The following is a 144,179-nucleotide window of genomic DNA, read 5'->3' as shown; positions in this document are numbered from 1 at the left end:
AACTTTTATTTTATCGTGAACTTTCACAAGGGTTGTACCTGACCAAGGATATTTGGGTAACTTCAATGCTAATACTGAAAAGATATCTGCATGAACCCCTCCTTCCCTAAAACAGAGTACAATGTTTGCCTTGAGAAAAACTTTTTTTATTCTTCTGATTCATTTCAAAGAGACTACTTTTTTCTAGTAAACTAAAGCAAATACAGTCTCACGGACTGGCTTTACATGGATGCACGGCAGGAGTTTTATAAGCTACTTATAAAAGCAACAGAAAGCCTCTGCTTCTGTTTTTTTGGACATTCAGTTTAAAAGAAACCATAATTTCATTGGCTTCTGATTTTTTTTTTACCAGAATCTGAAACAAGTTCTTTATTTTTCATAAACATATATTTCCTTTGTCAAAATATAAGGTTTTTACTAAACAAGATGGGAGAACAAATACACTTCTACTCAAAATAATATGTAATATGTAAGTGAGAAGAAAAATGTTAAAAACTGAAAGTTCATAAATGTTAAACATTAACAAACTTATTTACCTGAGTATCAAGTTTAACACTGAAATACACTATTTCAGTAGGCCTTTTTTCCAGTATGACTGGCTTTTCTGCTCAGAGATATATATATTCCTGTATGTCTTTTCAGTAAATACTGGCAAGTACCAAATGCACTATAAATAACTTCACAGAACTCTCTTCAAGTAAGTTGAGGCTGACAGTGATCTAGTACTGAATTCCGGAGGTTTGGGTGCCTTTAACCCAATATATAATACTGTAATGCACAGAAAATTAGTCAGCTACTTATAGACAACAGAAAAAAGAGCAAAAAATATATTGTAGTTGTTTTTAAGTGCTTTAATTTGAAACACTATTGTTTTCCAAAATATTAACTACACTGGAACCATCTCATAACCTCATAAAATAGATGAAATTTCCAAGTGCAACTACTTGACATACAAAACAAGTTTGTGTTACTATAGCAACACTCACATTTGTGGACTTCTGTTTATTTTAAACTGCAAATCTTAACATTGCATGTGCGTACTTTCACAAACGCACAGTTCTGGAGTAACCCCACTGCCAGAGAAGCCAACAGACAGATTTAGTACTGAAAACAGAGCTTGACCAGTGAAGAAAATCCTACCCGCCAATTCCTCATGTCAGCAATGTATTTAGCCAGAATATGAGATAATCCAACCTCTACCTTATTTCTAACTACTGTTCTAATGAAACAGTGATAATAATCAACATACTGATTACTGGGCATACACGTTCATGCAGTATGTGTGCATTCGAGTGTAAGTTCTTCTAGTGCAGCTGGACAAATAACAATTTGAAGGTTATCATCTCACATTCGAGTGAGCATGTGCATCATGAGCGAGTGAGCACATCTTCAGAAGGACACTGCTTAAAGCCAGTCATGTTTGTTTATTTTGCATTTTGTCCTTATTTAGAATGCAGGTTTGTAAGCTGTTAAAAAGAGAGGAAATTTTATACCAGAGTGCCTTCTAGTGGTTAAGGAGCTACAAACCTCAGGCTGAAACAGAAACTGTAACATTTACTACATAATTATCCAATAAATTAAATCAGCACAAAAATGTTTAGATGACTTGCTGTAAATATTTGTTGCATGTTAGAACAGCAATTTTCCATGGCAATGCTCGTTATAAATAGAAACATAATATAGGAATGAAAAGAGATTATTTACCCAATTAATCTGAAAGAGAGAAGCAAAACAGAAAATACATCTATAAAAAGTCTTGCAGAGACTTTACAATAAGGCTATATACAAACTGCACTGGCTGCTACATTTAATGACAGTCTTTTCACTAACAGCAGTAGACTCTGGAACAACCCTCTAGCTTGAAAAGTTATATGAAGAAATAAAGCTACTGGTGAAGGAAAGGAAGGGGGAGGGAAGAGAACTGTCTCTTCAAATAGATTTGTGCGTTTTTACCTAACCTCTGGGCTACCTCAGCAGCACAATACTGCACTGAAGTCACTTCTTCAAACAGCTTTTTCTTTTCTAGCAGTGTAACAGACCACAGTACAGAAGGCAGCAGGAAACTGTACCACACTCAGAGAAAATCATACAAGTTTGTGCACTGAACTGAAGACAAATTCATTTGAAGGTTTCACATGCATTTCAGGAAATGCTTAATGGTTACAGAAAATCTAGGGAGTCCCATCCAGATTACACTGCTGAAAACTAAAGCAAGATTCAAAGCCAAATGCAAATTAATTTTTATAAAAGACAGATTAAGAAGTCATATGTTCCAAAATCATTACTTGACTAGTAACCAAGTTATTATATTCATATTATTGATGATTATACAAATTATAGTTCAAATAGTCCACATTATATCCAAATAAATAGCCTAAAATAAATACTGCACCTGCTATATACTAGTGATGCTACTCATACGTGCAAAATCAAATGCTGTAGAAAGCGAAGCCTGAGGTAAATAATATATTTAGCATGTTACTAATTTCACTGAGACTAAACAGAAACTTTAACCAAAGGAGAAACATGCCACTGCAACAACATAAGTGATGCATTGCACTGTATGCATTGTTTCTTGAACAGGTATTAAACAACCGCATTACCAAGGTAAGTGCTCTCCCATCAAGTGAACATCAGTAATGGAAGGTGTAGCCCACCCCAAGCAAAGTTAGCCTTATGGGACCTACCCAAACCCTCAACATGCAGCCAGCCACCACTGCAAATAGTATGGGTCCTACAGGAATATATTCTGTTTTTCAGGACTATAAAAATGATAGGACATAATAAAGAAAAGAATCCAAATAAAGCTTCAGAAACCAAGTGCAGGCTTCTACTTCATTAAAGAGATTTGCAAAGTAGCAGTCAAGCTCAACATGTCTGTACTGGAAAACTAAGCCACTTCAGGTATTGCCCTGACTTCTGCTTTGGCAAGAGCTGTGTGCATAGGTTTGGTCCTCAGCAGCATCCTTGCAGTTCAACTTGCAGGAGTTGAACTGAGTTTTCATTACACCATTCCTTTTCCACAACTAGTCCTCTCTCCTCTGAAAGCACTTTCTGATGAATTCATAAATGCAAGAGGTCTTCAGCATATAAATGCTCCTGAATTGCCTCCTGACGTATGTAGTTAAGTACCTGACAGTACATAATAATTTCAGGTTAGCTTTAACTAGTATGCAAAGGCAAGAGACATATGAGCACATCCACAGTTGCATTCTCTCCATTCCACCCTGCTCATCAGAGGAAGAATTACTTCTTACCCACCCACAATGACGTTAAGTACTGGTGGCTAGATACCCCTTCTAGCAAGGATATAAAGATGTTTTACATATCATGGGCAAATACTTCAGTGAAAGGAGAATAGTCTTCTTAATCCTGTTTCAGTTTCTCCTCTTATCTTCAATTCATTTATGTGTTCCCTTTCACCCCCTTCCCCAAGAAAATATTTTGGTTCGTATTTAGAATATGTTATATAAACTGAAATAAGAAGTGTTCAAGGTTTTCTTTACATGGATAACATTTAAATGAAGATTGATCCAAACTGAATTTTTCTTTACATCAACTGTCAAACGGGAAAAAGTCCATTATTGTTCACATTAGCTGTAAGCTGTAGAACAAACAGGGAAACTGGGGAAAATGGCTGGGTTGGATCTGTAAGAACTGCTTTCTGGGAATTATGAAGCACAGGCCAAACTTCTCTGTCTTGCATCTTTTCACTGTACAGCTGCAAGAACAACATGTTTTTTAAATTTTTAAAAATAATTTTTAGAATGAAGGGTTCTTAATCTCAAGCTACAGTGGCTTGACTGCCAAAGAAAATAGTTATTAACCAGTGAGCTTGACCTGTTGTATACTGTGGAATGTGTAACAGATTTCTTAAAGTTTCCTGATGAAAAAGGGAAAGGGGCAGGGGGGAGGAAGCAATCCATTCCATTCTACAGACTGCTGTTATATCAGCTATTCTGTAGAAATGCTAATTCCTTAATAATTTATGCTGCATATAGATCTCCAAGAGACACTCTTGCTCTGCTTTATAGATAGTCTTTCCTTTTTGATGCATTGCATATAAAGACATCTTTCCACTGATATTAACTTTTGAAGAAGAGAGTCATCAATTTAATAGACATGCATATTCTTGAGCTTCACTTCTGCCTGACACCTTGGTTTTATATTTCATACTAACAGTAGGTAAACATAATGGTAAAAGGTGCAGGAACAAGGCAGTATTGGGGCAGACTGCACTGTGGTAGCAATCATTTTAAAGAATGTACTAGTATTTTGGGATCATTTAATTTCAAATCCAAACATGTCTTCTTAAGTCCTATCTCTTTTTCTCTGGCACGTAAGCACAGAAAAGGCATACAGTATACTGGCTACTATTTTAAAGAGTTCTAGTGCTCTGCACCAAAACTTTGCAGTTACAATGAAATCAACTTGCTTTCATTAAGGGGTCAAGTTGAGAGAACAGGGATGCACGGCAGAGGGATGTTTTGGGTGACTGCAGGGCACCTAAAATCTGAAGTCGGAATCCTGTTCTGGTTTTTTTTTTGTTTGTTTGTTTTTTTGTTTGTGTTTTTTTTTTGTTTGTTTGTTTGTTTTTTGTTTTTTTTAAAGTCAAGACTAAGTATTGATGCAATAAAAAATAACAGGATATTTTTACAAGACTTCATATATTTCTCCCAGAGTGCAAGGCTTTAAGAATCAATAATCATTGTATCAAAAAGGCTATAAAATGACTGGCAGACAACAGATGTTACCCTTCAATGTTTCATCAGTGATCTTAAGACACTGTTCCCTCCCCAACCCAAAATGTCAAATATAAAATAAAAATAATGAAACCCAAGCAAGAGAAATCCTCACTTGAAGAATGTTTATATGCACCTTCAAGAAGCTGCATGCCAAGTAACAAGGTCATTCGATATATTTTCACTTACAAATATCTCTGGAGTTACAGAAAAACTTTTTATAAAGCTAGAAAAAAAATTTAGTTTGCCTCCTCGGTGTTACATCTTAGTAATAATTCGCTAGCAGTATACAATAGAGGTACATTGCGACAGTCACTACAAAGCTCTTAGCACTCTAAAATTAGTTTTAGTTCTGTGACGGGCACAAAAACTTGAAACAGACGTATTTAAAAGTTGCCTTAAATGTATAAATCTTTAAAAACAGAATTAGAGAGTTAGCATCAAAATTCTCTGCACCTGTCTGAACATCTCTTACCATCATTAGCTAGCTGGGAAACAAGGACTACCAATTTCCTGCAAGACAGGACTTTCCTAAGTACAGCTTTGGTGAGAATGATGAGCTAAATGTAAAAAGACCTAAGATGTACATTTGATACACCTCCACTGGCTTCAATAAATTTACCTCAGCAATTATTTTAGTTCTTCTCTTCATGTTTATTTGAACTGAAAACTGAATAAAAGGCAAAATCCCATAACCACAGACCACGGTACTAGGCAGTCTGCATTTGTAGGATTTAGGGTTCCTCTTCCTCTTTCTAAACTGGCCAGGGAGCCTAAACATATTGACCCATATAAAAATAAACAATCAGCATGGCTCAGTGCCTGCACAAACACTTTTCGTAGTTAGTTTCAATAATGAATAGATTGAAACAGTACTAGTACTTCTTAAAAGTCCTTCTATTGAACACCGAGGCCTGTTATATAGTTGAAAGTTCTAGTCAGCATAGTTAGGTAAGGAATGTTAATAATTACAAAACCTGACCAGTAGAGTTATAGCTAGCAAGAGCTAGTTTTCCTCAATATACTGTTTCATTGGAAAAAACAGGGGACAATCTTGCTACTATAACCTGAATTTCCATTAGGAAATTTCCACTAGTTTTCTAGTACTCCTTTCAGTGTAGACCCAATCCTATCTTTAAATAAAGAAACAAATATATAAATAAATGCAGAATAACCACACACACAAAGCCTGTAGCTGAAGAATTTTCTGTAGGGTCCTTATTCCCTTAGAAACACGCCTTAAGGGTCCACACGTCTTTGAAAACGAAGGAAATTGCCTATGAGCAGCTTAAACCCCTCATACATGGAGGTAGAAGTTTTCTTCTTTTTTAAAAAAAAAATAGCCTAAAATTGGCTGGTTTAAGGCCAGAAAATCAGAATTTTATCACTTTATTATTTTGGTACAGGCAAAATACGTTTTCAGCAAACTATGCTGCCCTCCAATCTGTGTCAGGCTTCAGCACATCATGAACACATCCCATACTCCTTCCACACCCAGCAAACTAGATGATGTAGGTATAATTAACCTCTTTTTTACAGTCTCTATATAACTGAATATCTGGAATGCACAGGAAATATAGGAAACACAGAATGAAGTTTAATAGATTGCATAATAGATTAATCTGTCTAGTTTGCCAGGACTCAAGTGGTTTTACACAGAAAAGAATGCATGTGTAGAGTGATTCCCCCCTGAACACTCCCATTAACATTTTTACAGCTTCCAGCTGGAAGGGACAGCTACCAATATGTCTGTAACTGTATGAGAGTTGTTAATACTCAGCCAGTAACTGGGAGTGCAGTCGAACGCAGGAATCAGCACCCTGTCACAGAGGAGAAGGGAATGAATCTTCTTGTGTCCTTCATACGCCACATCTTGAAAGAGCACAAAAAAAAAAAAAACACTGCTTGACCAAAATCAGGATCACAGTGAGGTTTGAGTATTTCTGTATCAAGGAAAGTGGAAAAAATGTTCTTGGAATCAAGGCAGTAGGAGGCTGAGAAAGAACTTATATTACATTAGAATGCCAGTACTGCAAGGTGGGCAAGTCATCCCAAGGACTGCAATAAAACTACAAGAGCTCAAGAGAAAAAAGTTAGAATATTTGCCATTCCCATCCTACCACACGACCAAGAATATCCAAAGGACATTGGGCAGTGTTAGTCCTCCAGTAAATCCCTATAGCATGTGCTAAGCCTTGCTGGATATCAGAGTTTTAACCCAAGATTGTTCTTTCTAAAGGATATTTACATTATATTCATTTGCAGAAAATGCCTCTCTGTTTTGAAAAAAATTCTCTCTAATTTTCAAGTGTCAGCTTGTCTTTCCTTTGCATACGTGCAGCACAGAATATGATAAAGCCCTGCACACCATATGTGCTCTAAGCTTTACTAAATTGATTACAATTAAAATAGATATTTCCTTGACTGATCCTCTTTTCCTGAATAAGTAGAGCTAATGCAAATTAACCATCCATTGACAGAGACTTTGTGTCCAGTGCAAGAGAAATGTCACACTAAGTATTAGCAGTGGTATCACCATGTATCACCATCACCTTTTAATGGGTTGTGCTGTATGACAGCATAAAGTAAATTTGCAACTAAAAATATGCTGCTGCACAAAAAATCCTCTAAATTTTAACATTATCACTTGTGTTTCACGTGTGCCGGCTCACTAAATGGAAGTTTTAATGACAATGCTTGAACTTTCATGATTGAGTGTATATGCTGGAAGGTATTTCAAACAAAATAAATTACAACTTTTACCACAAGGAAAGAAAAAGAAAAAAAGTTAAACTGAAATATCTTCCAGGCCATTATTGCCTTAATGCTTCTACTACGTGATTTTGGGGGGCAAACCACTTGTTTCCTGATCACAAGGTGAATTACTATATAGGGAGGAGTTGTGTGCTAGCAAATGGCACTCTCACTAAAATTTGCCCGGGTATCTCTGGTATGAGCAGGGTAATGCAGGACTCTGGGTTGTAAAGGTGTCACTATCAGTTCGCAGCTACGATAACAGACTGCCGTTGAACAAGACTGGAATGAAAGCAGTAACTAGAACATAAGCTTAGATGATCAAGACAATACATTGTCACAAAACAAATTCCACCCCTGGGCCACCAGAAATGATGAAAAGAGTAAGATTACCTTCACTGAATTTTTCATGTCTTGTTAAAAATCAGAGTTTACTGTTAGAGAACAAAACATGCTACATCATTGGCCAGGCTTCTCTTGGCTTTTCCACATTTTATCGTTCTCCTGTCATCATGGTACTTTTATGGTTTTCTTAGCCTTTAAAGTAATCATACATCTTAGTTGTGAAGATACTGGCTATGGAAAACATTTGAATCTCAACTGAAATAATGACAAACAGAAACAAAGTAAAAAAAGATAAACTAATAAAACTTTCTCCTTACACTGCTTACTGTAAAAGGACAGATCAGTTAAGACTTTGCTAAAGGACAAGTTAATTTTTTTTTTTTTGGCAAAGGAAATGTTTCCATTTTAATATCTGATAGCATTTTCATTTTCAAAAGAAATATTTTGTGCAAATACATTTCAGGTTCTGGACTGTGCACATGCAGTTTGCTCTAAGTAGCATTCAGATAGGCAGCTCATATTTGAAGTTACAAAGGTTGCTTCCATTACGAGGAAAACATAGTAATGAAAGCAAAATTTTCCTAAATGCAACTGTCTCTAACCACAAAGAATATATAAGTCTCCTTTCCCAAAGCAAACTAGAAATCAAATAGTAAGATGCAGTTTTGCTCAGAATTCCAAGTTTGCCTTTCCAGCAGCGCTCCATTCAAGGACCTTCCTTAGCTTTCTCTGTAGGTCAAAACCAAATACTTCTCCAGGTGGCTCGCTGACTGATTTTTGGCTGCTTCTAGTTGTCATCTGAAGGCATGCACACAGAAAGCTAAACATTTCTGTTAAATCCAAATGCTCCCAATGTTTCCTTGATAATAGACAATATTAGGCTATAACTGCTTAACTTTTTCTTTTGGGTCATTTCTGTCACACTTGGAATACTAGCCACATCAGCAAAGTTCCAAATATCCTTAAGATAATTTCTCTGAAGAGCTCACCGTGGAAGTGATGGAAAATTTGCCACTTGGCACACGGTGATGTTATTAAGAAAATAATCTTATGATGATGTAGCTTTAAATATTTAATCCTTCTGAGTGTTTCATTGATTCTCAAATCGCAGTGCTACCAAGCTGACCTACAATATCTTGTGAATCTTGTCCATATTTTTATAACAATTTCCATGAAAGCAATAAGAGAAACAAAAAAACCTAAAATTATCTGTGCCAACCAAGTACACTTGACAGAAAGTTCACAGAGCAACACTGTCCAGTACAATTCAGAATCAGACTTAGACAATTTTCCTCCTGAAGCCTCCCAGACTAATTGTGTTTTCTGACACCGCTCTCTCTGCCTTATATTTCCTACATCCCAACTCCTTTCTGATCAACAGAAAAGGCATTCTCAAGGATTTTCAGATTCTTAACCTTATGAAAGAAAACTTGTACCAGTAGTCCCAAGTACCTAATTGCATCTGCTTGAGTCAAATAGACAAAGCACAAACATTCAAGAGAACCACCTCAAAAACCAAGTTAAGGAATTCCTTTGGGTCTGTGGTCTTTTGTAGGTGCAAAAGCAGCAACATCTGCTAGAAAAAAAGTCAGAACAGTCATTTAAAGCGAGGTTCTTACTTGCCTTACTAACTGAAACTTAAGTTCTGCCTTTGATGCACACACCTTATGATGGCCTCCCTAAACATATTGCATACCTCTTATTTCCTTCATTCACATTGTAAAGTAGAAGCCTCATTTCATCTGAATTATAAAGAAGTGAAAAATTAGAATTGTCCAGAGAGCCAAAAAGTTGACATTTTGTAACTTTTTTTACAATCTTGTTCTCAGTTATAGTCAAAAGCACAAAATGAAAGAGGTAAAGAATATTAAAATAATTTCTGAGACATGACAACCTCGCATAGTAGAACATAAATAACTTTCACAATGACAATCAAATGTTTTTGTTCTGTATAAAAAAGAAAGTATGAACTTGCAATGAATTTATCATTAAAACACAAGTACAGTATCTCTGCAAAAATACGTCTGTTTATTTTGAACAAGTTTTTCCTTTTGCTTTACATGAGAACTCATGATCAAGGAAATCAGTATTTGCTGCAAAAGTGAGCAAATGAACAGAATTTTTATAACTTATTGTAAAAAAAACCCAATATTTGTGTGTTTACATAAAAAGAAGCTGATGGATGCAAGAGACTGATTCATAGGGTACTTTAAGTGAAATAAACAGTAACCTTGCTGCACTGTGATTAGTCCTTGCAGAATAGCTTGTGAATAGTGATGAGTATCTCATTAGCTCTTGAAGGCACAACAATAAATGCCTACAAAATTATTTCCACATTCTTGCAAGACTACAAGTTTATTAAATATTCATTTGCTTATCTCCATTTCTCCTCCAGTGACTTATAGTGCTCATACTACAGCTATTTAAGTCCTCCAAAGAGATTCCCAGATCCTAGCGTAAAAGGCATGAACGAAGCCAGTGTTAGGGCAAAAGGCACATGTTTTGATTCTTAATGTTCCCAGACATGAATACTCCAGAATTATTCAAACATCATAGAAAGGTTATTCAAGCCAAATTAAGCAGCACAATGTTTGTCCATGCCTCCATAAAAAATGCACATGCTTAACTCTAATCCATTTTCCAGATAAATATTTTAATTCGGTATTGTGAAAGATCCTTGCCCTCAAATAATTTCATTCTTTACATTTCATTATATCAATAAGTCTATTTGCTTTTAAATTAACACAGAAGTATGCCTTAAAGAAGTGTCTTGCAACTACTATTTATTTTAAAAAAAGCAGTTTCACCGAATTACAAGCTAATTCTGCAGAAACGTAGGAATGTAGTTCAGCTGACATCTCCTGACATCCTGCTGCCTTTGGGGGACTCAGAAGTGTCAAGAATGTGCTAAAATAAATGCCATCACCGCTCCTAGCTGGACTTGTATCACTGTGAGAGTGTCCAGGACAGCCATTACATCAGCAGTTATAACGTGTTTGTGGAGAACTGGAAACAAACACTTTTTCAAACCATTTGTGCAGGAAAGGTTTAAGTCTGATGACATTCCTTGGCTCAAGTTTCACCAAGAATATTAGGTTAACTACTCTATGCAGGTAGAATTTACATGACACAAATGTAAAGATTTGGGTGAAGTCTTAGACATCTTCCTAAGTTATTTGTCAAAGCATTTTGACATATGCCTGTCTCATACAAGACAGTACCATGACACACACCAGTGCAGCTGCACTATCCAGTAAGGACTGCAAGGATGCCAGTCTTTTTAGCAATCACTACACTGTATCATCTATCACTATGCAGTACACATGGCACACACTGTACACTTGGTATTGTTATTTAACATCCATCCAAGGATGCAGGAACAAGCAAATCAAAGACTATTCTTCAAAACACTCTAGTCTTATTGCGCCAAGAGATATGCCAGTACCAACAACAACCCAGAAATGTAGAATACCTCAAAGATTATTATGCCATCTGGTATCTTTTAGGCAGGTTTTTACTGAAATTTACAAACAGTCCCACACACAGTTTCACCTCCTGTTCCTTTTTCCTTAACATAACCCTGTGGCTGGACGGCAAAATGACCAACGATAGTACTCTTTCATGCTATAAGTTAAATTCAACTTTATAACATTATAACTGGAGATTAATTCCTACTGAGAGAAGGGAAAGTGACAGATGGCAGGGGATATTACAGTAATTTTACTGACAAAGCACTAAGCTTATCACAGAAGTTCAAAATCTATTCATTGTTTCCCAGCTGAAGCAAGTTTAACAGGCATTAAAGCAGAATCTTGATAGTGAAGTTGCTCAGAAAAAGAGAGAAATTATCTACACCTCTGCAAATATATGTATGATCTTTTTGGTCCTATTTTCCCAATAAAGGCTTGAAATTTTCATTTGTTTGGGAAATAAAAATGGGCCAGTTTATGAATTATCTTCATATACTGGAAGAGGAGGAGGAGGCCTGGAGCCAAACCTTAGAGCACTTGAAGAACAGGTTATTTTGGGTAGCTGTAATTAGTAGCCCTTCTGGATTTGCTACAATAAATGCTTCAAAAAATTAATCCACTTAAACTCATACTGAGAAATCTTTATACTTTTGCTGACAATTCTGAATTCAGCCTAAAGCAAAAAATCAATTGATCACTAAATTTACCAAATGTCTTTCATTAAGCTATTTATTCTTTATGGATAATCAAATAGTCACAGATAAAAACATTTATGCCATATCTTCATAAGAAAATACCACTTGTACTGTCCAGCAAGTGGGATACCAGACCAAGGATGATGGCGTCTGCCCCAGTTCTTTCACAATCCTCTTGTGTGACCTTAGGAAAGGCATTTTACATCTCTGTTTATGATTTACCATTTAAATATGTCCTCTAATCCCCTTTGTCTGTCTTGTCTATAAAAATATAAGAGGTTAGGTATCAAACTGTAATGCAGATAATCAAATCCTTGGAAGAAAGCTGTATGAAGTGTTGTGGAAAGAGAAAACACAGCAAATGGCTGGCGTATTAACACTGCATTCAATGACATTTGATACAATAGCAGTATTTGTTATCTTAAGCAAAAAATCCCACAATAGCCCTTTAGTGGAAAAAAACAGCATCACCCTATAGAGTAAAAAAGGTAAAAAGTAAGGAACTAAGAGTTAGGACAAAAGAAACAATTTTATTCCAAATTTGTTTAATTCTATTTTAATTACTAGATTTTAGGTTTAATAGATTCAGAAGGGATACATTCCAAAAATGTTTTTCCTGCATGATCGCAAAGAATTGAGCTATCTTCCAGCTAGCTGCACTGTAACTTTGTCACATTGCCAGATCTATAAGTTAGTCTACTGTTTAAAATAGAAACACACTGAGTAAGAGACACCTAATAGCCCAGAGGTCAACAGATCACATAAACATAAACTGTTAGAGATATAACCCTTTACACCAAGGCTGAGTAATGGTGATCATTCTTACACAAATTAGAAGAAAATTCATATTTTCCCCCCTGGAAATATTCTTCCTCATTGGATTTCATGAACAAGCTTTCACTCTCACCTTATTTTTAAATGGCACTTACCTCCCTTAACTGCCTCCAATATTTTTGTCAAAGAATAGAAGGACTGTACTCAGAACCCCTCACTGCCACTACCAGTCCATTATTGAAACATTCTGATTTGATGAGACATTTTATTCCCTTCAAAGTGCTAAACACACTCGTGTGGTGCTCAGTCCTCCTCCTTGGAAGCAGCCATGGATCAAGAATATTAGTTACCACTTTTTTCCCAGATATCAGCAGGTCAAATAAAAGGATATCACATCTTCTGGCAAACCTTTTACATGTAACCAATCTTTACAGCTCTACTACTCTGGCAGCCATTAACAGCAGATTAGAACTTATTGCAGAAATGTTTGCTAAGCCAAGAAAAGATGACAGAAGGATCATTAAAATAACCAGATGCTTTTTCTGAGCTTGCTTAAAAACAGGATCTACAAACTGTGAAATCGTAACACCTCCTTGGGCTGGTTAGCATTACTTAGATTGACAAAATTCACTTACAGGTTTCCCTTAGGCATCAGAATTCCTGCTCCAGCACATATGGTCTCTCTTGCCGGGAGTCACACTTCCAACGTCTTTTTGTTCCAGCTCGTCCAACACAAAAATACACACAATTTTCTCCAGTCTTTCAGCTCATATTGTCTCCTGTTGCAGACATTCAGCCCTACAATATACAGAGAAACCAAGAGTAGCTTTTGCCTTTTTGCCTATTTGAGGAATTAAAATTGCTCCAGACTAAAATTTATTACTTTATTTTGAATGCTAGTTCTGTCCTACCAGCTCTCTCATTCTCTTAAGCCCTTTGTTAAACCACCACCAGAAAAGGATGATCAGCAGCAAGTCATAATGTTCTATCTCAAAAAAAGCAAGCCATTAAATTGAAACAATTGTGAAACAAAAATTTCATGTTTGGACTTCAGCAGCATAGAGCAACTTCAGCTACTGCAGCACTTTAACTTCCATGGTAAATCAGGTGGGAATTTTGAAGTTAAAAAAAAATGAAAAGGTATCCACAAGCCCAAATCATTCTTCAACATAAAACCCCAATCTCACCTCTTTTTTTTTTTTCTTTTTTTTTTTTTTTTTTTAAGAAAATGTCTTGTTACAAGGAGAAAGCATGAGGAAAAAAAATAAAAAATCTGTTGCTTTTAAAATTATTCCATACTGAAAACCTAAAATACCCTTAAAAATTCAGATTTCCTAAAACGCTTGAAAAAAACTTTATGATTTATTTTAAGTTAATTCCATCTCTCCAATAAAACTAAAGAAATGAGAGAAAGAACAAAGTAGTATTCTTCTAAGCAAACAAGTGTCAGAAAGATATCCTTTTAAATATAAAAAGTTAGCAGTTTATTTAGACCAAACAAAAGTCAAATCTCCTCTAGATGGAGTTTCATTTCAAAAAGTGAACAAGACTAATTTCCTTGTTCATTTGTCAAACTTGCTTCTGAAACTGTCTCAGAAAAGGCCTACACACTCCAAGTGATGTTATGTTGCAGATCTAAGCCTGTGACTCGGAATGTCCAAGATCTACAGTCTATTCGAGCACCGGCTTGCTATGTAGTCCCTAGAAAGCCAACTCCCCATGAACACTGGGGGATGTAAATTCATTCTTTAGAGCACAAAGTTTTAGTTCTTCCACATCCACCAAAGTAAGACATCAGCCCTACCTGAAGCTGTAAATGAGTACAAAATCATACAGCTTTTTTCATACTCATATCTTTTGCACTTAACAGTCTATAATTCAGCAGCAATTGTGATTATACTCACATGCATGTAATCCAAAGGAACGTTGATCCTCCATGTTTCCCACCACCTCTGCAGACTCCTGCACCTCTTACTCTGTGCAGATTTTCTAACAACGAGAGTTTTCTGAGGATATGCTTTTTAGAAACAGTACTTCTAAAGGACGGAGATAATTGGAGATGCAGACCTGACACAGGAAAACAACGAAAATATTTATTGAAGATATTTATTGGAAAAAAAAAGGAAAAGAGAAAATACTGTGATCATATAAAAGGAAAAATCTATTGCTAGTTACAGTTGCACAGCTGATAGTTTGATTCCAAAAACCTGACTGTTTAAGAAGTATTGAAAAAGATAATAAAATCAGTTAGTGCTTATAGTAATCACAGCTAGTTGCCTGTTTTAGGAATGATAGGAATATTCATCTAAATGCAAATAGAAAGGATATGTTTCAAAACGACTAAAGATAAAAATGAAACAGAAGCAAGCAGCCAGAAAAAAAGAAGTCAACAGGGTCATTAAGGGACATAAATGCAGAAATAGTGACAGATGAAACTGATGTTGCTGAAGGCCTGAATAAATTATTGGTCTTACCATTCATGAAAGATGCTGAAGGACAACCTTGAGGCTAAATACATTTTCCTAAGGGAGGGTGACATGGTGAGTAAAATATGAGATAGATTTTTATTATTCTAGAGCTGACAGAATAGCTCAACAATTAAGATGCTGACATAGCACCAGATTCCAATGAAAATAACAAAGAAAATAACCCGAAATATAAAAGCTTTTATATAGCATGAGTAGGGGTAACAAGAAATTGCCAATGTAATTTTTTCAGTTTCTGTAAAAACTGTTCATGTAAGGCATACTTAAAATCGAGTGAAAGGTTTAGCTTTTTCTTTTTTTTTTTTTTTTTTTCTGTTAAAATAATTCCATACGAGAGCAGGGAAACAAACTGTGACTCTTAATTAGCAAAGAGATGATAATATATTTTCTTCGCTCTTCCAAGAAGCTATTATAACTAGCAACAAAGCAGTAATAGATGATATGCCCATCTAAACTGGTCAAGTAGCATATGTTGTAATGTGTAGCAAGTTAATATTCTGCCATACTATTTTGAGAGAAATTTGGTATTAATGGACATTAATGAATTAAGCTATTTCTATCATAAAACGAGGTATTCCTTTGCCACTAAAAATTACAATGCATGGTTTTAAGAAAGACATTTCAGTTCCTTAAAATATTTTGTTCTTAGGTCATACAAAAGGCAAAGCTATTCTCCTCCTAGATCTAAACAACAAGCAAGAGACTATTCAAGAAATAAGTACAGTTGTGTCTATTACTGGCAGGGAATACAATGGTAATTAAATTCTATTTCCCAGAGGAAGGAGACGTATCAGCAACTAACACTTCATCCACAAAATTGTGAAGGAGGATATAATCCAGGCAATTAATCAATTTAAAAGTCCTTAATGTCAAAAATAAGAAAACTGCTGTCCTTCAGTAGTATTAGCTACTATTCACCAGATTCCTATGTGGATACTTATAATATAAATGCACAAGCTTTCGTAATTTAAAAAGTGTTGTGTGGGACTGCACAGACATTCTTAGTGTATAACAAGAATTCCCCGTAGTGCATACAGCTGATATATGGTAAACTTCTTTCCTTAGTAAACAGTATCTTCTCAGCTTACATCATGTCCTCAGACTTGTCATGAATGACATTTAGAAAAAAAAAAAGTCATTGCAAAGACATGCACTCCAAAAAGAAGATCAGAAATGCTGAGGAAGCGCTGCACACAACAACATGGTATTTGGTGGATTATAGTGCACCTATTGAATTAAAGAGAGGTCACGCACATTTCTGACAGCAGACTGAGAGGAACCACAGATTGCAACATTGCAATAGATAATACAAAATACTAGGTATCTAACTGAATGATCATTTCTACAGCAGTATCTCTCAGGGCTTTCTAAAATGCTCATTTCTATTAAAATTTTATTTCTGGTAGTAGTTCATACAAATGCAACAGGACAAGAGGAAATGGGCAAAAACTGAACCAGAGGAAGTTCCACCTGAATGAGAGGAGGAATTTCTACACCGTGAGAGTGACAGAGCACTGGGATAGGTTGGTCAGAGAGGTTGTGGAGTCTCCTTCTCTGGAGATGTTCAAGGTCCGCCTGGATGCAAGTCTGTCCAATGTGCCAGAAATGACCCTGCTTGAGCAGGGGGGTTGTACTAGATGATCTCCAGAGGTCCCTTCCAACCTTACTGATTCTGTGAAGCATCACTGTACTTTCTGTTAACTTCTGGCAATGCTCAACCTAGGTTTAAATAAGAGCCAAGCCAAAAACATTCCTTTCCTTTCCCAGAAAGAGCAATACATACTTGAAAAGAAACTGTTTTCTTCTTTTTCTTACCTTTGTGGCTTTCAGACATAATTATTGTCAGAGTTCTAAGCTTCAGGCTAGGTTTTTTTTCCTCTAATTTAAAGGGCTTTTAAAATTTGACTATAATTGACACTGCTTATCTTTTCATTGTGGTGGATCAGTTCTAGCTCTTCCATTTGCTTCCTCTGAGCTTTACCAGATTACCTATAGCAATGTCTCTGTGAAACATGTTTTCTGTTGGTGACTATCCATCCTCTACTTGTTAAGAAGAAATAATACCAAACATAATGTGCATATTCTAACACTTGGTCAAATAGACTTTTATGCATCATTTTCTACCATTAACAACCATCCTATAAGACCAATAATTCACTGGCTTAAAAAAATTGCCTTCACATAAAAGTGAGTAAGAGTATTTTCAATTGAAAACTGTTCAGCAATTGCTTAAAATTAGTTGCTTATTACAAGATGTCCATAGAACGGATTTTGTTGTGAAACAAAACACAGGATTCTCTCAGATTTCATTTCCCAGAAATGTGTTCCCAATCTTCAGAGAGAGATCTCAGAAGAGCCAAGTGCAAACCCACTTCTCTGTTCCATCTGCATACAACACCCTTAGGTTTCTGTATGCAAACTTACTGCAAATCACAGGCATTTTTTAATCATACTGCAAAACCATTAAATGCTTCCCATCAAGTATTCTATGAAATACTAGGAAAACAGGAATTAGGGAAGTATCCTTGGAAACGATAGGAAAATAAGAAAGTACAATAAAGGAGTGAGGTTACCTCCAAAACTTTGTGTAAGAGTATAGTGGACAAACAGCAGAATCAGACAGAACAGAAAAAGGAATGGCTGGTTCAGCTCCACTATTGCTATTAAATCCATTCCCAGATAAAGATTTTAGATCGTTCTGCCACAGGTATGTGGCCTGTTTAGCTGAGTGCTTATGCAAAACTAACCTACACGGCAGAAAAATATATGTAATCACCATATTCTCCCTTATTTTGTGGGCAGACCTTAGTTTATGTTACACAGTTTGTCCCGTTTACCTGGCCACAGTCATGACTGTTCTGATGGAAAGTGCACGAAGCTTTGAAGAGTCAATTGAGATCTTTCTCTTGCTGAGAACCGGCTTTGTCCGGTAGCCAAATACTTTTGCTGGGACAAGGTTCAATGCCCAAACGGCCATCTACAATCAATGCACCCATCATTCACTCATTTACACTCTTTTCTTACACTAGAATTTGCCCTACCCATACATTTTACTTTTATTTATTTATTTATTTATAGAAGTTCTATTTCAGGTAATGACATTTGATCCATGCAGTATGGTGTCATGGCGTTCACTTGAAAGGCCTAATTGTGCCTGGACACATGAAACTGTAGCTTGACAGGACACTACTTTTTATGTCCACTTGCTTTTCCTGATGTTCTCACCTTGATTTAGAATATTACAAAAATAATTTTAAGGTATGTGCAAGAGGAGGCAAGGAGGACAAATAAAGTGTTAGTGGCTGCGACATTATCTCTACAGTCTCACATATACAAAAACAACTGAGGCAACTTAGAGGAATCAGGAAGCACATAGCAAAGCACTCAGCCAGGAAAGTGATTCATAAGTGAGTGGAACATGCTGTACTTCCCAGGGGACTGATTTATGTGAGATTTAAATTGCTTGTTTCCAGCACGTTTTGCACCCAAAGCAAAATGCAAGAAAATACGAAGCTTCTCCCATAAACAAACAAATTTACATGAGCCTCCTTTGCCTGTTGCTGTGGTAACCAGTTGCAGTGAGTACAATTGCAGAAATTTCAGGCAGAGGCTACATGAACTGTTTATGTAATCACATTCTGTATGTAGCTTTAAAAAAAGGCACTGTATCATGGGAAAGATGTGTGCTTAACCAGCTGCATTAGCAGAATAGACATAATACATGACTGTAGCATGAATAAAGCAAGAGGCTGGATTTCCACTATGAAATTTTAACAGCCATGGCATGTCATTACTCTGATGCATCTGCCCTGGGACACAAAACAGCATTGCATCTTTGACACGTTAGCTAGCGTTACATTCACTTGTAAAACATCCTCAATTTTGTTCATCTTATATAGTATTTTTCAAAATTACAAATATTTTTACATAGTCATACAGTTTAGCAAAAATAATAGCCCTGTTAGAAGGGTGTCTACAGTCTCTAGAGAAACCCCAAAAATATCCTCAGAATATATACTATATAGATACTTTATATATTTGGTATTACATACGTTATATAATTTTTATATATTATTATGTATTTTACATATATAACCTATTATATAATGCCTATATAAATATGTGACTGAAAACATTCAGTCAGATGTTGCTATTGTGTCTACCGAGAGAATCTGGCATTTTAAGTCTTATTGGCTTTTATTTCCTCTTTAAAAAGGTTGAATTTATGTTAAAAAAAAAAGAAGAAGAAAAGAAAAAGAAAATGCTCAAAAGCTCTAGACCCTCCTGCTTAAATCTAAGATGATGTAAAATAGGGAAATTATAACTATTTGCCTACAATCAAAATACAGCTTTTACTTCTTTACAACATTGTAAGGAGATTTAAAACAATGCACAATAGAAAATAACTAACTACAACCATAATTCCAGTAAAGAATAGCATTTCACCGTTTTACAATCCAAGCGTCATTAATACAGTCAAGACGACACTTTGCTTATAGACTTGAATATGTTTAAACAAGACTAAGTATAATTCTGGTCCGTGCTCATTCTAAGCCCCTTGTTGTCTTATCTCACAGATTTACAGAATCAGTGAGGTTGGAAGGGACCTCTGGAGATCATCTAGTCCAACCTCCCAAAGATTTTCTGGTGCTGATTCCACTGGGGCTTGAACCCAGGACCTTCAGCATGTAAAGCACATGTGATAACCACTACACTATCCCTCCACCTCTGGCTAAAAATATACAGTCTCACAAGAAGAAATGAAAAAGCATGAGGAGCATTTTAGTAAACATACATCAGAATAGTTCTATGTTTATTTTTCCTATCCTTTCATTTCATTATTCATTTCAGAATAAAATTTATAACAGAATCATATATACCAGGTTGAGTTATATTTTTCACTCTTGACATAACTTTGCATTATAGCAATGGATTTAATATAAAGTTAGATTCAGCTCTCTGCAAACACTGTGCTTTTGGGACAGTTCAGCCTTCTGCTTTAATTATCTGCACATTTGAAACATAAAACTCTGTGGCTTTTCTTCTGTATCTACTTTACTATTTGTGTTGTTGTTGTTCCCACACACACTTACTGACACACTTACCAGGTAAGAAGCTCACTGGCCAATAATTATTTCATCATCTGTCATTTAATTACTTCTCCCCTTTTAAAGAAATTAGACCACTCTACAGGTCAAAAAAGTTATTTTACTGCCAAGAACAATTACCAAGAACATAAATTCTTCACAGTCCACTAGCTGACTCTGAAGGTGTTCTCCATCTCATTAACCAAATCATACCTGATTCCATTGATAAACACAAGATTACGTATTGATCAAATATCCCATTATTTAAGGAGACAAAGCAGATTGTTTTCTTCTAATTAAAATTTTTCATAATTGTTTACTATTCTGGTCTCTTTGCTTTGTTTCTTTATTGAAGTGTTATGCTTTATGGGAATTCTAAAATCTATTTTTTCTGTTCCATTTGTAGTAGTAAGTCTTTTAGCTAATCTATTTTACTAATAGGTAATATTTTATTGCTAAAAAATGATTTCTGTAATATCACATTGCATTTTTTGTCTTCAAAAATATTAGTGAAAGATTTTGCTTGAATTAGTGTTAAATGACCTGGGTATATTTTATCTCCAATAGTTATTTAATTGGTAGATCTCTGAATAAGCATTTACATGTTTATCTGACTATAAATATATTTATCAGAAAGAATATTACCAAAATATAACCTACTTGGATGATTCCAAAATTCTGTTTCTTTTCTCCTAAAATAGTTCAGCTTTTCCTTCTAAAAAAGAGAGAGAGAGAGGAGAGGGAAAGCCCCGTAAATCAAGCTCATGTAGCCTAAGTATACAGTAATAAACTAGTATACAAATGTCACAGAGGAAAAATAAATGTAATAGATGTAAGAGAGTTTTCTGGTTAGTGTGTCTCTGATGAATTTTTATTTACTGGAGCTGGATGAAAAAATCATAGCAACATTTGTTATGCAACTGTGGGCTTTTTTTTTTTTTTTTTTTTTTTTTGCCCCAAAACCATACTAACTAGAAATATTTAGCACTTAAACATTATGATGAACATTTACAAAGTAATATTTAGTAGAAACTGTGAAAAAAATTGTTCCTGGGATGGAGGGGAAGGAGAAAATTGGTCATGGTGGTTTTCACTTGGTACTGCCATTTACAGTGTGTCTGTGATGAGTCCCAGCTGGCTGACAGCTGGGAGATTATGGGACTGCTGTTGTAACCCAGTTTCTCAGAAGCAGCTCCTGTGCTTTTCGTGCCCTCTCCACTGTTAGCACCATCTGCGGCAGGAGACCGCTCTTTGGCAGCGCAGAAGTGAGACAGCTCTGAGACACTGCCTGCTCCTGATCACATTCAATATTAGCAACTCAAAAGTAGTGGAAGGTCATTGGTATGAGCCACTCGTGTTATAAGGTGCTAGCAGTTGATACCTTCTTTTGCTTCAAACCTAGTACATCATCGGCCATAACAACACCCCAGCTTTCTATGTATATTTTCTTCTGCCAGTTTCCTGCTTGGCCCTCTTTCCTCCTCCTGACTTGGTATGTGACTGTTTACAGTGCCTTGGTGAAATGATACTTTGAAATGACGAAATAGACATGGATTTGATCTACTCATGGAAAAAAAGTTGAAGCTATGAAGACAAAGGTTACACAGCTGAAGAAAAAAAAATAGCATTTACCATACTTTCTTTGCATTTTTTTTTTTAATGCCAAGCAAGTAAGGAGGAAATATTGAAAAAAAGGCTAGCAAGTATCTCATAGCAGTGTTCCACAAGAGCTTTCTAGGCAAAAAGGTTTGGCACAATGTTTCAAAATCCAATCAACTGTTACTCAGGAAGCGCTACAATCAAGACCATGTTCTTGATCGCAGGGTACCACACTTCACTCAGCAACTGCTGCATCCTTAGTACTGGCCATGAAGACTAAAGATCATAAATCACAGTATTAGCACATATGAGAAATGCTCTTTTTTGTTTTTTATATATTTATATATATATATATATATATATATATATATTTGTTGTTGTTGTTTCAATATATACTGTTGTTTCTATACAAACAAGAAGTATGTTTCCTTTCTATTATTTTCAGCTAGCATCTTACAAATATGTAGATAAAAATATTGCCCCTACTTAGTGTTTATAGTTAATATTTATTACACTATTCTTCAACATACTGAACTTCAAGCTCTTTATTATAGATACTTTCTTATAATTTAAACCTCACCTTTAATCCTTATTTCTAACCTTTAAAAAGCCTCCTTCATTTTCACTTCTTAAATTTCTTCCTTTCCACCTCTTTGTTGAGTTTATCTCATTCTTTACGCCACTGAATGAGTTCTTTTTCACATTTTAAGTTATTTCTAAAATTGCTATAAAAATAATTGTTATTTTCATACTTCAGATGCAATTTCTGAAACACTTGACTGGTCTTCTTTGAAGCATGCTCCTAAATAGTTCAGGTATTTAACACTAATAGAAATTAATAGAAATCCACTTATACAAAGTGGATTCTGAGAATGTATTCCACAGTAGCTATGTTTTGAATTAGTTTGGGAAGAGAAATGAAGTTTTTCACCCTAACAAAGAACCCTTACACATAGTACTAGTCTCACTAGTTTCCTGTCACAGCATTTTATGTGGTATAACATGCATTTATTGGAGTGAAAGACCATTTCCTCTATGCCTTTACTGCAATTTGCCCAAAACATTAACATAAAAGTAGTTTCAAACACACTTCCCCACTATCATACCAATACGGACCAATAAAATTGAACATAGCACTAACAAAATAATTACCTGTTCAAATTACATTCAGTCAGTGAAGACAAATATTTAAGATGTTTAGACTTAAAACCAGGGAAGTAGTATCTTCAAACAGTAGCAATCAAACAGTAGCAATCAACAAAAATAGCCAGCATTAAAACATTGAAATTGTTATTAGAAGTATCATCAGGACAATTACAAGGATTCCTAATTGCCACTAAGTGTAAAAATGTAGGTATTTTAGGCATCTAATGGGAAAAACAAAAATCAATGTTCATCTGTGCTTTTTTTTTTTTTTTTTTTTTTGGGGGGGGGGGGGAAACTGACTTGGAAGAAATTACAATTTAGAAAGTCAAAGAGATTCATTTACTGTATGTTAACTACTCCACAGGAAACAGCCTGACATGGTCAAGGAGGCAGAATAAACATTACCTTAATGGAACATCTGTTTATAAATGGATACACTGAAATAACAACCAGAATTTAGTTAGTTCAGCAGCTCTCTCTGAATTTAAATATTTTAATTGAAATCATCAAGCATCTACCTGCCACAAGCCAATTATTGGCTTGTTTTTTCACATCCAATAGAAAATATAAAGCTTCAGAATTGAAAAGCAACATATTACTCCAGAATACAATACCAAAAACACCCCCATGTGATTTTTTATGAAAATGCCCTAAGAAAGGAAACAGAATATAAGAAAAACATATTCGAACAGTATATACTTGAGGCTGTCATGTGTTTTGCAACATGTTTACACTTAGTAAGGTGACACAAAGGAAGGAGCCTAAAGACCAAAAAAAGCAGTGAGATGCAAGCAAAACAAATTGATGGGATGGTAGGAATTATCACAGCCTAACACATCACCACCACCTATCACCTCTTTTTAAGGCCACAACTGTCTTGGGTTTTATTTCTGTATTTCAAACAGTTCTAAGAAGTAAGTGATCCTTTCATGCTTACCAAAGCATGACAGAACTGATTTGAACTTCCGTCTGCCCCCAGACAGAATCGAATACTAACACCCACAACCAGGCAAAGGATCGTACATCCTCCCAACCAGCCTCCAAACTCAAGAGCGAATCTTGCAATACCTTACTCTTATTCCACATGTCCTGCCTTGCTTTTTATCACTGTAGCACCATCAGTCAATGCATCAGTCAATGTATTACTAATATAACACCCTTTCTGTCTTGAGATACCAACAGGCATCATATCCACCAGATTTTGGATAATTTTTAATGAGTATCTATGTAGTTCTGTTTTTAAATCAGGTGTTGAAGATTACCAGATCTTACCTCAATAAAGGGCTCAGAAATGAAAAAGGAAGTTTTTACCAGTGCGTATTAACTCAGTGTTCAGACTGAGCATCTGATTGAAAGTGAAGAATTGAGGGCTCAGTCTTGTAGACAAAGTGTACCTGAAGTACAAAAACCTAGAAGAAACCAGAATGACGACTTCTTACACACAAAGGAACCTGTCATGTCCAGTTAGTTTACACAGCTCATCATTCAGTAGAACAGCAGTAATCACCTTTGGATGATTACTTCCACAGCAGCCTGCCTGTGGGAAGATACAGATGCATCATGCACACTGAGCACCTCTCACTCCCCTAAATAGAAACTTTTTTTTATGCTACAATAACTCTAAGAAATATGTGTATGCATGTGCATACATTTCTGCTGATGATGGTAAAGGTCAGTTTGGATCTGTGTTGTTCAATAAGTTTATTCTTATTCAAAGCAAACTTTTCCTTGACTCATTTATGTATTTCCTATGAAATTAAATATTGATGAAGTAACAAGGCAAATGCCAGGACACGTAGGGAACAGATGAAACTTCCTTCAAAGTTTTCCCTTGCATACATTTAAAAATTACTCAGCTCGTTACAAATGGATAGTGTAATATTAGTATATTGCCTGGTTCTCTCTTCTGACCCACATGGTATGAACTGTAGAGTTTCACTCTAAGAGTGTTGCCAGGCCTGCAAACATCTTCCAGTTCTGAGGAAGCAGAGCAATGCTAGTTGATCTCATCTCAGATATGAAATATGAAATCCTGTCTACATCCTATCATATTATGATGGCTTAAAGAAAGAGAAGTGCATTTTAGAGAGGAAACAAAGAGGAAATAATAGCAGCAATGGTAGGCTGCAGAAGGAATGTTTTGTGGAACAAGACAGAGAAGAGCAAAGCACAGAAATGGCCATTACTAAAGGATCTTGAGGAGGTGGAATGGATAGAAATGTAGAAAGCGAGAAGAAGGATGAAATTTGTTCACAGAAATATTATCATGGGACATTCACAGAGTTTGTTTTCTTATTGCAGCACCATAATAATACTGTCTATGCCAGTCAGAGGGAGGCAGAGCAAAAATGCCCAGAAATAGAATTATCTACATACCCAAAAGGTTGTTGTTTTTTGCTGTGCTTGTTACATACACTCTCCGCAGAAAAGCTTTCTCAAAAAAATGGAAGGGCAGCATGAAATTAATCTGTGCAAACATGATCTCTTCAGTTTCTATAATGCCATCCAAAAGGGCAGTAGCCCACAGTCGTTCTATCCCATGCATCGCTCTGGCTAGGGATCTAAGCTAAAAAATGAAGGCTGTGATAACAACTGCTCCCACCACATTTTTAATTCAATGTCTCTTGAATGTCAGAAAGCTGACAAGAAAATGACAGTGTAGTTAATAAAGATAGGTAAAGGAAGTGAATTAAGGGGAGAAAAAGTCAAGAAAACAGGGAACATGTCAAAAACAGAAGAAGCTGTTGGTTAATAATCAGAGCTTGTGGGAATATTTCCAAAGAAATTTGTTGCCAAACATGCTGCAGAACAGAGTAGAGGTGAATATGATTATTGTGGGAAGGTTTTTTGAACAATTGCTTCAAGAAAATATAAACCTCATTACACATAGACTCCCTTTGTGCAACAAAAACAACTGCTAAAATATTCAAATCTGTTGCAAGATGGAATCAATGTATTTAGAAAATTCCACTGTCAACTGTGCAGCCTAGGGCACATGATGTAGCCTGTGTTTCTCTATGTTTAAAACAGAAATGAAACGCTACAAAAATGTGTACAGGAATTAAGATCAATGGATAAACCACAGATATGTAGCACATATGTAGCTACATATGCTGAGCATGTCACATCTGTCTAGGGTAAGGGAGGTGGCACAAGCCAAGCTTTCTTCACACCTGGCTTTAACAGTAAGCTTTGTCCTGGAGGGACAATCATCACCCTGCCATCCTTCCAACATGTTCAGCAGCCAGCTCCCTTCATTAAAATCCACTTTAGAAAGGCTGCTAAGTCATGTCATCTCTCTTGCAGTATCTCATCCCTCCTGTGATCCCTGCACCTGTGGGAGCACAGCCATTTCACTCAATAGCTGCTGGAAGACAGAGAATTCCCCAAGAGCATTTCTCCGCTGTGAACTGTGAATTCTGTAATCATATATTCATGTAACAGGTGGTTATTAACATAAGTGATGCCACTTTCTGCACAGAAGGCAGCTGGATGTATTTTGAGAACTTACAGAAGTACTTTAGCATGGGATATATCTACTCCCTTTAGTCTTGAGTCAAATCTTGCATAAACTGCCTCTAACTTTAAAGGGTTTCATTTGCCAGATGTTGATACCAAATGCAAAAACATAGCAAACCCAGCTGTACTGCAGAGTGAAGAGAACAGCAGGAGAGCCTGACTGCAGCTTGTTTTGCACTATCTCCCATTTTATTGGGGGAAATTCAGATATAATAATCTGAACCTTAACACAGCAGCATTTGCACAACATTTTACACCACAGAGATAAACAGGTCAATACATTGTCAGGAACACTCTGGAGAGCTAAAAGGGAACCTGATCAGATCACATTTGAAAAGGTTTTGTTGTGCTTTTTTTATTTTATTTTTTATCCTGAGGATTATCAGAGTTTACACTCTGCCACACAGTCTGAATCTGTACTGGGGACTGATTAAGCACCCTGAGCATTTCACACTGTTTGTGTAAATGCTCTGTAAGATGGATTTCCACTGACTTAGCCTTAAAGCAAATTGAAGAGAGTGGAACTGTGTTAAAGTATAGGCTTAATATTCACACAAAAAAGTATTTTATCAGTTTGAGCCTACACTAAAAGGCAAGAAACCAGACAAAAGACTCAACTATTACTCTCCAATTTCCCTTTGTATTACAAAACAGGCCTATGCTCTCCATATAACACCAGTACCGTTGAGTAGAATCCATAATGTCACCAGTTACTGAAATCTGCACCCAATATTCTTTTGGAAAAGTGGGGGGGAGGGGGAGTGGGAGGGGGAAGAGGAGAAAGATTGTATTTAATAGCCCATTTTGTTTGATATTTGGTATCAATGCCACAAATCTTTACTCTGCTGCACCTAAATAAATCTGACTGCATAAGATATATTAATATATATTTTATTTCATTTTTCATTGAGTTATCCCAATCTGGAAACTCATATTGTCTGTAACTCATATTTGAAGGTAGAAATACAAAATTTTTTAAAATCTTTTCATATTTGTCCTACTGTTTAACATAAATATTACAATAGTTGTCATATTTGAGGATTACTTTCTTGTCACTCTATAATACCATTAATTTTATTTTTCTTTTATTCTGATTTTCAGGTCAGAATATCAAACTGGGTTTGCAAATCTTAGCACAAGGCAGATTTTTTAATTCAAAAAGAACAACATAATACAAAAACTGTTGTTGTCAGGTAGCCATAACACACAGCAATGCATGAATGCAAGTTTGTAAACAGATACCAAGATCTACCTTTAAAAGCATAACTGAAAAAAAGTCTTAAACAGCCACTGTTACAGCCCCTCAGAACTCAGATTGAGCATGACGACATATTATGTCTCCCACATCCCTAATAGAATACTCAGTTGGAACAAACACATAATGTCAAACATTAACTGCAGATGGTCTCAGACAAAGACTACACCTGAGCCATCCTGAAGGGAGAACAGGATCTGAATTTCACAATGCTCACAGGTATCATCCAGGTAGCCCATTCCTTAGGCCTGCTCCTCAGCTCTTGGCTCAAACTCTTTTCAGTCTCTGCAGCAGCGTGTAATCTATGTAATTCCTTTTCACATCGCTACACTCAACCTTAAAGGATGCAGGCACAGCATAGGATTTACTGTTGGCTTTCTAGCAGTAGAAGAGACGCTACTGTTGATAGGTGTAAGAACAGCTCATAGCTAGCTCCTGCCCTTCTTTCCTTCTTGTAGGTGTTGATCAGCACCTTCTGTCTGTATTATCACAAACACTCCTGTCTTGCCTTACCTAGCTCATATACTACTAAAAAAATTAGACTTACCAGAAAGATTTTAAGAAATCACAATCCAGCCTTGAAAACAAGGTAGAAACCCTGGATTATCTAGCTACTTTCTAATAGGCTAACAGGTGTGTCAAAATTTAACACTCAGAATATGTGACCTCTAAACTCCAGCTGCTACCAGCATGATTAATACCATTTATAGACTTATTCTACAGACAAAAAAACTGTTTATCAGATGACAGATTTTAAATAAATGCATTGAACAATTTCTTGTTCTCACAAAATTTTGTAAATAGTGCTTTCACTTTATCAGTAAGTAGATGGAGCAAAGCAAAAAATAGCACACCACTCCTAGCAGAAGCTCAGCCTAGCCTATAAAGCACAAAAACTTGCCAGTGTTAGTACACTTTCTGTATTTTAACCCTCAATCTTTTGCGTAATACTAAAACTCTTTTTTTGCAACCAAAACCCTACACTAATTAGTTTTAGCAGAACATGAGGCAAAATGTTCTGCTAAAAATCCCTCCAGCCAGCTGGCAGAATTCCTTTGCACTGGAAAAAAATCTTTTCTGACACACAGTAACATGCTGCTCCTGGCAATCCTGCTGCAATGTAGCACTTAATTATCACTCTGATGAGATACATAAACATTGTATCATCTAATTTCACATAATAAAGTATAAAGGCTAGATTTATTTCAGCCTTCCTAATAAGAAACTGGCACTTTACAGTATTAATCTCTCATCTAATTGGGTCTTGGATTAGTTGTCATCATACAGCAACCTTTTTCTTTGCTCCAGAAGTTAATTTTATTCAGCTGAGTTTTCATCACATTTTTTCATAGACAAAATATGGAGTCTGGTCCCACACTACGGTCTGGTCTCGCTCCTATCCGGTGAAAACAGTATGGCAGAAACTTTAAAAATACTTTCCAAAAATTGCCAAGAACAATAAAAGCCAAAAACTAAAATTCTCAGATTCATTCTAGGAGTGGTCAGTTAGAACCTAACTTTCTTTTCTAAAAATTTCTAGATTACATGCAGATCAAGTGCTAAGTAGTTCAAGAGCATACTTGCTTGAGTGAATTCTTGACTATTCTGACTGTTGCACCTGAAAACAGGATTTATTCACTGCTGAGTATGCTAAGACAAAATCAAAATCTGGAATGGATCACTTGCTGAGTCTATTTATTACTAATGAAAAAAATTAAAAAGATGTAGAAGCTGAAATATCACAAAAATATTAAGATTATTAGAGCTGCAAACATTAAAATATTATTTCAGAAAGCTAATTTCTTTGGAAGTTGAATTAATTTCTACTTACCAGTCCTGCAACTGAGTCAACATCCTGTTAAGGTAATAAACCCAATCTGATACCAAGACTGGGCATCTTGTACCCTTGCTTAGCATTGGTGACAAAAAATGAAGTACATTGGTGCCAGCTATTTCTGATGCCAAAAGAAATTGTCCTAGCCATTATCAATATCTCTACTCAGCACTAGTGAGGCCCTATCTGTAGTGCAGTGTTCAATTCTGGGCTCCCCAGTACAACTGGAGTTACCAGAGCAAGTCCAGGAAAGGGCCACAAAGATGATTAAGGGACTGGAGAACCTGACATATGAGGAGAGGCTGAGGGAGCTGGGACTGTTCAGCCTGGTAAAGATGACGGATGGGGATTCTGTCAATGTGTATAAATACCTGAAGGGAGGCTGCAGGGAGAATGGGGCCAGACTTTCCTCAGCGATGCTGTGTGACAGGATGAAAGACAACAGGCACAAACTGAAATATAGGAAATTCCACTTGAACATGCTGTTCAACTGTTGTCCAATTGTTGTCTTACACTTCTGCAGAGTGGTTTATACAACCTTTAGACATACAAATAATGAGGACTGTTGATTTATCATATCTATACTACGTAATAAGGAGACACAAATCATGTACTTTCAAACAAAGATAATGAAGCCAGTATTTTCATGAATAATTGCAATTTTTAAATCTAGAGCAAACCTAGCCATATTAATAGTAATACGAAGATACACTCCTACATCTCTGTCAGTGGGTGGGGTTTGGATGGCCTTGAAAGTCCTGTAAAGAGCAAATACTGTTTCCCAGATATATTCTCTGTCATTCCTTAGAAAATAGTATCTTAGCTCCCCCTGTACAAAGTATCTTCAGCTAAAAACATTTTCTGTTAAGGTTTCCCCCTGCCCCATCCCCTTACTGCAGAGGGTACACAGCTGTCTGATTATATCAGACTGCTCCACAGATCAAGTCCACAAATCAACCTAAGCTTATCAGACTTGCAAAGCTTCTGAATACCCACTTTTTTTCTTCTTTCTTCCTATTCTTATTATTAACACGGCTAACTTTTTCAGGGCAACACAGCAGTGTCCATTTCACAGCAAAAAGGACCTTTTAAGACGAACATTCATTAACAGTCCTTTGCATGAGTCAAACAGAAAAGCAGCTACCTAAACACTTCTTCCAGGTCTTTTCATCAGCTTTCCTTTGACAGTTGTGCACTAAGGCATTCAGGAATTAGTTTCTAATTTAAGAAGTAGATAAAATTTCTGATACCTTAAAAATTTGGAGAAGGATATTTATGTAGAGCAGAAGCTGTATTTATAGTTGCAAATACAGAATCCCTAGCAAAATGCATCACTCAAAGTCTAGTGTACAAGACCTAGTGTTAGTTCCTGCCCTTCACATTTAAACATATCTCCATGTCCACTTTAGAGCTAAATTAAAGCTGCAAAACAAAGACCTATATTTATTAGCAACACACACGATCTGGAAGACCTAAGTCAACTGAGATGAGAAGGCTTCATTCAAAGTTTAGCTCTTTGAGGCGTAAGAGACGTCAAACATTTATCAGTTTACAATAAAATTCCTGCATGACAGAATAGATAGACGTTTTTACCAGCAACCTTGTCCTTCCACATTCTTTTTCCGCATGTACTGACAACTTGCACACAGTAGAATTACTGTTAACACCTGGCACAGGAAAAGGCAAAATAGTGGCAATACTGAAAGTAGATGAAGAGGAATGTTTTAATTTGTACTTTCATAAATTTAAATTTGAATTTTAAAAAGAGGACATAAGAGGCTGTCAAGATAAGCCAGTTCTAAAATGAAATGAGAGAGAAAGAAATGCCACCTACACACCACAAAGGCAACTCACACAAGAAAATTAGTTCTGAAAAGACAAGAGGAAAAAAACCACAAAATCACCATTTTTAACCTCACTTCTTTAATAAGGATTACATATCAGGAAATAAAGGCATAACATCAAATCATGAAATATGGGCGTAAAACCTGACAAACAGCTTAAGACACTAAACTACTGTCAGCCTTAGCATTAGGCTTTCACTTGACTCAAGAGTTTCTCTACAGTCACTGAATGGCAGACATTCATAGGTTCATTCAACCTGAGGTGCTGCAGTCACATTTAGCCTTAAGAAAAGTTGAAGTTTAGTCCTGAAGTTGAATGTCCAGAGCAAGCAAAAGGGAGGGAGCAAAGGGGAAGGGATAATGGGATGGGAAAGCTGCAATGAATTCTCTACACTTCACACACAATAAGAAGAACAATCAAATGCTCTTCATTTAAATCTCTCTCTTTTCCTTATTATCAGCTGCTCACACCAAAACAGATCATGCATTTAACTGAATTTTGATTCTCACCTCAGTTTAAGAATGGCTGAGACATAGAGTCTTGAGCAGAAAACTCACATCTATCCATTAGCCGTTTCTAGTAGGGATATACACTGTGCTAAGCTGCTTTCAGTAGCTATTCTGTAATCCATTGCTGTCAACTTGCTTTTCCTCTCTTAACATCATATTTTATTTTGTGTGTTATAGGACAACCTGGATCATCTAGAAGTTCGTATTTTCCTACACACATACCAGTTGAAAAACTGATCTGAAAATCTTGAAGACAATATAAGAAGTTTGAAGAAGGCATGAGGACTTTAATTAAAAATCAAGGAGGCACTAAGAAGGATATTTTTCAATCAGACTGTCCATCTAATTTTTCGCTCAAGACTAATGATATTCAAAGGTAAGCCACTTAAGTGCCTCTGTTCCACAGCAGTTGGCTGATGAGAGATTTCAATGGCAACTTAGATTTTTAAAGTTTTCCATTCATTTCCAAGGCCTCTATTTGCTGCTTCTAGTGGTATAAAATTTTTTAAAATTTTAAAAAGTATCACCAAAAGGTGCAGCAAGAATACCACTAGTAAGGTGATGAACACATCTACTTTGATTTCTCTTTATGCAGATGAATGGAATTCAGTTAAACACTGCCCTCTCTATGGAAAATGTGCACTGACAGCTGGTACACGAAGACAGAGCACTGAATGATACAAGTGCTGAAGTTTCTAGAAAATCCTTCAAGTATAAAACATGGCAGCCAAGCACTACATTTCCTAAGGAAGAGCATTTCATTAACTTCTGTTCAATGCACAAAATAAAAGTCAGTCAATTTCATAGAGTAATCAGCTACCGGTTAGCTGTGCTTTTTTAAAAAAAAATGGAGGGAGATATATCATTACCTGCTGTACTTTTTTTTTCCCCATTCTTCCATGGTGGACTTCAAGATTTTTACAATTAGAAGTTAAATAAATATATTCAAAAAGAATTAATCAGCCAGCAAAGAACAAGCATGTAGACTGGCAGACTCCATGCAAGATTTCCATATTAGAGTTCTGTTTTTTTTCCCACGTTGTTTGTATTTGCAGCAAGGAAGAAAAATTTCCACATGCAATATATATACTGTTAATAAATATTTATCACATTTTAGTAACATAATGGAAGGTAGATGAAACAGGCTAACTTCTTGGGAAGCAGTAGTGAAATTAATAGCTCGTGCAAATGTTTTACTGCAATGCCATTAAAAGTCACGATGATCAGAAAAGGAAAGTACCGAAACTCCCTTTCCCATTCCATTTGAACTGATTGCCCACAATAGAAACAAACATTTCCTGTGACATTAAGTTGTCATCAGCTTCTGTGATTCCCAGTTCACTCAGCCTTTTCTTGCGCATCTGGCTCTTCTTTACAGAAGTAGCACCAAGTTCATTTGCAATTTCATAATTGCTTTCAGTTTGCTCAGAAATCTCAGCTTGCTCATAAAGCTCCAGTTCATCAGTTACACATTCAGGTAGTTCTTCATGTCTGAAGCCCTCTACACAGGCTCTCTCACTGCCTGGGTGAGGCTGTGTATTCCCTAAGTCAGGAAACAATGAGAATGTTATCACTGATCATGCAAAACAGCCAGAATAGCTCTGGAATTAATTTTTTTCAGTCTTAGTAATTCTCTCCTCATCCCAAACCCTTTTTGGAAACTATTTAGTGACAGGCACGTACTCCAAATACAGTCTATGATGTTTAAGGAAAAGGTTTCTTTAATCCTTTCAATTGAGATGACTTCAATTGGCCAACTAATAGTGAAGCACATTAAAGAAAATTATTGTGGTTTACACATTGCATTTGAGAGCAAAACAGGTCTTCTTGAATAAGACGTAATACAGGAAATATAGTTGTCACATTTTAAATACTACAGGAAACAATTTCTGCGCTGGCAAGCTAGGTAAAAAGCATGTCTCAGCTCTGGTGCAAAGGAAAAATCAAGCAGGGAACTGCTATGAACCAGAAGACCTGTATAAGACATATCTAATCTCTTGTTGATCACCCTGTTGTGTTCAGTATGACCCAATGAGGCCACCAACCACGCCAGCCCTGCCTATTAGGAAATACAGATATTTAGGGACCTTTAAACAGAAACACACACACGGCATGGTGCACAGACATTCACAGTATTTCTCTGCAGCAAGTTCATCGCTTGGAAAATTGCAGTATTCTGAAAGTTATTACGAGTTATTTTGGCTAAATCAATCTAGACATTATTAGAAAAATCAAGAGATTTTCTTAAGAATTACACAATCCAAACCCTTAGGAGTTCCTAGTAAGAAGCCAGAGAAACATACCTTCCCTTTTCTCTGCTGAAACATCCTTTACATCAGATGGAATTGTTGGTTTAACCAGGACCACTCCATAGCCTTCATTATTATGAATCATGTTATTGAGCATGGTTATCTTGGGGATGTCATAATTCTCATCTAAGAAGTTCTACAGCAAAGCAACAGAAGTCCAATGTGTTATATCTAGCTAAAGGAGAGCAAACTATTACAGTTTTAGGTAGAATCAGTTCTCTATATTGGCTAAAATTTGTATCACTTCCCTATGCAATCAACTTTGTAAAAGGCATTTTACTTCTGACAGATAAGGAATAAAGCAAGTATATTATATACATACTTGTGTATATATACAAGTATACCAAATTAAGTAAACAATAAGCACCAACATCATCATGAATGACAGATATGAGTTCCACCATAATGGCAGCAAGATTATAAGGCAACAAGTTATTTGCAGCAACCTTAGCAACTATAAACTTTTAACAAGCACAGTCTGCCTTGAACTAACCTTTATAAGGATTCCTTCCTTGCAGTGGTGTATGCCATTGTCTAACAGGGTGCACGTACTACCTGGATAAATTTCCACACCAGCACCCTGCAAGATAAAGTTGCTGGCAGTTCACAAATAATTCAGGCATGCTTCCAACATAATTTGACAACTCTGCTGTGGATCTTCACGCTCATCTAGCGGTTCCACAAGGTAAAATTGTGTTGCCACTCCATCTTCAGGGCTTTGTTAACTAGCTTGAGCAGCATACACCCAAGGTTGAAGGCCCCATGAATCTACTGTCACCATTCAATAAAAGCTCTGGTGAAGACTAACTGCACAGCCTTGTACCATTTCCTAGCTGTTTAGTTACCCACCTCAACTCTCAAATCCCATCTTCTTTCAAAATGTTATAATCAGAGTTCAGATTTGTGTTTATCATCCCTCTGCATGGATCAATGTACAAGATGTTCAAAAAGGGCAGTTCATTTGCAGAACAGATACATGGTTTGACAAAAAATAAATATTTATGGGCAGAAAAAACAAAATATTTTAAAGGTATTAGAGGCATGAAACAATCCAACAATGTAGCGCACTCTCTCTCTCTCTCTCTCTCTCTCCCCTCTCTCCCCCCGCCCCTTTACTGACTGAATTATTTCCTAGCAAAAGCCACTGTTTTACTTTAGGAACCAAGACAGAGTTAAGAACTCGTTCATACCTTAGCACCATACAGATCCGAGTTTTTCATTAATAGCTCAGCTGATGTTCGTACTGTTATGCCTGTAGTCTCACACTGTAATACACAATTCTCCAACGTGGTTTTCCCATGGTGAACATCTACATATACAGACAACCACACTGTTAAATGAAGCAGCTATGCAGAGGCAAACCCTTCCTACAGATAGATAAACTTACAACATTTTTACAGTGCACTAAAATTCCTGTTTTAATTTTATCCACTCTAAGTTAATTTATTTTACTGATTTGCTTATGAATACTTTGAACACATGCTATTTTTGTAGTATAAACAGGAATGCTGCTGCAAAGGAGCACTAGCTGAATCTGTCTTAAGGTTTTTCTTGCTGGGGATGGGGAAGATTTTTTTTATGTGACAACAATTGTTTTTTTATATCCCTAAAAGACTTTTGAGATGAGATATTAAATACTTGTACACAGCTGTTAATAAATATTTGAACACGTTTTAAACCAAATGTCTCTTGGGGCAAAATATTAATTAGCACCTTCTGCAAGGACAGAATGCTACGTCCAGTAAATTCATGGGATACAACTTAGGTTTATTTGGATTCCAGTTTGAACATGTTATCAGCAAACAGTGATCTATGCTGGTTGATGAATGGCGAGTTGTTTAGGATCAGCTAAAGCTGAATACTGCCAAGAGAGGTCTGTCATAGAAAGGGAAATCTCCTTTTCCAGGCAGTTTGGAGTAGACTCTGTAGCAGAGTCAGGTAGCCTTGGCAGCAGAAAAATTAAGTCAAAGATTCTTACATAAGAAAGAATAAAGCTTGAGAGCACAGCAGCTTGAAAGTACAAAAAGTAGAAGTTATTTTGTTCTCCAGATTATTAGCGAGGAGAGAAAAAAAAGAAAAAAGTCTTGATGTTTATAGATGTTTACAGTTCCTCTCCTTTGTATTTCGGTAAACTCTAATACCGGACCCCAGGTTCACAGAAAGATTAAAGTGCTTTGAATACTTACTTAAAATCCCTTCCACAGCATCATGTTGCACTAGCTTCAAACTGGAGATCTTTATATTGGCTCCTGTACAGTCAACGAAGTTGTCTCCTTTCCCTCGCTTCTCTATCACAATATCGTCTGGCAGACCATAGCCTTAAAGCAGAGGCAAAGGACACAAGTTTAAGAATAACAGGTAACAGGTGCTTAATACTTAAGTTCTAATCCTCCATGTACAATTCGAATTTCTATCTGAGGTCTGGTGTATTACCAGCATTTTCTAACAGTGGTCAGGCTACACCTGTTACATCCCCTCCGTACTAGGGTGCAGGCATACAAACAAAAAAAGAGTCAAAGTTACCTTACTTGAATGACAGAATAAAATGCAAAGTTATTTTAGGAAGCTGAACAAAAGGATAACTGAGCTATCATCTGTAAAAGCCCAACATCACACTCCTAAAAGTTACAACAGAGCAGGGAGGTGCAGTAACCAATGATACATGGGCACTTGCATTCTGCTTTCAATGCACAGAAATTCCCTAGGACAGGGCAGAGGCTCCAAATGGGGAAAAAAGCAATCAGCACCACAGTGCAGGAAAGCAAGTGCAATGGATTTCACGTTGTTAATAAAGTTCACTCAACTTCCATGTATAAATGATATTTGAGTGAAAACTAATGTTTCTGTGTTGCATGGGCTTCCAGATTAATTCAGACTAAAAACAAGCTTTCACAAGCATATGCCAACGCTGATTTACTCAGCCACCCACTGTTGTCAGCATTCAACCGCTTACAGTGGAATTTATGAACATGTAGAGCTGTTATTGCTTGTCACAGACAAGAATCATGATAAGGAAAGCAATAATGCAATGTCTACTAAAGCAGCATGAGTCCTATCATTTTCTGCAAACTTACATGAACTCAGCTAAGAAGTGCTTGAGTAGGATGATAACTTTTAACCAAGTACATAAATACTCTTATGTGCAATTAGAAAGGTTAAAAAGAAAAAACTTTTGAAAGAGAGTTGGGAGAAAGTTTTAAAGACAGCAGATGCAAAGTCAAGTTATATGACTGATATTTCAACATGCTATGTTATCTAGAAATCTTTTTGCACCACTGCTGATTTATGCCTACCCCTAGGGAGTAGACAAGGTGCAATTTATTGCTAACGTGGTAGGAGAGCACAATGGGACAGTAAATGGCAGATCCAGTTGAACTACACATTTCTACAGAAAGAGAGGTTACTACGCAAGGTTTAAGGAATAACTGTCTTACAGGCTGCCTGGAGGTTTGCTAACCACACTATTAGCTTATTTACTATTCAGCCTCTGAAGCAGCTGATGCAGCAAGCAGGAAGTTAGTGACAAGTCAAGGCACAGAGAAGGAAAGATTTATCCGCTATCAAGTGGTGTTCAACACAGCCTGGTCAGGACCATATGCCTGCCTGAGTGCTAAGCAGCTCCACAGGAGCTAAAGGCAACTGCCATCCAGTAAAACTCATCACAGATACTAGACAGATTGATGATGCATCCATCTTAGACAACGCACCATGCGAGTAGAAGTGAGATTCTTAGGTGCATTTGCTATAAAATAAAACCTTTGCATGATTTTCCTGGGCTGCTACTGCTTAAATCTTACTTAGTTCTTTTATTTATCCGTGACTTATTAATCCTCATACTTTCAATTTTATTACTGACTTGCACTGTGAATGGAAAAAATTAAAGCTCTACTAAGCCAAGTGACATTATACCTTTGATCAATCACCCCTTCATCCCAAGAAAGCTACCAAAACAGCCAGCTGTTCAGATCAATGCCAGCAAAATTTCTCTTGATGCTCCTACTTCAAACATTTTCAGTTGCTACTACTGCTATAAGAATTTCTCTAACAGAAGTTCATATAAAGAGATTAAATGCCCTGACTTACATTCATTATTCGAATGGTTCCTACTAAAGATACTTATTTATATTTCTTGCTCTTTAAAAATAGAGTAGCTCATCCTTTAATAGCTGTGCTACTTCACCACTTCTATTACTGTTTCTGCAAAGCTAGAAAAGTAGTTGTCATAAATACCACTCCACAGAACTTTAGAACAATACCGTTCTCACAGATAAATAAAACAGTTTGAGGCACTGTAGCATGCAAGTGCATTGTATACCAGCATTCATATCTATATAAATAAAATATACAAAAGAAGGCTGAGAAAGAAAGCAATGCTCACAAAACAGAACAGACGAGAAAAATATATCCTAGAACAGCAGGAAGTTAAATTCCCAGCAATCTTCCCATTAGGAAAAATTGACAAGATTAAAAAAAATAATAATAATACAGTTAAGTGTCTGAACAGCTGCACAATGCCCACAGTGATATATGGCCTATTACACTGCAAGCTGTAATCTTAACTTGAAACTGTTTGCTAAACTGTTAACAAGGTGCATACCTAAAGTTGAGGAATTACTACGAGAATTCAAGAAATGTGAGAAAAATGTAGTAACGTACCCTAAACAAGGCAACTGCATTTCTTTTTAAAACCGAGCACACTTTTTTGTCTCACAAAATATTTCTATCACATATGCGATTTCTACAAAATAAGAAGTGTCAAATCATCAGCTTCCTTCTGTTCCCATGAACTTCACATAACAGCACAAATTCACACTGATAGCCAACACACATATAGATGATAGGCAACAAGAGCCATAAACTAAATTCCAATAGCACTTGGTTCATTTGCATTCTGTATTCACCAGCACCATATTGGCACTGAATCTAAGAGCATTCCTCTGAAGCACATTAAAGACAAGCAAAACAGAGTGGGAACATCTCTCCCACATACCCTAAAGTTATTGGCTCTAATAACTAAAGCCTCACAAGTGTCCCATAGTGACTTCTGTGCCTGTTAGATTAAAAAATCAAGTTCATCGTGTTCCTGCTGGATCCTCTCCATTAACTATATAATTGGGATTTAGCCAGAAAAATGGTTAGGAGGAATCGGTGAATTTGCTATTCATTAGCAAAAATTTCCAATTTATTAGCCACAGTTATTTCTGCAAATAAAACAGCTTACTCCATCCTGCATTAGACATGATCTTGGCTCTTCAGCAGAGACAGGAATGCTTTTAAGGAAAAGAAAAAAAAGAAAACCCACACCCTTTATGCAAAGCCAGTTTGTTCTAAGACACTCAGTTTACATTGTTTTAAGAATCTTTATGCTAGAAAAGTCCCTACCTTCTAGCTCAATCGAATCAGCAATGCAGAACACGCCATCTACAACATAGCGACCAGGACAGATGATGACAGTGTCTCCTTCATAGCAAGCATTTACAGCTGCCAGTGGATCATTGTGAAACTATAAAAGACAAAATATCAACTCCTGAAAAAAATGTTACAAAAACAGCACATATTTACATCCTTCGAGATTTTTTCAATTAAATGTTGCTGTTTTTGTTTAAAAGAAACCCCTTTTAATGGCACCAGTAATACACAATTTCTACTTTGAATTCAAGAATCATAGCACTCTCTCTGGATAGAATGAGCCTTAAAACATTCCTTTGCTCTTTGTATCTATCCCCCCATAAGAAAATTGGGGCAGACAGCCTGATTGAAGCATACACACAGGAAAGTGGACCTCAAGACCTCAGAGAACATTTCAATTGCCATCACATAAAATTTGATTTATAGTCCCCTCCACCCCCCCAAAAAAAAAAAAACAAAAAAAAAAAACAAAAAAAAAAAAAGAAAAACAGTCTAGGTCCTTCCCTCTGGCATCATTTTGCCCATCTGTCATTCAAACTTGACCAGAACACAGCAAGCGATTCCATTTTGCCCTAAGAAATCCACACCAGTCCAACCCTAGATCATCATCATTAGAATCAGATCAAAAGATACCTTAAACAGAAAGAAGTATTATTTAATATTTTTATATAAAAGTATTATCTCAGCATGTTTAATTATGGAATATTGACAGGAAGTTTATTTCATTATTGCTTATAAAACAGCTTGTATAGAGCATGCAGAAGACAAATGTATCAAAAGAAATTATTTGTATCTTCCAATCTTACTGTTTACCAGTTAAATTAAGAACAATGCTTTTGGACTCAAAATCTACTAATTAATAAAAATAAACACTGCATGACTGTAGCACCTGGCACACGATAAAGTAACTTACTCTTCCACATTGTTTCAAGGAGAAAATAAAAGTATTAGGTGGCAGACAACTCCTATTCCAGTACCTGTATTTCCAATTCTTCACCATAAGATTCAGGACAAAGTTTGTCCCTTATCAGTGACTGTAACAGACTTGCCATCATGGTTGAGGATACAACATGAGTGATCTTGGTACCCGTTGGTCTCAGTCCTTTAGCTTGAAGACCACTGTATTTTTGGTAACCAAACACATACCTAAAACAAGAACAACAAAATCATCAGTTCTTTCCTCAGGAAAAACTTTTTTGCATATGGTTTCCCATGTGGTCTCTCCTCCTCACCCAAACTCAGAAAGTACCTCAGAAGAGGATTCTCGATTAGTTTTAGCTTTTGTTTTAAATGCTCTATCTTCTCATACAGCTTTAGTCCTTCCACCATGGAAATGTTTTCTACTTCAGAGTCTGAATCACTGCTTGATATGCTGCTTCTCACGTTCAAAAACTTCCTATAGAGTTCCTCACACTGAGACAACAAGTTCTGGTAATCAGCAACAAGTCCAGAAGGTACACGATGCTCAAGGATGTCATAATGCCTGCAATTCAGGGTAAGGAGTCAGCATTTTTCGCATTTACAAGTTAAAAGGATTGAATACAAACCTACAGAGAACCTAAGGAGCTCTGGATCAAAACTTTGGTGAAAATTCTCTGCAGTCTGTATCAACACTGTTCAACTTTTTTGAAAATAACAAAAAGAAAAGAACATAGACGCACATAAACATACAACTTCCTCTAAGGAGTTCCCCATCCACCTTGAGAGATCACACAATGATGAAAAACTTGCTCTAAAAATGCAAGTATAACTACAAAAGTAGTAAGATTTAGCAGTTAATTAGACAAAAAAAACTATCTACTTTTAAGCATTTATTAGGAGGAAAAAAAAGAAAAATACATCTTAACTAAAAGAAAAAGCCTATAAAGTGAAGTCTCCATTAGCAACAACCAAAACAACTACCCAGGAAAAAAAAAATATTCAGGATGAATGAGAAAGGCAGTATCAGGACTGGATGAAGAAGTGAAAGCACTGAATAGTATATTTTGCACCATCCCAAGAGGTATGTACAAAGGAAATTGCAAGCCAGAAAATACCAGCCTGAAGCTGCATTGCCAAAGTCAGAAAAATGAAGACATCTGCCAGCTAGACAGTGCCAAGAACTCCATGGTCAATCATGTACTACCAATCATGGTCACTACAAAAAAAAACTGGAGAACAATTAATTATACAAATAAAACAAGACTGAATTATCTCCCACCATTTTTGTAGGGAAGCAATTGAATGCAGCATAAATAGCTCTGTTCAGGATGCTAAATGAAATTAAGGCTAAGGTGTTCCCTCAAATTTCAGAGGTTCTTCACAGGGTACACTTAAAATATGCTATAAAGAGCAATATATCTGGAACAGTACATATTTACACAATTGTAATAAGATATACAGAGACACAAAAGAGCCTCACATAATTTCAGCAATCAAATTATTAGAGGCAACAGTAGGTGAATTCAAGGTGACTAAGCAAAGTAACTCACAGTAATACAGAAGTATAAAATACTCAAAAAGATACTGAATATTGTACATAATTCAGCCCTGAAATGCAGTCTACATTTTAGGGCTTGTCATTATAAAAGTGCATGAAACTAATTATTTCCTTTTCTTCAAGCTTTGGTGAAATAGTTCATACAGCTTTACTTGCCTCAGAAAACCAGTACAAGCTGATGTGCAGCCATTTATTTTCTGCTTGAAGACATTGTTGAAGTATTTTGGATTCTCGCTAAGCAATGTTTCTATTCTGATGTAAGATCACATGCTATCTTAAATAATAATAATAATAAAAACTACATTTCTTGGTATATGATTGCATTTTAGTTTCATTCCAAGTCAAGTCTTCACAAAGCTCCAAAACCTCAGCAACAGAATAGCCATTTGCTGGGGGCATAGAAGTATAAACTTTTCCTAAATTCATGTAATTTCCACATGTAACATTTCCCCCTAATTTTCTTGATCTCAGAAAAGCACAGACATATCAGAAGCCTGAAATGTCACATATCTCCGTTTTGAAAGGGAGGCCCACAGTCATCTTTATTGTGTGGGTAATGATACTATTTCCTTTTGTAAAGCACCTCAGGGTTTAATGCTATATTCTAAATAGCACATAGGCATTAAATTTAAATATTTATTAATGCTGTTCTCCAGTATCATAGCAGTATCAGACCTGCATATGAATGACTCACGTTTTTGGATACTCATGCTAAGTTATAACATGCAAGGAATAGAAACAGAACAATAACTTTCAAGACAGACATAATAAAAACAGATACGGTGTCAAATATTAGGGAGTAACTTGCAGTGGAAATTGCTTTTCAATTATTCACTCCAAGTATATTTGATAGTGTGCTTTAGCTTCCTCAAAAATATAACCAGATTGCTTCCTTATTCAGTGCTTCAGCTTCATATGGCTGGATGGCATCAAAAATCCACCTTTGGAAAACCTAATGCCAACTAATCCCACTAGGGAAAGAAACAAACACATTCCTCCTTCAGCATGACCATTTTTTCAAGTTTTTGTTTACACTCTTCTCCATTCTCATTCTTGTTCTATGCCCAAAGGTATCAGAGCATCCCATGCCAGCCTTTATTAGGATAGCTTATGTACTCACTGAGGACTGGGTCTGCAATCTAAAGCAGGTTATAGCTGGTTTTGGAGCGCCATCTGATGGAAGTTCAAGGATTACAAGGAAAAACAGGTAGATTCAGAAATGAAGCAGCAACCTCAGCTGCTCTCTCTGAATAAAATTTTGAGTGTCTGGTAGACTACTGCTAGAACAGACTTGCTTTGATTTACTAATAAAGAGTTTTCTTTGAAATTTGTTTGTCACTATTCCCACATCATCTTTACCTGCAGTTTTACCTAATATCAAAGTTGTACGTACAATCTCAGTCGAGGTTCAACACATCGCACAAAGTAATCAAAATCATCCTCCTCCTCCTCGTCCCAAGTCCTCCAGATGCACTTGTAGAAGAACCTTTTGAAACAAAGTAAGCATTTAAACACACACCAAGGAGGCCACATTTACTAGAAGTAGGAATGTAAGAGTTCAGCTCAAAACATCAGCTTCTTCCAATCCCACGTCGCTGTCCCATAGACTGTTTAGTAGACAAAGTGCTATTTAACCAGATAGTTTTGTCTTTTTAAAGTTCATAATTTGTAACATCCAGAGTGACACTGACTTCCATCAAAACACACTGAACAGCAAAAAATTGGTTTTGAAAAACAAGTCTTACACTCTTAAGATACTGAAATATCTGAGATACTGATACTTTGGGGGTTTAGTCATACATCCTTCAGCTAAGTTGTCCTTAGAGCCCAGAGGAAGTCTATCATATTCATCTTTCAAGCTCAGATCTTCACTGCTGAACAAAATACAAAGACAGCCTCTCAACAGAAAGACTCTTATCCCCTTCTCCTGGCTGCCCCCACCACTTCTGAAACATTGCCCATGTTGCAGAAGCCCTAGTCCTTCCTCCTAGTTTAGTTTGTCGAACCAGTCCTACTGCTTATTTGTGAACAACTTTCAAGCAGCGTGTAGTACGCAAAAGCAAAGGGAGATGGAAGAGAGACAGAAATGACGAAAGAAAAGAAAATAGAGTAAGATGTGAACAGACACCTGAAGAACAAACAAATTTAGGGGAGGAGGCAAAGAACAGTAAAAGAAGAAACGAGACAAAATGGGGAGGGGGTGGAATCCAACAAAATGCTATAGAAGAGAACAGTACACTGGAGCCAGTAAGGTGATACAGTCCTAGGGTATGGAGGAAGGGAAGGAAAGAGGAATGCAGACTTTTTCTTTTTTTTTTTTTTTTTCTTCCTTTTAAGACAGAAAATAGAATGGCAATAAGCTTGAGAAAAATCTACCTCATGCCTGACTAACTACCGGCAGCTGCAGAATACACCACGGGTTTTCCATGTGACCAGTCCTTGGAGCCCTCATGGAACCAGGTACCAGATATACTTTGGAAAGCCAGGCCTGTGCAGCTGCCAGCATGACTGCAAGAACTCACTGAGAAGGGCACCAAGTACTGTATACTACCAGAACACAGAGGTTGTTTATGACAGAAATTAAACCTTGAGCATTCTCCTACCTGACATGCTCTATTGCTAGCGCTGTCTGATCAAACTCTCCCGACTCATCATACACAACCCACAGCTCCTGTAGTGGTATCTGATGCTCCTTCAGCTCCAAGAGTTCCTGCATGCACTCCAAAGTAAAGGTGCTAACCTGTGACTCGCACAGGAAAGGCTCACCAAGTTGCACAACTGCTTTCAGAGACGAGTACTCCATGTCAACAACCTGTTAGAACAGACAGCTCTTAGGATTCCCCTAAACAAAATCATAGACACAGCTGAGAAAGCCTAAATTGATATGCTCAACTCAGTGGGCATTACTGTAAGTGCCAGATGACCCACACAAATCAATGCACTTTGCATGGTACAGTAAAGGCCATCTATTTAGCTGAAGTGATAACCCCAAAATTAAACTTCTCACACCCACACATGCAAGGCCCTTTCCAGATTCAAAACACCGTTCAAGTCCCTCACAATACCCATACAAAGATACTAAATTACTCTTTTTTTTTTTTTTTTTTTTTTTTTTTTTTTTTTTTTTTTGCTGTTGCTATTTGTTTTTTAAATGGGCATAAGCAGTATTTCCAGACTCAGTTAAATAAATACTTTTCAGTTCCCACAGACCCCTCTGAGGCTCATTTTCTGAAGTACTGACAAGAGACTAAAGCAGTCCAAAGAGCTAACCTGGGCCAGCGATCTCACAGAATAGTGAGATCATCTGGTTCAATCCCCTTTTTCAGGCAGGGTCAGCTACAGCACAGTGCCCAGGACCACGTCAGTCAGGTTTTGAGTATCTCCAAAGACACAGACCCCCCGCAACCTCTCTGGACAAACTGTTCCAGTGTTCAGTTACACTCACAGTGTGGAAGTATTATCCTATGTTCAGATGGAAATGCTGTCATTAATTATGCTAAAAGCTGCAAGGGCTACAAGTTTTTTCTGTCTGCAAACATGCAATGAAAGTTCAAACTAATACTCATGGTTTGCACAAAAAAGTAAGACTCAGACACTGGGAGGCCTGGAAAAGCAGGGTTCCAAACTTGCAGACCTCAGAAGACTTTTGATAGCAGTGTACAACATTGAAGAACTTCAGTCAGTACTGAAGAGGATTAGAATTTTACTGATAAGCTGGCAGATAAGGGCCTGTTATTTGAATAAAGTGACAATATCCAGCTCTGGACCAGGTACTCATCCCCTTTGCATCTGCAGTTTTAACCTCAGTGGCTCACTCATACTGGCTTCGTGTTCCTCCTCTCTCTATTTCAGCAAGGGCCCCTTTAAAGAGGTTGCTGCCATTTAGGTACAGTCCTCCCACCACAATACTCAGACATTGATAGGGCATCCCTGAAATTAGGCCATGTGAGACGTTTTTGCCAAGTAACCTTCACACAGGTAAGACTACACAGGCTCTATATTGGCCCTTTAAGGCTGAAAATCATTTGACCAGTTCTAGAGAAACTCAAGTAAAGGTGAGTGGATTTGTACAGTGCTCTGTCCACTGGGGAACATTTCTTAGAGGCAAAGCAGAGAAAGCATAAGCAAATGCTTTTTTTATAGCATTAATGATTCCAAGTCCAAAAGACTGTAGAGGACAAGCTGACAGCATCAACATAATGGAAACTGACAGATCCAGCTCATTTTACGGTTACTAACGTCACTCTATTTTAGGGCTTTGTCTCAAAGAGAATAAATAAAATTTATCTGCTCACTGACGATGCTATAACTCAATAGCAAAAGTAATTTTTAAACCGCTGACAGACAAATTCCAAGGCTAAATAATGCAATAAAGCCAAAAACAGAAAGTCTACTTAGTGCTTGGTTTTCTGAAGTTGTACTGTGTGCCATAACCCTAAACAGCCGTTTTTGAGCAGTGATGCCCCACTGTAATAGCAGCCTCTTGTGCATGTTGGTTTCAGATCATAGGGCCCAACCCTGTGCTTTTGGGCAAGGGAACACACCTGCGTATAAGATACTCTGTTTTAAAGCAAGGTTGCCTTTGAAAGAAAGGCCTATTGCTCTAGACATCACTGGCAACTAGATAGGAAAAGGATACTATTTTCTACCAGCTCATAAACTTTAATTAAAAATAATCTGCCTATTAACAGAGAGGTAAATAATGCTAATCAATAGAGAATCTACATTCTGCTTACCTCAACCAGGACCTCAAACACATTAGTGCGCCAGATTGCCTGCCATCCTGATGGTTCAAGGACCTTCTCCAGGTACTCAGCTGTGAATTCTTTCACCTCTGAAGCTTTGCAGTCAGCTAAAAATAAAGACAGTATATTTAATGCAATTAAAAAAAGAAGTGTTCCGTATCACTGAAAAATGAAATTCAACACAGTTAAAGCATTCTTCTATCATGTCTAAAATTGGACTGCATTTTATGCTCTGCTCATAACTGCTAGTGCTATTGCTGTATCTCAGTATGGAGAGAACTGGGAGATGTTGCTAGCTATATGCCTCTATGAAGAAATAAGACATCCAGTCCTCAACATTCCAGGTACTGAAGGTTTCACAGTGCCAGTGGTGTTATCTACATAAGTCGTGCCTTAACTTAAGCAAAAAAAGAATTTCAGTAAGACTACCTAAAACAAGGCACAGAATCCAGCAATTACACCTTATCCTGTAAATCATTTAGATTTACTTATTATAAAGCTTGTCTTCCAGCTAGAGCAGCTGAAGTTATGGCACTATAATCTGACAAGTGATAGTCAGTACACTAGATCCTTTCCAGTCCCAATTATTAACAGGACCTTGCAGTGTCACACAAAATTGCATCCATTTAAGCTGGATCACATAAAAAGTCACTACAGAATCTATGGCTACGTGTTCCTTCCTACTAAGAAATTACTTACCCAAAATGTAATCCTGGTAAGCTTTAAATCGCTCATAAAACAAAAGATGATCGGTTTGGAAAATATCTGGGAAAAGCACATTCCCATCTGGCACAATCCTTCCTAAAGTGGTCCCTGGTTTGTCACGACTCCCATAATCACTACAGGTATCATCATCATCCTCGGGCAGACCTGGGAGGGGAGGAGAGAAAGCAAACCCCACAATTAGTCAGTTCAACTCAATCATCACTCAATTCTCTATTCCCAAAGAATTTCTGTTCAGTATAAGATCATGACGCACTTGCTTTCAATAATATATCTTAATCTATCCCTGGTGAAGAGACTACTGTCACTTGACTGTTTACTCTCCTCTTCAGAGAGTAAACAGGCCAAAAATGGGCTCTCTATATTTGTTGCAAACATATGTAACTATCACCTGCTCTTAGTTGAAGTTACATGCTTATTTACATTGTTCCATGTGTAAGATCTAAAATGCTTTAGTTAATACCATAAGCCATTCAAGTGCACAGCAGCCCATGGTAGTACACTCCCTGCTCCCTAGGCTCCATATCAATCAATAATCAAAATAATATGGAACACACAAACCAGCCGATCCCACAAAACCAATCCAAAACAACCTACATGGACTCAACAGCTCTTAGCAACCTTTTAGGCATAAGCAAAAACTACAAGAGACAAAAACTGTATTTCTGATACAAAACAGAAGAGTCAGTTGCTTACTTCTTTGTAAAGCAAGAAAAATACATATTTTATAAAAGCTGAGCATTATCAGCATATCTTGTGACATAATACACAATAAATAATACATGAGTAAATGAATAACACATGTGCAAAATACATGATACGACTGCAGATGAAGCCTCAACTAAAGAAGCATGTTCACAGTTACCCATTTCTTTTCCTGAGTCTCTTTGTGTTCCTCAGTAGAGCATTTTAACAAGTTAATAGAAAACATAGAGTCTCAATGCCTAGAGTCTCCATAGAAATTCCAAGCGATATATTGAGACAAAAAGGATACCGTGTTGTAATTTTTCACCTGTTTAAATGGAAGTGGGCTTACTGCAATGATTACATCCCTCTGAAAACATCAGCTTAAGTATGTACTAGAAAAAAAGCTATTATGACATTTCTTCTTCAGGTAAGTGGTGTATCTGTCACATCTCTAAGAGACACTCTCCAGAAGTTTTCTCCACTCATCTGTTACCATTACAAATTCAGTGAACTAGTAGCCATTATTGTGAATATCATAATATTTCTCAGGCCTGGCCATCCATAAGTTTTCAGTCTATAGGTTACATTAACTTTTGAAATGGGACTTTTATCCATAGCTAACATAACTAAACCTTAGCATAGATTTCGTGCTGCTCCCAAGTGCTATTTGGCAGCATTACTCATTTTATTTAGAACACTACAAAGAGCTTTACTGAAAAAAAAAATTTATACTAACGCAATCTGATCTTCTTTTAGGAGGATTACTAGGTCAGAAGTAGAACTAGAGTAACACTAGTTAGCCCTTTGTATGATAAATAAGGCTTCAGACAACTAAAAGGAAAATGTTAGAGACACACAATCGTGGTAAATTGAGTGTGAGAGCAATTCAGGTTTTCTTTTTTGTTTTTTTTAAATGCAACAGCTCAAATGCCCTCACCACAGATGACTTGATTCTTAAACGATTCATAAGCTTGTACATTTTCATTCGAATACAGTTGTTATCTAGTCTGCTCTTTTGTTTGCAAACTCTAAGCCTGTAACTACATATCAATAATGACCTGACACTGAGTAATGATACTCCACAGCTACTAAAAGCACTGACATTCCAATATTGGGCTATTAATGCAAAGGGTAGGGGAGACAATGCCAGGAAAGAATTTTTCCTCAGTCAGTACTTCATACATTTTGACACTTTACCATACACAACCAAAAACTTTGCCGAACGCTGATTTAAATGCTTACCGTATGCACCTAAGAAACGCACTCTAAGTTCTCAGTCAAAAGAAAAAAAGATAATATTTTACTTTTACAAAAATAACCCTATATTCCCTTATAGAGCACCATTTACAGCCAAGCTTCCATCTCACTTGCCAAAAACCTTAGTAATGAGGGAGTGTTGAGCAGCTGCCTGGGGACACCACCAGCTTGCCTCAATATCAGCACCTACAGGTGGACAGGCTGCATAAAGGAAGAACCTGTTTCCCCATAACGACACCCAAGCAGAACAGGTTGCCCAGAGGGGTTGTGCAGTCTTCATCCTTGAAGGACTTTAAGTCCCAACTAGATAAAGCTCTGAGCAGTCCGATCGGATATCGCAGCTGCCTCCGCTGTGAGCGGGGCTTGCACTTAATTACTCCATGATCTATGAAACCCTTCGCGCTTTGGCGGCCTCCCCGGAGCAGAGCTCCGCACGCCAGCGGCAGCCTCGGCCTCCCGCGCCGGGGCCGCCCCAGAGCCGCGCCCCCGCTCAACCGTCGCGACGAGCCGCTTGCCCGCACTGCCCGGCCGGGCTCCGCAGCACAGCTCCAGCGCCAGCTCTTCCAGCTTCGGCATTCCGCTCACGGAGGCGCAGCTGGTTACTGGCCGCACCGCGTTAAGGGAGACCCAGCGATGCCATCACGCCCCTGCGGCTTCCCCTCCCCGCCTCTCCCTGACCAGCACAGGGCCGCCGCGGCCCGATGGGCAGCTCGCTCCCCGCCGCGCCGCGGCTCCTGCCTGCGCGGGCGCCCAGTGCCGCGCCCCGCTGCGGAGGCCCCGGCGCTGGACGAACAGCGCGGGCCCGATCAGAGGCGACACAGCAGGGAGGCGCGGAAGCGGGTCGGCAGCGGGAGCTGCCTGGGGCGCGGCCAGTGGGAGGGCGCCGCCACCCCCGCCAGGCGGACGCCTAGAACAGGAAGGCCCCACCTGACTTGGGCTCCTCTGCGCGCTCCTTCACACCAGCACCGCCCACGGCCCCCGCCCGACCGTGCTCCCCGCTCTGCGTCTCCTCTCCGGCCGCCTCCCCGCTCTCCGGCAGCCGCGGCTCCCCGTCGGCCATGCCGCCCGCTCGCCGGAGCCGCGCCCAGGCGCGGAGATTTCAAACTTTCCCGGGAGCAAACCCCTCGCTACGTCAGCGCCGAGCGGAGCCCTGATTGGCCCGTTGCGTGCGAGGCTCCGCGGGGGCGGCGCGGCCCGGGGCCTTTTTCGCGGCAGGAGCCGCCGCGCGTCCGCGCCCGCTCAGCGGCCCGCTCGGCCCCCATCGCCGCGCGGCTCGCGAGCGGGGCCCGGCGCAGCCGCCCGCGCCAGGCGCAGCAGCGGCAGCCGCGCCCCCAGGCCAGACCAGCAGCCGCCGGGAGCACGGAAGGGTGGTTCCTGTGGTGCAGGTTGCTCGCGGGGAGGCGCGGGAGTGGAGGAGCAAAGGTTGCAATGTGATCTAATAAGCCTCTAAAAAGCTTGTGAGCTTCCCCCATCTCCGTTTCCTTTCCCAAGAGCAAACTGGGAGCAAAAGCCAGATAGCTTCTTAGAAATACTGGATATTTCAAAAAGAAAGTTGAATACAGTATGTCTGAACCTTGATAATGGCACTCTTACCAAGAAATATAATTGTTGGAGTACTCACCAAAAACAGTAAATGTCTTGGAATAAAATTCATAGCTGGACACAGGTCAGTTAAAGACTAGACAGCTTTGAAGTCCCTCACAAAGCCTGCTTTTGGCTCTCAAATTGGATCTAAAGGATGAGCAATACGAATGCTTTTCTGCTCAGAGATGATTCTTACCTTCATAGAAATGTCAAGCTCAAAAATGTGACTATCAAACATACTACTTCTGCAGAGAAAAGGCAGATAACAAAATACTGTAATTCCCTCTTTGTCGGCAGACTGGCAGCAAAATATTACAAACATTTGGTGTGGAGGACAGAAGTTAGGAAACTTTCTGCAAATCAGCAATGTTAGGAATAGGTAAAATTCTGGTGGTTGTACCTTTCTCTTTTTGGTATAGGCTTGAACCTGCAAGTCCTTTTACAAAAAAAAAAGGGGGGGGGGGGAGAGAGAGAATTTGCTTATCTTGTAAATGGAAACCAGTTTAACCTCAAACAGAAGCAAACTGGACTTCAACTGGTAACCTTGCTGCCCACGTTCAGTAATAAATCTCATTCTCTACTCAAAACCTGTTGCTTTCTGTATTCTCATTCAAAATCCAGAATGACTTTTTGGAACAGATTTGACTTTGGATATTCTGATCAAGAATCTCAAAGTAATGTTACTACAAGTGCCACTAAGGATTAAATTCAAAACAATGCAAGCAGGGCTGAGTTAAGCACTTGGAAGACTTCAGTATTTAACTCAGTGGATATTTACCAAAGATGAGGCGACCAGAGGTAGTTACAGCATTTGGGGACAGGCAAGAATAAAAGAGAGAAAAAGCGTTTGTTGAGATGCTCTAACAAGAATATGCAGCGCTCCATGCAATACAGTTCAGAAGAAAAAGAGAATCAGAATTCTGTGACAGAAGGCACCCACACAAGTTTTGAATAATACAGATTTTGCTCACATAATTACTTCCATCAATGTTGATGCCAGGTATGTAGGATTGCCACTACAGGTAGAGCTTTATGGAAATGCTCCTGGAAATTCAGTCATCTCAGATCAATACCACACACAAGAAAAGTATTTTAACCTGTATTAGCAACCAGCTGTTGATGTTATCAGCATCTTTAACACGTGTAACAGTACATAACAGAAATTTTAAAGCAGGAAGCATTTATTTTTTCTCCAATGGCTATTTTGAAGTGGTTTTTGAAACCACAATTGCTTCAAAGCATAAATGGCCACAAGGGGGCTGTGTTAGATTTCTAACACAGTATGAAACAACTGCCAGGCTGGAGTTTCTTCATATTTGCTTTCAAAATATTAATTACTTTTGCAATGGCAGCACAATGTCTGTAGCAGTTTACACATTCAGAGTAAATCAAAATCTCTATTCATCCCTATATTACACTTGGTGTAATTTCAGCTTGTGCTGCTCTAGGTCCACTGAAAATCAACACCCATCATAACCCCAGAAGAAAACAGCATGTCTCAGCTGCCAAGACTTTTCTACAATATGCTATCGTAATTTAAGTATTATACCGGGCATGCACACTTAGCTACACTCATGTAGTTTTGATCTATCAATTACAAAATAATATTAAAACATTTCAATCTCCTCAAAAAATTATTTTTCAGAAAGCTCAGCCTTCAAAGCAGAGTATATAAATGAAGAGTCTGTAAGTTTATAAACTTTAAATAAGTAATAATTAGGAGTTTGTCTCTACATAATACATCCTTTATTGAACACGGTATTATATTTGAAACACTAGTCCCATAACTAAACAGTGAAGCGACACAATTATTCATATAACTTCTTTACTAGACATCCACAGCACTGAGATTCTGTGGCAGCCAACACACATTCATTATATTCACATGGGTAACTGCTGCAACATATATTAGCAAAATTGTATTCAGGCTGTACACAGCGCCATGAGGACTAGATAGAGTAATGGCCAAAAAGAGAAGAAAACAACATGAAATACTCTATGAAATGGGTATAATGGAGGAACAGAACTAAAATTTTTCACAATAGAGATCAGAAGGAAGAAAACATTTAGAAAAAAAAAGTATTGGAGAAAGAATATTCTGTCACGATGAAGGAGGTCATCTTCCAGCACTTAGCCCTAGCTTACCTTGGTGGGATGTCCCTTACTCTACTTTTTCCAGCTGCTGAAATGAAAAGAGGCCATCAGCATGGAAGCACAAAAATAGCAAATACAACGAGAAAAAAAACAAAGTCCAAATTAAAGGGAGAAGAAGTAGAACGCCAAACAGCTTGTGAAACTATGAGAAGCTGAAGTTAGTCTAAGAAAATGATTTTGTGAGAAGTTTTGAAAAATTAGCCTTCAGCAAAACATGGGATCTAAATAAAGGATTGAACAAAAAGAATGATGTGGCTACAAAAGTTAAGAAAAGGGATAGCAAGTGAAGAACAAGCAAAAACCTCATTTCATTAATATTTTAGGTATTTGTTGTTAAATATCCACTATTACATATTTACATATATAACATCAGGCCCACAAGCTTGCCAGTACACATAGCTTTATGTGCTGTAAAGTTAAGGAGATGTCATTTCCCATGTTATTTAAATATTTATTCTGTAAGTAGATACAGTGGGTTCAGAGACACTATTTGGGACTGATAAAGTTAACTGGAAGGTCAGTTCTTTCACACCTGAGTGAAACACTGGCACAACAGGACAATCAGTTTCCCCAAATTTGTTCATTTTTCAGCATAGCTGATAGAAGAACCTGTTCCATAATGTAAGACATAATTCCACAACCTTGAAATAATTATCTCCGATTCTTGCAACAGAGCTGACTTATTTCCCAGAGCCACAGTCCTGACAAGGATTGCTTTTCCTCTAGCGAGGCACACAACTACATCACAGACTGATCAAGCTCCATTGTATTTTAAAAGCTCCACCTCAGTTCACTTCCTTCCCCTCATATTGGAAAAACTCAGCCCTCTGATTGTTAGAAACCTTCCACTTTCCAGCCTGAATGTGCAGGCACAATGTAGACCACCATTTCTTTCCTTGAGCTTAAACAGTTCTTTTTCTCTCTGTGATGTTTATCCACTCAGTTTATTTTTAGGTAGGAATTAGCTCTTTTCTGAGCCTCTTTTGGTAAGCCACAATCTTTGTCTCCTTTTGCACAGCAGGTTCTCTATTATCCTAGCTCACTAGTTGCCCCTTTGCATACTCTCCAGGCTTAGTTTTCTCCTGGGTAAGAGTGGCCAGGACTATGTGAAGCCCAAAGGACTGGCAAGACTTAACCTGGAACTCAGTAACATTAACACTTCTTAAGCCTGAAAAGAGGAAGACAAAGCAGGTGCCCTCACGCTTTGCACTCAGCACACACACTTTTGAAAGAAAACTCAGAGCTATTGCTCCCGTAAATGAGAGATATGCACATCGGTCAGCCAGATGCTTCAGAAAACCCCACTCTTGTTTTAAGCCCTGAAAGTATTTGCTCAGCTGCCTTTGCCTTGAAATATTTAAACAGTGGAAGAGTGTTGGTATGCAGAACTCTTTTCTAAATCTGAAACAGACCTCCACTCAAAGACCTGACACAGCAAAAGCAGTTTATCTATCACAGAAGACCATTAATTGTTTTGCAGAAATTAATGTAACTGCAGCTGCATAAACCAAAGGAAATGCAGAAACAGAGGTCTTAGTATTGCAAAGGACAAATTCGTTTTCTTTCACTATTTCACTAGTTTTAACTGGAGAAAGGCAATGGTAAAAAAGACCCCACAAGTGGGAGTTGGCCAGTCTGAATAGTCAAGTGGAGAAGCAGTTCAATTATGACCACCATACACATGCCACGTAGACACGAATGAAATCATGTTGGCTGAAAGGCTGAAAGGTAACCCATACCGCTGGCTAAGAGAAAAAGCAAGGCAGTAGGGCTCCTGAGGCTGACATACGCAAGTCATCTTGTGTCTCCCTATGAAGCAGGACCAATGTGCAGTGGAAAATTATTGCTTTAGAAAATTATGCCAAGTTATTGCCTCAGCTCTCCAACATGAGCGTGATTGCTGTCAGTTACGAAAGATGAGAGCACGCAGTTCATAGGATCAGGATGGCCCTTCCTCTTGTATGTGGGCTTATGAAGAAAAAACATATTCCCACAGAAATATATGTAGGATAACAAATGCACTTGGATACTCTGAACCAGAACTTCAACATGTACGACTGATTTCACTAAAGCAATATTTGTTCATGCCAACTAGAAATTTGATTCCACAGTTAAAAACCTGGGGAAAAAAAACAAAAAAACAAAAAAAAGGAGCATTTTATCTGGTGGTCCTTTCCAAAGAAACAATATTTTGATTCTGTTTTGCTGCTAGAATATAAACATTTTGATACTAGGGATTTATCTTCTGTGGATATAGAGGTAACTCTCATATTATGAGGCACCCTTAAATACAAAAAGGATCAAAAGATCCAATTATTACATGTGGTGGAAAAACTGTTAGTTCATATAAGGCTTGCAAATCTAAAAATGTGTTATCAGCAGTGAATACGTGTGGAATAACTGGTGAGATAAAACAGTAGAGATATGAGAGTGACAGGAAAGAAATAATATAAATGCAGAAAAAACAGAGATCTAAAAAGAGACTAATACCTAACACAATAAACAAAAATACTGTGTACTTTTCCTGGTCCTAACACAAATTTACTTCGTCACAATGGCAATCACTTTAGTCTCTCTGTTCCTCCATTTGCCAAACTATAAAAATGAGGATAGTAATATTTATTTACTGTATATGTTTCATTTATTCATTCGCAAACCGCTCTTAAGTCTGGGGGTGAATGGTGCCATAACTGTAAGGTGCTGTTAATTAGGTTATTAGATATAATTAATGTTCTTTGACAGGCATTTCATCAGTCTTTAGACTTCCTTTAGTAGCAGTACGAACTTAAGCCTTCATAAGCATAAATAGATTGAATTTAACAGAAACACAATTGAACTCTTGTGAACCTGTATAATAGCTTGATTTCCCTCAAAAGGACATAATCAGTTATTTTTGATGAACTACTTTGGAGCTTCACATAGAAGTTTCCTCTTCATCCAAATGTCTGCCTCTATCAAAAATGCAGACATATCACTGAGACCAATATATTTGACTTCCAGAAGTCAGAGAAATTACAGTTGAAAATCACCTGTTTGTATCACTGTTTTTCTCTTTAATAACAGAGGATACTTTCTTAAGTGTTTTTTCCAGAAGTATGATTTGAGTAGTTTTCAGAATCTCCTCAACACTGGCTTCTTCAGGGAGGCACTCTACGGCCCGAGAACTGGTCTAACAGACTCCTTTTTCTTAAAATCCCAGTAACAGCTTTGCTTATTTGGATTTCCCTGTTTATAGAACCTTTCTTTCCTGCAATTCACCTAAGCCACTTCCAAGATTCTTACTACTTTGATTGCTAGGCACTGAGTTATCACAAACATGCCTAGTATTACTAAATCCTTAACTTTCAGAAGTGCTAGTTTCAACTATGTGAACTGCACCTTTACTCCTCTCAGCAGTGAACTGGTAAAACACACTTCAGCCTTCCGCTCATCCAAGAGGATACTGCAGTTCTGTTTACACTCCCCCTTCCACATGTTGCCAAGATCCACTGAACAGGCCCCATCACTTTTAGCATGCAAAGTGTTTCAGTAGTAATAGAACCATATCCAACTGGTCAAACACAGCTGGATTTTGCATTCATTACTTTCATTATTTCACATGTATTGAGCTGTATCTGCCTCTCTGATGTGTTTTTCTCTCAGAAAACTTTCAATCTAGGTATTGACTTTCAAAAAGAAGCTACATAATGGTAGCAAATTCAAGTCTATGCAGATTACAAGTCTGAGACAAGTATAAAGGAAATGCTATTGAGCATGATCCTTTAGCGTTGTCTAGGTCCTTCCTCCAAAATTCGCAGCTCCTCGGACGAAGGTCTAAAAAGAGCCAAGGAGCAGTGCCTTTTGCAAATGTTTAAAAGTCCTCTTCAAAATCCTCAGGGGAATATGCCAGAGTATTACAAGGCATTTCTCAACTGACTACAAGATAAAATGGCAATACAACCCAAAGCAAAATGCTTTCTTACTTTGGAGACAAATAATAGGCAGGTAGATTTTCCAACAGATGTTAAAATTCAAAATGAATGTTGATAGGAGTAAGTAGAGACTTTGGGCAAAAATGGAAATTGCAAACAGGCTTTAGCTTTATGACTAACACTATGAGGTTTACTTACTAGGCATTTAACATTGTATAACATAGTGAATGCTGTACTTTGCCCTATTACTTATTATTCTTGTCAAAATTTTTAGGGGCACAAGTAAGAATAGGCATCATTGCCATCTCTGGCCCCTTAACGTCTGCCCTCTTGGAGCTGCTGACCACACTGCTGAAAGAATAGCAAAGATGCAGTGATCAAAAATAAGGATGAAATCATGATTACTGCAGATGCAGAACACCACAAATCATCAGCTGTAATTATGTCAGGAAGAAAGCATGCTTAAAAAGAAGGAAAATTGCTTGTACTAGTGCTTTTGCATGATCACTGCACCTCTTCGTTCACTGTAAACAAAACGAAACTAAATTTACTAATGATCCAAAAGAATGCAGCTGTTGGTTATGGGGTTTTTTTGATCAATGCTTCCTTTCGTTTCAGTTAAAATTTTGAACATGGCTATTTAAAAATGATTCTCCTACAATTTTGTGATCATTCAAGTGCTTTAGGTTCTTTTTTTCCAAAGGACATCTGTGTTGTTATCTTGACATCTAATGTGTAGTAATGATAGCTCTCAGGTCTTAAACATAAGCTGCTAAAGTGTGTCAGAAAGGAGATCAATTAGCATGAAGTGATTTCTGACAAACACTTGTCAGTGGGCTTATGATTATGTCTTAACAGATGGCAGTTTGAAAGGCTGGAAGTATCTGAAGTGTGCTGCTTTCACTGATAGTCAGAAGAGTAACAAAGCAGCAAGTTCATTTTGGACATTATAAACCAGAATAAAGTCCGCACACTGTCACACTGGACTTCTCTGGTTGTGCATTTCACACTTTTCTGTTGTTGACTTGATTTTCTGTGTTTCTGCAACCTGCTCAAGCAATTTGTGCATAATCATGACAATTTTACTACATACTACAGAAATATGTATAGATCTATATATATTAATAATGAAACATATAACTAAACACACATTCAAATGATAAAGTCTTTTTCTTATGAAACTTTAAAATTACTTTCAAATTAAAAAAAGATATTTCAGAGAAAAATACTTCAGCCAAAATGCAAGTCTTCTGCTCAGTCCAGCAGATACTGGATTATATTCTATGGTCTGTGATTTATAAAAGAAAAGAATTACTGTAATCTGCTAATCTAAACAAAATTTGAATGAATCTTACTTTCTACAGATAGAATGGCCTACATGTTTGGAGACTTTTTGGATTAATGAGTGCACACGTTTCTAAGTCTCCCCAAATGTTTGTAGAAAATACCGAAGATGAAAGACATTGCTCTGTTTAGTTATCATAGTTTGTTTGGGGGTTGTTTTGCTAAGTAAATACACTAAAATATGGAGATTCTGAGATAGCAAAACTATTCATAAATTTGGATCAAATTCAATTAATAGAACAGCTTGTATCAAAAATGAATTTTTGCATCAAAATAGCAAACCATATTTTGGTTATTTAGTGAAACGTTTTAAATGAAACATGACACTGAAAAGATGCGTTTTAATCTGTATATAGTATCTTTAAACTATACTCAAAGTAGTAAATAAGAGTTGTCTAAAACCAAAATAAAATATTCTTTTTCTTTTAAATAAACATAGTTTTATCCAAAAAATCCCCCCTCATGGCCCTTTAAACAGCTGGAAATCTTACCCTTCAAAAGCAGGGCCCTTAGTCCTTAAAAAATAAAAAGATAAATTAAAATATATTTGAAGCCTCTGTACAGCTTTCCTTCATACACACTCCCACTCTGTATTACTGCCTATATTGTAAAACAGATTTCCACTGAAATGGAAAATACATTTTGTCCAGCTTAAAAAAAGAAGTCCATGTTCTTGATGTTATTCGTATGCCTTTTTAAGATACACCTTTTTGGTTTGCAGCAAAGCAGAACACTATGTGCTGAGAATCTGTTGCTATGTCTGTACAGTAAGGCTTCTTCACAAAGTAAAGATTATCTTTAAAATAAGACTACTGTTAAGGAACTGTCCCTTCTACTAGATTTCCTCCTGAAACTAAGGGAAAACACATGGAAAATATCCATTATTGCAGGCAGATACATGTGAATAAACATCCCCAATGCAAAAAATAATCTTAATTATTTTAAAAGTGTGTAGAGACAGTAATTTTGCATCTCCTCCTCAAATGTGACATTATACAGATAGCACTGTACTGGATGGTAGGATTTCCGACTCCATCCAGTTTACAGCTTTACCAACCCCAAACAGACAGCCACTATCACTGTGTAACAATGTTTACATGAAATGCATAAGCATCTCAAAACTATGGCAGATTAATCCTTACCACACAGTTGTGGGAACTAGTAATTCTTACAGATAGGGAGTCAAAGCACAGAGGACCTGATCTGCCCTATCATCAAACACTCTTGCTCCAAGGTCTCAGTTGGTAGAGGCTGTGTTCAGGTAAACCTTGCCTGACAAGCCTTACAAGAAAACCTAATATTATTAAAAAGAGCATTCATAATAGATTTATTCTTCAAGTTCTGTGCACTTCATGTGGCTATTTGCAACTACAAAAGCAGACAAAGGCAACTTCTAAATCTCCCAATTCTTCAAAACAGAGGGGATATATGAATTGAGTGCTTTCGATTATGCCCACTAGGCAGCAAAATGGCAGATGAATTGCCCCAGTGGCAAATATAATGTAATGTTGATGGAAAGAAGGCCAAAACACTCAGATGCACCAGTGATTTTTCATGCTTCAAAGAGCAGCATGTCACCAAAACTAGGATGTGTGCAAGGAACAGGACAAAAGGCAACAGGCCGGTTAGGATGTTCTTGTATATATGGAAGGGAGAATATTCCTCTGAAATATTTGTGGTTTCATCATCATATATTTACAAAATGAGAAGGGAGACAGAATGAAGAGATTCATTCAGTGAAATATAATTAAAAAGAGTTAATTATTAACTAAGAGTCTCTGAAACTGTCTTTTACCTATATCACACACAAGCTGGTGGAAGGAGGAGCAGTACTTTCAAAGTCCCATTGCCAAATCTCTAGTTTTGAGTTTTCGTTGCCAAGCAATTTGTGTTGCCTGCATTGTACATCACTGAGAGGCAGCCTGAAGAAATGTTGCATCTCCGCTCTGCCCAATTAGCAAGTCAACACTTGAACTTTGTTTGGCTCAGATATGACTGGATAGGATCGAGTTTACAGGGATAAAAACCCAAACTATATGTTTGTATCTTAGTTTTATGACTTTTTTCCCAAGAACATGTGCTCAACTTTATGTTATCCTTTCAACGTCAAAAGCTTATCTCAGCAAACAAAATGGAAGCAGTGCATTTCAATCATGTAATTTTGTCTGAGGATATTAAAACAAATGTCTAGTAAGTCAGCATAATTATGTAAATTGTCTAGGAAACAGGAAATGTAGTACTACGTTGCCAAGGAGACAGAGCTACATTAAATTTCCATTCATTCTCATAATATTTGAGATCTCATTCTGTAGAAGCTGCACATAATAATACATAAAAATCTGATTTTTAAAAGGAAAATAATTATCAAACTGTATCAACAAGTAAATGATATATGTATTCATTCCAAAGAACTCACTCTGTTTCCCACAAGCCTTCTGTTTCATTCTATTAGCTTGAAATTGAGTGACCTACTACAATTTATTGCATAAAGATTATACTGTATTGTTAGCAAGCTGCCTCTTATACTAAATGTTATTAAGTATTATCTTTATCCTGTTCTGGGGAAACCAAGCTCCAGAATATCGAACAACAAATTTGTCATTATCCTTCTCACAAGCAAGATTAAGAATTAAATGTGATGAATCTATGCTATGGTAATAGTCACATCAGACAGACATAGAGGAGTGAGTATTCGCAGGCATCTAATTGCAATTCCCATCTTCAAAGTCTAGGCCTTTGGGAAGAACAGAACCCAAACTTAAATGTATTAATTACTCTTGGGAGGTACCTAATTTGTAATCTCAGTAAAATTTGGTAATTTACAAAAAATATCCTTCAGAGCAACAAATGAAAAGACATATGCAATTCTAATTACAGCTTAGAAACTGGGATCTGAAACCACAGGAAGAAAACAAAATTCTCAGATTTCTCTAAATTCTAGATCAATTTCTGACCACTACTTTCACTTTATTCTTACTATCTCTTAAATATGTAATTATCAGCACTAAACAAACACTCTACTCAAATCTGTATTGTGACTCACAGGCTGCATACCCAGGTTACAGTGATGATGATTAGAAGGCTATGAATATGCACAGCAATGTCACAAACCCTTTTTTTTGTTTGTTTGTTTGTTTTGAGTCAGACATAATGAATGCGTGAACAATGAAAGGTCAGTCCTAGAATTTCTTGTCTGAAAGATGAAACATTTGCAAAAACACTTAGAAAACGAAAAAGGATTTTTTTTGTAAACAAAGTCACTTGGCACATGGAACAAAATATAAATCAAATAAAGACTAAAACCAGGAATGTTAAAATTAACAGCTGAAGGAAGATAAAAGGGGATGGAATTCCCAACTTTGAATTCCCTCTGAAGACTAGTTCAATCATCATAAAATTTGGTGCAGATCTAAGAACAAGATAGTCCCCACTGAGAATAATTACCAGGTCATGATACTAGCAAGAAAAGGGCATTTTTATTAATACACAAGTGTACAGCAGCAATGTTATTATTCATTAAAGTCTCCTATTACTCTGCTGTCAGTTACCCCGCATTAATGAAGTCTTCATGATTTGGCAACTCTTTCTTCAATTGTCATCCCCTTGCTAGCCCCTAGTCCACAGCCATATTATGAGCAAATTGTACTGACTTTTTCCAGCTTTCACCTCTGATATAATTTTCATCTCTCTAAATGACAAACTCCTATGCAGCCAATCTCCGAAGCCACCAGTACATGTCTTCTCAGGCTGCCTTGTGGAATAAAATTATATTCTGAAATCCTCTGACAGTAGAAGAATATCCTTATTATTAAGCACTTCTGTGACACAGATCCTGAAGTTTGCAAGTCTCTTGTGAGAGATGTGTCAACTCTTATGTTTGGCATTAAGATGCCTTGAATACTACTTATCCCCCCATTCATCAACTCTCTCTCAAGTGTATTTTTTTCTCACGTTCCATAGAGTTCAGATTTGTAGTTTTATTTAATTTTTTTCCCTTTCAGAAAATTATGGTATTCATTCCCAAAAGAAAAGGCTGCTTATACCTAGAAATCTGCACAGATACATTTATGTGTTGCAATGCTTCTTATTGAACTGCAGTACCTCTTAGATGCCGGGCTTTGTGCGTGATATTCACCACACTGAGTTAGGTGGTTTGGTGCTCACATTTTGTAGCACTGTAAGAAGGGATTAGCACACTCTTAGACACTAGTCAGCACACTAAGACGGAAGCCACAAAAGCTAGCCAAAGAGAATCACTGAAAGAATCAGAGCTCAAGTCTTGCTTCTCTCAATTTCAGATGGCAAATTCTGTTTTACAAGGAGTCACTTATATGTTGGAATTCAGAAACTATGGCATTCTCTTACAGAAAATGGGCAGAGGTTACACTTAAAAAAAAAAAAAAAACATAGCACACATCTAAGAAGCAGGTTGCAATGCACATTCCCATCTTCCCCACTCTTCTTACAATAGGTGTCATTAGAACAGTTCAGAGATGTGGGGAACCCGAGTTCACCTTTCTCCTCAAACTTTTAGGTGCTTTGAACACATATGCATGAAGAAATGGCAACTGGTGCTAACTGTAAACAAGTAAAATGTAAGAAACACTAGTCTAAAACCCTTTGTAATATAATGCAAGTTTAACCTATGTAAAGATCTTGGTAGAACAATATAAACAAAGACCCCTCAAGAGTTTTTGAAGGTTAAAAATCTTCTCTTTTTTTTTTCCCCCTCATTGGAAGGAAAGAAATTCCCTTTTAGAAAACATTCAACTGACATATTTCATATACATCGTCTAGCCCTTTCACAGGAGGAATTTTTTTTTTCAGTCACTGAAAATAGTGCATTTATTCACTCACATTTTTCTTCCTTCCCCCCTCAAAAACTCCACTAAGTCAGTTCTTACACTTAACAATGCACATATTCTTGTAAAACATATATCCAAATATTCTTTTCTTCTGTCACTGAAAAAACAGACTCTGAACACAGCTACAGTTCAACCACAAATGCTTCAAACTCTCAGTACAAAGTCACCCTCACACTTTCAGCTGTGAAATTAGCCCCAGCAAGGGCTTCTCATATCTGATAGAGATACAGTCCCAAGTGACAGAAAGGTAAGGGAGAGCTGTTGAATATCTACAATTGCTGTTTAGGGTCAAAGTCCCACAAGACTAGCATGCTATCAAACACTCAGCCTTTTAAACTTTGAATGGTAATTCTAACTGCGGCCTGACATCAGTCCAGATGTATACACTGCCTCTTTCAACACGTATGTCTAATTTTTATATCCCCTTGAATTTTTACAAAATGCTTCTGATACCTTCTCCAACACTCCAGATGTCTCTATTTACTACCTTATGAATGTATGTTATCAGAATTGAAGTTGATTTATATTATTTAACCTGCTCAGATTTGAAAATTCAGGGCTAATGTTAAGAACATCTAACCTGTGTCAGACAAAAGGGCCTATATCTTGTCTCCCACAGAAGCCAATAGCAAATGCTCAGGTAGGAGCATAAGAACAGAGCAAGCACGTGAAATTAGAATTATTTATTAGAGTTAGAATTACTTTCCCTAGAACACTCTCTCAGTCTACAAGAATCTGCAGCACAGGGTCTTCTTAATGACAAAATTGCATCTTTGTGTTTAGTGACTCTCAACGAATAAATTAATGGACAGAAACACCAACTGCTTTTTGAATTTGTATAAACTTTTGGTGCCCATGATGTCCAAAGACAAGAAGCTCCACAGTCTACGTGTTGTGTGATTAAACTCTCTTTGCTTTCTCTCATCTCACCAATTTATACTTTTATTTGCTGTCCCTTGGTTCTTACATCACAAGAGACAGTGAACACTGTTCCCTATTCATAATTGGTATTCCATTCATTTTGTAAGCATCTGTCTTACCTCTTGTTGATTTTCTCTAAACTAAGGTATTTTAATCTAGCTAATCTAATCATTCATGTACAGAAACCATTCCATTTGATCTGTGTCTTCTCTGCAAGTTCCCCAATTCCATCACATCCTTTTTGAGAAGGACAGAAAAGAACTGTTCAATGGTGGACCACAGATCTACTTATTGGCACAATAACTATTTGTTTTCCTCTCTATACCTTCTCTAATCATTCTTATAATTCTATTTTGCTTTCTCCACTAGTTTTCACCACTAAGTTAATGTTTTCACAGAACTACTTGTTACAATCTCAAGTTCTCCTTCCTTTGTGATACTAATCAGCTCAAAGCCCATGTGTACATACAATTAGAATTATTTTCCCCCACCATATGCATTATTTTATATGTAGTTACATTACATCTCATCTATACTCTGCATCAAATTTCATCTGTTGCTTTGTCACAAGTCATTTAGTATCATAAATAGTTCCTGCAATTCCTTGCTTTGAGCATTCATCCTCAGTTTATCAATTTCTCCTTATTTTAGTATATTGGTAAACTTCTTCATACTCTTCATCCTTTATTCCACATTGCTGGTGAATATCTTCAATATCACAGAACTTATCACAAACTGAGTAATTCATAAATTTATGGACTATGCATTGCAAAAAGGACTAAGCTATGGGCTTGTGTCAGTAAGATCGAGTGATTTATGTTTAATTTTCATACAGATATTGCCAATTTTCTATGTTGATAGCAAAAGTTAGAGCTAAAAGTTCAAGAAAATAAGAGCCCTAAAGCTACATCACTTGTTGAATCTTCTAGGACTCCAGTACAAGAATAAGCTATATCTTTGGCAAGATGCAAAGGCTTAGCCTTTGTAAAAATATTAGTCACCCTGTCTGCATTTCAGGTTAGGAAGAAGGAGGACTGAGACACTCTTTCAGGCCTGAATCGTGTATGATTCAGGAGCCTGGCACAAGCTGAGCCAGGGGCCAGATGCTGAAGTTTAGTTTTGATGGAGGATAATTAATAACAATTATGGTAGGGCTATGCTGTAGGAAATGAAGCGTTGACAAATATGGTTTATTCCTGGATCTTGCGAGGCCTTCTTAACTAGGACATGGGCAAGGATGGGACTGGACCAATAGGATAAACCATCTCACTATAGTATAAGAGAATTTTGTCTCTAGTCTGATGATCTTGCAAGACCAGAGTGGGCTAGCATGCAGGCACTGGCAAGAACTAACAGTTCATGTTCAGTTCTGCTGCAGGTATTTGTCATCTGGGTAAGCACTACAGCTGGAGTTTAGATTATGTGCCATCAAGAATCAGAAACCTAACCCAGAGTTGGTATCTGTAAAGGCAAATGGCTTATGGTTAGTTTTGTTACAAGTATTAGTCATCCTACTTCAGTTTAAGATAAGTTTGAGATGGATGTTTACAGTTTTAAAAGCTACACGACTCTGAGCATAGTTGAAATGAATGTTTGCAGTTTTAAAAGCTACAAGACTCTAAGCATAGCTGAATCCTACATGCTTAAGAAGAAATGAGAGTTAGGTTCAGTAGTTCAGTCTTGGTTGCCTTACTACAGTCAAGTCTTCGGAAAACGAAGTGTAAAAAGCTTGGTTTGTAGCATGGTTTCCTAAGGAAAGCTTCAGGTTAACATTAGAATTCAGGAAGTAGGAGTTAGAAAAAAAGGTACAGTTTATTCCCAGAATTTTCCTGGCTGAAAATGAGAGGATGAGAGCACCATTATTTTCTGCAGATACTTAGTTCTAATGCGGATATTGCTTACCAACTAAAAATAAATGTAGGATTAAGTTTGGTACAGACACTGGATGTTATATATTTGCAGTAAGCATCATGCTATGGCAAAAAATTGGTAAAAGAAGGGCCAAGGACTTCAGACAATTACTCATGCCTGTCCAACTCTCAGGGCAGAGTCCACATGACCACAGAAATCAGCTTACATTTGGCTCCAGTGTAAAATTTGGTCTCCTACAATTTTGGCGAGGATAAGGACTTACACAAGGAGGATACAATAAGAACTGGTGTATCCTGCATAGCCCATAATGCTTGCACAAAGGCTAACATCAGAATTTTCCACACCTCAAGTAAGAGCAGTAACTCTTAGGATTACTAGATAGCTATACGGCACAGTTCCTCTCATTCTTTCTTGCCCCACAGATAGAAAGGACAAAACTTTGCAAAAAAAAAAAAAAAAAAAAAAAAAAAAAAAAAAAAGAGTTGGAGAAACTTTATTTTCAACTCTAAAGAAAAATAAAAGGCTTTTTTGAAACGCAAGTTTAGTGGACTAGAAAGGCCCCTTACCATTCAGTTTTATTCTTTGTCCCTTACCCACCAATACCTTAAGAATCATGAAATTAGGAGCAGACAGAGAAGAAGTATCAAGAGACAAGGATCAGATTCAGCTGCTACAGCAGGAGCTAGAGCTCAGGAGACAATCAGAGTTGAAATAGAAGACAAGGATCCATAGTAGACTTTGATGTACGCCTCAGTAAGGGAATGTTTTAGCCACTAAGGTAGAAGCAGTTCTAGGAAACCACTTACTGCCCAGGGTTAATGCTAACAAAGACCCTGTATCAGCATACACCACTTCTTCCAAAGAGACTTATGCTGTAGAGATACTGCCTTTCTGCTCAAGCTTATTCATTGCAATGCAAATCAGGTGTGTGAGCAATAGCCTCTGCCTCCCTGCTTCTGATTCAGGAGAGGCTAGAACCTCCACCAAGGAAAAGGCAGTGTTATTCTGAGTCTGGTGGCAGGTTTGTTCTAGTAGCCTTGTGCTGCCCATTAGCAGATAATATCTAAAGACTATTTCTTTATATGGTTATGTAACTTTTTAAGGGGTAAGACAGCATGTTCTGCAGCATGCTGCTGGCAATGAGCCTTGAGCAGTCACAGCATGTCTGATCACTGTCCTCTTCCTTGTGCTCTCTTTCACAGAGCTATTATCCACTCTGATAAGCAAATCTGCTTCTCCTTTCAGTGGCTAAGAATGAGATTGTTTTTCAAAGCAGAAAGCTATGAAATGAATGCCTGATAACATTAATATATCTATGTAGCTAGTGTGGGTAGACTTTGATAGCTCAGTGCGTCATACTAATTCTCCCCTCTGAATGCGTACAAGGTGCAGTGGAGCACTACAGAGTGTGAGCAAAATGCTGCTCTTCTGCAGCAAACCACGTTTATTATTTTTGATAATGGGAAGAATACAAATATCCCCTATAACAACAGCAGAAAAACAGTCTGAATCTGCCTTTATGTCTTATCAGACTTCCTGGAAATTTCATTTCAATACAATACTAGATTATCTTCTCTAATAAATATAAAATTGAATGAGTTGACACTGGAAAAAGTGACATTTATTTTAATGAAAGCAAATGCATTAGTACCTTCAAATCAATTTTTTGCAAGATGAAGTCTCTGAATAAATAGCTCCTTGGATGTTCACAGCAATCAATGCACTGCTTTGTAAGCAGCAAACCAGACATCTGAAGTCTGGCCTGTGGCTTCCCTCTGCTCTCATTAAAATACAGTCACACTCAAATATAAGAATTGGTTCCCCATTTGAGCACAGGTAGCATGACAACATTTGTACATTTACTGCATTTTCCTATGTTCCTGTCACTTTCTGTATGCTGTTTATCAGCATGCAGGGCATATAGGTGAAAATACTCTGTCTATTCCATACAAGACAGCAGAAGTCTGGTAAATTTGCATTTAACTGATAGTCTGGAGTTGAATGGCCCTTCAGACTATTCATTGAAAAAAGCAGAATTTTTGAGACTATAGGAGCAATATCTAACAGACCTTTAAAAATTAATCCTCCTTCCACTCTTCCCCATCTGAAGGGAATTTCCCAAGATGGCATTCAGACACAAGAACTTTGCTTCTGTTCCCAAATGAATAGTACCTTTGGGTTAATTTTAAGAGAGATATAATTACTTCTGGTTGCTGGGAAAAGCCTATAAAAGATTACGTCTTTATTTCAAGGTAAGTTTAGATCACCTAGCTTACAGTAAAGTGAAACAAAATTGTGTTGTGACTGTCAAGCTCAGTCTTTGGCTAGCTACATAGTCTCTTCAAACTATCATAAATTCAGTCACTGAAAGAGAAAGAAAGGATCCCACTCTTCCCTCCTTCCCAAATTCAATCATCCCCACCATATTCCTTCACCAGTACCAGCAGTTATTTAAATATGCAGTACACTCGATCAGATTTCTGATCTAGCTGAAAATTAACCCAGCTAATAAAAACAATTTGTTTCCTGATCCAGTTCACTTCACACACATGTGAATGCTTGTGCCATCATAGGAAAGGTGGCAGGAAAGAACAATTAGGAGCCACGGTCAGAGTAAAAGCATTCCTTTCAAAAGCAGCGTCAATTTATGCTATATTAAAGTAACTGTATAACCATAGCCTCTGAATTAAAGAAGCCGAGGATGTTCACCCTTACAAGTCCACACTGAAACAGATTGTGAAAAGGCCAGCAAAACAGTCTTTTGCACAAATCCTGCAAACAGCAATTCAAAAGAAGCGCATGTGTATGCAGTACCCTCTCTGTACAGTGCGACTGCAACTAAATCCATAGAGAAGACTGCTTTCCCTCCAAAAGAGAAGCCCATACCACGCTGGCATGCCTGAAGCTATGTAATCTAAGCCTGACATCATCAGGATCTCTTCCACTAAAAAGGGCTGGCTTTTAAGCAAGAAACACAAACAGGCCCACAGCTAATGATCAACACTTCACAGTTAAAAAAAAACAGAGACCAAAACTCATCTCCTATACAACGATATGCCAAAGAAAGCTTCTTCTCTTCATCTCACTGTAATTTCCCCCCTTTCTTCCATAAAGTAAGGGCAATGAAACAAATGAGATATTAAATGGGATTGGTAACATAAGAGCACTGTATTCTCTGCCTTCCTCTTTACTACTAATGTCTCCAGTAGGCCATAAGTAATAATTATGCCTACACTAGGGTCAGAAGAATAGTGGCTTATTTCAAAACTTGTTTAACAGAAGAGTGGAGAAGGATTCAGTTCACAACAAATTCAAAGGTATTTTTTTCTGCAGAAAAGCTCCTTCTTTTTTTAGCTGTATGCTTGAGACTTAATTAACAATTTCATTCCCTTTTTTTGATGCACTTAAGACAATTTTGAAATGAAAATTGTATTTCAAATTGAAACGCTTAAAAATCTTGTTTAAAAACACTCTCAACATAACATTCCAACACAGAAGATAATTCCCTGCTTCTTTGGTCAAAACTATATGTCAGATATAGACAGTCTGTCCTGAACAAAAAAGTTCAGCCCTTATCCCAACTGGATGTTTAATGAAATTCACATTTGCCAAAATAAATTCAGCCAATTGTGTGCTATACACAATTCTCATGGCTTGGAGAATCCCTGAAAAAATAGACTCAGATCTGCTCATGTATTTAACTATAATTCACAGAACCAATCGTTTTAACATCTGCTATCTAGAGCCTTAGACAGGACAAGAATATGTGTGAAACTAAGTATAAAAGCAATGTCAATGACTTATGTTAAAAAAAATAAATGTTTGCTGGGTTTTCGGTTGCCTTTCTTTATTGAAGGATTATTAAAGGCTATCGTTTCATCTTAATGTTCCATAATTGGTTATTTAACTCCCACTGTCACTAATGGAAACAGCCTGCTTAATCGTTGCACGCAAAGATTTGAAAATGTGGTGGGTGGAAGCTGCCTTGCCTATTGAGTTTAACTATAAACAGAGAAAAGATATGAAATCTATTGTTCTGTTGACATTGTTTGATGAATCCCTCTACCACTGCCATTTTTAAAGCTTTATCTTCTATAATGTATTTTCAAAAGAGGACTTTAAGTATGCTGTGCCATGCAAGAATAGTAAGATGTACAAAAGCTCAGTGACTTTGTATGACTCCAAATTTACAAGTTTATAGCAAAGCCAAGCACAGAACACAGGTTTCTGCCTCCTACTTCTGTGCTATAATGTTCCCTCTGCAATTAGCTAAAACTGATCCTTCTGTGTTTTGCAGCAAAATGTACAATGGGGCTAATTCATGTATACTGAAGTCGATGGAATTCTATATACCTCAGCAGCCTTTGGATCACTTCATATATATTTCAGGTGATACATCTCTTTTATAAGTTGTTGATTTACAGCAACAAAGACTGCCTACATATACATCACTAGCGGGGAGTATAACGGGGGGGGGGGGGTATAAAGCATGCTGCTGAGTCTTTTTTTCTGTAGATATCTGTCCTTATACTTTCATCCGTCACTAGGCATGAACAGATTTCATTGCCCTCAGTTATGAATCTAAGGAATGTCCTGCTTGGGAAGGAGAAAACTAGAATAGGTACTGAGCTGCAGTTCAAAAGCACACAAAGAAAACTTGAACTTACTGTGCTTGTTATTGGAGGCTGGAAAAATAAACTTGTTAAGACTAACCAGATCAGAGCCTTAATGAATATGAAGTAACCCTTTATATTCCATTTGTTAAAACTTTGTGCTTTCTGTTCACTAGCTTTTTGAATAAAAAGAAAGTGACATTTGGGGCTTGTATCAAACACCTCTTATCAGAAATATCAATGTTTATTAAAATTATGTTTTATTTCAAAGTGGTTAGCATTGAAAAATAGGAAATCCTGGGATTTTTCATCAATAATTTGGAGCTACTTCATGTTCCTGCAGACTTTGGACAAGTTGTAGAGCTAGTAACCTGATTTGCAGTGATTTTTCATAAAGACTTTGACCATTTTCTCAAAATCAAGGACGACTTCTTAACGATTTCCACTGGTTCTAGAGATACTAAGGTCTGGTTAAGCAGCTTGTCAGGCCTCAAAATCACTACTATTGGTTTCTATTTTTTGCTGTGTCACTAACCTGCTGCATAAGCTTTAACATATTTCTGTCTCAAGGATTATCATAAGGATTATGACTTAAAAATACAACCCTTAACTAAGATTACACAGACTAGCAATAACCTCTCACCAAATTTAATATTGAAGGTAAATCGTCCCACCCCAATTCACAGTGGAATGAGTATATAATGGGCACAAAGATACAGTATCTCAGCATATTCACAATTCACACTTCTTAACATGCAAACATTTTCACAATGACCTGATCTCCATATGCCTCTTTCTTTCTTCTAATTCTCCTTTTAAATTATTTTATCTTTAGTTTTTTTATTAATACCAATCATCTTTTTCTTGGCTTTGATCTGTTATATTTGAGATATATTCAACCTAACAAGAAAGCATATTTGAAGTGCCCTGTCCAGCTTTTTTGATATTTTTTTTTCTTTTTTCACATTGTCAAGGATCATCTAATAAATCATAGCAATGATTTAGTTTCATTAAAAGTGCTGATTTTCTCTTGTGCAAATACCCTTTTCATCTCACCTTTTCTTCTTATTGAGAAGCCTGGTGAGTAATTACATTGGGGAGTCTAGTCATAAGCTCATCCTGACCAGAATTAGGTCACTACAGCCCCAGTCCTATATTGTTGAAATTGAGCTGGTTTTATGAGTTCTTATCCGTGTGGACAGAAACACAGCTCGTTCATTCTTTCAGAAATGTAACTTTATCACCATGAAACATACTTGGGAGTAAGTGTGGGAAAGACTGATGTTGGAGGCTGCATTTTGAGACTATTCTCATTTGTGTACCTTGCTTCTGCCATTAGATGTCTTTAACTCAAGAAGCTGTTAATTCTGTGGTTCTTGCTCTTAGTAGCTCCTGAAGTCAACAGGAGGCAGCACCTTTATCTTCTTATCCAAATCCATCTTTTGCGGTCTTCTGAAGCTCTGACTCATAGTTTCAAAGACAAAATGCCGAAAAGCTAATCCTGGTGAGGATTCACCCAAGCACAGCTCCTCACAGACTGTCTCCCATTATAATTTAATCTTTGAGTAGATTAAAGCTGGTGGAATGTGGTTCTGCTCAAGTTTAAAGAATTACATCTGTTGTAATATTAAATGAAGCAAGTCCAGTATATGGCCACCACGATGGTTAGAAAGCTGGAGCACATGGTATATGAGGAGAGGCTAAGGGAGTTGGGTTTGCTCAAACTGAAGAGGAGGCAGCTAAAGTGAGATCTAATTACTGCCTTCAGATACTTTATGGATAACTACAAAAACAGACCCAGACTATTCTTAGAGGTACACAGAAAAGAACAAGATGCAAATCTGCTTTATAATCTAGTTATGTACACCAGTTGCAGGAAGAGAAATTCAGAATAGATATAGGGAAAATTCTTTACTACGAGGCTGGTCAAACACTCAAACAGGCCCACAGAGACTGCAGAATCTCCATGCATGGAGGCATTCAAAACGCAGCCGGAAAAGGCCCTGAGCAACAGATCTAACTCAAAAATTGCCTGGTTTGTGCATCAAAGACCAGATGACCTCCAGATGACCCTTCCAACCTAAATCATTCTATGGTGTTTTTTGTCTTGAATTATTCTACATTTTTCAATGGGTTTTAATATTTGGTTCCCTCAGCAATGTGCTAAACACATCACCATCAGTTCTGTAAAGAAGCATACAAACTTTACCAATTCAGGAAAAGGTCTAGATCCTTCACTATCTTCTTTTAAACTTTCTGAAAACTGAAGTCCAAATAACCAAGTGCTTGGTCTTCCATCTGCAAGCTACAATAAAAAAGCTAAATAGAACCAGCATGCTACTATATTACTTTTAGTCAAACTGAATTTACAAATCCAATGACCTGCTGGTATTTTTGTATACGAGTAACAGGTAACATTCAAAAAAGTACTGACAACAAAACTGGACTGATTACAAACCAAATTCTATACCAACATAATCATGTTGAAGTTGATGAAAATGTATTAGCTTTTATGTTTTTGTCACTCAACCTCCATACACCTCTATGTGCCTCTAACAGAGGAGACAAAGAACTACTGCAGAGCCACAGAATTATAGCAAAAAAGGCTGGAAGGGATTCTGGCAGATCCCAAGGCAGGATCAGTCATGTCTACATCATTCGTAATAGATGTCTGCTGAACTTTTCATTTTAGATCTGTAATGATGGAGAGTCCATAGCAGCTTCAGAAAATCTATTCCAATGCTTCACTACCATTAGAATAATTTTCCTAATTCCAACTTAATTCTCTTCTGCTGAAGTTTAGGCCCACTATTTCTGTCCTATAAACTATGGACATGAAGAACAGTCATCTCTTCTTTGCAGGAATTGCTTTGTATTTAGAGATTAAAAATTATCTTTGAACAATAAAGTTGGAGTTGTGAAAATACAAAGCAGGTGAGTCATACAGACTTGTACACTTCAGCAAACTGAAACATACTCTCAGTTTTTTAGTTTTCCAACTTTTCTCCAATTCAGAATGAAAATAAATCTTGAAAACAAATCTTGAAAACACAAAATTTCTTTCCAAAGAGCTGTTCAAGTTCCTACTTGAAGCAACTAAGTGCAACTAAAATACAACCTTAAATAATATCACCATGTAAGTTCAAAAACAGCACATGACTATTCCCTTGACAATCTAAATACATAACAACCAGCTACAATTTGCATGCAATGTCCACTGTTTTGTGTTGTAAATTTGTGATATAACACTGATCATGATACAACTATAGTTGAGAGCCTAACATTTTATCTATTGATAAAAAAAAAAAAGCCTGCAATTTTCAAGGACAGGTGAAGACAAGTAAGCCTAAACATTGTATAGCAGGCATTAACTGAATTCTTGCACAAAGTGAGAAAAAAAAAAGAGAAATGTTAGAGGATGTATAAAAGGGAGATCTGAAATAAAGAAAATTAGAGTTCCTAATATAGGAATATAGTTCCTATATAGGAATACAGTTCCTAATATCAAGATATATGTCCCTCCCTTTTTCCTTTGTAAGAATTTATACTACGCAGATAAAATGAGGAAACAAAAGATACCTGCTAATATCAGAATTGTCTAAATCTATCTCACATCAATGCCTACATGACAATAACTGCATCACTGATTAGTAACAATGATAAGCTCTGCTCTCTAACACCACTAAATTCATCTTCTGCTGGCAAAACATTCATACATGCTTGAAATTTCACATTCTGTCATTCAAGCAAATAGGATGAACTTCCCAAAGAGTCACGGGCATTAAGGTGACAGTGTTGGAGGTCGCTATTCCAGATAAAAATTTAAAAAAGGACAGCTGTGAGCGAGAGGAAAAAAAAAAAACACGAATTCATCCTAAAAGCAGTAAAAACTGCAATACACCCCACTCTGCTGATACAGATACAGAACGTAAGTTCAGAGATGCTGGGGAGAATATTATAAATAGTGTTTGCAAGTAGTTTGCTATGGGAAAAGCACTGTTGCTTTGGGGTGAAGGAAATATGTAGAAAGCAGACAGACTTTCAGCTCATTTCTGGGGGATGCCAGCTGTATTGGTGGTAAAGAAAATATTTTGTAAGTGCATCCAAATATCAGAAACACTAGTTTTCTGATTTTCAGCATCATTCTGGCTCAAAAATATTATTGCATTTATTTACATTATTATTTAGCAGATTAGCAAGATTATGTTTCTGCACATTATCAATACAAAGGAGAGAGGTGAAAGGTCAGGGAGAAAAGGAACTTTTCCAAGGATTGAAAAAGAGCTACAAAAGAGAAATGAGTCAGTCTAGTAACCTCTGATTTTTGTAATGTCCTGAACACCAATACATTGCTAAGAGATATTTTTGGGGGAATTCTGTCCAGCTCTATCTGAATGCAACCAAAAACCATCTGGTTCTCTGTAATGTACTTTCATCCAAGAGACAAATTTGTGATGACATCCTTCGATGCTGGCAACGTTAAGTGAAATTGCCTAAGTGAAATAGTGACGCATCAAGTAGCCAGGACAAGAAAGATGCCAAATATGCAAATGCCAAATATGTGGCATCACTGAATTAGTAATACAGCATATTAGTATAGGTGAAGTTGTTAAATGTATCCATAAGGAGCAAAAAAAAAAAAAAAAAAAATTAATGTTCGTAGTGCCTATAAAATATATAGCTATGATGATTCTCAGTGTTAATATAATTTTGGTATAACTGTAAGGCAATTGCCTACAGAATAACTATTTCTGGTATCTCACTTGTGGTCTAACTTTCCAAGTGCGTTCATCAAAAAAAAAAAAAAAAAAAAAAGTATTCCAAGTCTCTGATCCATGTTCACCTAGACATTTCAAATAAATTGCATGATTACTATTTCTTGATAAACAGTTATTCAAACAATGAAGCCAAACCCAGTGATGGCCTCAGGCTGATATCTGGATGAATTCACCTTGAGCATGACACAAGAACCCTAACAGGACCCAAAGCAGAGAATAGGTACAAAATTGAATCAGCCTAGCCTCAGTCCTGTTACCTCTCTGATCCTGCATTCCTGCTTGCTTGTAAAAACAAAGGGACTTCATTAAGCAGCAAATCACATGTAGAACAAGTAGAAACCAGCTTACTGATGTCTGAAGAGGTAATAAGCTGCAGCTGCTAATCAAGAGCTGAGTGCATTTCAGCTGTGCACTTTCTTTATGCCATTAAGGACATAGTAAATCAACTTTTAAGCTCTAACCCTGGCTTTATCAATGCCTTAAAACAAGATTGGGATACCTATAGACTGCTTTTGGTACTGATACCTATCTCAAACCTCACTATCCTATGAGCCTCATTATGCACAGGGTTGAATTCCACTGAATATTTCTTCGGTGAAAAAAAGAAAATGCATTCTCATTAAATGGTAACACCGCATACCCTGCAGTGGGTGTCCTCTCCATTGACACAGATCAAATAAGTGCTATTTCTTGACATGTCCAGGAACAAGAATTATTTTAAAATATGAACTGCATTATTTGCATGGAGACAACCAGAGACAACAAAGTGAGTCAGCATAGAAGTAAAACCCTGACTGGCAAAGTATATGAGTTTAATAGGAAATAATCATCACAGAATTTGGTTTTCCCCATTGATTAAACTAGGATCAGCTCTGTCTGACCTCAGGATTTGATTTACCTGTTGATAGAGCCATATATATATTCCTTCAGACAATCTTAAAAATTATTCCTCTTTTCCTGGTCATTGAAACTTTGTCAACTCATCACTCGTAGCTAGAGAACAGCTGACAACCAACCATGTATAAAGTGTTAGATGGGGCTAAAGCAAATAAATACTTATTCAAAAATTCACAAAATTACTACTGAATAGTTTCCTGTTAGAAAGTAAAGGTCTTAACTATAGCGTGCTTTTGTATTCACTGTAAGGTGCACAAATGCTTTTCAGTTCACTAGGAAGTAAGGCTTTGGTACCAGTTAGCTTTTGGATCTCTGTACCAGCTAATCCTACTGACAGAAAGTTATCTTCTGTGTGGAATACTGGGAATAAATCTAAATACCTTTAGAAGGACAAACAGAGAAAAAAACATTACATACAATACATTCTTTGGTAAAAGGTACAACAACTTACTTTTGAGTTCAGATTCAGGGAAGGATCCTGCCTAAGTGTGCTTACTACCTTATTTAATCATACTTCAGAGAAGAATTTAACTGAGGAAGTCTTCTTCATCTTTTGAATCAATAGGATGTACAGCCAGCTAGAATCTACCTCCTCTCAGTGTGGTTGCCCAAGTTATTTGGAAGCTGAATTTGGCCTGTTCTGGAAAAAGTGTCATCTGTCTGTGGTGTAGGAAAAAACATGCTGTTTTTCTGTAGCTTCTGTAGATACACTCACCCACATACACTACAGTCATGAGGAAACAGCATGATTCAGATGGCTCTCAAAAAACACTGAAGGAAGTTGTATGAAAGTGAAAACAATCATGATTGAAGAAATCATGGAAAAACACTGCAAAATTCATTACACGCCAGCATCTATATACCTTAAAAATGTTGATTTTTTCATGATTTTCTTGCACTATTGTCATTATTATTTACTGGTTCTAATAAACTATGTATTTTGTCCAAGGATTAGATGAAGAACAAAATCAGGAACAAAGTATGTTTTCACAAATCTACAATTCAGTCTGGGCAAAGACATTTTATAAAAAGCCTAGCTCTTCATCTTAATTTATCTGGCCAAGACCCATTGATAAGAGCATTCTCCCTTCAGGACAGGCTGCTCAGGCGATGCAGCTGATGAGGTATAGCTCTCTTCTTCACATGCATGTTTTAGCATTTTCCCCCCACTGTGTGCATAAGCCTAACCACTGCAATATATATATCCAAGTAAAACGAAGCTCTTCTTACAAGAATTCATGTTCTTAAAACAAAGAGCTCAGTAGAGTAACTTACTGGACATGAAAAAAAAAAAATCCTTTTTCAGGCAAAAAGGAAATGCTTGAACCCCGCACTAGTAAAACCTGATGTTCTCAGAGTGGCAGCCACCTAGGGCACATTTGGATTTGGCAACTGCAACAGTCTCCAGACAGCACTAGCAGAGTCTTCAAAGTAAGTCCCCACACTGCAGAACTATGGATTCGCATTTTTTAAAATAATTTTGTTAGACTTGCAGGCATCAGCCATTGTCAAAGTAGTAGTATCAAAAAAGCTTCAGAAGAGAATAAAGATAATTATTATGGGTCTTACTGAGAATATCAAAATCTACTAGGAGGTGATACACTACCAAAGCTACTTCAAATATAATTCAAATAAGCACAAGTGCACATGCTGCAAACTCACTGAGCTGCTGGAAAATTATCTTAGAGGAGTTGAAGAAATATGGTAATGATTCATGAAAGAACAAATTAATTCTCCCATGTTTTCCTGGTGATTGAGATACTTACTTTCTCTTCTTTGTGTCTCCTGACTGCCTCCTATTTTTTTTTATTGCACAGCACAATCAGATAGCAATTATCAACAAGCTTGATCCTGCTCAAACTGAAGTGAATGGAAAACTGCTAATTGTCTCAAAAGAACATGGAAATGAGTCCCCAGATTAGGGAATAATAATCACAGTGGTAATAAGCTAAGGCTTCAGCATTTCTGTCATTTTGCTTTATATGGCTTTACTTATTTGCTTTAGGGATATAATGATATGGTATGTAAAAAGTATTTTGCTACTACACATTGGGCATGCAGCTGCCATTTCTTTCCCTGGATTAACAGAAATGGAGGGGCCATATAATAAGTGATGCAGATTGCAAAGTCTCCTCTGTGGAGCTTCTGATTTATAAGGATAACGTGGCCTCAAATTTGTACTTCCAACATTGATAAAGGCTTGATGCTTCTCTCTAGGAAAAAGGCCAGCCCACAACTGCTCTGAGAATATATGTTAAAGCTCAGACAGTAACAGACAAGTTATTAAAGAATGGTTCTTGCTTGCCTTACCTGATGTCCACATGTTCTCTGCTGAATGCAGTTGTAATTGCCCCTGAATTTTGTTATTTCAAACAGCAGATTTATGCAATCTTCACTGCTGTACTGAAAGCAGCAAGTCCAAAACTGCCCCCAGTCACCACGAAACACACATGGAAAGAACAGAGGAGAAGCCTGTGAATGGCCACATATTTTAAGTCAGAAGTCAATCCAGTAGGACAAATCCAGTGGGCCAATCCAGAGAGCAGGCAGGCTGAATTTCCTCCATTAATTCACCCTTCAGCCATAACAGACTTCAGCAGCCTCTGCAGGTCATTGAGCAGTCACCATGTCCCACTCCTCCTGCCCTGTGCTGGGTCAGTCATCTCACCAGAAGCTGAACAAAGTCCTTCCTGACCACTCATGTCTTTGGTTGCTGAAGTAGACCAACCTTTTCCAATGTAACTTGCTCTCTGACATCCTTATCACAACACCCTTCAAATTATTAAAACTACTGCCAGTTTTTGAAAGAGAGATCTCAGAAATACTGCACTCCTCTAAACTTTGTGAAAATAAGTAGCCAGGCACAGCAGAGACTTTTTTAGTGCTCCCATAGCAGGTCAGGCAGAGACATGCACAGTCTTGTCCACCTCGCAAGCCCATCCACAGAGGTACCAGATGGCCACCCAGCATATTCCAACGCCGCTTTCTCAGTTGGACCAGCCAAACAGGTAGGTGAGAGGGGGCAGAAAGTCTATTAAACATAGCAGAAAGCAAAGACTGTAGTGGTGACCTAGGGAGGGACACGGGGAAAAGTTGCAGACACTGTGTAAGGAGTGAGCCAAGTAAAACAAGCAAAGCACCTCAGAACTCCTGGCCATCAACAGTGCCATGGAAGTAAACAATTGGGTGGTCTGTGCTGGGGAACATGAGGAGTGTGGACTAGTGCCTGGCAAGACACAAGAAAAGCAGAGCTGTTCAATGAGGCGACAGAGCAGGACACACACCACGCCGTGCCTCACGACTTCTGCTCCTCACGGAGCGAGTCCATGTTCTGCATCCCCTCTCCTTCACCACCGGTGCTCCCTTGGTTACCCGCGGGCCTCGCAAGGCATACTCTCCTCAGCCTCACGTGCAGTAACGGCTGCCGCTGACACTGCCCGCGTCTGCAGGCGCGGCGCCTCCCTTTCCTGCAGCAACCACGGGACTAGCACCTCGCTCAGAAAGAGTCGGTCGGCGGCCGTTGGGGACGGCGCAGGCGGGCGGCCGCTGTGAGAGGGCGCGAGCGCGCGGGCGGCCGTTGGGGAGGGCGCGGGCGGGCGGGCGGCCGCTGTGAGAGGGCAGGAGCGGGCGGTCGCTGTGAGAGGGCGCGAGCGCGCGGGCGGCCGTTGGGGAAGGCGCGGGCGGGCGGGCGGCCGCCGTGAGAGGGCAGGAGCGGGCGGCCGCCGTGAGAGGGCGCGCGCGAGCGCGCGGGCGGCCGTTGGAAGCGTTGCCTCACGGCGCTTGACAGGATGGGCTACTCCGGGGTGGCAGGGTGTCCGCGGGCAGCGCGAACGCGGCGTGCCCGCAGCCCGGGCGGAGCGGGGCTCCGGAAAGTTTTGTAACAGCGGCAACGGTCCGCACCCCGCGGGCTGCAGGCAGAGCCGAGCCCACAGCCCCCGGAGCCGCCGCGCCGCGCTGCCGCCCCTTCCTCCGCCCGGCGGGGCAGGGGCGGTGCCAGCAGCAGCAGCGCGGGGCGGGCGCAGGTTAGAGCCGGGCTGGTCGGCGGCGGAGGCGCGGCAGTGGCGGGGCTCTCGGCCGGGAGCCATGGGCCAGGACCTGGCGTGGCTCAACCACTCCGGCAGCCCGTGCGCGGCGGGCGGGCAGCGCGGCGGGCCCTTCTCCGCTGCCGCCGCGGCGCTGCTGGCGGCGCTCATGGGGCTGCTGGTGCTGGCCACCGTGCTGGGCAATGCCCTGGTCATCCTGGCGTTCGTGGTGGACCGGAGCGTCCGCACGCAGAGCAACTTCTTCCTTCTGAACCTGGCCATCGCCGATCTGCTGGTGGGTGAGTTCCGCGGCCGACGGGGGGCGGCGGTGCGCGGCGCTGCACGTGTCACTACCGAGCTCTGTCCGCAGGCGGCTTCTGCATCCCCCTCTATATCCCTTACGTGCTGACGGGCGAGTGGAGGCTCGGCAGAGGCTTGTGCAAGCTGTGGCTGGTGGTAGACTACCTGGTGTGCACTGCCTCCGTCTTCAACATCGTCCTCATCAGCTTCGACAGGTTCATCTCTGTCACCAAGGCGGTAAGGCTGGGTGAGCAGTCCTGAGCTGCAGAGGGCTGGGGGGCAGGAGAAACCCTAGCCACACAGACCAAGGGTGGTCTGCAAGGCTCTGAGGCTGCCCCTTAGAGCAGGATGTTTTACTGAGGTCACCCAACTCCCACCCCAAGTGCATCTCACCCAGACACCACGGGAGATACGGCATATCTAAATATTTCTCTTTGATCCTGGAAATATTTCCAGGAGCAAAAGGCTTTTGCAGAAGAAGAAACACTTGCCTCTCACTTCAACACTGTAAAGAGTTACCTTGTTTTAGAAATAGGCAGTTTGTGCATGCTTCTAGCAGGGCAAAGGGAGCAGTATGTATTTATTTCCTTGTCAGCCATCGCTTGGATAAGCTCAGAAAGTATTCAGCTGTAATGGACTGTTACCAGCCATGAATGGTTCAAAAGTGGCAGAACAGTCACTATCATCCTTCAAAGGAAGGAAATGTTATTTCCATTTAACAGCTGCAGAAATAGCTAGATTCTTGCCTTGGTCACACAGTACAACAGTGATCAAAGGAGAATTAGATTGGACTTCTCAAGTCCAAAGCTAACTTCATTTCTCATGTAGGTCATACAGCCTCTAAGTACTACAGATGATGTTGAAATAACATGTTTTATCTGCTGATAAATAGTTTTCAATTTTCTACACACAGCTCTTAGTTATTTTTCTTATTTTCTGCTTACATTTCTTGAAAGCATTTATTTAGCTTCATTGCTCATTACAAATCACACTGTGGAGCAATAATACTTCTTAAGCAAACAGTACATAGAGGCTGCAAGATCACTTGAACAGTTTATATACAAGTGTTTTACCAACTTCTTTTTCAAGAGGGAGAAATGACCAGATTAATTCTTAAATTTCATTTAATGTCTTTATTTTCTAGGTACTGTATTAGCCACAGATTTTATCTTCACAAAACAAACTCTCATGACTATACACATAGTACAAATATATAGATTTGATAATTTCAGAAACAAGGAAACTGGTCACTTACTAGATTAAGAAGTTTAGTTACTTTCAAATGTTTCAGATCAATAAAAGTCCTTCTCAAAGCAAGAATACAGAAGTTGCCTATTGTGTTCAGGCACTATAAGAAAAAAATGTAGAGAGTTGTAACTTATTCTCTATCTTAGTGAAAGTTTTAATCTTCCTACAAGGCTGCTCTTGAAATCATTAGTATTTTTATCATGATTCAGGAAAAAAAATCTGGATCTCTCAGCTGCATGGGGAGTTCTACCAGAATACTATTGGCTTTGGACATCATGATCTGCAGATTCAGGTAGTAGAAATGAACCCTGAACACAGAATTCAGGTTTGAGACTCATGTTCCAAAATGTCAGGGAAGTTCACATCTAAAACTGAACTAACTCAGGTCCCTTTCTTGTAAATGAAAGATGGTATTATTTGTTGCTTCAGAAATAAAAACAAAAGTCAACAATGTTGGCTCCTGTAGAGATATGAAGACTGAATTCTGATCTATTAAGTAAGTATTGTCCATTGTCCAACAGACCAAGGAATTAGAACACTGGGAATCAGAAAATGTTAATTTGTGATTCTACTCAATTCCATTACTTACATAGTTTAGTGACTCACAGTTACTGACAAATACTTTTAACTTTTTTTTTTTTTACTTTAGATTCTCTACTTTATAAACAAGGGAAATTAATTACTCTCCCTGTGAAGTATTTTTCAAAGCACCACACTCCATCTATGTCTCAATTACAGATATGTGTTCTGCAAATAAAAGAATGAAATCAAGATCATAAATAAAATTATCCATTAATTTTTTGATGATTTTTACATCTTAAGTTCTGTGTTGTAGGCTATCTCAATATAAAGCAGGAAGATAAGATTCTGCATGGGTAATCTGTGAATTCAGATCTCTTTATGAAAGTTTGTCATTTAATTTAAAATACATATGTGAATTTTGAGGGGCCATGTTTTTTTAAGATATTCTGTAAACAGGCAGCACAGCTAATGGAGCACAATATGTAACAACTGGTTCTAGGAACTGCAGTAGTACTTGCTTTGAAAAAGCCTTTGGTTTCTAGCTTTTAAGATCTGATGAAAGTTCTCAAAACATATCCAGCCACCTTGATGATAATTATATTGTTTGTTGGAACAGATATTGCAGAAACTCCTTTTCTTTGGTACTAGTAAAGCTTGTATGACCCTCACTGTCGAGCCAATATATTACTGTCAACTCTCAAAAATAAGAGGGGACCATACTCCAAGGTTCCCATGGAACTGTTTGTTTGACATTCTAACATACATGTCTTCTCTTTTCTCTCTCAGATAAATTACAGGGTTCAGAAAGGGATGACTAGAAATGCAATACTGAAGATGATCACTGTATGGATTGCTGCTTTTCTTCTCTATGGTCCAGCCATCCTTAGCTGGGAGCACATTGCCCAAAAAAGCATCCTCCCTGAAGGAGAATGTCACGCAGAATTCTTCTACAACTGGTATTTCCTAATGATTGCATCTACTATTGAATTCTTTACACCTTTCATCACTGTTACATACTTTAACTTAAGTATTTACCTCAACATCAGGAAGCGCACTTCCCTGAGAAATGAAAACCTATCATCTGGTCAAGAGGACTGTGAAATGAATTTCCAGGGGAAAAAAAGGGAACACGTATTTTTTGTAAAACCTGCTAACAGACACAAACAGGAGAAGAGAGCAAACAGTCTTTCTCCCCCTAAACAACAGGTGTCAAAGTTCAGCCTATCTAAGCTTGAGAATCAGTCATTAAATTTGAATGTCAGTCAAGACCTTCCACCACTTCAGGTAGATGTTGAGACCAAACCACATAGGAATGGTTTATACAAAACTACAGAAAGCATATGCAACACCACACGCAGAAGGGACATTGCTAACACCATGGCAAATAAATTTAGACTTTCCCGAGATAAAAGAGTAGCAAAATCATTAGCAATTCTTGTCTGTGTGTTTGGTTTGTGCTGGGCTCCATACACACTCTTGATGATCATTAGAGCAGCTTGCCACAGGCACTGTGTACATTATTCACTTTATGAGACTTCATTTTGGTTTCTCTGGGTGAATTCAGCCATTAACCCTATTCTATATCCATTGTGCCACATGAGCTTTAGAAAAGCTTTTATAAAACTCCTGTGTCCAGGAAAAGCCAAAATTCATCCTCATGTTTTGATGTGAAAACAAACAAAAAAATACCAAGTTTCAAAAAAAAAAAAAAAAAAGCATCTTGCTTTCAGTAGGAACATAAAGTGTCTCAGTGTTCAGTGTTCACCTACAAATATTAAATACAAGTATTTATATTTGTAGTACTTTAAGGGAATACTGATAAATGAATACAAGTGTAGATAGATTTAGGAATGTATTGAAATAGTCCACATTGCTGGAGAAACCACAAGTAATTAGAACAAGGCTATTATTTGTTAAAGTTTTTAGGGAAGTTATGCCAACAGTACAAGTCCAGTGCACCATCACCAGAAAGAAAAGTGCCAAAAAGAGAATAGAGCATTCATGTCAAAGTTAAATTTCAGGTTCTCTCCCTTTTAATCATTACAAGTATTACTAGTAAGGAATTTCATTAAGTGTTAAGCATAGGCCTGCCATATTTTACCTCCAGCCCTGTTTTATAAGGCTCTTAAAGGTGTTAGTTGTGAAGGGTGGTATGCATTTTGGGGAGGCTATTGCCTCTGCAACAGTAACAGCTTTCTTCCTGAATAGCAAGCTAGACAGGACGGTTGCTAATGGGACAAAACTAAATACTAATGTCCAGGAAAAGCACAGGACAAAAGGCAACAGAAAAGTCTTGTGACCAGAGAAGCTCAGCAATTAAAGCAGGTAAGGGAGCACAGGTTTGAGGGGGAAAAGCTGACTGAGAAGAATTATAGTAGAACTGAAACACAGACAAGAATCTTAAGGGAGTTTGAGCTTTGTGATACAAGGTATGAAAAGTAGAAGCTTGTGCAGCAGAAGAGTTACAGGGGAAACCTCCTCTCCCAGCTAGGACTGCCTGCCCCTTCTTGGTGGGGGGACTGGGATCCTGAATGGGCAGGAATCTACTCACAAGTCAAACTTGTATTCCTTAGAGAACTGCAAGGTATTGGTCTTCTCTTGCTGTAACTATATAGTAAACCTAATTAATCTATGAGATCTGACAGGGAGCTAGCACTATGAGAAAGTCTAAAGTTAACTTCTCTTGGAATAATTTTAAAAACAAAATGCAAACTAAATTTGAAATCTCTTATTTCTATTGCATTTTGAAAGAAAAAGAAATGTGTTTTTTTTGCCCATCTACTGGATCTATCCATCCATACATGGATGGTTTAACAGAGCATTTAACATTTGCTACTACAATGTTAAACCAATGTTTAGTCTTTAAAATGATGCCTCATAAATAGCATGGCCCAAAGTCTGTTACACTAACAGCCTTGCTCTTAACTATAGGTGGCAAAAAGTACTTAATTGCTTATATTGTTTTCTGCTCTTCTGCCTTTGCTACAAGAGATTCACAGAGCTAGACCGGGAATGCTGTCTAGATCTGTCCCCCTTGAAAAGTATCAGTTTGAACACCATCAGTAAGAAGTTTCTCACCCTTATGAGCATCTTCTACATGGTTTGAGACACTTTACTGATGAGAAGTGTGATAGTTCTTGAACAGCCATAGTTGCCCATTGCCCCAGCTAAAAATGCATGTTAGTACAGTTAATCTCAAAGTTTACACATTACTTTGAAATTTACTTCTTAAAATTTCAATAAAGGTAATACAGAGCTATGCAAGAGTCTTAATTGTGGAGCCTTAATGTATGGTGAATGGAAACAGATCACTCGAGTGATTTCACAAGGCACCTTTTTTCCCCATGTCTCATGATACGTAGCTTCATCTAACAGTCACTCCTGTGCTGAATGGATGAAGTCCATCTTTCCATACTTCACAGCTTCTCTGTACCTCCTGAACTGAGCACTCCTAGCTTCAATTGTTACATTTTAAACAAAGGCCATTTCCTGCCTTTGATCACCCTTGCTACCACCTTTGAATTTTTTCAAGTTTTATACACTTTCCTGTGAGAAGACCCAAGATTGCACAGACAGATCTACACAGCAGAAGAACAATAACCTAATTTGATGTGCACCCTAACTCTTAGAATTCATTGAGTAAGATTTGCCTTTTCAAAAAGCAGGAACACTAACTTTTGTTCCCCCCCACCAGTATCTCCCATTTCATCATCCAAACAAAGTAGATAACTTAACAGTGGTCAACTGTAGGAGTGAGAAAATTCAGGTCAGCTAGCTTTAGAAGTTTAAATTCAATTAAGACAAAGCAGACATGAATTAAGTCTTCAGCAAATGGTGTTAATTTACGGACTAGATCAGTCTTCACACAAGTTGCCATCAGTAATTGTTCTACAGTTTCTAGACCTTTGTTGCCACTTGTCTAGAACAGACCTAGAATCCAGCAGAAGTTTCCATTGGAGTACATCAGAAAAGCATTCTGACATGTGAACGTTCTTCCAAATACTGCTGAAAGGATATGTGAGTTTTGAGTGATTACCCCTATATATTAGAACTGTTGGCAGCCTCACAGCTTCTGAGTTCACTATGCCTTGAGATTCTGTCCCTTTCAAGGCATAAGTTGCTTTGCTTTTAATTACAAGGTGGCACTAGGTTCCACTGTGGCCTTTGAACAGACATGAAACAACAGATGTTAATAGCAACTTTATTGTTTCACTGGTGCAAAATCATGATACTGAATAAACTTGTGTAATGCATTTTCCCCTAAATTTACAGTAATGAAGGTTATACATATTCTATATAGATTGCAATTTCTCTATTTGGAACAAAATTATCTTGATAAATATGCCCTGTGCACAATACTGGCCCTCACTGAGTGTCACAGAGCCTTAATATGCAAAATATAACTTCTGGTTTTGAACATGGTATTTTAAAACTCTCCAAACATGCATTAATATATTCTAGTTTTTAGGGAAAAATATTACACTTAGTCTTAACTTGCATTAAAAGAAAAGCACAAGCAGAATCTGACATATAACAATCCCAAAAATCTGATGCTCTGTAGAAGTCGGACACAGTTTAGATGACAGTCACCGCCAGTTTAAAACGCTAGTGCTACAGAAGCAACAGTGAACAGACAGAAAAGAAATCAGAACTGGAAGAGCCCTATCATGTCACTTGGTTTTCAAAGAAAGTTTCAGTCATGCTAACTGATGAAACCTGTAGTTGCTGGTCCAACCTTTTAAATTTAGGGTACTCAACACAAGTGTTTGAAGTGCCAGACTGAACACATGAATGTTAATTTAACTTGACATTTCTGAAAGGCACAATCTATAGATCTATCTTAAAAAAAAAAAAAAAAAAAACAAAACATGGTACGTAAATGAAAAGAAACAAGTACAGTATGTATCTTCTTTAAAGGACAAGACCTTCATAAATTGGCCCCTCAGATTCTGGTGATTCCCTCCTCAGACGCAAGTGCTCCAGTGTGTTGTGAAAATGTTTGTTAATTTGTTCCGTTTCTTCAGTAGACTCAAGGTTTGGGAGATCTTCTCTAATCTTCTGTATGAGCTGATTCAAAACTTGAATTGTCACCTACAGCAGAAGATACACAGAACCAAACTGTCAACAAGACCGCGTTTTGTTTCTTTTTGATTCTGTATTGTCAGAATTTGTGCCTCTCATGAGAGACTATATGGCAAGTTAAATAGACATAATTAGGGATATGAAATGTGAATGAAGAGCTTCAAGGAATGCTCTTTAGTTAAGAAAAGAAGGTATTTTCACTCACCGCCTCATTTTCCTTTTCATAAAAATAGATGTATCTATTCAGAATTTCTATGAAAAGCTGGACTTGCAGAGAAGGGTCCATGCATTGATTTGCTATCTTTAAAGCCTTTTTCAGGCATTCCATCACTCGTTTTCCTCCATGAAGCTAGAAGGAAGAAACACCAGATTACAAGAAATAGAAGAAACCTAGTGAGCTCCCATATCACTTCCCTTGGCATGCACATGGCATTTCTTGATGGTTTGTCATACAAACAGACTGCGCAAAACTACACAAACTGTAGAAAAAGCTGTTATCAAAAGCTTACCTTCCTGGCTGTTACCAGTTTGACTAAGCTTTATGCTCAAGTCAGGCAATAACATGATCAGAGTTGTTGAAAGCCTTTAATTACCATATCTTGTAAGTTCCATTTTATAATAATAGGTATACAAGTACACACTTTGATAAGCAGAGTTCACTGCTCTTTATAGATAAAACTCATTTGTTTGAGAAGCCCTGCAGAGCACACAGTTTGTTTTTGACTTGTCTTGAATTTGAAGTACAACACAGCTAACTTGCAGACATGTGCAAGACAGTTAAGCGAGCATCAGACTGTACTTTGAGAGCCAAACTAGCTGACTTCTACAGAAGCTTGCACAGTACTTCCACTTTTAAACTTGAGCTTTTCCACTTTTGTATTTACGTAGTTTATATTACAGTGAGATTTAGAAGCTTCATATTAGAATACATTCCAACCAAACCTACGTCACTAAGTCATAGGCACTTTAGAAGGGAGCCCTGCTATGTTCCAGAAGTAGTTTGTTACGCTGTTGCAGCCTTCTTACCTCCTCTCCATTTTTGTCAGTGTTTCGGCCAGACCAAAACAGATGGGCACAAGTGCTCACGGCTCGGCACTGGTCTGGCTTCTTAAGCAGCTTAGAAGCTGCCAGCGCGCATTGAGTCCTCAAAGGCTCATGGTTCTCCTCACTGAAGCACTTCATCCTTTCAAATGTCCCAATTATCAAGGTGATTGCAGCCAGCTGTGCTTTTGAATCACTGATTTCATCTTCATACAGAGAGAAGGCCTACTCAAGGGAAGAGGCAAGAGTCTTAATCACTGCTTTAAAGCAGCATTAAAAAAAGAACACAGTTGATAGTGACAAAGTGTCCACAGTTTTATATTCATTAAATAATTTGGGCAGAAAAGATCTTTCATAAAATCTGTCAGGATCAGGTTAAAGCCACAGACTGAAAGAATTTTCCAAGAGGTATGTGTGTTTATGACCACTTAAGGAAAAAAAGTGATCCTCATGTAATCTGAGGATAGAAGTCTTCCCTCATTCAAGTATCTATTTAAATAAAGGAACTTTTTCAAAATAGTCCTTGAAATGTATTTTGTTCTTAAAACTGTTCACAAAACTGTACAGCAGAAATTGCGTTAGATCAGTGAGCAGAGTATGTACAAAGTGTTTGCACTGCTGCTGTATGGATGACAGGCCTTGAAAGAACACACAAGACAGTCTTGGACTGTATCTCTAACAGAAGATACGTAATTGTCATGCTACTCTTGTCTCCAGAGTTGTACCACAATGCCAGCTTATAGGACCATGGGGGAGAAAAAGGGTTAGAGACTCAGTTTAAGAATATGCACTAGTAGCAGTGTTAGAGGAAATACTGTGACATCTGCAATCTGGATAAAGTGAAATACATTGGTTTTATATGTGGTTGGGGAGGAGGGGGGCGGTCCTGGGGAGGTATTTGAAACCAGTAAGGCTTAAGACCAAATAAAATTATAGGTTAAGTGGATTTGCGGACACTAATTTATAACAGGTTTCAATACAAGGATTTTATTAGCAAAGCCCAGCCTGACAGATGTGAACGCTGATAATTTCAGAGACTTTTTGGAGAGAGCTTATGGTCAGAACAATACCAACCAGACAAGAGGAGCTGGGAAAAGGTCTCAGAAACAACAAAGGAACATGTTATATTGAGAAAGCTGCATTCCCAGTGAACCAGCAATAGGAGTAGTAGGGCAGCGTTGCAACCAACCATATGTTGTCAGACTGAGCATTCAAATCAGCAGCAATGGAGCTTAATTCCATAGTAGTCTGGGAAGCAAGAATGAAGATCAGGAACTTCTAGCTAGTACAGTTAACTGTCAATCATTTCAGATTTTGTTTAAACTCACTAGACAGTTAAGTGTTAAAGAAACTGAATTAAGCCAGAATTAAGGTGCAAGAAAGTGACTACAGCAGTTGGACATTCTTACCTGCGACATGAATTCATATGCCACAGTTTCATGATTCTCAAAGCCAATTTCTCCCGCAGCCAGTGCTCCTTGAAGGAAGAGCCGGAGAGGCAGCTCTGCCAGTTCTGCTTTGATCAGAGCACTGATGGTCTGATGAGCGAATGAGAAGATCTTCTGGCATTTCTTTTCCCATTTGTCATCCTAGAGAAACGGGAAAAGTCAAAGCTTGAACAAGACCATTGCTTTAAGGAAAAAGAAAGTCTACACTGTAATAAGAGTTGTTACACACTCCAATCTCATCTTCTGCATGCTCCCCCAGTCAGTTATTTACTAAGGTAGAGGTGGACTGGCATATAAGTATCCTAGCAAGTACTGTGCTGACTTCAGTGGATCTTCACAAATTATTTCTTCCACTTAAAAAAGCTGACATCCATTTTTCCTACCATCTCACAGGAACCTTTCTCAGAAGTCTGCACTGAGCTGCAGTTACCAGAGCTGTGCCTAAACATAAGTGAGCAAGGGCCTAATTAGCAAAGTGTCAAAAAATAAAAAGATCATTCAGTAATTTGCTAGAGGATTAACCAGAAGAGTTTTAAACATGCACCCTAAAGGATGAATTAACAGCATTTTATTTTACTTCCTCACCACAGATTACCACAATAAGGAGAAATACATATTTAAGGTAACTGTCAATCAGAAAGCATTAAACTACCCAATGGAAACAGAGATTGTTTTTGTGCATGCACTTCTGCAACTGCTATATAACCTAACCTGCACAGAAGCACTTGCTTTGAGAAGCAGTAACATAGGTTATCTACAGATACAAAAGTTCATGAAGTTCAGTATCTGGACTGAAACCAGTTTTATGCCATCATCCACACTATCCTATGGTTTATGGTCTGCATAGAAGAAGTATGTAATGGGCCAGCTTCCCAAGTAAATACAACTAGCCAGTTTCTGCTTCATCATTCCTCAAGTGTTGAGCTAATTTGAACTGATAAAAATCCTCCTTTAAATTAGAAAGCATTTACATATTAAGCAATAATTTGCTTTAAGAGAATTAAAATCCCTAACATCCTGTATCAACTCTTAGCATACTATTAGCTGTAGTCAGTCAAATGCATTCTAGGAAAGCAAAAAGAAAGGAAATAGAATACCCAGAGCTCAACTCACCACTTTAGAGTTCTCCTTGTAGCGAAAAGCAAGCTGATACGCTGCGAAAACCAATGGTGGCAATGTAAAACGAATGCGTTGGTTCCCACCTGCACCAAAGTGTTTCCGAGCAGTGTTTAAAATCTAAAACAGAAGGATTAATAGCTTAGAGAATTCTAGAAAAGAGGTATGGTATTGCAGCTATAATAATCCACATTCTAAAGAATAGAGACATTAAAGAGACATGGAGTTAGAATCAGATAAAGTAATGTAGTCCCAAAAATACACTGTACTTTAAATTTGTGCAATATCTGTAACTGTGATATTCATGACAAATAGGTTCTCCTACAGCTGCTTAATAATTATTATGCAATACTTAGAGCATTATATTAACTACAGACACATTCCGGATTGTGCAGCAAGATGAAAGTTGCCTGGGCTTACGTTTAATAATGACATCACTTCCAGTTCTATTAACATAGTGCAAGTTGCAATTCTTTTATACAGTAGCCTGCAAGTTAGCTGGAGTAAACTGGTTGAACACCTACACCAGTGAGGCTTCCAGTTCCCCGAGAGCATACAACTAGTTCTGGCCGTTCCAAACCCCTGCCAGTTTTGCCTGTTTAGTTTTTCATTCTGCTTATGAATGGCAGCTTAGGTTTTTATATTGCCTTTCTCACTTTGGAGCAGAAACCGCTTGCACAACACACACGATATATTCTTCTGCATGTCACACTGGTTCTAAGTCTTGTTAAGTGACACAGCAGCTTTACCTGTCTGTACTGTTAGTTTCTCCCTTTCCCCTTATTTTGTAATTATTCCCATCTACTACTAGAGTCGTTCATGTATTCTCATAACCAGAACTCGTAGGAATGGCAAGAACTTCATATGGCAGAAGATAAATTTATCAAGTTGCTTCCAATAGAAACATCACATTTGTTTGCAATACCCCACTCTCTTTCAAAGAAAGTCAGAAGAAAGCGGTACTTTTCACCTTAGGAACATGCCATATTTTACATAGAAACTAACTCAAACATACTAGCACTTCTGTGAAATCTGATCGAGATAGGTTTTTTTTGATTTTTGTTTTTTTGTTTGTTTGTTTGTTTTGGTTTGGTTTTGGTTTGTTTTTTCAAGTAGCAGAGCAAAGATGCCAAATCACTACTCTCAGAAATGCTTTCTCGGCACAGCAGTCCCACTACTGCTTTGAAATAAACATTAGAAATGAAGCTTATAGGTGTCCAAATTCTACGCATGACTACATTTTCAGATTACAGTTAGAATTCACAGAAATAAGGACATGATTAAATGGAAATTAATCACTCATTCACTGTATTAACCACTTAAGCTCATGAGGCACTAAGGTATTTGAATTTGCATTTCAGCTGTCTTCCATACAGAATGCATCATTTGATGTCTGTTACATGAAATTCAGAATTCTCATATAGAGTTGGATAGATTTTTCTCCTACTGCTCCTGCAATTTAAGAAAATTCTAATATCAGTATCACTTATATTCAAATACCAAATCATTAAGCATTTTCAAAGCTGCTCAGTAGCTTGCAGAATTCTATCACAGAGGTAATTAAGTCCTTCAATGACATTTAAAGGTGGTCACTGATTACAAGGAAGTATGGCTAGACATGAAAAACAGACTGCTTGATGTTCAGGCTGTGAACTTTGTCTTCACAAAAAGAGTTTCAACACGTTTCTAGCTACGTAAAGTCCTTCAGGATAGAAATGCATCAACTCCCTTTGTGCCAGCATCCCTTTGAGTCAAGCTTTGTTCTCCATTAGGGGGAGGAAAAAAAAATATATAGTAGTTCTCTACTTTTTCTTACATGAAGATGGGGCTTGCTAGCTAAGGTCATACAGTTCTTGAAAGTAATGGGGACCTAGCAGACCAATAGCCTTCCTCTAGCAATACTCTCCAATAACACTTTCAGCAAAGATCAGATGCTGAAACAAATAAGTGTCCATATTTACAATCTTAGTACAGGCCATAAAACCATGCTACATCCAGTGACAGCAGTTACAGCAAAGTTCTGTGCTCCAGACAACAGTTTTTATATGACATTTTAAACCAAGCTAAATGACTATCAGCAGTGTTGCACTTAGCACGTTATGCTGGTCTACCTCATATCAGTCTGCTGCTTACGCAGTCTGATATTGCTGCAACTTAAAGAGCCAGGCAGCTTCATTTCTCAGGCGCACTAAGGATGTGTGTCTACACAGTAGTCCCTACTCAAACCTCTGAGCTCTGCAGCAACAGCAGTTTGCTTTAAGCAATCTACAACAGAATCCAACTTCAGTACATCTTCAGCCTGCTTTTGGGCAGCTTCTACAGCCTGTGGAGTTCTGCACAAACAGAGCATCCTTGTCCCTCTGACCCAAAACATGTACTTCTCACTGTAGGGAGATCATTTAAAACTTGAAAATAAGCCAGAACAGTGGATTACCAGCAGAAGGCTATATAAAGGCTATACAGACAAATGTTACAGATTAGCATAAATGTATCAAAATGTGTTTTCTGTGGAATTTAGTTTATCATCAAATAGATCTGGAAAGTAGCATACCATCAGTAAGAAAGGGCTTCTGAATTTTAAACAAGGAATAGGAGACTACTATTCACTTTCTAGCCCACAGTAGGTTCACTAAGAGTTAAGTTTTCTTGAAACTTTTTAGTGTAAGAAGTCCATTTCTTAGAACAAAGTTTAAATAGAACACATGCCACCTTAGTTACACTTATAGTTAGCATATGAAGATCAAGAGTGATGGCCCAGCTCCCAAGTATATTTAATCCTTTTACAGTAAGTAATATGAAAACTGACACTTTGCCCGGTACAAAGATTATTTAGACTCACTGAAGCCATACCAGGTACTGTTGGTCAGGGTCATCCGAATGCAAAAGATGAATAAATCTTCCCACAAGACTTTGCTCATCAGCAAAGTCCTCAGGATCAGGGTCTTCAGCAGGCTGATCTGGTTGATCCTGGATCAGGGTGGATACCAAATTCATAATAGCATCAACCTGTTAAAGACAACATAAGCTCAGTGTAAACTGGATCAGCATGTACGAGCCTAAGTTAATAGCCATTACGAACATCTTTATGGCCACTCACAGTGGTGACAGAACACTAACAAAGTCAATTAGTTGGCAATGCTTTAGAACTTAATTGCTTTACTCCCTGAAGAAGGATCTCTCAGTACAATTAGAATAACATTGCTGTACAAAGGCTTTTTCCATACTTACTCATTTTTGAAAAGCACAATCCAGACCTAAGGTAATAGGCCTAGTTTTAAAGAAATTCTAGGTCTTTGTTCAAACTAAAAAAATAGTAGTCTCTGGGATGAGATTAGGCAAGATATGCATGAACATACTTGAAGACAAGTGCAGAATTACCAAGTGGGATAAAGCCTGTGCTAATAAGATGGAGGCAGGGGAAAGGGGTAGAGGGGGTGGAAGAACAGCACGCCCTACACGAGGTCACTTAGTGTTTGTTTTCAAGTCTTCAAATAGTAGTTTAGATGTCTAGAATCACCAAATAAGTTAACTTACGTCATACCTGTTCTTGGGACACAATTTCTGTGTTATAATCCAATACATTGCTAAGCACATAACAACTCATGCTCTTCCTGGACTCATAATCAAAGTATTCAAAGAGTGGGTGGAAGTGTTTTAGTTTCAGAACTGTCAGAATATTGTTGTAGGTATCAACAGGAATTTTCAAAAGTCTAGTCAGCTCCTTTGAAACAGCGCTGCTTGTTGCAATACTAGAAAAAAAATATATACGCAAAAAGAACAATTACTATTTCACACAGATTTAAAGTCTGCCTCAATACCAATTCTGGTGTATAACAACACCTAAGCTACTTGTTTCTAGGGAGATAGGAAATACTGTATAAAGTCACATCTTGCTTTCTAGAATGTACAGCTGTAGACACCAGAAGCAGAGATTGTGACTGCCAATTCAGCAGAAGGAGAACTCCCGCACATTAAGGGATGAACAGATAATGACTACACACAGCTGGGCATACACATTGTGCATTTGCATAGCTACTCAGCAAGATTTATGCACAGATGAATGTATAGGTTAGTCAGGTCCTTCCCATCGTCAGTCACGATCCTCTCTGCAGCTTGGCCTGAGAACAGTAATCTCGCATTTCACTGCATTTTGCAAGGTAGCAAAGAGACATACTTTACACGCACAGAAGTCAAGATTTTATGGTCAGAATGTTAATGACTATTCCAGAAAGAACACAAGAGATGTTTACTTACTGCTCCAGATTAAGTTTATTGAATATTTCCACAGTTGTCTCCAACACCTTATCAACATAGTCAACACGATCCGGGTAGCATTTCATAGCCAAGTTAATGAGAGAAACTTGCAAAGATACCACATCCTCTGAGGGCATATCTTGGCGAGACTAAAGTTTAAGAGAACATTGAGTTGATAAAAAGCACACAGCTTTGCAAAGAGTGGCACACAAAAAAATACCCCACATACCTGTATAACAGTAGCAACCTGCTGTGAAAAGATGTCAAAAAGTTTGATATCTGCTGGGATGCCTGGTCCATCTTCACGATGTGCAAATAAAGCTAACCTGATAACAGAAAAGAGCAGCTCAGTCAGGACAGTTTCACTCCTCAGATATGAATCATTAAACCAGCAGAAAAAGAAGGTAAGTCCTCTAGTACTGTGTATTTAGCTCTATTGCAAGTGAAACAGAAGTTCACAGAATTCTGAAGTCTTAAGAGCACTGAGCCTGGTAAGTATTAGTAGGATGAAGAAATAGCACAAGACAAGTTTTAAATACATGCTCTTCACCTACCAGCAAGTGTTCTATTCTTTCCAGCAGAGAAAGAGGTACACAGTGGCCTGATGGAGGACAAAATACCCTATACCCATTAGTGATATCAGTCAGGTTAGAAATCTAATAGCTTCCTCCCCAAAATAGTCTCCAGAAAAAAAGAAATAAGTCAGCAGGCTTGACTATGCTTTGTCTCCCAGTTAATGACAAACCAACATGTTTCAGATATTCACTGTTTGCAGAGGGAAAAAAGCATAAGGCAAATTTGAAGCAAGAGAGGCTCGCTTTTTTTCTTTAAAAGATTGAGATGGCTGTTTAGCAAGCATCTGATAGATGTTGCAGCGCCAGCTCTATCTATAACAGGAACAAGCCGTTACAACTAACACTTCCGCTTTTAAGGAAAAAAATCCCAGATAGGAAGAATCACTACAAGGAATAAGAAGCTAGTACTCAGTCTGCTTTAAGGCAGCAGCTTAAAAAGCTCAGCATTGCCACCTTTGCTTCCTAATTGTTAAGTGATTATTCTATTATCAAGCAGAAAAGGAATTAGAAGAATATTTAGGAAAAGCCACCTGATTGAAGTCCTTATATAAAAGTTATTACTTCTAGGGTTTATAAACTTTGATTAAGAATAAACTTTAGCTCTGAAACAAAGAGGAGGTAAGAAAAAGTCAAGCTGTCAAAAGAAATCCCTTCCTGGGGATGCAGACATTGAACTACCCTTATTTTGTAGGTGTAGTGACAAGCATACTTTCTAAAGCCAAGGAGAATCGCTCCTTATTCTCAAAGGAGCAAGGCAGCTTGCCTTGGCAACAGCTCAGAGGCTAAGAACCTGACAGCCTGCAAAATATCTCACCAAGCGGCAGAGAGATGGCAGATAATTAGACGCCATAGATGGGATAGCAAGTCCTGAAAGATTCCAAAGAAACCAGACTTTTCAGAAAGATTCTGCCAGTAGAAAAGCCTCACTGGTATAGAGGCTAAAGCTTCACAAGCTTCTTCTGCTCTGCTCATGTTCAGTGTCAGCTGTCCAACGTCAGGCTGAAATCAAGATGAAAAATGCCACAAGAGTACTGCCTGTGCAGGGGCAGATCCAGATCTTACCTATATACACTACTGAAACATGCAACAATCGCTCCAGACAGCTTCACCACAGACACAAGAGCAACATCTCCCCTGCACACATGGGTTTTAAGAATTGATACACTCATATCTAACATTGGGGCTACTGCTGCAGCTAAAAGCACAAGTTGTCACACTACATAAAGAAATTGATGCTTCCTACCTAGGATAATCCTGACACCTCCATCTTTCTAACCTTGCCTATATCCAAAAGGGAAGACTCCAGCAGACACTATTAGTGGCCCTACAGAACACAGACAGGTTAAGACTGTAGGAAGACAGCAGGGTTCACCACTAATCAATTGCTTACTGTTGCTTGTCTGCAACATAAGAGAAAACACTGACTGTGGAAGCAGTACCGAAGCTGCTTAAAGCTTCTAGGTAGACCTGACAGCAAAAGCTTAAGAAGAGCCTCCTTGTCAAAACTAAATTATTATATACTAATGTAAGTACTAATGTAAGAACTCAGCAAAAGATCCTGTGAATATCTGTTCAAGACTGTTGAATTCTGTCTCAAAGTAGACAGCTTCAGAAGTCAAAACAGATCATTTACAGGCAATGCTCATTTCTGAAGCAGCTAGCAGAAAATTATGAAGTCTGAGACAGCAAACTATAGGAAACAAGCAAACTCCTGTGAACATCTCCGGATGGAAGCAGAGCTGTTTCCCTGCCAAACATATGCTAAGGAAAGATTCTAATATGACAAATCCTGAACAAAAAGATTGTGCGACCTGGGGAAAAACAAACTACAAATTTGTTAAATGAACAATTCCAAAATATTAAGTATGCAAAATATTTATGCTAGATGTCCAAGTACTAAAGAAGATAAAGAAGCCCTGACAATCCTCATCTTATCAAGATCCCTATGGTAATTGCCACACGTACCAGCCATGAAACGCATGTTTGTGTACAAATTTATTATGGAAGCCAAATACAAGATCAAGGCTTACTGATGCTCTAAAGCAATCACCATGTAAATGCACTTTCTGCAATAAAGAAGTACAGACACTCACTGACAATTTATGTTGTTTCTTTTCAGGATACAAACTAAAACTTCACTTCAGATTTCTCCAACATCTGTATTTAATGCAAACAGTTTTAAACAATCTCCATGAGAAAAAGAATCTTTCAGGAGAACAGGTATGAACTCGTGATGAATTAAGAATTAAGAAAGTACTTCCACTTCCTACTAGCTTTTTGCTCTTTTTTGGAGGCACATGCTATGTTCTCTGGTGCAAATTACAAGATAAAGTACCCTGGATATAATGATTAGCCATGAGAATATTTAAAGTTCATATGAAGAACCTATGACTGATAAGATTACCAGAGCAGAACACAACTACTGCTTAAGCTCTGAAGCAAGAAATTGGTCAAAGCTAAATGGCTTGTCTCCCAACTTAATTCGTTCACAAAATTTCATCAGCCCTTGAAGCAGACTCCATTGAAAGTCGCAAAAGCAGATCCAGAGAGTAGAAACCACTGAAATCAAACATTCTTCAGTTTTAACTACAGTGACAAAAACAATACGGAAATAGTGAAGTTAAGTAGCATGAAAAATTCAAAGTCATCAAATGCTAGAAAAATACCACCTGCTTTGTGCACAACATACACTTAATTCTGAGCCAATATCCACCCCCTTGGTCACTCACCTATCAATTAAAGCAATTATTATATTTTTCACATTCACATTTTGGTGCAGCTCAGCACAGGCTCTGAGAAACGGGTTCAGGGTTTGGAGATGAAATTCATCTGGGAAAACCTGAAGTTTTAGACCAATAGTTATTAATTTATACACCAAATTTGTCCATTCTTACACAATAGTAAAATGCAAGAGTTATTGTAAAGCAGGCAGCCACACAAATACAGTCTGTCAGAGTGTTTTAGTGTTCCCCAGGCTGACTGTGACTGGAAAGGGTGTGAAACGAGATGCAAGACAAACAGTTAACCTGATGGCCTAGCTAGCTATTACTCACAGTTCACACTGCAGTGTCTGCCCAGATAGCTTACAAGCTACTGCACCAGAAGGAGGGCAGAATGGATGCAACTCTAATCTGCCTATCTGGTGAGAAACAATGTGGGTCAAGCCATTACACAAGAGACCCAGGGAAGAAATTCTCCAATTCATATGAGGAAGGGGCGAAAGTAGCCTGAGTGACTACAAGCACAAGAACAAGTGTCCCAGTGTTCAAATCATCTCTGCAATTGAACTTAAGCAGTTTACCTGTATGATGCACTCCATGAGGTACTCCTGAGCTAAAGCATCTCTACAGTTCACAACTTGCTCCAATATTCCAGGAAGAACAATCTAGAATAGAAAGAAATCTTGCAGTGCTTTTAGAGTTGCTTTAAGTTTATATTCAGACATGTCTTTAATCCAAATAAAGCAATATGCTAAGGTTTTTCACATTACTTCATACTTTTTACATAAAGACTTTCTGAAGAACAGCTCCCAAGTTCAACAGCTCCATCCTCCAGAAAACATTGTTCATCTCAGACATCTAGAATACTAACCTTGCTAGCGTGTACCACTGCTGAGGGTCTCAATGGCACTGCTCAAAACTGTTTTCAGCAGCTACATGATAAAGCTAATGAGACAGTTCAGACTTCTGAATATTGCATATTTGCCTTGACTATCACTTTGCTTTGAGAATAAGTTCAACTTGTAAATTCTAACACAGTATATTGTATGTATACATGCAGAATACCTAGTGGTTTAATGGTAAGTAACCGTGGGGATCAGGGCAGAAAATATTAAAATTCCAAGCCAACTCTCCAGACAAGCTTGCAGGAAAATACGTAAGCGATGTCTCCAGCCTCATAACCCTTTATGAAGCACCATTAACATTCAAAATTGCCTCAAGTGAAAAGGAGTTCTAGAAGCACCAGGATTATTCAACTTTCAACAGTACTATACCATTTCCTGAGTTGCTCATCTTAAAGTCTGAACTCGTTCCATTTGTTTAAAACACAAGAGGTTGGAAAAAGATGGACAGACATCCCACCTGCTTATACCGCTCCACATTAACACCTTCCAACTGACTGAGGCGAACCAGGTTTGTTCCTACTAGGATTCTCAGTTCCTGCCTTTCTCGTTCCCTTTTTTCTCTGTCCCGACTATGGCCCTGATGTTGCATTCGCACCCAAAGTTTGTTCATCTCAGCAAAGTTCAGTAGCACAAAATCCATAGAATCACTGATGTCTCCAGTGGTTTCTTCACTGCAATTGAAAATAGGTTAGGAACAGAAAAACTTCCAAAGATATGTTTTTTCATTTACTTGTAGCTATCCAATTTTTAAGAAGATGTGGAGGTAAAGGGGGAAGTGCATAGTGGGAAGCTGGTGTATATAAGAAAGGTTCTCATCCTTACTCCTATGAGTACACTGAGCAAAAGAAATCTCAGTTTCGAAAGAGAAACTTTAGAGTTAATAGACAAAACACCAGTCAAATCTAAAGAGTTCTGACAGGATGTTTGTTTGTTTGTTGAGGATTCCCCCTCCCCAAACATATCTACTTCTTTCAAATCCAAGGAAAATAATACAGAAAAAAAATGATTAGTCTCCCTTGAAAGCAAACATTTTAAAGTTCTGGCTTGTTTTTCTTACTCTGTTTGCTCGCCTTCATCTGGTAAGATATTTCTGGTACACTGCAGGAGATAGTTTCGAAGAAATAGGCCTCTTAGAGGGTGTTGTACTCCACGGCACATCTCCACCAGGTCTTTCAAGATATCTTTCCTGGACTGCGGAAATGACTTGACATAGACGACACCTACTGTTATCAGGAGATATCTGCAAAAGGTAGAATCAAACAATACATTTGTAACATAATAATACAAAGTACATTTAAAGGCAACTGCTCACTTCTCCCATCCTGACAGTATTACCAAAGCATGGAAAGCCAATAAATACCATTTAGGTCCTGTAACTTTAGGCACTTAGTCAACTTTCAATGCCTACTCTGTTGGTAGAACAGTAAAACTTCCTTCACACTGTTGTCTAGCAGGGTGGGTGTAATGCTCCTCAGAAATCCCCAGGCCTGTACTCTTCCCTTCATCTCTGTATCAAACAACCGCAGAAGGAACATGCAAGCTGTAAAGCACTGATGTCCCAGTACACTTAGATTCCTCTTTGGCTTAAAGGAAAAAAATATATATAATACTCAAACTCTTCAAATTTGGTTTGGAAGCCTCAATCCTGCAAACTCCTCTACCTCATGCCTACCTGTGTGTAGAACCTCTATTAAAGCACTACATACATTGTCCAGAAAAAACTAGAGGCTACATCAAACAGGTAGAGATGGATTAGCTCTGCATAATTATTTGAGAGCTAAGGCCCTGCAGCAATAACTACACTGAACTCCAGAAACCGCGTAAGCATGCAGCTTGGTGTCCCCAGGCATCCTTCAAGCATAAGCATAAGACCAAGAATTAGAAACTGCAGTGCTTATAAAAATCTGAGTTCAAATTATAAAATAATTAGATGATCTATTCCAGTCTGATAGTTACATAAAGTTAAGCTTTTCAGCACCATCTGTAGCATGTCAATCCATAAATAAAGAAAAAACAAAACTAGTGTTCCAGAAGCTTTAAGAGTTAAATTACAGAGATATTCAGCTTCCTTCTCTCACACTTGCTACTCACCATGTCAACAGAATACAGATGCTCACAGAGCCCCTACTGCTCACATACCAAGATCCTCAGCTACAACTCCATTAACAAATTATGAGAAAAAGTTTGAAAGTGTGTAATCAGTCTTATCGATCAGAATGAGGTACTTGGGTAAAGAGCTGGTCAGTGAGAATTAGCCCAAAGCCTCCTTTATTCCAGACCAAAGTGCTTCCATCTTGGTCATGAGCAAAAACAGAATGTTGGTAGGAAGAAAACTGACCTTTGTGGTTGCACTCTTGGCCTGAACCTCTTAGGTCTCATAGGAACCCACTCTTAAGTTATGCAGAGATACTTACAGCTACAAAATGAAGTCTCACTGTCATGCAAGAATGCAGAGTCAAGCATTATCAGAGCTTAGAGTCTGGTCAATATTGATCAAGTTACAAAGAAACACACTTAAACATATACACACTTACAGTCTTGGAATAATATTTCCAGCATACTGTACTAGCTCATAAAGGTCTGCCACTTTCCTTCCTTTGGCAAATTCATCTGTCAGATAAACTTCCAGGTAGTGTAGCTCATCAGAAATCGCCATATCTTTCTTGCAGTTAAGAATTTTAAGTTATAGTATCTACAGATTTACAGAACAACTTGCTCATTCACAGTTAGGAAGAAAGATCCTGTTCCAAGCAAGCCCAAGCTTCAAAATCAGGCCCAAGTAGGTAGTACTTAAAAAGTATCACCATTCTTAAGATGAACACGCAAAAATTAAAGTCTTTCCCTCTGCAATTGTCTTTTTAGCATATTAGAAAAGAGCAAAAAAATCCAACAAGCTAAATCAAAGTAGTAAGCAAAGTGTGATGGAACAAAGCATCTAGAGCAAGTCCATACTCTGCGTCCAGAGAAATATCTCCCTCAACAGCGCATATGCGGAAAGTAGAAGTATTTGAATAGATTCACATTCCTGAATCTCATAAAAAGCTGCTTCTTCAGGTACCACAGCATAGACCAGTAAGTACATTAAAACACTGACTTAGAATTAAAAAGAAAAAAAAAATCTAAAATAATGAAAGACAAGCCTGTTTTGCAGATCTTTGGTAGTGTACTGCAAGCAGGACTGTTTTAAACAGCTGGTATTTTTTAAAACCAGATTTCCAAAAACTCCCAGAGAAGGATATGAAAGACTGAAGACTTGCTTTATACCAGAAAGAGTAAGTTTTCACAGTGAAAAAGTATATATTCTCATACAATACATCCATACAACTAGATATTGAGCAGAAGAGCACTAATATCCGAGACCAAGGAGATACCACTGTGTCATTCCCCCCTACACCCCATAAAATTCCCAAACTCATGATTTCAACCATTTCCCTAATATTCAAAGGATACAGAGCTCATAATAGCTCTTTGGAGATAACATAGAAGTCCGGAGCTCACCAAGCATGTTGGAAGCATGTTTCAGAGCATCCATGAGCTTGTTTTTGTCCTTTAGGAAGAAAGAAGAGAATAGTCTATAAGTAGTAATGCTAGGCAACTATGTAGTTTTTAGAAGTTAACACTTCAACTCTTAAAAAAAAAAAAGCACAAAGATTAAATATCAGTATATGAGTTACATTAAACCACTTTAGATAGGATTATCTGTCTTGCACTTTACTGCCTGCCCTAGCTAAGTGGGACATTATAGCTGAAAGTAGTAAGATGAGGTACTGTTTCATCTGAAAAAGATAGAGCTACAGTAATAAATTACTGTATAGCACAAAATGGCACAAAAAAAACTTGAAGGCTTTGCTTATGCAGAAATCCCTAACTACTACTCTGTTTCTATTCAGCAAACAAGATAGAACTATGTTTTTCTTCACCCGGTCTGTTACCTCACTCATCTCCTGAGGTATCCTCCAGCAGACAGAGGAAACGCATTACCAGCAAGGACCACTAGGAATGAGAGCAAAATTTCCCTTTTCCTCCTCACCCAAGAACAACACTTTCCTGATAACCAGTTTATTAGGTTGTATACAACAAAGCATCATATAGTTACGTGGTACCACAGGTTTAAGAAACTTCTAATCTACCACCTATACACACTTGCTCAACACAGCATTAAAAGGAAAGAGAAGAAACCGCCAGAGTCTAACAGAAGGTACATCGTCACTCAGCCATAGCAGTGAGAAGTACACTTGCAATTTCTTCAAAGATTTTGAAAGCATTATACATAGTATAAAATTGGAAGGGAAGTTTCCTTTCTTGCTACTGTTATTCGGCTGCAAACAAAGCAGTCCAAGCACATGAAAATACGTAGGAAGATTTCAGTTCTTTCATCACAATTCAGTAGTCCCCCTAAATGAAAGTAGACTTCTCAAATCCAAAAAAGCTTAACATTATGTCATTTACCTGCATGGGCTTCAATTTGAAACCCTAAACAGTAGCTGTTGGCCCTTTCTATCACAGAAAAATCCATGCATCAAGCTACAACTAATCTCTACAAGACACATCCTATACAGCAGCAGACAGGCTACCCCGCTGAGAACAAGCCACTAGCAGTTATGTCTCATACAAAGAAGAGGCTACAGGGGAAGTGAAAAAATACACTGGAGGCAGACAAAAAGAGCTTCTCATCACCTAATTTCACATTAAATGAATTCAGAGCAGTAACTTCCTGAAGTGGCAGGCTTCTTTTCAATTTAGGCTTACTCAAGTGCAAGCATGTAAACAGAGTAAATGGACTGACACCTTTACCCTTTAGCCTGTCAAATACTGTAACAAAAAATATCAGGAAGTGACATTAGGAAGTGCTCACTGTTCACTCCCAATGAGCAGCTGCCTCATTTATTTGTAAAGCCTCTGCCACAAAGATCCATAAAGGGTTACATTTCCTCACAGCAGTAGAAGTTAGTATCGATTTACTGGTTTACTCCTAACAAATGAGAAATTCCACTGCATTTTAGAAAGCCACATTCTTACCAAGCATCGCTTCATCTGGAAAGACTGCACCTTCACAGCCTGAATGGCTTCATCCAGGAGTTTTTCCTGTTCATCCTGAGGAGACTGCTGTGTTGTTGGCTGGAAGAGACCAGGATATCAGTTACTCTCATGAAGCTACTTTTGACTTGTTGATTCAAACTGAGTCTCCATTGCTCAGAGCACAGATTCTGAGCAAGAACCTCTACACCACAATTAAGAAAACTAATGCATATAAATCTGATAAATATCAGTGCTTAAAAAAAAAAAAAAAAACACACTCTTATACAAGCCATAAGAATCTTCTGTTCACATGCTCATTAATCTGAATCAGTGTAGCTTGCTGCATGCAAAGCATACTAAGTAATCTAATATAATCCACTACTGTATGGACAATCCCATACTACTGCTCAAATCAAAAACACCATTTCATGTTCTTTGTAAAGGTAATTACTTCCTGCTCTTTAAGAAATGTTTTAGCTTCTGACAACTTTCTTCCCTGAAGCTGTAATATTATCATGGCGATCTTCCTCATCTCAGCTATTGATATATCCCATTTTAGATTTTGCTTTTAAGAATACACACATACTTAAAGGGAGAAGGCTTCTGGCTCCCAAACTGATCTCTAAAAAGTCAGGGAGAAGATGAGTTATAGGTAGCCCATAAGCACCACTGCTGCTTTTCAGCTAGAAGAACAAAGTCACAAGACAGAATATGACCAACTTCTCCCTCCTATTCCAAAACTGGCAGAAGAATCCAGTGTGAAGTGTTTAGCAAGAAAAAGCTTCAGGAGAATGGTAAGGTATCACCACACTGAGAACAAGTCTTGTTGGTCCTTTCCAGAGAACTTCAAGCAAAGCCTCGGAGCACACAGCTGCAGCCATACAGACCCTTCCCTGTACTCCCACATCAAGCTATCAGTTAACTGCTGAGCCACAAAACTAACAAGGATAAGTTTCAGATAAGCAAAACAAAGTATGAAGTACAGTTACATCTTTCTGCAAGAGAAAAATAAGCTTGCCAAAGGTATAGAAAAATTGAAGAAAAGAGACAGTTCTTAAAATGTCCCCCACCCGTCCCATTGCCCCTCCTTCTCTCATCTCTCCTCAAAGCAGAGTATTCTAGACCTTACAAAATCATAGAATGGTAAGGTTGGAAGGGACCGCTGGAGATCATCCAGTCCAACCCTCAGCACAGCCCCACACAGGGACTGAACCCATGACTTTGGCATTAACAGCACCACGTGCTAACCAACTGAGCTAAACTTGACCTTCTTTACTTAAAAGAACTTCCAAACTCATTTGCTTTTCCAAATATCGCACTATTTTCTTATCATGCTCATTAAAACTCACTGCTTACAACCATCCAGCTGTAATGGATCCTCCTTACTGCAGCTGCTCCCTGCCCTCTACCAGACAGATGCTCATACAACTTTAAAAAAACTATAAGAGCAGTTTATCTTCCAAGATGCCTCAAACCTATTTCACTCTGAACTCAAAACCAAGTCTTTCCTTGCAAGTGTCTCCACTAACTCATACCAAACTTGACAGAACACCTAACGCTCTCCCAGCGGTGCCACCCTTCCCGCTAGCTCCTTACAGGGAAACGCCACCACCCGACGACTGTTAAGGCCCAGTCTTTAACATCTCACTAGCGCCTCCCAGCCTCCCCCAATCTTGCAGGTTGTTTTCAGGTTTGTTTTATATCTTCAAAATAGTGACACTGACAAAAGTGTCACTTTGCGTCCCAGTTGCATCTTCTCTGGTCTTGACAAATACTGCTTATTTATACAGCAATGCCTGCAGCAGGCTCTCCAAGGCTTCAGATTCAGCAATTTCAACTATTTATATTTGTTTCCCTCATCTACTGTGTTCAGAAGGCTCCTGGTCTCCCCCTTTTTTAACTCAGTGTCCTGGGAAAAAGCTAGCAAGCTATAAACATCTTCATCCTAGTGTTCTTGAAAACACATCTTCATTACCAACTACTTCCATACATTCCAGGCTTGGAGGCCCTCTAAGCACCTGTTAAGGGCAGAGACTAAGATTTAGCTTTTCATTGGAATACAGAGGTTTTAATTTAACAGCAATTTAATGTCTGTGGCTTTGGAACACCTATTTTTTCCATTCTCCCACATCCACTATTTCTTCGGGTTCTTGTTCTGTAACTGGGATCTCCCAACAGAATTCCGACAGTAATCCCTGCTTGCTCTCCATAATGTGCTTTTCTGTATATGGAAAACACAACACCATGAAACATTGCTCTTGCCTTGATCATGTCCAGATAAATGGTGGAATCTCTGCCCTTAGAGGCTTTCATCACTCAACTACACAAAACCAAGGGTGACTTGATCTAACATTGGCAGCAATCCTGCTTCAAGCAGGAAGTTACGAGGCAGAAGCGTTGGTTGGAAGGAATCTCTACGGCAGTGCGCCTCAGTAACATTTAAGTCATGCACGACAACTGATCAACCAGATTTTAGTCTTGTGAACAGAAAAATTACCTGTGCTAATTAAAGTGACTGCATCTCTTACAAAGAGATCTTTATTATAATAAATTACATGAAGTGTGGGAAATTCAGATGAACACTTAAGCATAAGGCAAAAGCCAAACACCACAGTGGTATCTATGGCTAGGTGGCTATGTTTTCCAGACAACTGAATAACTACAAACTCTAGAAAATTTCCAATTGTAAAGGAAGAACATATATCCCAATCCATATGCCTGAAGTTTGAGGAAGTAGCAGCAAAAAGCAACTAAGCTTTTGTGAAAGCAATATACAGCAAAACTGTCAATAATTAGCAGGGCTCACATCAAACTAAAAACCAGTTCTCTTGTCAGATATACTGTTGAATGAAGCTATTTATGCTCTGTATCTTCCACTTCAAATTATTAGAAAGCTAATAACTCAAGAAGATATTTTCAAGTGTTATTTTATTGAAAAATGCAACTGAACTGTGGAATCTTGTTCCAATCTTCACACAACAGAAGTCTAATATAAGCTTAGCTTTAAGACAACTTTGACAATAGAGAAAAGCAAGTAGTGCACAGTAATCAAGCCACAGAATGCACATTGTGAAACAAGAGTCCTCACTTGTCAAGAGCCCATACAATGAAGTATAAAGTATTGCATCCACACAAGGTAAGCAACTTATGGTAACTGCATAGCCATTTAGATGAAAATGCACATCTCTAGAAAAGTCTGAACCTCATCTCCATTAGATACATAAGAAATGATAAAGAAATTACGTAGTACTGAAATACAAGAACAGAATTCAAGGCAAGACTTGAATTCAAGGCAGCCTACAAAATATAAATTCTGGCAAGCTGGCAACCTTAAACTGGCTGTTGAATATAAAATAACAGAACAAAGTAGAATGTTTTGCCTCTAGTTTCATTCCAATCTGCATTTCCATCTAGTCTCCAAGTGGTTCAGTACTTTTCCTCAGATAAAACTAACGTGCTTACAACCTACTCCACCTGTAACTTTTCTTGCCTGTTTAATCACATGTTCATGCTTAGCAGCACACTGAAATAGGTTTATCCAAGTTTTTCTACCTTGTCCTAGATGGATTTTCTTAGGATTACCTAGCACCTGGTCACAAACAATACATTTAATATTTTTGCTACCTAAGACAGATAACAGGTTAGCCACAGAAGCAGACAGAACCACCAGCCTACAGATGAAGGCTGGGTACACACAAAGCATTGCTGTAAACTTTATTGAGTTACTCAGCATTAACAAAAATGCATAAACATTTTACACCATGAGACACTACTCTGCAATACAGAAAGTATCTCCAGAACTTCTATTATGTCTCAGAGTAGAGAAGCTAGAAAATGAACCAAACAGGAGAGGGGGGGAAAAAAAAGAAAAAAGAAAAGAAAAAAATCTCCGCATGTTCAAGCTGTGGCTTCCTGCTGAGACACAAACAATAATCAAGAGCCTGGGCTTTTAGTCTGAAAGTGACCAAGAACTCCCTTCCACTCCCCCTCAGACCAAAGACCCCACTCCATCAAAGACTACTTAAACATTCTGCTTTGAGGCTCAGATCAAGCTTAGCCATTAGAAACAGCAACAGAACCTATTTTGTTAGAAGGAATTACCCTATATTTAACAACTAGGGATTTAGTTTCTTCCAAATCATCTGCCATCAGTTATTACCAGAAAGAGGATACGAGACCAGACAAGTCTTAGATCAGTTCCTGTAGAAACTGCTACACAGGTAACAAAGCAGAAGAAAGTTGCACCATCCTTGAATTAATGGCTACCATAAAGTACTTACAAGGGGGGTAAATGGGGGACAGAGACTCCTATCCATGTAGCTTTAGCTTTCCCTACCACTCAATTAGGTATTTTCATTTGTTTTTTCAAGTCATATTACAAGTTTTATATTCACCTCTAGAGAATACAGTATTAAACCAATTCCCACAGACAGCTTTGAAAAACAAGTCTGTCCCAAAAGCTCATGAACTGTGCAATCCCTGCTTTGCAGAACACTCAGTCTTTGCCTGGCTGTCCAGATACTGTTACTACTGTTTCTGCTCCTCAGCTGGGCTAATCAATGCACTGCAAAGGCTATAACAAACACTGCTTAAAATTGTATCAAGTAACACAACACAAGATACACCGAGCAGGCAGACTTTCAGCCTTTGACATGAAAGCTGACTGTCCCTCTTTTTATTGACTATTGGAAAACGCCTCCCCGTGAGAGCCGCTTCCATGCTGAAGTTTCAGGCTCGCCTTCCCAACCAGCATCAGCACCCGACCCACACGGGCCCCGCAAGCTGCGCCCGCCGCCGCGAAACCACCCGCTCTGCAGGGGGAAGGCGCTGCGCCAGGAAAGGCCGCGAGAGGCTCCGGGAGCGCCGCAACGGGGGAGGCGGCGGCGGCGGCGACACGGCCTCAGCTCCGCGGCGGGGCCCGGCCCGGCCCGCGGTCCCCGGCGCCCAGGCCCACGGGCGGCCCTCAGCGCGGCGCTGCCGCGGAGGGGCGGGCGCGGGCCTCGCCTCGCCTCACCACCGCCAGCGCCGCGCCCCGCCCCAGCGCCGCCGTTAACGGCTCCCCCGCGGGGCGGCGAGACGGAGTCCCGGGCCCGGCCGGGCCTGCCCCTCGGCTGGGCAGTCCGCTCCGCTCAAGCGGCAGCGCCGCGCCGCTACCACCCTTCCCGCACCGCCGCGGGAGCCCCGTGCGCGGCGCGGCGCGGCGCGGCGAGCCGCCCCCTCGCCCCGTGTCGCCCCGGCCCCGGCCCCGGCCCCGGCCCCGGCCCCGGCCCCGGCCCCTCACCATGGTCGCGCCGCCAGCCGCCCCCACCAGCAACACCCCGCAGCGCCGCGCTCCGTCATGTGACCGCGCGGCCCGCGCCGCCCCGCCCCGGCCGCCGCAACCCGCCTCCCCATTGGCCCGCTCCGAGGAAGCGGCACGCTCAAGTCGGATTGGCGCAGGGGGCGGTGAGTGGCGGTGCAGCTGACCAATCCGCCGCGGAGGCTGGCGGGGCCGCCGGCGGGCGGGCGGGAGCGGCGCGCGCGGCGGCGGCGGGCGGGCGGGCGCATGGAGCGCGGCGCGGTGCGGCGCCTCGCCGCCCGGCTGGGCCTCGCCGAGCCCCGCGTCGTCAGGTGCGGCGGGCCGGCGGCGGGCCGCGGCCGGCGGGCGGTTTCCGCGGGGCGGCCGGCCGCGGTGGCGCCCCGAGGGCGGCGGGCGGCCCGCTGACCCGTGTGGCGCCTCCCCCCCCCCCCCCCCCCCCCCCCGCGCGTTAGGCACCTCCGGGCGCGTCCGCGCTGTTTCGCAGCCCGCGGCTGCCGGCGAGACTCCCGTCGCGGAGGCTCCGGCAGGCCCCGGTGATCGGGGAGATGCTGCTGCGGGCGCTTAGAGGAAGGGCAGCAGCGGCTTCCTGCGTTTGCCGTCCCGCTTGACTGCCTCCTCCCAGGCGTGTGCTGCAGCCCCTGCCGCGGGCAGCGCGCCGGACCAGGCAGGCCTTGGAGCAGTGCCTGTGCCGAAAAGCTTATTTTCTTGTAACTGCGGTTTTGTTGAGGAGGGATTTGTGTGCTGGATGTTTTGCAGAAAAGCTGAAGAGTACCTGCGGCTATCCCAGGTGAAGTGCACGGGACTCGTGGCTCAGATGACAGCGACGAGCAGTGCCGTGATGTGCCTGGACCTGGCAGCTAGTTTCATGAAACAACCAGTGGACAAAGTAAGATGGAGCGTGTCACTTGGCTGGCTGCTGCCTTCTCCATGTGCCTTCTCCACGCTGTTCTGTGTGGTCTGTGGCAGAGTGGGAAAGGGATAGTAATAACTGACATTACTTCTGCCCAGTGTGTTGCCGGGCCCTTATACAAATTTAGTGCTATTAAACTTTCATTGCTCATTTGAAATTGGGAGAATTGAGATCAGCATCATTGTCATACACACTTCATGATTTAAGCTTGCTTTGCTATTATTTTTACCTCATTTAGTAATGAATTTGGCAGGGATGTTAAATTTAAAATCTGTCCCTTTACTGTGAGAGCAAAGCAGTGGCTCCAAGGAATCCCTCTCTACAGTGGTACTTGTAAACCTCCATCTGCAGAGCTGCCAGATAAATGGTACTGTGCTGCCCAAGTAATGTTTGATATCAGATGTTCCTGATTGTCCGTTCACAGACAGAAGAGTTTGGTTGCACCTGATCCCATGAGCAGTAGCATGGAAGTATTATGCATCTCTACAAGTTGCTCAGATCTTGGGTACCTTCATTTTTAACTATGATGTGATAAAAGGCCCACGTCATATTGTAGAGAAAAAACAAACCTCAGCCCTGGGGAAATGATCTAAAAATAAAACTGCATTAAAAGGTGTGGCATTCCTAGGCAGTTAGTCTTTCTCTGTGCAGTGGAAACTTTCATTGCTCATTGCACGAATGTGTTTTATCTAGCAATAAAACATTATTTAGAAAACTTAGTATGTAGTTTCTCTCTACTCTATTTCAGTTTTCTGAATAAGATATTGGAAAGTAGTCTCTAAATAATGCCTGGAATTTGTCTTTCAAAGAGCTACTTTGTTAAACTCTCCGGTTTGAACAAGACGACTTACCAAAGCTCCATAAAGTCTTTGGAGTGTTTGCTGGGAGTGAACTCCAGACTGGAAATGCGAGACTTAGCTGTGCAGTTCTGTTGCATGGAGGCAGTGAGCACCGCTTCAAAAATGCTACAGAGGTGAGGAAGCTCTCGCGATCGTTCTGGGAACCACCAGTAAGGCCCTTTTGTTCATTAGGTGTGTAAACACCTTGATGGTCAGAAGGGCCAAGTATCTCACACTGACTGGATCCAGCAAGGTGAGCTGTGAGCACTGATAATCTGGCCATTTATATAGGCCACTTCTTAAATTACATTTTAGACGTAGATAATGACTTACTGAGACTCAGTCTAAGTCCCCGTTCTTCAACTAGGAATAGAATAAGAAAGATTTGACTGCTAGTCCATGTTTTTGTCTATAGCATCACAGTGTCTTCCATTTAACCACTTGCATCTGATAGTGTCACAGAAGCAATGATCAGTAAAAACAAATCCTCCTTTCTGAAGATGAGTCTTCTAAAATGCACGTTGCTCTTCATGTTAAAATAAGAACACTTCGGCTGAGGTTCAGTTAACGAAAACCTTGCATTCTGTAACATCTACTTGAAGGTGAGCAGTTGCTGACAAGCTCTGTTCTGGAGTGCTATCACCTTGTTGGCATATGGGTTCAGAGTATTCTGAGTTACAGGAAAGTGAACACAGGCAGCATATGCATGTTTTTAAGACAAACTAAAACGAATGGCCTGGGCCCAAGTGGACAATGAAAAATGAAACTTTCCACAGTGCTGGAGTTCCATTATGTCATTTTCCATCCTTAAGGCTTAAGCCTTCATCCTTGTAATATATGTATTAAAGTATCACAGGAATTATAGTTCTGCCCTCTACAACAGGATGGATTGGTGCAAAACATCTCATAATTTTTAAATGTAGAGATGGAAAGCACTCTTAAGGATGGGGAGCAGGAGAAATAGATTTTACTGATAAGCCTTGATCCAGATTCGTGATTTAAAATACCTTTATTTCAAAAGGAGAAGATTCCCATCCCCCTTTTTTCCCCTTGTCTCTTTTCTCTTCTTAGTAGCTGTTTGTGTTTGACAGAGTTGCAAAGGACCAAGCAGTCCAACACATGTTCATTTGTTGAGGAGCATGTGACAAATTATTTCAGCAGCTTCCCTTGAGGCAAGCGTGCTGTGCGATTAACACTCCTGTTGTTTTTAGGTATGAATCTAGCCTCTCTGAAACACAGCAAATGGACCTTGATTTCTCAAAGCCACTGTTTACAACAGCTGCGCTATTCACTGCATGCAGGTGAGTATAGCCTGACAGATCTTACATGGGCTCAAATGCCTAATGAGACATCAAAAAGCAAGAATGTTCGTACTGTAAAAAGCTGATTCATTTTTCAGCTGTCTGAATAGTCTGAAGGATCTTGCTTAGCGCATCCTGCTGCTCACTTCTGGATTTGGAGACAGCCCTAACAAATGAGTCATTTTTCTTATAGTAAAGTCTCCTATCTACACTGTGTTTGCCTTCAGGAGGAGGAGAAGTGTTACATCAAATATGCAGTAGGATACCTTGAATTATTTGTTACAGACTAAATGAAAGCTGTCTTCCCTGGTACAGAATAGATGCTCTGAGTGATTCCATTAAGACATATTATCCAAGGCAGTGGTAGAAGAACATCTGTTAGTGCTTTGTACTTTGCCTCCTCCCTCTCAGTCTAACCAGCATAACATAATCCCTTAGTAACATTTTCAGATTTAGTGGGAAGACTGTTTCCCTTTGTTAGTATGGATTTAAACTTAGCACAGAGCAAAAAGCTGTTTGTGGCTGTTGTTGAGAAGCTGCTCGAGGTTCAGGGATGGCTGCTAGCTTACCTCTGAGCACCAAGATGCAGCCATTGTTCTGAAGAATGAAAAGCTCTTAAGCTCTAGACCCTCACATCCTGAAGTCGGTCTGACCTTTGGGAAATGGGTTCTTCTTAGCTGAAGGCCTGCATCAACTTGGAAGATAGGTGTCAGCAGAGCGTGACTCAGCCAACTGTAAGAGTTTGCTTGCATGCAGATACCTTCCCTCTCAGTATTGTGGCTTGTAACAATCTTAGGAATCAGTCTAGGTGCTACGTAGTTGCATAGCTCTCTACAACTGATCTCCCAGCAGTCATTGCATTCAGTTTTTTGCAGTAGTGGGATTTCATCCTGCTTCTCTCAAGCACTAGAAAGTACCTTTTCCTAACAGAATTTCCTCTAATAATCTGAACCAACCATGGGCTTCAGTTCCAGATCTGTCCTGATTGAGTTGTGTAAGGGTCTATTAACTAACTAGATTTTTCTGAGTGAGATAAGTATTAGGCAGATAAGGCAAGAACTCAGGCTTCCTCTCCTTGTTCTTGCAGACAGTGCTGGTACAGTAAACGTAGCCTCATTTGAGTGATATTTGCTTGAACATTGCTTCCTACAGAAGCTGATTTAACTTTCTGTTATAGGCAGCTGAAGCTAAAAGTAGACAAATCTAAAATGGTGGCTACATCTGGGGTGAAAAAAGCAATATTTGAGCGGCTGTGCAGTCAACTGGAGAAGATGTGTCAGCAACTCAACAGTAAGCTTTTGGCTTTATCTCTTAAAACATCCTTTTATCCTCACCAGATCTCACAGTGCCCCCATCCTTCTACCCTGATGATTTCGTTCTGATCACTTACAACTGCTTCCTTCCAGCCAAGCTTGGTTGTCTGTTCAAATGTGTTTCCTGCAGTCTGGATCTCAAAGGAAGTCCCAACAGCTTAACATGTTGCAAGGCCAAAAATAACTATTTTCTTCGCTTCTCAAATGCTCACTGCTCCTTACCTTCTCTTCTTTTGCAACTTATTCCTTGCTTCTCCCGTAACTACCAGGCCTATTTTGGATTCCTCCTTCTCACGTTTTCTGCATCCCTTTTAGCATAAAAACATAAAGATTACCATAAATACCTTGTTATCTTTGTTGCTGTGACTGATTGACTTTCGTGTTTTCCATTCCTTCCCCCACAATAGGGCTAACACAAGTGTCTAAGCACTGCTTTTCTGTGGTAATTCAGCTATTATGTGGTACTGTCCCATCACATGCAGTAGGCAGGCATGAGGAAGGTTGTCTTCACCTGTTGTTGAACATACAGGTCTCCCTACTCCTTTTAGTGGAGGAGGAAGATGGAAATATGCTGCTAGCCTTCCTGAGCTTGTATTTCTGCTCTTTCCTACTGACTTCCCCTCTTTCCTAGGCTTGCTTTCTCAGTACCTCGCTAGCGGCACCCTTGCTTCCCTGTCTTCATATCGTGTTTTTTGGAATGTGCTGCCTGAACCCAAACCAAAAGCTGCTGCTCTTTCCCAGGCAGAGACCATCCCAGAGTGCAGTGCACTACAAAAAGTCTTGCTCCACCAGTAAAGCAGCTAAAAGCACCTGGAAGTTTCTGTATTAGGTCAGGGAAGAGAGGGCTGTCTGTGTGCATAGATGCAGCACACTATAGGTAGCAGTAGTACAAACAGATTGAAGAAATGGGGTAGAAGGGAGGAGAAATAAATGAGAATCCTGCCTGAACAATCAGTAATAAAGTGGGGTTTGGGGAGTACAAAGATGACTGGTTAAGTGTTACAAATAGAGCAGTTTACAAAAAGCAGCCAGCCAGTCCTTGCAACCCCTGCAGTGTGATGGCACCTCTACATGTACAGCTTAGGGGTCAGCCTGGACCAGGAAACTACTCTGACTGAGAAATCATGGTTTCCTGCTGGGCTGTCTTCCACCCAGGTCTATCACCTAACACCTTGCACCATCCAGCTGCACAAGCAGCTGTGCTAGGCAACAGACAGCAACTTGGGAGGAAGAATAGGTCACTGAGGGCAAGGTGGCCCTGCTGTCAAAGAACTACTATCTTTGGGGCTTAAACAGCATTCAGAAATAAGGCAGCTTTCTGTATTTTTAGAAGATGATATTCCTTTGACTGCTGAAACACCTGAAAGCCTGCAGACCAACCTGGAGCGCTGTGAGAAGGAAAATGGTAAGTTGCGTTTAGCTATGAACTACATCAGCTCACCAGAGCAGCTCTTGGCTTTGTTGTTGCTTAATGATATTTTAGTTATATAATATGCCATAAGGATCTGCTCATAGCAACTTGTTCTGCTCTGCAAACCACTGGCTTACGGAAGAATTTAGAGGGCTTAACAGAAGGGTCATGGTGTTTATATTGAGTGGTCCTAGTAGAACTAAGGGCCTCTCTTCCATCCAGAAACAAAGGTGAAGAGGTTACTCTTGCAGTGGGAGTCAGGGAGAAGGGGTACAGGAACAGCAGCAGATTAGCACAGCAGCAATTAGAAATTTAGCAAAATAGCACAGATTAACTAATATAGTTAGTTCCTGTGCAGTCCCTGTGCTTGTCTGCACATATTTATATACTGTCACAGTTATTCCCAACAATATATTGCCCATGTTGGCACATCATGGACTTTCTCCTTCTCTCATAGAATCTGAAGATGAAGAAATGCCATGTAAACGGCCAAAGACTGAAACAAATCAGGACTATGAAGAATGGAAAAAGAGAATCCTGGAAAATGCTGCTAAGGCACAAAAGACAAATAGGAGTACTGCCTCTAAAGTGTCATCTAGCAATATCACGGCTGCTTGCTCCTAATTTTAACTCCCCTTCCACTCTAATGACTTCCAGTAGCATGTGGAACAGTGGTTGGCTAGTAGCCAGCTAGTTTTATTTATGAGATAGTTTAAAAACTATTTAAGAATGTTGTTTTTAATAAGTGGCACCAGAATTATGGTGGGTTTTTTACAAGAATAAGCATGTCTGAACAGTAGCCAGGCTGGTGCCTGAGCAGCTATGGCATTAGGTGGTAGGATGGGCTTAATTTCTCTCACTGCAAGCAGGTAACATTTTAATGCCATGTTAAATGTGAATAAGTTATAAATTACTTGCCTTTGTGCCTCTGGCTGGAAATAGTCAGTAAAAATAGAGGAAAAGGATTAACGATGCCTTGTTAACAGCAAAAAAAAAAAATAAGAACAGTTTATCAAACTCTTTAATTATTGCCAAAGAAATACTGTTCAAATGCTGAAGTTAAATTAGTTTTTATAATCTGTGTGGGACTGAAGCCTTTTGTACCTGTAAGGGGCCCCAAATATTCCAAGAAACAATAAAGAGACCTAGGGAAGACTTTGTATTATGACTTCAGGTTCTTGTCTCTTGCTTAAAACATAGACAGCCTTAGACAGCAAAATAAAATTAGACATATGGGAAATGTCTATGCTTTGAGGAGGAAAATAATCCAGGAGACAAGGATCTCAAACCCTGTAACACCAGGCAGTAGAGCTTTGCAGGGTGTACAGGAGAGTTCCCTATGTCTTACGGCAACTTCTGCAATCCTACGCTTCCATCCCACCTACTGAAACTGCCATTTGTGTTAACTACGTTCTCAAGAAACGTCACAACTTTCTCAAGAAAGATCACAACTTTTAGCAGTACAGGGCTGTGGTGACTGTAATAAAACCAGTCCACACCTACTGTACATTTTCCTTTAATATTAGTATTTTCTGTCTGGGGCATGTAAACAAATTATCTTCTGTAAGCCCTTGTTTCAGAACAACCCAGAAAACCCCTACGGTCCAAATGAAGCAAAAGGAAAGTATCTTGTGGTTGAACGTTCAGGTTTGACACACTGCCCCCATCCGGGCTTCTGCTCAACAGGATTTTAATAGCGTGCCAAACGCCTCACACTGCTGCACGTGCTCCTTGCTTACCTGTGCGACACCAGGGTTACAGACAGGTGATGCCGTGCTACTAGCACACCGGCCAGCTCTTGTACTCACTGTTCCAGAATCAAGGCTAGTGGCTCACATGTGATTTGTCCTTGTAGCCTGTGGTAGATCCCAAACTTTCCCATCCAATAAAATTGAAGCTTGAAAAGGGAAATAATTTCTGGCCAACTTAACTTGAATTAGAAAAAGCTAATTAGAAAGAGCTAAGTTCCTGATTACAGTTCAGAACTGTAATGACAACTTCATTTTGGAATGGACACCAACCATCTGATAAGCAGAGAAAAATCTATCGCCCACATTCAGAAAGAGCTGTCACAAAATGCCCAGTCTTTAAAATGTGATGCAGTATGGAGCAGAGTCCTCAGGATGGGGAAGAGACCAGCCTAATGGGTTAATATTCTGTACTTATGACCTAGTAAAAGATGCCCTTTTTTAATTATTATTTCTTCAGTTAAAACCAAATTTGAGTAATAGGTCACTTTCATTTTAATGTAATTTATTAATCTTAATTCATAAATATACATACCAATGAATATAACCATATTTAGCATGCAGTACCACTGTGAAAGGAAAACATGAACAACAGTGGGCCTTCATGGAAGGTAATACTTTAATCAAGATTATTTCACTTGATTTTAATTCTTCTCCAACTTGATTCTGGAAATGCTGCAGAAATCCAGAATTCAGGTGCAAGCAAAGTGAAAAGCGCTAGAGTGGGAAAGACAACTAGACTAGCATAAGCCATTCTTAATCCTCTTTATTAGTAACTGCTGTTTCCGAATTCAAGGGATGTGAAGTCCGTAAAGTAAATGGGAGCTTGACAGTGGCTTGCTGATGCCTTTGCTGAAAAGCTAGTTTTAACAGTGCTAGCTTTTCTTTCTTTTTTTTTTTTCCTCCCAAAGAGCTTATTCAGCTCATGCTGAGTTTTGCAGAATCTAGAACAGGAGGAATAAAGGAAACCACAAGCTTAGTAAAAAAATGTTATTCTATTAGCTGAGGGACTGTAAGTGGCTCCAACTCTTTACACATCAGGAAAATATTTCTTTTTAAAAACACAAATAAGTTAATATTGTGAGGAAAAAGCCAAGTGTTTGAGAACTAAACGGAAAAGGGGCTCTAGCTTCTTTACTGGGCCAAAGGCAGAGTCCTGCAATGCACCATCTCCCAGCCGCTGAACAACAACAAAACTATTTTACATATCACAACATGTCAACTTCTTGGATAGACTTCTTCACATTTGCCAAAAAGGAGAAGGGAAAAAAAAAGTCCTCAGACTAAAAACATACAAACTTAAGTGCTGCAGTGACAGTCAATGAGAAACCTTTAAAAGTTTTAACAACGTATAATTCAATGCCTGGAAATATCATCTTCCTGAAAAAGATTATCTCAATTTAATTCAGCTCACCATTAAAAATAGCAATGGACATATTCACTTGATTTGCTTTGATACCAGGATTTCTCATATTTCCAAAATATTCAGTGACTATTTTTTTAAAGGAGATAGTAGAATTACTTTATATATATATGTATGTATGTATGTATGTGTGATTATATATTATATATATCTAGTGTTATATATACATACAAAAACACACTAATCAGTTTGTGTGCATATAAATACACACACACACAAACATATATATACACATATAAGTATTCAACTGAGTAGTTTTGCTTGTCATGTTTTAGAGGGAAAAGATGCAATCTTTTTGGAAAAATGACAGAAAAACAGGATATCCAAACTCTTTTGCTTTAAATAATAGGTACTTGGGGGGGGAGGGAGGGAAGTGCCACAGCTGTGGCAGTGCTCTAAAATTGATCAACTACATCAGCAGTGAAGAAAAAGTCTTCAGAGATTTTCTGTTTGATATGAGAAATCAGAAAACTGCTGAAGTGTTTTCTGGTGTAAACATACCAACAAATTTCTGTAGAATTAAGGTCTTCAGCAAGAAGACAGTCCCTCTAAGAGCCACGTTTTCGTATCACTATCTCCAATAACTAAAAACTTGCAAAAACAAGCCAGGTAGCTTCTGCTTTTAGAGATTATTTCTGTGCTTCTGCCCTGAGGTGTTTCTGGAACCTAAGCACTCTAATGCACATAATACTTGAGAAGAACAGACACAAAATCTTATGTTATAAAAGAAAGTGATAGAAGTTAATGAAAAAAATGAGTCCTCCTTTCATGGCTAGATGCCCATGTGCAGCAGCGTAGATGTTTCATACAAGCTCATGCAAGCTTGACAGACATGCTCTGAAATCTCTTCAGCCTGTTGGCAGCAGCCACCACATAAAAATGTTTCTGTGAACAAAACAAGAGTCCAAATGTGAGTGACTGAGGTGAAGGACATTTTCTGTGGCTGACATGAGTTCTGCTCAAGTCGGAAAAAAAGACATTTCTTTTGCCACTAACGTCCCACACCTTTTGCAAAATGCAGTGCAAAACAGCTATGTTTTCTGCATATTACAGACAGTGTTATACCTTTCCTAGCTGAAGTCCTATTTTTTTTTTTTGCATAGAAACCCGTTTAACTTGGTGACAATTTCATACAAGGTCCAAAAAACAGCACGGACTCAGCCTCAGGGAAGCCAGCTAGCTTGCAGTGTACCACCATTCACCTACAGCTGCCAAAAGCACCGTTTCACATACCATAAAATTGACATCCCTCCTACACAGAGGTGCCAAGTAAATAAATCACCAGAGGAACTCTTCTAGCAGCTGAGAAGAGGTCCACCAGCTTTCCCTGCCTGTCTTTGCATTGTCAGCAGCCTAGTTACCTACCGGCATGCAACAGACCAACTGCTGCAGTTTGGGCCTCTGCGTACTGACAGGAGGAAAAGCAAAGCGGCTGCCAGTCATCAGGGTAATGTTAAGAATCCTGAAGGATGATGCTCAAATCCTCCCCACAAGGGATCATGGAAGGCTTTGTGCTGGGGAACCAGTGATGACTGCAGAACAGACTGCAATGCTGTTACAAACCACGTAATAATATATCTTTAGATAATGCTTTTTAATGCAAGTGCAAAAGCCTGTGACCAAACAGCTGGAGTGCAGGAATGGAAAAATGTAAGCCTCAGGTTTAACTCCTGGGCAATGTATTACAATTCTGTAGTAGCAAAGGAACACGAAACTAATTTCACTATGTTTTCCTCACATCTCCACAGGCTTGTCTGTAACAAGATCATTGTGTCTGTCCTTCAGGATTGAGCATCTGCAATCCAACAGGCACTCCAATAGAAGAAATCTATTACTTATTAATTCAAACTTAGTTCCAAAGAAGCCCAAGATCATCAGGAAGATCAAGTAATTTTCCAAGGTTGTGAAGTGCATCGAGTTCTCTGGATGGGCTTAAGCCTAATTTTTTCTTCTCTCCCATAGTTCTACTATGGGAGGTGCAAAACAACCTTTGGTTGTATCCCTACCACATAGCGGCAAAAGAACAATACAACTGTCGTCAACAAATAAGTCTCTCCTATCTGAAGGGAAAGATCATTTAACGTAAACTGAGTAGTATTTGAAGCATCTAGGGAGGGGAAAAAATTTAAAAAAGAACATCTGTAAACACCAAGTCAAAGAAAGTATAATAATTTGAAAGACAAATTGCTAAAGATAGAAGCAATATCATTCTGCAGGAGAGAATTTAATTTGCAGTTGAAAGTAGAATTCCCAAACTCATTTACAAGAACTCTTTCTTGCCCTGTGCAGAGAAGCACATCAGCCTACAGAAAAGGAAATAACGACCCTGCCCGCACTGAGCTGATTGTCCCTCTAGAAATAAGATTTTCCAGGCTTCATCTCTTTACCTTCCATTTTCTCTGAGCCATGTAACTCTGCAACAACAGCTGGGACTTCAGGCGACACTTGGACTTCTTGGCTTTGGCAGGCAGATTGTTTAACCACTCGTGCTTCAGACACTGCGTTGCGCTCATCCGGCAGCTGCGCGATAAGATGCCATGTAAACACACCTACCACAGTTGCTATTTTTTCAGTACCCTGTGCTGCTCAATATTACCAATCAAAGAAACTGCCTTAAATACACCAACAGAAAACTGAGTGGAAAGGCATTTTTAGATGCTAGTCACCTCAGTGCATGTGTGTCTGCATGACATTTTGCACTCCCCCATATAAGACATGAGTAAAGAGCTGCCAGGGGGGCTGCAGTGCGTTGATTGCCGGGTGCTTGAATGCTGTACAGCTATATAGATTCATCAGTTTCATAGATATTCATAGAGTGTTCATAGATGTTCCCATAGTGGAAGGGACCTCTGGAGATCATCTAGTCCAACCCTCAGCATAGCCGCATATGGGGATTGAACCCATGATCTTGGCATTAGCAGCACCACACTCTATCCAACTGAGCTAAACCTGCCCGCAACTGATGCACGATTTTTGTTACGTTAATGAAGAAATTCACAAAGAGAATTAGTGAATACAGAAAAATAAGACAGTAGTAGTAACATAGGATGTTCCTTATCTGTCTATGCCCCATATTTAAAAGGCATAGATATGTATTCACCTTTAACTTGGATTAAGCAAAACTCACACTACATCCAGGTACTCAATAATGGGCCCAAATATGAGGATGTCTCCAAAAGCCTCAAGAAATAATATGATGATAGAGAAAAACTGGGGGAATGGAAAGGCTAAGAAAAGAGTTTAACTTGCATTTTTCAAAATGAAAGCCTCAGTCCCCTATGCTTAGCTCCTGCTTGTCTCAGCTGACACTCAAAAGAGAAGACTCAGACCCAACCAGCAGCTTGCACCAGTTTCAGTAGCGAGGAAAGGCTCAGACTGCTCTTGCACCAGCCCAGCCCAGCCGTCTCAGAATGGCAAAGATGCATAGGAGAGCGTAGGCTGGCCTTATGCCTCATGAACAACTGGGCCAATTAGTCATTCCTCTCTGTATTTTAGTAATAATGTTCTTTTATTGCACAGTCTTTTCATTCGCAGCTTCTATGAGACTTTGCAGTGTCCCTATGGAGTCCCTATTCTCACTGCGTAGATAGATAGAAGACTAAGACTGCAAAGATTATCTACGGTGTCATAGCAAATCAGCAGCAGAGTCTGAAAAAAAACCCTTTTGTGACTCCTGCTGACTATTCCTCTGCTGTTTGTTTATTCTTAACTTTTCACGTGACTGATTATTTAAAATATAATTAGTATTAGCATTGATCAGTCTAGTTTAGGTAATGATCTGGCAGATGTCAATGCTCTAAGCACTCCTTTGAACTCCTTTTGAAAACAGGATCCATTTTCATTGTGTGCCTCGTTTCCTGTTTTGATTAGTTTTGTACTGCTATTCAGAAGAGAAAAGTTTCTACACCCACTTTCCCCAACTCAGCAGTTGGGGAACAACAGTCTTGGTCTGACATCAGTATCGCCCTCATTCTGTCTTCTAACCCCATACGTACAATTACTTTTTATTTCAGTGCAGCCAAGACTGAGAAGCCACACGCAGAGTTAAGTCCCAAATGCTTCTCAATATCACCCAAATGCATTTAGAGCACTTCAGAAGAAAACAATGCACATTTTCACAGCTACAGCTTCCATTTATGCTTCACAGGATTCAAGAAACATTTCTTCCAATTTGCGTCACTGTTTGTGAAAATCCAAAGTAACAGAAGAAACAGCTTTTGCTCAGAGAAGAAATACTGATACCTACATAGCAAGGAACAATCCTTCCAGATTTCCTCTACTCTGCGTATACTGATGTTATTGTGGAAGGTAGCTCTCTTCAGTCAAGGTACACTGTCATTTTCATTTTAAATAGGGGCTTTGAATCTGTAGAAATACCCAGTAAGCACAGATACAACATACAAAAATGTCATATCTTGTTGGTTGCAATCCAAACACTTAGCTAGCAGAAATTCAGTGATATTAGGAGGTGCAACTGTCCTGATCATCACAGAATAATGTACCTTTTCTCCTTCACAAGTAGTCTGGAAATAAAGTCTTTTGCTTCCTCTGATAGCTGTTCAAATGCTTCTGCATCAAAATCCCAGCTGCAATTGACTACGTAATTCATCGTCTCTGCATCAGTTTCTCCCAGGAATGGTGACAGGCCACTAAGCCTTTAAAACACATCAAAAAAACAAAAAACAAAAAGAGAGAGAAATAGAAAGAGAGCGAGACTAGCAGTTAGTATATACAGTTACAGTTGTGGTTAGCGTACGAGAGGAAGTACTCCCGACAGTGGGGATTCCACTTCTCAGTCTCCACCAACATAAGCCAACAGTTCGGAGCAAAAAAGCATTAATGTTAGTGTTACTCTCCAGCAGTTTACTCAGCTAAGTGAGGGAGCACTGCTAATGGATACCCAAATAAATTAATTTAGTGAGGATCTAGGTGCATGCTTTAGCCCTTTGTCAACCAGGAATGCTGGGGGGGGGCTCAAGGCCCACATTCAGATTTGGCTTGAATTAAACGAAACTTTGAACAACAGAGTACTTTTTTCAATTGGTCTCTAAACCCAGATTTATTCCTTCAATAATTTATCACTCCATTCAATTGCTTTTTGGCTAACGTATAAATTCAAAACAGAGATTCGTCCAGACCATGGAAAGCAGTTATGAAAAATTCTGGGATGCAGTGCCAACTCATGAGAAGGCTTTGGACAGACAAGCCTCCTGTGGCCACCACACAGATGCCAGACAGAAGTTTTCCCCATTTGTTGAAAGACGTTTGTTGTTTAGATGCATAGCCTAACATCCCCAACACTAATTCCTTTGTGAGCACCAAGTCCCAGCTGCTAAAATGATCAGATTTAAAATGAAAATTAACCTAAGTGCCCAAGAATTCAATGAAAATGAAAATTCTGACATGCTTTGGGCAACTTTTCTTAGTAAATAAGACCTGACTCATTTTCTTTCACTAAATAAGAAGGTAAGAGAGGCAAACATTTAAATATTTACAGAGAAAGATTATTTGTTGTACAAAGAATTCACACCCACAGCAAGGTGCCTTTGCATGAAAGGTCTGTTTCCTCTAAGGCAATGAGTTGGGCAGAGTGGCACGCGGACGGGCCCAGCAGCTGCTGCACTCCTGCTCCGCAGGTACCCGCCACCCGCCTCTTGTTGCGGAGTCTTTGGTGTCACCACTGCGACCCCTCACGGGCTTACTCACAGCATGTACGTGATGACACCCACACTCCACATGTCCGTCGGGAAGGAAACAAAGTCATAGTTCACCACTTCAGGAGCCAAGAATTCCGGAGTGCCAAAATTAACTTTCAGTTTCTCACAAGGTTTGTACCTTTTATCAGAAACAGAGGGGTATCAATGCTGCCAACAGGTTAGGGAAACACATTCATACTTGTGTTAAAAATAATAAAAGTAAATATAAAAAAGAAATGGCAAAAAGAACAGTCAAAGCACAGCAGATTCACTCAGGCACAGAACAGCATTAAAGGCTTTAAAGGATAAACTGGTGAATTTTGCTGTAATGGCGGGGTAATACACCACCGGCTTACCCCTTCGCCAGAGCAAAACCAGAAGGAAGTAACAGGACAATAAAACTTGGAAAGGCCTCCCCTACAGAGGGGCAAGAGCTTTAGTCTCTGACAGGCTCCACAGGATACTTTCCAGCAAATCTTGTGCAACACCAAATGACTAAATCAGCTTTCATTAAAACAGGTTTGGAGGACCTTTGTTCAGTAGGATGCATCAGCTACTGCTGAGGGTGAAGGTCTAGATAACAGATATGAGCATTATGTAACTGCTCAAGTGCAACTCTGAAGAGGATTATTTGGGCTTGGTAACAAGCAAACCAGTGATCCATATATGGAGAAGAGGATTCTGTTTTCCGTACTTAAAAAGAAGGCCACAGACACTGCATCACTAACAACAGCCACTGTTGGCAGTGTAAGTTGTGTCTGCATACACAGACAGAACACATTAGTAAAGTGCTGTTTTTACACCTCCAAAATCTAGTTTTCAGTCCTGCTTTAGTAAGAGCTTGCATCTTGAACCTCCATTTCAAGAGGAGCCATAATTTAATCTCAGTGTATGCATTTCTGTTGTACATATGTACGAAACCTTGGTATTTCTCTATAAATTTTTTTTCTTTTAAGAGTAATTTGGGAAAACAGAAATATACAGTAGCCTTACAGGGTTTAGAAAAGAAGTACTCAGAGAAGTATACATACTGGTGTCATTGCTATCTGTTCTAGAAGAATAGACTCATACTCCCACAGCTCTCCTCTAACAAAAACTCAGAGCAAGCAAAGGAAAAGCATAGAGATAACACCATAGCGCTCTCAGCGTTTCTCATTTCACACAGGATGCCTCAAACATGCATTTCATTTTGCAATCGGCTTATCTGCCTAAGGAGTTTAGTACACAACTAGAACCTGTACAATAAAACTCAGTAGTCATGAAGTCTCTAAGAATCTTCATTGAGTCCCTAGAGTAAAAACTACACTGGGGAGCATCTTAAGATAATTAGAATAGCAGTATAGCTTTATCCAATAGAAATGTTATTTGAAAAAGTAATTAGATAATTAATGCACATAGCAGAAAATTCATGCCTGCAGGAGCATACTACTTTGTTCATTCGCATATCAGAATCAGTTCAGAGCTATCAAAATGCATAAACAAAATATTTAAGAAGAACTACCAAAAAACACATCAGTGTTTTATAATAAATTGATAATTGAACCCTCTTACCTCCTTGCTAATCCAAAGTCAATAATTTTAATCTGGTTTCCTACGTGATTTACACATAATATGTTTTCAGGCTAAAAAAAATAAAGATGTGTTTAGTTAAATATACAACTGTTTGAGACACATCTAGTAGAAGAACAAGCAGAAATTCATAGAGGTTTTAATCATTATTTTTGGATATTTCTTTTATTTTCCTTACTACCAAGGGAGAGAAGGATTTGGCTCTGGCATCCTCCCATCTGAGTTTGTAAAAGACTTGGTTTTGGAGCTCCATACACAAGTTTAACTTCTGCTGCTCTATAACAACATTTCTATATTTCACCACAGGTAAGAGATGGATTTTGAAAGAAAAAAGGCCTTCTGCATAAAATGTTAGAGTCAGCCTGGTAACTGGATCAAGCTAGATTTACTGTGAAAGTACAAATGTAACTCCGTAAAGTTATAAATGCCACATAAAAGACCACAGGAAGCATGTCAAATGCACGCTTTGGTTTGCCGACAAAGGCAAAGATTTGGATTTTCCAATGAGAATATTTGTCACTGGGAAAGAAAAATCCAAACTTAATATAATTGCAGAAACGTCTCTAGGCCAGCTAGACTAAACTAACATCATTTGTTTAAGGCATTGTATAAACAGGAAAAAACAAGCGAGTTCCTACTCAAATCTATTAAGGAACCATTAGGAAAACACACTACCATTTTGCCACAGTTTAGTTCCAGGCATTAAGAAATGCCAACAATAGGAAGACGACAGAATAGTTACTCGAATACAGTTGTGTGGGATAGGGGAGAAGAGGTTGGAAGACTGCAGGCACTTCTTTCCAATGTGGTTTGTTTTGTTTGTTTGTTTTGTTGGGTTCTTTTAAATGACAAGAAAGGGTATGGTTTAATTTCAGACAAAATGCAAAACTCCTCATCCAGGAGAGGCCAAAGCAGAGAACGCTGTTTATTTCACCATTCTGGGCAAGCTACCAGACACTGAAGAAAAAAAATAATTCTTCAAAGCTTATTTTAATTCAGTAGCCACAATGGATCAAGTATTTCATTATGAAATAAATCAATGAAAAGAGAAACGATCCTGTTCCCGCAATCTCCATGCTTGGTGATTTTGTCATGGCCCACATCATAGTGTCATTAAAGAGCAGAGAGCAGAAACTACTGACCTTCAAATCTAAATGGAGAATATAATGCTGGTGCAAGTAGTGGACTCCTTCACAAATTTGCTTGGTAAACAGGATTGCATCCAACTCTGTTAGATTGTAGTTTTCATCAGTGATCCGGTCAAATAATTCACCACCATCAAGACTAAAATATTGACATAGAGGAGTGTTAAAAACAGTAAGACTCCTTAATTGCTCAATTTATTTCCAAGTTGGAAAATTGAGTTTCTAATTTAACAAAGATCCTAGCAATATACCCCAATCTAAAGCACATCAGTATTCTCAAAACTTCAAGAGACTTATTTTTGAGCGTGGAATTGTGCATCAGTCTATGGTACCTTCTAAAATGGCCAAGTTGCTGCAAACATTCAGCAAAAAAGCCCCAAACCAGAACCACACAGCCAGCAACACTGAAGATACCAGAAGGAGTATCAAAGTACCTATTACGCAAACATCATCTTGACAGCAGAGAGAAAATAAAAGTCAATCTATAAAACTTATTAAATGAAACTTCTCATATTCAAAGTTGTTCTACCCAAAATGCCAATTGAAATTTATTTTGCACATAAAGAGTAAACAACATCAGACATAGCTCTAACGAGGTTCTGCTAGAAAAATTTCATCAAATCCTCTTTGGGTTTGTTCCGTATTTAATGCTGACAAAAATTCTTATTCAGCCTCAAATAATAGGGTATCTTTATTAATCCTCAAAAATTCAAAAGGAGCTAGACCATGCACATAGCAAATCACTTCTCTGGTTTCTCCACACCTTTTCTAGGTCTACTTAAGATACCTCATTTCTTCTCATGCCTGGGTCTCTCACATTGTCTTTTTCTCTACTATGATCTTTTAATTATCTCCAGCACCTTTACATAATTTGGTAGCTAGGGACAATAATGTCAAGGCCTGTAAGCTAAGCTCTCAAATGAAAAATTATAGCAAAGCTTTTCATCAACCATCTTGCAATTTGTTTCATACTCTGGAATGCTGCTTTACTTACCATTTGTTTAAATAACAATCTTATGAAATATGATTTTTAACCTAAAGAAGTTACATTCAAAATGCAAATTTTTCATTTTGAAAAAGGAATCAACTTTCTCATAGGCTGGGAAAACACCCCAGTCTTTCTCACACCTCAGATGTATTTTTCCTTAATTCCTCTAGCGACCTGAGCAAAACCAAGTATCTGACAATGCCGAGATCTTTCATACTTACTATTCCATGATCAAAGTGATATTATTTTTGCCTTCAAAAGCATCGTAAAGTTGTATCAGATTCACATGATTTAATTGATTCATGATGTTAATTTCATTTTTTACTTCCTCCTGAAAAAATAATAAATTAACAAAAAAAAAGAGCAAATACGCTTCTTAAATACCAACATATTCAAATGCAACTATTTGTAAAACCCAGCAACAGCCATATCACAAGTCTCAAACAAACAAAAGGTTTAATCACAAGCACAGGAGATTACAAACAGTCATAGAAAGTTAGTTCTAATATCCACTAAGACAGATTTTACAATACTGGATACTACACAGTGAGATGCTAATTCTTCAGAGCTGATTCAGTGAAGTGGTATGGAGGTGCTTGTAATACATGAGATTTACAAGATTTGCTCATTTAGATTTACAATAACATAATTACCTTTTCTTTTGCTCCTTTCACTTTTATGATTTTGGCTGCCAGGTTGAGACCTGTTGATATTTCTGTGCATTTATGAACTTGCCCAAAACGTCCCCTGTTGATGCAAAGCAAAGGATGGGAAAACGGTTTAACACAACTCACCAGAGAAGCTTTTCAAACAACTATTCTTATCGTTGATTAAAAATAGCATGGTACAAAGTGAACAGAATCAGGTGGCCAACAGCATGAATCTCCTCTTTCTCTCAGCTTATGAAGGATTAGTTTTATCTTTCCAGCCAGTTGTTCAATGCTTACATTAAAATATTATGCTCCCTACATATTACTACATTTCACAGTGGTATCATGACCTGACGATATTCTTTTTTGGTTCTGTAACTATACCCACTTGCTGTCCTTCAGTGATGTGTTAGTGGGTATATTAACAAGGATATTTCTGTCCTGATCTCATAACTTTTTTAATGACTGCAACACCAGTAACTGTAGCCACTCCACAGGCTGCATTTCTTGCATGTTGTAAATTCTCCCCCAAGCCATCCAGTTATATTAATGTCCCTTGGGATGATTTTTAAACACCATCTTTTCTGCTATTGCATCACCAGGCTTATACTTACTAAGCTATATTTGTACTTAGGTCAGCCTGTAAATCAGACCTTCTTGTTTGATAAGTAAGTATACAAGAATACAAAGGCTGAAGCAGCTGCAGACTTCCTATGAGTGAAACCTAAATGTAAGGTCAAAATAATTACAAATTTTCCCTTCATTCTGTTTAATATGCAGTTCAGCACTGAAAAAAAGATTATGGAAGCTGCCTGACCTAATGAGCTTTGCTGGCTTCAGATGCTCTGAAATCTGTCTGAAGGTTATAGATTTTCTCATGACTCCAGCTGTGGCCAGGATTGTTAGAGCAGATGCAGAGAGCAGTCACCCAAGATCACAAGCAGGGGTCTGAATAAAGAACTGGGACTCAAATCAGTCATCTAAGAACCTTGGAGGGAGTGGGGAGAAGTCAATAGGAGGTACAAGGAGCCCAGCAACTGTAATAGCACACAAGGTCTTGATGATGACAAGAGGAATAGAAGGATCTGACACCCTATCCACACGCTCCATGCTCTACTATCCTAGGCCAAACTTTTCTCTCTTTTTGCTCTGGCCTTCAGCCCTCACCAGCTTATCTTACAAAATTTAAAGCACTGAGAGTAAGAGCAGTATGGAAAGAGACTGTATAAAAAGTGTAGAGAGGATATTCATAAGAAGTGCTACAAATAACTGCATCAGATATGTTTGCATCACCTTTTACTGTAGTCAAATCCATATAGTAAAAAGCAGTGAGCTGGTAGCCATTGCTCCGCAAGCTGCTACAGGAGAGTGCTACTGAGCCCCACCAGCCACAAAACACCTGCTGACCCGCCGGCTGCGGCAGGCTTGGACCTGCCTTACTCGGGCGTCACAGAGCCGTGCAAGGAAGAGAGAGCCCTAGCTCACCAAGTAACTCCATTTCTTCATGCCCTGGCCACCACTTGCAGCACAGCATTAGGGACAGACAGACTTACCCCCCTAGTACTTCATGGCGACACACAGAGTAGCACGTTGTCACCTCCATTTGCTTGACACTCACTACACGATGTTCAAAAGGAGCTGGAGGAGAAGGGCTGTCATCTAAAGAGAAGACAGCCCAGTCATGAGGTGTTTTCTCCACAAATCACTGCACTCAGTGTCAGCACCCTCACACCAGCATTTTCAACCCACAAAACAGCAAACACGAGGTAATGCGTGGAAGTATAATGAGAAGCGTCAACTGCCTAACATGCTCCTGGCATCCTCATGCTCCACAGCTCCACAAAAGCCACTCTCCTGAGCTCCCCCCTCCTTCACCATCACTGCTGCTGAAAGGACAAACCCAGTTACTCAAAGGCATTGCTGAAGCAGAGCTGGGATTGCAAACACACAAGCACAGCTTCTCCCCTCCCCAGTGCTGAGCATTTTTGTTGTCGGGGGAGGGGGGGGGGCGGCTCTACGGGAGAAATACCAAGGGGACAAACAAGCACCCAGATAAATCAGACCCAAACAGAACTTTACTACAGTGCTTTAGTAAAGCACTGCCCTCTCTCCTATCTTTTCTCATTGCCTCATGTTCCTCTACCATCCCATCGCTTTTTCTTCTGCTGGAATTCAGACAAGCACTGAAGCACCTGGGTAACACTAAGCATGCTACTCCTTTGCTATTTTTAGGAGAGGAACGTAAGAAAAATAACCAGAAACAATGGAATTATTTGCTAATTTATATGATACTCTGTTAAGAACACATGCTCAAGTACTTTACCAAACAAGGATTTCAAAAAAATATTTTGCATTTATAGAGAGCTGGCAGAAGCAAGGTGCTGCCAATGTCCAAAAATCTCTGTTGCTTCAGCTGAGGAACTTTTGCTATTAACGTCTTTTTGCAGATGAGGAATAAAGGTCCACAACTGAGAACAGGATTCTTACCTCCTAGCTCTCAACCCCTGCTTTTTAATATAGTAAAGTTCTAGAAGATCAACATCTTAATTTACTGCTTAAGAGAAAGATTCACCTTACAAAAATATCTGGCAGTTTAAAAACTAGAATACTTCAAAGCAATTGCACAGTTAAACTCCAAATATCTTGTGCCACAATTTAACATGTATTTTGTTCATCTCCAGCCACTGCTGAGAAAGCCAAATCCAGGACAATCAATATTCACAAAGTAACCAAATAGAGATCTGTGACTAATAGCATAACAAAGACCACAACCAGTTACTCTTCCTATATTTTGCTGCCCTCTGAACTCCAATTCATAGTTACTAGGACATACCCAGATTGCACATTCTTTATCTTATGGAATAAATGTTTTATCCCGTCCCCTCCCTTCAAAAAGCAAAGGATATTTTTGAAAAGAGGCACACTTCTGAATACACATATACTTCTCCCAATCTTACTTTAAATGATTTTTTCCCCTGAAAATACCCTTTAAATGGATTCAAACTTGAAAATAGTGTTCATACTCGGCCTGCATGACTGAAAATGGGAAAATTACTATTAAAGGAAATCCTACAAATGTGAATTCAGTTGTTTTCAATACCAAAAGGTCAAAAGTATATGTGATGTTTAAGCAAATGCTCTTGAACTTTAAAATACGAGGGGGGGTCTAATGAGCACAGCTGCAGCTAGCACAAACCTCAGCATAAATGTTTGAGAGTAATTGTGAGCAACTTACCAATAATCATTTCATCCTGTTTAGGAAGCTCTTTACTAGCTCCTGATGGTTTAATCTTCTCTGGTGCAGTTCCTGTACACTGACTTGCATCATTTCCACTTCCTCCTGAAGATGCAAACTCAGACGCTCTCCTCTCAGAGTTGATATCCTTCAGGGATTCTTCTGCTTTGGTGGTTTCTTGATGGATTTTCATTTCTATCCCCAGATCTCTCTTTGACTCCTTTGCAGAGGTATTCTGTGAGGTTATGGGCTTGCACTTTAATTCTGATTTCTCTTCAGCCTTTTTAGCTGCTTTGGACTTGCTGAGTAATGTCTGTTGTTTTTCTGTTTGAGATGCAGGTTGACTTTGCTTATTGTCCCCTTTCACTTCTTGGTTTGGCTCAGTGCTGGTGTTTTTAGGACTCTGTTTAAGTTTTAATTTGTCAGGCAGCTGTTTAACTGCTTCTACTTCTGGTGGTGTGGAGGATGGAGATTTTGCTTTAGAACTTTTACCTCTTTGATCATTTAAGCTTCCTTCCTTGGTCACCTCAGTTTGTTCTTTCATTTCAGTCATATGCACACTGATGGATATCCTGGAGAGCAAACAGTTAACAATTATCTTGCTTTGAATAACTTGATGGAACAAAAATGTTTACAGCCTTCTTAAATCACATATTTCTATGAATTAAGGAAATTTAGCTGTGCAATTCCCTTAAGAAACATTCACAGTGCTAAATGGGGAGTTACCAAAAAGGTGTGCTGACGCTTTCTGCCTATGTAGGTGTTTGCCCTCTGCTGGGCATGAAATATGTCACACAAAATGAGGCATAAATCTCATCTAAAAGCTCACTCATCCTCGTTTCCCAGTTACTGCAGTTGGTTTAACAGAAGACCACTCATCTGAGCAGAGGAGGTAGCGATCACTTTCACAAGTTACAAGCTGAGTGTCTAAACGTCTGACTGCTTGTACAACTTGGCAAATCTGAATGTTTGTGTCCAAGCCCTCTTCCAGTTGGCTGACATTTGAGCATGCAGGACTGTTTTTTTATCTTTTTATGGGATAGCATTCTTTCCACAACTTTCTGTTAAAAACATAACTTTCATAAATTATCTCATTCTGTCACTTTCCTTGGCATTCCAACTACTGGAAACTTACATTTTTTTTTAATCTTACCAGAAAAAATACAGATTAAAAACTAATCTTCTATACTTTAAAATTCTGTCAAAAATATTTGTCTCATAAATTTTGAGTCAGCTGTTACGCCTTATCATGAGCATATAGTCTGAATTCAGTGAGGCTCCTGAACACAACTGGAGGCTCAAGTTGTATAGTAAGAAAATCTCTGATGTCCAGGAGAGAATGCATTTAATTTTCCCCAAAGTTATTGCCTTTTTAAGTAGTGCTACACCTCATTACAAGAGATGCTGTAAAAGAAATTATTTCCACTTTTGCCTAATAAGGATCTGAAGTTTTTCATTTTTAGCACCTTTAACACCCTTCGCATTATGCTATGAATCTGAACTTCAGGGGGAGCAGGCTGTCAAAGCAACCGAAGGCAGCTCTGAGCAGACACCTCCGCCACTATCTAGACAAGCCTGAACTCAACAGGACTCTTGGGCATTTCTCCAAGCAGGGGAACATAATGTTCTTTCTGTGTTTCTCTGCGTGCTTACAGACTTCACTAAAACTTGCATTCATCTTAGAGGGGTATTTACTACACTCATGTGACTTCAAACCCAAAATCTTATTAGGTAACTATTCAGGAGGACCGCAGCTTCCCTGGGTCTTTTCCTGGGTTAGGTTCTGCCTTCCAGATTTCTCTTGTTCTCCCTCTTTCACAAACCAACCTGTTTGGGGCTCTGATGCCCTCTGCCCAAACTACCTAGCTGTTCCAGAAGCTACTGCCTCTCCCTTTGAGTTCACTGCCTGGCATATCATCACCAACCAGCACTGATTTCCAAGGGGTAACAGTGACATTTCAACAACTGCTTAACAAACACCTTGAGCTATCCTCACAGCACAGGTGGGAACCTCCAGGGCAGCACTAGGGCGGGCAGCTGAGACGGACCCACTCTGCTGTTTCCAATGAGGTGCCTATGGCTCACAAGCCAGAGCCTAAAACTCATGGCCAAAATACAGAAAGACTCACACTTTCACAGTTATTACAGCAACCAATTTCGATACCACAACGCATACAAAATGTACACAAAGTTGTTCCTGAATATTGGAGAAGAGGTCACAGTAGTGAGAGCTTCTCCCACGCTCTCTCTCCTGCCATGTCCTTGCACTCTTAAGAGAAAAATGTCCTTTGACGGCCCCAGTCTCTGTATTCAGACTATACCAACAAGCCAACCTTTACAATGAGCCATTTCTCACGTGGAGCGACACACACTGACATCAGGACAACTTCCATTCATTTTGCCTATTTAATCTTCATTCATGTTACTTTTAAGAAGTCCTCTAATCCCAGTAGATATCTACCCATTTCACAGCAACATTTAAATGCCTTGCCTATATTCACAAGTACTAACATAAATTCAAAGTATTTGAATTAAAGCGTGCACTTACAAAAGTAGTGCCACATTCTTGTCTGGCCTTGAGACACTGATTTGCACACCTAGGCAATAGGGTAATTGTACATACAAAGTAATACACACGTGTGTGTGTGTGTGTGTGCGTGTGTGTGTGAAAGAATAGACACATGTGGGTGTGTGAGCATACACACATACAAAAACACACACATACACACACTCCTTGCTATCCACAATAGGCAACACGAAGTAGGAACGACAGTTAAAGGTGGGGGGGGGAGGAGAGCAATAAATAATAAATGCAATTACAAATTAAATTCTGAAGAAATAATACAAAAAGAAAAGGAAGAAAGACGTGTTTCAAAACACCTCTACAAGATCAGGCTACAGAGATTAATGAAGGACCATGTGGCACAAAAAAAAAAAAAAAAAAAAAAAAAAAGAAGCCATTAAAAACACTGAGAAGACCAAAGGAAGTAAGTCACTTGGATTTGTGATGGTTATAGAAACAGATGAGTTGGAAAGGAGTGAGTGGTTTATAAAGGTCCCATTCCTCAAGTTATCCTGGAGTGGTCAGCCTACCATCTCGCTAGTACACAGAAGATTATCATATCTAAAATATCTCATGTATTTACTCCAACTCTTTAGCTTCATAAAAAAAGAATTAAGAGGCCCTTGCTGCTTTCAGTTCTTTGCCTTACCCATTTGCAAGGTCCCACTGCTCCTTTTCTAGCATGGCCATTTTCCCCCTCAATTACACTGTAGTGGGAGATGCTGCTTTAATAATCTATCTTTACTTTTTCTCCTTTTAACACATGCAATGTTTCAGGTCACACAGAAAATTACCAACAAGGCCATTACCTGGTACATGTCACTTCGCACCCTGCGTCAGATATGGCCCGGGACACGGAGGGTGCAGCTTCCCGGGAGGCTGCACTCAGCCGCACAGGTTTGGGTTCATCCTGCCCAAGTTTCTGATGAAAAAGCTGCCTGCAGCGCTCTTCGAGACGTGGGGCTCTGTCTGTATCGTTTGCTTTAGCAGGAGCACTCTGGTTCCCTACACGGTCTTGATTTGCGAAGGGAAGGCCATTGTGTTGATTCAAAGCTTTGACACCAGTGTCCTTTCGTTGTTGACAAACCTTAGAGCTCTGTGCTTTGCCAGCACCTTCTGCTGCTTGCAGGGGTGCTGGTCTCTCTTTAACTTGGAGTTTAGAGTCAATTTTCTGAGCTGTAGCACTAGAAGTGTTTACCTTCTCAAATGCTCCACTGTTTTCCTCTGATTTTTTTCCACTTTTGGTCTCTGAGTAAGACAAACCATTAATAGTGAATAAGCCTTGACAAAAGTGACAGAGAAAGGAGTAAAGTAACCCACCATTCAAAACAACCTATGCAGTTCTGTCATCTGGAAAGCTCAAAAAAAACCCCTGAAAGGTGCAAAATCCTCACCAGCAAGGCTTGAGACAACCAATATTAATGTTCATGGCTTTATCATGGCTTTAACTGCTCTGCTAACTTTCCAGCAGTCTTTCCGGACCAGATGGAAGCTGGATTTCCAGAAAGAAAGAAAAGGAAAGGAAACAAAAGGCTTGGCTCATCACCTTTCAAATCTGAAGTTACTCTGGGGGCAAATGTAGCAGATAGTGCAGACACTGAAGTCCCAGGGATCAAGCCCCTAAGGACTTGAGACAAGGCCCCTTGCATTTTTTACAAAAGGACAAGAAGGTCCTTCAGCACCTTCTCATACCAGTGGCTGAGAATATTAACCATGGAAATGTATAATGTAATTTCCTTCAGGGTTCAACATGCATGGAGTATTTGTTAGAAAGATTAGTTTACAAACCTGTGTAGCTTTTGAGTCAGAACTGTGATTAGATGGCTGTTATTTTTGTCACTTCCTAAATGAAGAAACAAAAGAGAGGATCTTCCATAATTTAAGGGATACACTGACAATTTGTGAAGCAGACAGTATAACAGGCCCTGTTCAACATCACATTCACCCCTGTTGCGACTCCACAGGCAAAAATAATGGATGCAACAGGGTAGTGCCCTGACAGATGCATCCTGAATAGGAATCTCTTCCCTAAGTTCCCTAAGCCCTGACACAGCCACGAAATTTGCTGATCAGGAAAAAAAAAAAAAAAAAAAAAAAAGATACTGCTATGTCAGCATGTCTCCCTTTCAGAGGGGGAGAGAGAAAGAAGGCTGATTCAGCTGCATTGAGGAAAAGGATTTTAGAGGTTTGCTATGAAATATTGCCACTACCTTCATGGTATCCCAGAACTGGCACCACTCTCTTAATTCATCTCATTGTAATTCCATAGCAAAGAAATAGTATAGCCAAACAAAGGTGATGCATTCAGTTTGGCGAGTTTCTAGGTTTTTGTGGGGTCCAATTTGGGGACAGATGTTCTTGTGGAGAAGGGGAAAACAGCCCCATATTTTACTAGTACTGGTGGATGCAGTTACCAGTCTGTCTGCTGCACATTCTGGAGTCAAAGCTTACAGCATGCCTAGAGTTATACATACCTTCCACCGGCTTCTTGTTTTCAGTTTGTGTTCCTCTATTACTAAGCACATGCTTAGGTTTTGCACCACTCTCTTCAGGTTTGTCTTTAGCCTAAAAATGGCAATGGAATATAAAAGTTACAGCCAATGAAGTTCATTTCCCACAGGGTTCCTCTAATTGCGCAGGTATTTAGACCCTATAAAATGTGCGCTATCACCTGCAATCTGCATTTTTAGTTAACCATTGCTTTTCCTCCCCTTTTCCATTATCTCAAAATATCTTAAAACGTTAACTGTCAAAAACTTTGCCTGGCGTCACTCTTACTCATATACATGAAAGAACATGGGAGCAGAATATAAGATAAAGGGTATATCAGAAAAGCAGAATATAAGATAAAGGGTATATCAGAAAAGGAAAAAAAATATATAATTCTGTCGCTTTTTGGCAGGTCACTGAAAGACAAGCAATGTTTATAAATATTATAAAAATTTCTATCACAGCATCTAAGAAGAGTATTCATGATTTGAGCTATGAGCCTGGCAATATAGACAAAGAGCCTCCAGCTTTATGGTAGCTCTTATGTACATACCTTCACCGATGATGGCTTTGGCATGATTAAAAACAGACTTTTCTTTTGGCAGTACATTTTTATTTTTAAACCCATTTCTTCCATCAATTAACAAAACATAGAGGAGTAATACTTGTGAAATAGCACTACTAAGCACTTTACATAGCAAATACATTTGCAATCAAAACAAATAGGAAAAAATTGCCTAAAAATAGGAAAGATATAACATTATATGTCTTAGCTTCAATTACAGTTAAAAATAGAATGTAATGATTTTATAATGATAGCCTCCTACCCTTCTATAAGCAAATAAGCAACATTTTCAATATTTCTGCACATAACTAATTACATCAATGCTGCAAATCAGCCCCTTCAGCTGTTAGAAAAAAGGGTTAAGGGATCAAATCTTTCATAGTCCAACCTTTACTGACGGTAGAGAAAATCCTGCCTTTCCCATTAGCTAAAAAAAAAAAAAATCTAAAAAATTAAGACTGTAAAACATCATTACCATTTTTATCACAGCTCTAATCAAACCTGCAACAATGACCACGGGGAACATTATTCTTTTAAAATCCTTCCTGCAAAAAAAAACTTGAGAAAGTTTGACAGTCTAATGCTGATTTTTTGTTTTGGGGAGTTTTTTTTTTGAAAATAAAGAGTTAAGCCTGAGTTCTATAAAGTTCAATTCATAATCTTTTATTAATTTGAAGCGTACCCAGCAGAATACTCCCATAAGCATTCCCATGGCATCTCTGGAATGCTGTCATACCCTCAGCAAACAGCTTCACCAGAAAATCAAAACATGACCTCCTGACTCCCATCTCCATACTTAGTAACCTTGTGCAAACCCAGCTCTGCGATAAGCAGCAATGCTGTTACAAAACAACAAAGGTTGGAAAATAGAAACAATCAAGTAGCAAATTCTTTTTGTGTGCAACCCCAGTGCAACTGTGGACCTCTTTGGACAGGTCTACATCGCTGTCATACAAGAGACTGCAAATCTGAAACATCAAGCTAGCACATGGCCCCACACAAGCTCATTTGTTTTTATATTCACCTATGCTTTGCTCCACGTTGCCCCCGCTAGATCACCTACATACACCTCCTCATGCTTTTAAACTAAGTTCAGGTATCACTTGCTACCCAGCAGCCATTCTGTGATCAAAGTACAGACATATCTTAAGGTCTTACAACTACTTATACTCCAATTTCATTTTGCGGCATTTAAGCTAAGTTATTTTTCCTGTAATCAAGAGCCCTACATACAAAGAAATCCTTGGAATGAACAAATATCCCATATATTCCACCTCACGCAGTTCCTCTCAGTCTTTCTCAGAGTGGGATACGAGCTATTGTGAAAACGCAAAACTCACAGTAGCCAAAATTAATTTCAAATGCCTGTATCTTTAAAAGCAACAACCCATTCTAAAACACTGTACCAGCTACATACTGGTCTTGCCTGTTCTCCCTCTCACTGTCCTTAATAATTAAGAAGTGGCTCCAAACTCATGCCTAGGAACTGATGCACTTGCAAACAGAATAGCTACTTGATTTGAGGAGCGAACAATCTTGAGAGGGTTTATAAACCAGCTAAGGACAACTGAGATGTCTAAGGAGATACAAATCAGCTTCGTTACATGAACACAAGTCAGCATAAGTTTTAGTAACTGGTATTCGGACATCAGAATTGATCAGGAAAATAGGAACATCTTCCTTCCCAGTGTGTTACTCTTACATCTTTTTATTAGGGGCTCAATTTAGTCACTAATCTGAACGTCATCGCAGAAGCCGAATTTTCTTTTACAGTAGCAATCATACTTATTAGAGGATTGCCTGACCCACTTTAGGTGCATCAGACATAAACCTCCAAGGCTTTTTGAACCCTGGTCTCTGCTTCTAGAGGTTTACAATTCAAAGGTTGCATCAGTAAGCTGTAATAGCAGTACTGAAATTAAATTCTGAATTATAGATGTTGTGATAAATCACAAGAACCCAGAAGCCCTGCTACTCCACAAAGAAGATATCAAGAACAGTAAATCAAAACCAACCTCCACAAGGATTTCCAGCAGACTCCCCTTTTTCCAGGGAACAATGCCTTTGAGAATAAAATCCACTACTTTAGAATTTTTTAAAATTTCTCCCATGAACGTAATAACCTTATCCAGCGTATCGACCCTTTTCTCCATCTTTGCCAGCCTCTCCTTATGCTTCGAGGCATCTAGCTGGACAATTTTCATCAATTTCAATACTTCTGAGCATATACTCTGGATATCAGCCAGCTGCGTACCATCCGATAGCTTTAGGACTTTTTTCATTGCATCAGTCTCATCAGGAGCTGCTCGGGATGCTGTTAGTTTGATAATGTCTTTTTCTATATTATCAACACCTTTGTTAACTCGTTGTAGCTTGCCTGTCAGGTCTTCCTGGAAATTCAACAATTTGTCCACCTTTTCATTCAACAGATTCAGTTTTTTGTCCATCACGCTTAAACTGTTCACTTTTGTAGGCTGTAGCTTAGTCAGGGCATTTCCCTCTGCAAGGTCCAAGTTACTCGCAGACATTCTGTCCAGGCAGCAGGATACTGGAGAGATTAAGCTGGCTTCTTGTTAATCATAAATTAGAGAACAAGTCTCCAAAAATTCATCTTGTTTAGCCACCCCTCTACCAGACCGTCTCACTTATTGGAGATGCTAGAACATGTCATTAGATAGCTACTGCACAAAAGACTTATTTTTGTGTTATCTCCTGTGTGCGTTCAATGATGGAGTTAGTTTGGCACCAGACAGTATTTTCTTGGGCCTCCTTGACGTCACAAAACCATTTAAAATTCTTTCTCGAGTGGCTGTTGATAGGCAAGCGTCTTAACAGTGGACAGTGCCTGAGCAGACCTCTGTAGGCAGAAGCACTGATTTCATGCCCAATTTCAGCTCTATACTATAGAAAGGAACTTATCAGAACATTTCTTTTCATTATATAGAAAAATGAAAATTTGGTGGCCTTGTGTGAAGGCCTGGGAGAGGTCAGCTTTGTAGCACTGATGTGGAGCACCCACCATAGACACAGGCTGTGCTCTTTAGGTTGGCTGGCACTTGAATTTAAAAATAGAGTACAATGACAAGGATCTGAAATGCGTATCTAGCACCAGCATGTCTTTGTCAACTGAAACTTCTAAAATTAAACCTTTCTCCTAGACTCTGAAAGTGAGCAGAGTAAAAATCCTCATGAGGACACAGCAGAACTACTCCAACTGCTGGCAACAAGATTATTAAATCATAAAACCTATATAAAGAATTTACTGGCTTAATTTCACTTCTGAAGTACATTATTCTGTGTAATACAAAAGTTACATTCACTAGAGAGCAGGGAAATAGCCACTCTTAACTTGCAGAGCCGCCACCACCACAGCTCTGAGCACTATGAACGGAGGTATGGAGAGAGATTAAGCAATTTGTCCACTGTCAAGCATGGCACTGGTAGCAGTAGCCCACAGGTGAGCCTCATTCTCCCACATCCTTTTCCACTATGACACATACATAGAGTAGGAGGAGAAAGCAGTGGGGAAATCCCACTGCAGTTAGCATCCTGGTGTGACAGGGCAATCGAATCCTACCAAAACCACGAGCTTTGGGATACTGAGCATCCCTTTGCCTCCAATCCCTTCCTCTCATACCTTCTCAAAAGGAGCACACAGGAAAAAACTTAATTCTTGCAGTGAACTTGATGTACGAATTAGGAAGCTGTAGAAATAAAAATATTCCCCTTACATGCAAGAAAGGGTCAGTAGTAGCAGAATTAGCATATTCTCTCGGGAAGGCAAGTTGCTCACTTACTTCTGTAAGAGAGGAAAATATATTTATCTTTCAGATAAAAACACACTTTGATATGTCTACCAAGCCCAGTAAATGATTATAGCTGACTTGCCTGTCTTGTGATATTTATAGGCCACAGTTATATCCCAGTGGTCTGGGATAATATGGTGCAAGTTTTATGATACCCCATCAGCACATAGTGGAAATTTTCCCCTTTCTTATATCACTTAGTAGCTCACAGGTCAGAGATCTGTGAGAGATTGAGATTTATCAGAAGATATTTAGGAGTAGAAGAGAACTAATACCTGAGCTGCACAAACTTCAGAGCATAACATAAGTTAGCATTATTTCCAGTCCTAGCTGATGTAAAGAAAACTACATTTTAGCTACACTGAAAGAAGCTGAAAGAAGACAAAAGAATTTTTAAAGGGGCAATAGCTGGAGTGAAAGTGCAGAACAAATTCACAATTGTACAAGACACAGGAAACTTTTTTTTTTTCTTCTTTTAAGCAATAAACTGGACTCTGGAACCACCTGGTTTTCATTCATGCTTAAAAATAAACATTAAGTTTTAGATGCTTATGAGGTGATACTTTTTTCCTCAGTAGAAATTCAGGTCAGGTTTTTAATGCAGAAGAGAGAGTCAGTAGAACTCCTTAAACACTCACCACTAAATTGTTTGATTTAATAATACTGCAAGAAATCTGTTGTCTTTGAGAATGAAAAATAAGATTTGGAAGAACTTTCACTAACATCAGTTTAATTCCTAGGGCAATTAATGAAGTTATTCTATGAAACTATCTATAGTCCTGTTTTTTTGGTACAATTTCTATGTGGTTCAGGAAGAAGGGAAATGAAGGGGCACTATTAGCATACATATAACCTCCAAGCATACACAAATGCAGTAAATCAAAGCTCTATCTTTAAAATAAAGCACACTGACAAAAAAAAAAGCTTTGCAAATCTCCTATATTTAAAGATTCAGATTTTTTTTAAGCAAAATGCCTTTATGTAGTACATAGTTAATTCTTTCAAGCTTATAAACATGCTTGTTTCTTTCAAGCCTATAAACAAATAATCAGATAAACCAGCGTTTTTACTGAATCAAGAGGACTAGATGAACGTTGTCCTTTTAGGGACATAAGGAGAAAGGTCAAGTTAAAATTGCTTTTGAATTGTTATATTTAAAGTCAGACAGCTTGCAACAAACATTTCAGTAAGGAAGCCTAGCCAGAAAAAGTCACTTGCGTTGCATACCTGCACAGCCACCAGCAGAGCCGGCAGCAGTGTGCTGTTACAGGCATGGCACGCAGCGTCGTGAAACAATGCAAATGCAACAGAGATGCACAACTGGACTCCGTTTCTTTCTGGAAAAATGATAGTCTTGAAGTCTTGAACCTTATTAACAGCTATTTAACAATGTAAGCAAAAAAGCATTAGTTTCATTAATTGCTGTTATTTGTATAAATCTGATTTTCTAATCTTCCTGATAGACAACTGACCCTAATGGTAAATGCTGTGTGAAACAGCAAGGGAATTTTATAAAACGAAAAGGAAACCCTCAACTTTGTATTAGTTACACAAGGAGACTTGCCAGACAAATTCAAGGGGCACAAAGAGCCTCCTCCCCCTCCAGGCTCAGCCACATGTGCTGCGTATCTCAGCAGTACAGAAAAGATTTTTGCCCTCTGCCATCTACTCACACAGCACAGTGAGAGATGATCCATTATAGAGAATTCTTGGTACTTGCAGCAAATATTCCTTGTTAGGGTTGCCTGAGGTACAAACAGGCAAGATAAATCCAAAGGTGCCTCCTACCCAGATGCAGCTGTTCAGCTTAAAACACCACTTGATTCCCACTGTGCACCCATAGGCACCTGCAAAATTATCAGTGGGATGAAGGACAGAGGGGAAGGAGACCCCTCTTTAGTTGACCCATAATGAGAAGTTTTAAATGTCTGTCATGAAGTTAATGTCTTTTTTTTTTTTTTTTTTTTTTTTTTTTTTTTTTACAACTTCCTCCTCTTCTTCCTCCCCTTTTTTGAAGTGCTAGTAAAAGTACAAAAATAAAAATGACTCAGTGGATCTGACTGATTGTTTTGTTTCAGGATGGTAATATGCTCAAATACTGGCAAAATTCCTTTTGCTTTAAATTACAATAGGAGGTAATTTTTATTCAGTTATTTGAGCACAATTTGAGTTAGTGCTTAATGTTTGCACCTTGCTTCAGCAGTCAGAGGAACATATTCAGTTCTATTGACAGTCTGAACCTTTTTTTTTTTTTTTTTTTAATAAAGTTAAAATGCCTGGCTTCATATTGCAGATCACAGTATACCTATACTTACACACCACAACAAAGTGCAGTTATTATAAAAAATGGAATCGTCTGTTAAATTCA

The 144,179-nt window shown here is 38.9% G+C and overlaps 5 protein-coding genes across 6 annotated transcripts; 2 read left to right on the top strand and 3 right to left on the bottom strand.

The window, feature by feature from the left end:
- Positions 1 to 33,101: 33,101 nt before the first annotated feature.
- SHCBP1 (SHC binding and spindle associated 1) lies at positions 33,102 to 50,729 on the bottom strand. The gene is made up of 13 exons (XM_062586852.1): positions 50,597 to 50,729; positions 47,702 to 47,872; positions 46,994 to 47,109; positions 44,861 to 45,069; positions 43,651 to 43,743; positions 41,028 to 41,261; positions 40,756 to 40,924; positions 39,752 to 39,872; positions 36,556 to 36,687; positions 35,560 to 35,678; positions 34,863 to 34,949; positions 34,364 to 34,505; positions 33,102 to 33,603 (listed from the first exon to the last, which is right to left on the bottom strand). Exons 1-13 carry the CDS (start codon positions 50,727 to 50,729, stop codon positions 33,284 to 33,286), a joined length of 2,046 nt encoding a protein of 681 aa, XP_062442836.1. The 3' UTR covers positions 33,102 to 33,283.
- Positions 50,730 to 80,630: 29,901 nt separating this feature from the next.
- On the top strand, positions 80,631 to 85,966 carry LOC134146045 (histamine H3 receptor-like). The gene is made up of 3 exons (XM_062586178.1): positions 80,631 to 80,929; positions 81,001 to 81,167; positions 83,487 to 85,966. The coding sequence occupies exons 1-3, from the start codon at positions 80,692 to 80,694 to the stop codon at positions 84,369 to 84,371; spliced, it is 1,290 nt and encodes a 429-aa protein (XP_062442162.1). The 5' UTR covers positions 80,631 to 80,691; the 3' UTR covers positions 84,372 to 85,966.
- Positions 85,967 to 86,885: 919 nt separating this feature from the next.
- Positions 86,886 to 110,216, bottom strand: VPS35 (VPS35 retromer complex component). 2 transcript variants are annotated; one of them, XM_062586176.1, is made up of 17 exons: positions 110,142 to 110,216; positions 104,861 to 104,959; positions 103,292 to 103,388; positions 102,376 to 102,499; positions 100,899 to 101,081; positions 100,299 to 100,512; positions 99,518 to 99,601; positions 98,946 to 99,055; positions 95,871 to 95,967; positions 95,642 to 95,790; positions 94,929 to 95,136; positions 94,238 to 94,393; positions 91,385 to 91,507; positions 90,233 to 90,412; positions 88,809 to 89,048; positions 87,988 to 88,131; positions 86,886 to 87,791 (listed from the first exon to the last, which is right to left on the bottom strand). In XM_062586176.1, the coding sequence occupies exons 1-17, from the start codon at positions 110,142 to 110,144 to the stop codon at positions 87,612 to 87,614; spliced, it is 2,391 nt and encodes a 796-aa protein (XP_062442160.1). In that variant the 5' UTR covers positions 110,145 to 110,216; the 3' UTR covers positions 86,886 to 87,611. The 2 variants fall into 2 exon arrangements, with proteins under 2 accessions (XP_062442160.1, XP_062442161.1); XM_062586177.1 differs by lacking the exons at positions 102,376 to 102,499; positions 103,292 to 103,388; positions 110,142 to 110,216 and having other exon boundaries at positions 104,861 to 104,949.
- Positions 110,217 to 110,395: 179 nt separating this feature from the next.
- Positions 110,396 to 117,101, top strand: ORC6 (origin recognition complex subunit 6). Its single transcript, XM_062586078.1, has 7 exons — positions 110,396 to 110,470; positions 110,916 to 111,045; positions 111,879 to 112,042; positions 113,120 to 113,209; positions 114,387 to 114,499; positions 115,853 to 115,927; positions 116,391 to 117,101. Exons 1-7 carry the CDS (start codon positions 110,406 to 110,408, stop codon positions 116,555 to 116,557), a joined length of 804 nt encoding a protein of 267 aa, XP_062442062.1. The 5' UTR covers positions 110,396 to 110,405; the 3' UTR covers positions 116,558 to 117,101.
- Positions 117,102 to 118,165: 1,064 nt separating this feature from the next.
- MYLK3 (myosin light chain kinase 3) lies at positions 118,166 to 140,650 on the bottom strand. Its single transcript, XM_062586077.1, has 13 exons — positions 140,021 to 140,650; positions 137,425 to 137,515; positions 135,760 to 136,198; positions 132,388 to 132,959; positions 130,706 to 130,811; positions 129,156 to 129,249; positions 128,724 to 128,833; positions 127,512 to 127,653; positions 126,352 to 126,422; positions 124,811 to 124,939; positions 123,607 to 123,759; positions 121,492 to 121,624; positions 118,166 to 119,989 (listed from the first exon to the last, which is right to left on the bottom strand). The coding sequence occupies exons 1-13, from the start codon at positions 140,531 to 140,533 to the stop codon at positions 119,918 to 119,920; spliced, it is 2,625 nt and encodes an 874-aa protein (XP_062442061.1). The 5' UTR covers positions 140,534 to 140,650; the 3' UTR covers positions 118,166 to 119,917.
- Between the last annotated feature and the right edge of the window lie 3,529 nt (positions 140,651 to 144,179).

Source organism: Rhea pennata, chromosome 13 (genome assembly GCF_028389875.1).
Source record: "Rhea pennata isolate bPtePen1 chromosome 13, bPtePen1.pri, whole genome shotgun sequence".
Lineage (NCBI taxonomy): Eukaryota > Metazoa > Chordata > Aves > Rheiformes > Rheidae > Rhea > Rhea pennata.
This window is presented reverse-complemented; position numbering and strand designations above follow the sequence as displayed.

What these genes read in the sequence shown, in the direction of transcription:
- MYLK3 (XM_062586077.1), bottom strand. Translation starts at nt 140,533, where the DNA reads ATGTCTGCGAGTAACTTGGACCTTGCAGAGGGAAATGCCCTGACTAAG. An exon ending in CGCCATGAAGTACTAGGGGG is followed by an intron (nt 129,250 to 130,705) that starts GTAAGTCTGTCT and finishes TTGCATCAACAG; the next exon opens with GGGACGTTTTGGGCAAGTTC. An exon ending in TTCTCCATTTAGATTTGAAG is followed by an intron (nt 126,423 to 127,511) that starts GTCAGTAGTTTC and finishes TATTTTTTTTAG; the next exon opens with CCTGAAAACATATTATGTGT.
- SHCBP1 (XM_062586852.1), bottom strand. Translation starts at nt 50,729, where the DNA reads ATGGCCGACGGGGAGCCGCGGCTGCCGGAGAGCGGGGAGGCGGCCGGA. An exon ending in TGATTCGATTGAGCTAGAAG is followed by an intron (nt 36,688 to 39,751) that starts GTAGGGACTTTT and finishes CTCTGCTTTAAG; the next exon opens with GCTATGGTCTGCCAGACGAT. An exon ending in TGCTGTGGAAGGGATTTTAA is followed by an intron (nt 35,679 to 36,555) that starts GTAAGTATTCAA and finishes CTGTATATGTAG; the next exon opens with ATGTTCACCATGGGAAAACC.
- VPS35 (XM_062586176.1), bottom strand. An exon ending in ATAATTGCTTTAATTGATAG is followed by an intron (nt 95,968 to 98,945) that starts GTGAGTGACCAA and finishes TTCTGTTATCAG; the next exon opens with GTTAGCTTTATTTGCACATC. An exon ending in ACAAGGAGAACTCTAAAGTG is followed by an intron (nt 90,413 to 91,384) that starts GTGAGTTGAGCT and finishes CCGTTTCTCTAG; the next exon opens with GATGACAAATGGGAAAAGAA.
- LOC134146045 (XM_062586178.1), top strand. Translation starts at nt 80,692, where the DNA reads ATGGGCCAGGACCTGGCGTGGCTCAACCACTCCGGCAGCCCGTGCGCG. An exon ending in CATCGCCGATCTGCTGGTGG is followed by an intron (nt 80,930 to 81,000) that starts GTGAGTTCCGCG and finishes CTCTGTCCGCAG; the next exon opens with GCGGCTTCTGCATCCCCCTC. An exon ending in TCATCTCTGTCACCAAGGCG is followed by an intron (nt 81,168 to 83,486) that starts GTAAGGCTGGGT and finishes TTTCTCTCTCAG; the next exon opens with ATAAATTACAGGGTTCAGAA.
- ORC6 (XM_062586078.1), top strand. Translation starts at nt 110,406, where the DNA reads ATGGAGCGCGGCGCGGTGCGGCGCCTCGCCGCCCGGCTGGGCCTCGCC. An exon ending in GCCGAGCCCCGCGTCGTCAG is followed by an intron (nt 110,471 to 110,915) that starts GTGCGGCGGGCC and finishes GATGTTTTGCAG; the next exon opens with AAAAGCTGAAGAGTACCTGC. An exon ending in TGAAACAACCAGTGGACAAA is followed by an intron (nt 111,046 to 111,878) that starts GTAAGATGGAGC and finishes TGTCTTTCAAAG; the next exon opens with AGCTACTTTGTTAAACTCTC.